General features: G+C 44.7%; 3 protein-coding genes across 4 annotated transcripts; all 3 read right to left on the bottom strand.

Annotated features, from left to right (window-relative positions):
• Positions 1 to 4,393: 4,393 nt before the first annotated feature.
• On the bottom strand, positions 4,394 to 6,218 carry LOC129827247 (neurogenin-1-like). The gene is made up of 2 exons (XM_055887983.1): positions 5,967 to 6,218; positions 4,394 to 5,843 (listed from the first exon to the last, which is right to left on the bottom strand). The coding sequence occupies exon 2, from the start codon at positions 5,831 to 5,833 to the stop codon at positions 5,165 to 5,167; it is 669 nt and encodes a 222-aa protein (XP_055743958.1). The 5' UTR covers positions 5,834 to 5,843; positions 5,967 to 6,218; the 3' UTR covers positions 4,394 to 5,164.
• A 6,916-nt stretch (positions 6,219 to 13,134) lies between these two features.
• Positions 13,135 to 67,719, bottom strand: LOC129827448 (arf-GAP with Rho-GAP domain, ANK repeat and PH domain-containing protein 3-like). 2 transcript variants are annotated; one of them, XM_055888306.1, is made up of 32 exons: positions 67,586 to 67,719; positions 48,082 to 49,283; positions 47,933 to 47,970; positions 46,889 to 46,971; positions 46,546 to 46,619; positions 46,133 to 46,369; positions 41,634 to 41,703; positions 41,400 to 41,520; positions 40,768 to 41,059; positions 40,168 to 40,367; positions 39,702 to 39,787; positions 39,211 to 39,393; positions 37,515 to 37,665; positions 35,607 to 35,711; positions 34,983 to 35,136; positions 34,693 to 34,795; positions 34,241 to 34,439; positions 33,876 to 33,939; positions 33,430 to 33,593; positions 27,935 to 28,147; positions 27,593 to 27,701; positions 26,021 to 26,168; positions 24,876 to 24,944; positions 24,716 to 24,790; positions 21,998 to 22,115; positions 21,567 to 21,695; positions 21,240 to 21,376; positions 20,973 to 21,091; positions 20,470 to 20,533; positions 20,118 to 20,261; positions 16,149 to 16,187; positions 13,135 to 14,676 (listed from the first exon to the last, which is right to left on the bottom strand). In XM_055888306.1, exons 2-32 carry the CDS (start codon positions 49,200 to 49,202, stop codon positions 14,242 to 14,244), a joined length of 5,244 nt encoding a protein of 1,747 aa, XP_055744281.1. In that variant the 5' UTR covers positions 49,203 to 49,283; positions 67,586 to 67,719; the 3' UTR covers positions 13,135 to 14,241. The 2 variants fall into 2 exon arrangements, with proteins under 2 accessions (XP_055744281.1, XP_055744280.1); XM_055888305.1 differs by having other exon boundaries at positions 46,043 to 46,369.
• Positions 67,720 to 69,550: 1,831 nt separating this feature from the next.
• On the bottom strand, positions 69,551 to 94,691 carry LOC129827449 (START domain-containing protein 10-like). Its single transcript, XM_055888308.1, has 6 exons — positions 94,075 to 94,691; positions 82,630 to 82,777; positions 80,040 to 80,143; positions 77,516 to 77,633; positions 71,565 to 71,617; positions 69,551 to 71,059 (listed from the first exon to the last, which is right to left on the bottom strand). The coding sequence occupies exons 1-6, from the start codon at positions 94,219 to 94,221 to the stop codon at positions 70,838 to 70,840; spliced, it is 792 nt and encodes a 263-aa protein (XP_055744283.1). The 5' UTR covers positions 94,222 to 94,691; the 3' UTR covers positions 69,551 to 70,837.
• Positions 94,692 to 128,786: the final 34,095 nt, after the last annotated feature.

The raw sequence follows: 128,786 nt of genomic DNA on the forward strand, positions 1-128,786 counted from the left end.
CTTGAGGTGGTGTGGGTTGAGACAGACAGGGGGTATCTGCAGGAGTAGTGGGGGACAGGTGGAGGGAGTTGTTGTTAGCTAGCTTTAGCTAATCCCTGTGTTTGTGATGAGACGGCTGATAGACTTAATCTTCAAAGAGAGGTGACAACCCAAAACAATCAACCAATCAGAGGAGGAGGGTGGGACATATTATCAATCAGAGAAGGAGGGTTGGACATATTATCAATCAGAGGAGGAGGGTTGGACATATTATCAATCAGAGGAGGAAGGTTGGACATATTATCAATCAGAGGAGGAGGGTTGGACATATTATCAATCAGAGGAGGAAGGACGGACATATTATCAATCAGAGGAGGAGGGTTGGACATATTATCAATCAGAGGAGGAAGGTTGGACATATTATCAATCAGAGGAGGAAGGTTGGACATATTATCAATCAGAGGAGGAGGGTTGGACATATTATCAATCAGAGGAGGAGGGTTGGACATATTATCAATCAGAGGAGGAGGGTTGGACATATTATCAATCAGAGGAGGAAGGTTGGACATATTATCAATCAGAGGAGGAGGGTTGGAATATTAGGTGTATCTGGAGTTCAATTCAACCTTATTAGTGTGGATTTATGTATTTAATCACTGTAACGGCATTCCTCCTCCTCTTCATCTTCGGAAGAGGAGGAGTATTGAGGGAACCAAGGCGCAGCGTAGTGAAATTACATATTTATTTAACGAAAACACGAACTTGTATAAACTAACAAAAATAACAAACGGTGTAGACAGACCTATACGACGAACTCACATAAAACAAGAAGAACGCACGAATAGGACAATTAGACTACACAAACCGAACAAACCGTAACAGTCCCTTATGGTGCAAACAATTACACAGACACGGAAGACAATCACCCACAACGAACACTGTGACAACGCCTACCTAAATATGACTCTTAATTAGAGGAACGCCAAACACCTGCCTCTAATTAAGAGCCATACCAGGCAACCCAAAACCAACACAGAAACAGAAAACATAGAATGCCCACCCAACCTCACGTCCTGACCAACTAACACACATAACAAACTAACATAAATAGGTCAGGAACGTGACAATCACGTATTTTCAACTGTTTCTGTGCTCCCTGGATATATACAGAATTGGAGTCCTGAGTCCACAATAATCCCTTTTTGATTTCTCATAAATTGTATTTAACATATCTTCAATTTTTGTGAATGTAAATGTCATGCTATCCCCCCCCCCCCCCCCCCCCCCCCTCACACACTTGGATGTTATTGTTTAATCAATCTACACAGCAACATTATGACTCACTAGGTGTCCAGTTGCCGTTCATTCATCTCTCCCTGTCTGCCCCACGTGAGCCCAATTCTCCACTCCTCCCTGGGGTGACAGTCCTTAATGCCCTGAGCCAGAGGCCCTATCCTGGGCGAACATGAGCCTTGAGGGTTGGCAACTTGCTGCTACTACCATCTTGACACAATCAATGTTTAATGGACGCTGTTAAATTATGTACAGAATGGAGGTACCTCTAAGAAGACCTAAAGCCATCCAGAAATGTCTGTCCCTCTGTCGTCTCCAAACATGAATGAAGAGATGGAGGGGTATGAGGGAGGGAGGGGGGAAGAGGGTGGAGGAAGGAAGGAAGGAAGGTGTGGGGTGTGGGGGGAGGGAGGGGGGAAGAGGGTGGAGGAAGGAAGGAAGGAAGGAAGGAAGGAAGGTGTGGGGGGTGGAGGGAGGGAGGGAAGAAGAAGAGTGTTCGAAGTTGGAGGTTTTCAACTCAATCTGTCTGGGATGAGCTGAAAACTAGAGAGGAAATGATTCAGACACATGCCCTTCTCTTCTTCTACCACATTATGGAACAACATATTCAGATGCCCTTCTCTTCTTCTTCTACTACAATATGGAACAACATATTCAGATACCCTTCTCTTCTTCTTCTACCACATTATGGAACAACATATTCAGATGCCCTTCTCTACTTCTTCTACCACATTATGGAACAACATATTCAGATGCCCTTCTCTTCTTCTTCTACTACATTATGGAACAACATATTCAGATACCCTTCTCTTCTTCTTCTACCACATTATGGAACAACATATTCAGATACCCTTCTCCTCTTCTTCTACAACATTATGGAACAACATATTCAGATACCCTTCTCTTCTTCTTCTACCACATTATGGAACAACATATTCAGATACCCTTCTCTTCTTCTTCTACCACATTATGGAACAACATATTCAGATACCCTTTTCTTCTTCTTCTACTACATTATGGAACAACATATTCAGATACCCTTCTCTTCTTCTTCTACCACATTATGGAACAACATATTCAGATGCCCTTCTCTTCTTCTTCTACCACATTATGGAACAACATATTCAGATACCCTTCTCTTCTTCTTCTACCACATTATGGAACAACATATTCAGATACCCTTCTCTTCTTCTTCTACCACATTATGGAACAACATATTCAGATACCCTTTTCTTCTTCTTCTACTACATTATGGAACAACATATTCAGATACCCTTCTCTTCTTCGTGTACCACATTATGGAACAACATATTCAGATGCCCTTCTCTTCTTCTTCTACTACATTATGGAACAACATATTCAGATACCCTTCTCTACTTCTTCTACCACATTATGGAACAACATATTCAGATGCCCTTCTCTTCTTCTTCTACTACATTATGGAACAACATATTCAGATGCCCTTCTCTTCTTCTTCTACCACATTATGGAACAACATATTCAGATGCCCTTCTCTTCTTCTTCTACTACATTATGGAACAACATATTCAGATACCCTTCTCTTCTTCTTCTACTACATTATGGAACAACATATTCAGATCCCCTTCTCCTCTTCTTCTACTACATTATGGAACAACATATTCAGATACCCTTCTCTTCTTCTTCTACCACATTATGGAACAACATATTCAGATGCCCTTCTCCTCTTCTTCTACTACATTATGGAACAACATATTCAGATACCCTTCTCTTCTTCTTCTACCACATTATGGAACAACATATTCAGTTAAAAACTAATATTGTGTAAGGGGTATTAGTAATACCGATGGATACTAAGCTGTTTTTTGGTTTGATAATGATAATTTCAATAGCTACCAATCCAATTAAAAAAGTATTTTGGACTGCGTAGATCCGACTGGTGATAATTAGCTTGCAGGTGCAGGAGCTCTGCGTCGGTTAATCCTGGTGGTCCTATTGCTCATGGCCTCCTGCATATGAACAAAGAGTTATATTCACATAGCGTGTACACAATAACGTGCCACCACTGATGAGACGCATGAACCCATTACTACAACACAACCCAGAACCAGGTGGCATTGCATTACAGTATCCCGTAGTCCAACTAACTAGACACGAATCCCCAGAACATAACTTGGCCACTTGATGTTTATTCAAACTTGTATAAAACTTTTGTTGAATTAAATTCAAGTTAGTTGGGGGGAATGTGACGCCTAAAAGTGTCTTGGTGAAGACGTACATCCGACAACAACTCCAACAGAAGAGGTGAACAGTCAGATGATATTATTAGGTCCTTGGCAGGCTGACATCCTCTCTATTTTTTTATTTTTTATTCATGTAAATTGGCACGTGCTTGTCCCGGTAGGGCTGGCAGCATTCCTATTATGCTCGTCTATCCCCGACACGTGCAGATACAAGAGCCGTGGCAGGACCTCACGCCGCCGAACCTCCAACTGGAGAATTTCAACTGAATCCCTTTAGAAATGAAACATATTTCCTGGGCGGGATGGATGATTACAACAACAACAACAACTCTAAGGAAAACCTCTTTAAATGCGTAGCTGGTTTGGGAGAAGAACATTCTATCGAAGCTTTCCAATGAAAATGTCATAAACTGGTCCTACACATGCAGAGGCATCAATACATTTTCCAAACGGGATGCGATGTAATTCATCAGTGTAAAGTGTAACAATTTGAATATTTATTTTAATCTGCCTTCTACAATTTATATATATATATATATATATCAGATTTTATTTGGCCACATTAACAATCTTAGAATTTGCTATTTTGCCTGTTGAAAGTCCCAGAAGAAGATACATTCAACAGTGCTGATGGTGGTCATGGGTGATGAGCTGCTGTAAAACCTCAACCGATGGATGCACCCGCGGTGCTCTCGCTCTCTAAAACCGTTATCTTATTAATCACACCCGTTTGTTTCCTGAACAGGCCACGCGAGGAAACTAACTGCTCTTGTAATTAATTTCATAATTATGACAATGATTGTTGTGTTTCTGGGGTTTGCGATGCGCTTTATCAGCACGCTTTGAGTGTTCTACTCCCAACAACTAAGAAACATTCGAAGAGTCCAAACACTGAGAAATATATTTTTTTAAAGTTATATTTTTATTTGTAGAAAAATGGTTCACACACTTTTCAGGTAAATAGAATAGAAATCTATTTATATACAAAATACATTATGACAGGCGAAACTTGAATAAATAAATGTTTTAAAAACCGTCGTAGAAGGGTCCTCTCTAGACCCTTCGTGGGATTGAGTCTTTCTATTGAACAGGATTGCAGTTTTCATGGGGTCAATCTCCATAATGTATGAGGCCAGCTCCTTGTCTTCTGACGGCCTTTCACTCTATTATCAGAGCGGTGAAACTGAATTTCCACGCTCGTTTTTCTGCATTATCGCTCTACTAATTGTAAAATTGACTTTTCACCTCAGTCTACAAAAGCAAATCTGTCTTCTTCTTTTTAGTGATAATACTCGTCTGATAGAGGTTAAGGTCAAGATCTGTGAAGTGGACTTCTAATAGGAATCGTATGCGCTGGAGAAAAAAAAAAGTGCAAATGTTTTTTGAGGAATATTAAACGTCTAACAAAACAATCATACGCAACTTAGAAAAGTCGACAAAATTAAATTAATGTTCACCCCGAATGTAAATTAGAGCATGTAAAAATAGGAAAACAAAATCAACTGTATAAAACACACCCACAGAGACATGGGTTAAGGCAAACAGTGATATCATTCCGTTTTGTCCCTTTCAACAGACTAACTGAAGAATGCATTCAGTCATTATTCTGCTATCACTCTATTGTAACAATCTCGCAGTCTACAAAAGTTTGTGGTAAGGCTTTAGTTCAGTTAGTAGGACATGCCTGGTACAAAGTTGTGGTAGCTGTACTGTCGAACATCAGTCTGGAAACACCCATAGTCATCATGGGCGGCTGGGCTGCTGGGGCTTGAAGTGCAATAAGACGGAGAGGAGGAAGAGGAGGACGCGCTGGAGCTCCAGGAGCAAGCATCGCTGGCCGGACTCAGGGTGTCCATCACGCGCAGGTTGGGAAGCAAGAGAGGCGCATCAGCCCGTGACTTGTTCTGGCGCTGTTCAATATCCGCGATGCGTATGGTCTCGGAGAGGGCCCAGATGTAATTGTGAGCGAAGCGCAGAGTTTCGATCTTGGTGAGTTTGCTGTCATCGGGGAACGCCGGTAGAACGGTCCGGAGGGTCTCCAAAGCGTCATTCAGGCTGTGCATTCTGTTCCTCTCGCGGTCATTTGCCTTTACGCGCCGGTTCTTCTTTACCACGTGAACGGTGGCTTCGTTCCTCGCTCTGCCTCTGCGTCTCTTCTTCTGTCCCAGATCCGTAGCGCACGAGCCCTGGCTGTCACTGGCCGGGGAGGCGGGCTTGCCGATGGAGGATGACGGGGAGGAAGCGTGCATGCTGCTGCACGAGTCTTCGTCATCTTGCATAAAGTAGTCGCAGCTCGAACTGTCCATGTCAGAGTAAACGGTCTCCATTGCGGTGCACATTATGTTTTTCCTGCAGAAATAAGAGGAGAGCGAATGGGTTAAACACTTTAAATGCAAGAGCGCATGGTCAAGTTTGGAAAGCAGGCCTAGTCAAGGCAATGGCGAAGGACTCTGGGAGCAGAATGAAACCCACCTTAGTAATCTGGTTGGAGAAGGTACAGTATCAGTTGTCTTGCAAGGAGCCAAAGTCCGAAAAGTAGTTGGAATGAAGAGTACAAGGCACGCGTCTTGCTCTTGCGCTTGAATCAGCTCGTGTGAGCGAATGAGCCTGGCACACGACTGGCCTCAGATACCTTATATACCCTGGTCAGACAATGGTCGTACACCTCTCGCGCAGGCATTTGTGTGAAGGATGGATGAATGGGGTGCATCAGGTCTGCCCCGTGCCGCACTGCCATCTCATTAGCATAATGTATGCCTGTTATTTGTTCGCGCGTCGAAGCGTGCCTGTAATCACGACCGTCCAATGAGAGCAGTGGACCGCTGCCCAGCCACGCGAGCACCACTGTTGCTAGCCATCCCTGGACCAAACACCAAGCCCACTTTAAGTTAAACCTTTAAAGTTAAATGAAAGAAGAAGATGAGCAAATGACGAAGCGCTTAGCCCCCCGAAGCAAGGGCACGCTCCAAAAAATAAATTCGTTTATCTTCTGTCCAAGATTCGGTATTACCTATAGAACCGAATATGTAAAAGAAAAAGGCATTTCTTATATATCGAAATGAAATGAAATTTGGATTTTGAAAATGTTGGAAAATGAGACTGTTTTCGAAGTTTTCGAACAAAACACAAAAGTTGCTGTAGAAAAATGCATGCTTAAACATTCGCATTTTAGGGCTATAGCCTATCTAGCATCTAAAACAGGACAGGTTACTTGGCCTTCACAACTTTCTCCACACATCTACAGTCAACCCTGGCTAATTAACATTCAAAACATGAAGGGCACAGCAGTAAAAATGTCTAGCGCATGGATTGGACAAATTTTTTAAAGGGTTTTTAAAGACATCTTTATGAGACAGGCATACCAATATCCATTAATTATTCTATTTATTCCATGTCCAGGTTGTCGCCTCTCCTTTGAAAAAGTGGATGGGGGCACTATTTAGAAATAGTTTGGCCAGGGACCTGCAGTGCCTTTCTGCTGGCGGTATAATGAGGGTAGAGGGACAGTCATTTATAAATAATTACACAATGTTTAGAGTCTTCGGCCATGTATAATATATCAAAGCGATTATAAGGTGAATTGTTCCAATTGTAGGCGTTACGCGTCGCCCCTCACTTCTTTTCACTCCGTATACGCGTTGTCCCTCGTCCAAATTCGGGCTCCTCTGGGCTTTTGTCACCCATTTTTTCAGCCTGAGCCACTCTATTGGCGTTATTCTTATTCAAATAGTCTTAGCAGGAGCAAAACACCCCGGCTCTAAGGCATGTTCCTAGATTCTATATCTCAAATAATTTGAGCGTATTTGTTGGTCTAAATTCGGGGCATGCTAATGTCATATATAATGCCTTATATGATCATTATTTCCATTTGTAAAAAGTCGTAGTTGTGACAAAGACTATTGATGATGTTGCCACACGCCGGAGGTTTATGAGGAAAATAACTTGTTAAACTGTTACAGACAAATGCTGTGCTCGGAAGAGCCAACCTACTGGGCTCGGGATCGATTTTACTGTTACAATACAGTCAGTAATAACATCAAAGACGAGGAACAGCTTGAAGGTCTATTTTTGTTTTAGTTTGGACATTCGTAGGTAGTCATGCTTTATTGCTCTTGTAAAATGATAAAAGTTAACATTTTTACAATATGACTTAGTTGGTTTGCACTAGAAGTGTGAGCCTGCATGGAGACCAGGCTGGTTTTGCGGATAGGACAAGTTGTCTGGGTGGTAGAGAAAGCAGAGTTTTCTGCCCACACTTGAGAGAGGTTGCCTGGGTGATGCTGTGACAGGATTAGGCACAAGAGCACGAGATGTGATTACATTTCAATAGCAGAAACACGTGAGAAAGTGAAACAACCGAATTACCCAAAGTAGGGTCTCAAACTCAAGAAAATATAGAAACAAATAAGAACGAAAAAGTTATTCCATTCAGAAAATCAAATCTATTCAATTGTGTTATTAGACCACCCCTGTGATCAATTTGTTGAATTATTCGTTTTGATTTGAAATATTTTAGCATGAATTATGTTGAATCAAAGCTGATTTATTAAAGTAGAGTAGGTTGTAATATCACATTTGTACGGCAGGTGCTAAACTCGTGGTTAGGAATAAATAAATGCATTTTGCAAGGTGTTATACTGGTGAGGTCATAATACCTCTATTGACACTAGAGCAAAGGAAGTGTGGGGGATAGACTCTCTCCATTCTCTAGCGGCATATTCCTCCATTTATTTCATATCTATTTATACAACCTGAATTAAAATTCAATTTTGTATTTTTGCAAAAGCATTAATCCCCGGGTATTAACGCGATTACTGTCTGCTAAAAGATCTTTGAGTCAGAAAGTCTGAACGGAGTTTTCAGATGTTAATCCGCTGTTTAATCCCTTCCCTTGGCGTTCAGGCAGCAGCCCAGGCGAGCACAGTTTTTTTCCCTTCTTGTTAAAAACTCAAGCAGGGTAGAATAGGGCCATTACTTTTCAATGGTAATTCATTCCTTAGTCCAGTGCTTCAATTGTACCCAGATACGACTCTCCACATCTCAAAGCTCCCCTTTCATCTTTGTAAAGGCATTAGCCAGAAATAGAGAACAAGAAAACAAGTCCCTTGCTTACAACCGTGATGGAAACAAACTTATTTGTAGCAAACTGTGGTATCTTTCTATGGATTCACGATTTCTTGGACAGTTCAGTTCCATTTTACACCCACTGTGTTCATTTCTAAATAAACAAATAAATATGTGTAATATTCTCCTGGAGAAAAACCCAGCATTCCTACCCTTCCAAAGACCAGGCTGGATAAATGCCCCTAACCTTAAAATTAATGATATATTCCATGCAACATGTCTGGAGAACAGAGGAATGTTATAGAATAAACTCTAAAGAATGTTTCTTTTGTTATTTTTTCAGGTCCAATGTTAATTGCTGCACATCACAAATGAACACATAATTAGTTGACTTTGGTCAATTAGGGGCGACTGGTGGTTAGAGCTTTGGGCCAGTAACCGAAAGGTTGCTAGATCGAATCCCCGAGCTGACAAGGTAAAAATCTGTCGTTCTGCCCCTGAACAAGGCAATTCCCCGATAGGCCGTCATTCTAAATGAGAATTTGTTCTTAACTGACTTGCCTAGTTAAATAAAGGTTAAATAAATAAAAACATTTAAAATAGAGGAAGGTGGGTGCATATGTAAAGGCTACCCATAGGCAGACAACAACATCCGTCCACAGACAGCAGGCCCATTTCAAGGTTTTGCCTCTGCAAAACAGTGTCGAGCGTCTTGCTTTGGTTTGGAGCTATATGTGCTTTCATATAGGCGAAAACAAATCAATATTTATTGAAAGACTATCAATTTGAATAAAATGTTTTTCACTCTAATTTGGAAAATGTGCACACAAAAAAATACTATTTAAACGTAACGTTTGAATGATTGTGTGGGTAAAGTAGCATCCCTTACAACAGAATAAAACACTTATAACAAAATAAGTAAATCTGACAAATTTTTCTTTTACCTTTATTTAACTAGGCAAGTCAGTTAAGAACACATTCTTATTTACTTTGACCGCCAAACCCGGACGACGCTGGGCCAATTGTGCGCCGCCCTAAGGGACTCCCAATCAGACCGCTGCTCCACCCGGGAGCCATCTTTAACCATACACCTGCTTGTTTGTGTTTTGGGAGAGAGTTAGCCAATCATGCTTCTATCTGTGATACCTGTATTTTTGATTTGGGAATATCTTAGCTCAATTAGATTTCCAAACAGGTGCTATTATTATAATGTAATGGAATCTCATTTAGGGCAGTCTGAATGCTAATGACGTGGCCTCATTGTGAAGCGGTTTCTAAACTGCAGCAGTTCGTGAACCTGCTGCTATCAATCACATGTTCTGGTCTAAATACAACTCCTATTCACTTGTCTTCATGTATTTACACAAGTGCATAATTTACCTCTAGTTTACCCTGCATTAGGGTCCACAATGAGCATGGTGTCTCTAAACGCCTTCTAATTCTAAAGATCCATGGCAACGATTGAGCAGATTGAGGAAACGGTTTGCTGCAGATTTAAACAGCGTTAAAAGAGGAACAAATATACAGCAATACTTTACTGTGATGTAGAACCTGACCTCATCAGCAGAGTAAACACCACCGTATGGCCATAGGCCCCTGGAAGGGATGTGGTCCCTAGAGCTGTTGGCAACACCACGTCTTTGTGCTGTACACCCAGGAGACGGCTTTCTATTATATAACAGCAGTTTATTTTGCTAGGATTCTGAATTGAATGGTGTGTTATCACCTTTTACATATGATTCATATGATTGTTCATATGATTCATGATTCTTCTGAATAATAATACTGATCGTGGTTATAACATAGTAATAACAGTATACTAATACATTTTTGGAGTTTCAACCATATTTTCCATTCAACCGTTCCCTGTATGTTGACTGTTGACTATATCCCAATTAAAGTTTCAATACAACTTGGTGCTAGCCTTTCTGGTTCCCTGAACTGGACTTCTCTGGTAAGGTTCTGTTGCAGAGATGGCATCACTTGTGGCGTCTCGACTGAGCCATATGGTTTGGAGTGCAATAACTTGAAGCCGGTGCCAACAATGGAGTAATTGAGAAGGGGAAAGAGTCTGAGCTTGACTCGACAAAGCTGCAAAAACTCCCTCTTTCACTCTAATGAAGCTGTTGTCTGCTGAGTCTGTGTGGGGTTGGGGGGAGGGGTTGGGGGGGGGGGGGCGTGATTTGTCATACAATCTGAAACTTTAGGAGGGCCGGAGAAAGCCCTCCTCTCCATATGTCTGCTTATTTTGCATCTGAAAGCTACTGGTTAAGAGAGAAGGGGAGAGAAGAGGAGAGATGGGGAGAGAAGAAGAGAGGAGGGTAGAGATGGGGAGAGAAGAGGAGAGGAGGGGAGAGAAGGGGTGAGAAGAGGAGAGAAGGGCAGTGGTGGACCTGCCATTACAGCCAGAAGAGTCAACTGCCTCAGGCCCCACATCAAGGGGCCTCGTCAACTGGGCATAATAATAAATAATAATACTAGTAATAATTTATTTTATTTATCCGTTTGAGGCCCCCCCATGCTCCACTCGAGGTCCCCCATGCTCCACTCGAGGCCCCCCCATGCTCCACTCGAGGTCCCCCATGCTCCACTCGAGGTCCCCCCATGCTCCACTCAAGGCCCCCCCATGCTCCACTCGAGGCCCCCCCATGCTCCACTCGAGGTCCCCCATGCTCCACTCGAGGTCCCCCCATGCTCCACTCGAGGTTCCCCCATGCTCCACTCGAGGTCCCCCCATGCTCCACTCGAGCCCCCCCATGCTCCACTCGAGCCCCCCCCATGCTCCACTCGAGGCCCCCCCATGCTCCACTCGAGCCCCCCCCATGCTCCACTCGAGGCCCCCCCATGCTCCACTCGAGGTCCCCCATGCTCCACTCAAGGCCCCCCCATGCTCCACTCGAGGCCCCCCCATGCTCCACTCGAGGACCCCCCATGCTCCACTCGAGGTGCCCCCATGCTCCACTCGAGGTGCCCCCATGCTCCACTCGAGGTCCCCCCATGCTCCACTCGAGGTCCCCCATGCTCCACTCGAGGTCCCCCATGCTCCACTCGAGGCCCCCCCCATGCTCCACTCGAGGCCCCCCCCATGCTCCACTCGAGGACCCCCCATGCTCCACTCGAGGTCCCCCCATGCTCCACTCGAGGTCCCCCCATGCTCCACTCGAGGTCCCCCCATGCTCCACTCGAGGACCCCCCATGCTCCACTCGAGGCCCCCCCATGCTCCACTCGAGGCCCCCCTATGCTCCATTCGAAGCAGCAATGAGGTGCTTTTAGAGTGGGCAGAGAAAATGTTTAAGACGATTTAATTCAAAGTAAAAAATGACTTAAGTAAATGCATTTCTTTAGTCATAAAGACAGGTGCTGCTGATAATACTGCCATCGTCGTGGAAACAGAACACATGCATGTGCTGCTGCTGTCTGGCTAAAAAGAGTGATGTCATCAGATACGTAGGCTACAAATAGTAAGAACGATTCGCTCGGTTTCGCGGATGCTTTCTCTGGTGACATAAATTCACAAGTGGCTGAAACCAAGGAAAGTTGGTGGGCCGTTTGGATTATGGAATTATTTCGGATGAAGGTGCAAAAGTAACCTACTTTAAAAAAATAAAAATAAAAAGTTTTGTTTGACAATCAGATGGAAAACATCATGACTGGTTGTGTTCACGGCACATTAAAAAAGGTAAGACATTTTTACAGTTCAATTTACTATAAACCCCATTAAAACAAATTGTGCACCCACATAGGAGGGGGGAGGAGCTCAAACTGGACTCTGCCTGGGGCGTCCAAATCATTAAGTCCGCCCCTGGAGATGGGGAGAGAGAGGAGAGGTGGGGGGGGGGGGGGGGGTGGTAGAAGCATCGGCATCAGGGAGGGATACAGTTTTTTAAAATTTGTATCCATTTGAGCTCGAACAAATCTGAACCGGTATCAGGGATGGAAGTTGGAAATAAACATTTTAAAAGGAAAATTACCTTTGGCAACAAGTAATAAAGTGTAACATTCACTATTTATACCCGTCTTTGACAATGAGGAAGATAATTGATGAGGAAAGCCTTCTACACGTCCTGGTTTAGTTATTTGTTTAACCTTTTTCTAAATATAGATCTGTCTCAGGTTTGAAAAGGCTTCTCATTTCAGTGGTCAGTAAAAAAAAACTGATAATGTACAGATGACAAAAAGGCACTTGTTAACTAAAATCTCCTCTTCTACCAACCTGGAATCCTCCTCAATAATTTATCATAACTTGGTTCTCTTTAATCATAAACCCCATGCTAGATTAAATCAATCCACTAACCACAAGGCTGACTTTAAAAAAGGAATGTGATTGGACAAAGAAGATATACAGAGAATGGTGATTCTTTAGCATGAGGTGTCACCATCAAGACACTAAGAAGACCAAAGACCACAAGGTAATGAAAGAACCATGACTCTGCGTTTAAACATCACTTATTCAGACACGAGTGCTGTGCTGCTTCATACTCTACTTGCATATACAAATAATGTGAAATGATAAATCATTGAAATGATCATTCTCAATACTAAAATTGTAGAAAATTAAAGAGATTGGACGCATCATAAAACTAAAAATATCATATTTAATATGGACCTTCATGTAGCGACAACAAAGTGAAATACTGCATAATGAATATTGAAAGGGTATAAGCACACAGAATAATGTACAATATTTACAGTAAGAATAAAACGAATGGACGACAATGCAGGCAAATGCATTATAACACACTATAGACACTTGGCAAAGGCAGTCAAATTGGAATATCTTATTGTCTATTTAGATTGATGAAAAAGGGAGGATATCTCGAATATGGCATATTAATGTAAAAGCAATAGACTTAGTAGTGCAAAGATCAATTCAGAATATTTAAATGTAGTGCCACTAACAATCATTATATTTGGCTGTATTCACACCATACAGTGGTTGTGCATGGTGAATAAAACTAAGATTCCATTTGTACGATCTAAAAGACGGCGTGGCATACTGCCACCTTCTGGCCAGATAGTGTATCAACACTCTGGAATATCTGGGGCTGTCTAGATAGAAGATAGATCGTCCATACTGCCACCTTCTGGCCAGACAGTGTCGCAACACTCTGGAATATCTGGAGCTGTCTTGAAGTAAAACTCTGCTTTTGTTACTTTCACAGCTTTTATAAAAATAAAAAAACAACAAAATTGATAAAATATTCTTGAAAATAAATTAATACATAGAGACAGTAACACATTTCTATTTAAAATCCAGTTGTTTAAAACAAAACAAAAACAGTTTAATGCCTAATGCATCACCACCAGACATGAGAGAAGCATCCATTTCTCTTCTCACTCAAGAGGTTTAGTAAACTATGAAAAAAAACTACAAAAAAAGGTATCCCCCATAGGTCATAGCTTAAGAAATTAGCAAGGATGTTATAATCCATTAAGCAGTGTTCAATATAAAACGGATCTGTACATACCAGTGATTGAAGAACAGTTAGTAGTTTGTAGGATAAAACCCAAGTAAATGCTTATTCCTATCTGATTATGTATTTTTGACACAACACCCAAACAAATGGGTTGTGTCCGTACTCCCATGCTGTTACAGTCTTCCGTCTGTCTAGCCTGGGTCTACAATACAAGTGCACGCATCTCTTCTTCTCCTCAGATGACGTTCTTCTCTCCCGGCAGTTTCTACTCATTCTCTGTCTTCTTAGTGAAGACGGAGGACAGTTCCTGGAGGAGCAGCTCCTGAGAGGGGGTACAGGGCCTGTGCTGCTGCCTCCTCCTCGGCGCTGGCTGGGGAAACTCCTGGAGGTCCCCTCCTCCACCCAGGACCAGGGTATCCAGAGAACCAGCAGGGGGCAGCAGACCCTCTCCTCCCAGCCCCAGAGAGTGAACCGGGTTGGGGCCGATCATGCGGTCCAGGGAGCCTGTCTTCCGAGGGCCCAGGATGAGGCTCAGGGGCTTGTCAGGGACCTCCTGTGTCTCTGAGGTGTTGTTGGAGAGGAAGCTGGTCTCCAGGGACTTGAGGACCTGCAGGCCGAAGTCTCCTACTTCCTCATACAGGGGCTCTGGGGGCTCTGGCTCTGGATGCTCCTCGAACGAGTCCTGCTGCACCTTCATGGGCTGGGTGGAGGAGAGGGGGAGAGGAGGAGAGGAGGAGAGGAGGTGAGGAGGAGAGGAGGAGAGGAGGAAAGGAGGAGAAAGGGGGAGAGGAGGAGAGGAGGAGAGGGGGAGATGAGGAGAGGAGGAGAGGGGGAGAGGGGGAGAGGAGAAGAGTGGGAGAGGAGAAGAGGAGGAGAGGAGGAGAGGAGAAGAGGAGGAGAGGAGGAGAGGGGGAGAGGAGAAGAGGGGGAGAGGGGGAAAGGAGGAGAGGAGGAGAGGAGAAGAGGAGAAGAGGGGGAGAGGAGGAGAGGGGGAGAGGGGGAGAGGAGGTGAGGAGGAGAGGAGGAGAGGAGAAGAGGGGGAGAGGAGAAGAGGGGGAGAGGGGGAGAGGAGAAGAGGGGGAAAGGAGGAGAGGAGGTGAGAAACACTCTGAATTTGAACCAAACCCTGAGTTCTTGGTATGTGTGATTATACACTATGTAAAGCTCTGGAAGGTTCTATTAACTCATGTAATAATAAAAGGGGGTTGAGATGTAGCTTTCTGTTAGGAACTTTAGGTAATTAAGGAGATGATCTGCCATTACAGCGACAAAGAAACACGTGTGGTTAATTTAAAGGGGACAAACATGGTAGGGAGTTGCCCTTCTTCGACAACGACGGTAAAAACAACAGACTTCCTCTTATTAAGGTCATTGTTCCAGTGCCTCAGCAACAACCTCAAGACAATCACTCAAAACGCAGAGAGACAACAGAAAAATACAAGTAAAACAATTCCCTTGTCAATACATTTGGGACTGGGGTTGGGTTAGTTCTAGTAGGTACACCAGTAGACTAATAGCCACAGCAGACTGTCTTGTGTTTTACAGAACAAGGCACTTCACGAAGCCTCCCAGACCTCCCCATTAAGGCAAAGGGCCATAGAACCTGAACAATACTGGAGAACAATATCTCCTTCCCAGTCCATCCTGTTGTCTACACTTCAGAAATCCACATCAACATCCTGATGCTCTAATACCAGGAAGTCAGGGCTTCCATCAGGAAGTGGAGACGTGGTTGAGTCAGATATAGTCCCTGTATAAACCAAGGGAATGTCTATACACAGACAGAGAGAGAGAGAGAGGCTTTGGAGAAATGTTAGTGATGCAAGTTAGGAGAGCGTTAAACAAGTCCAAAAGCAACCTTCAAAATAAACATTATGTTCTATTCTCATCCTTAGCTTCTTGTTAGACGAGAGGAGAAGTAAACAAAAATAATACATTTGACATTTTAGTAGTTTATCAGACACTCCAGAGCGGGTTACAGTAGTGAGTGCATGCAGTTCCTCACTTCCCATACTGGTCCCCAGTGGGAATCAAACCCACAACCCTGTTATTGCAAGCGCTATGCTCTACCAACTGAGCCCTCGGGATGAAGATAAGTATGAAGATTCAAAATGGCACGCAAAGCAAGCATGCAACATTGACATGACCGAGCACCAGGGTGTGGATACTTACAAAGAACATGGAGAGAGTCCTTCTAGCGTGAAGCTTTCGCTGCAGAGAAAGACAAAAGATACCAGTGTACCCCGTGAAATACAGTCATTTAAGTGACGATGTTTAGAGAAGCCGGTGGTTTGAGGATATATTGGCACGGGTTTTGTTGGGCCCGAGACCAAGTCGAGGGCTGCAAACCGTGCCAATATATCCTCCAATCACCGGCTTCTAGGGCATTATCACTTTTATACAACGTTTACCAACATATTCAAATAATGAGTCACATATTTTCACACAAAAAAACCGTACATTTTATGAATATATTCATACTATTTAATCCTTCTACAAGATATAGTCCCAACACAAATCTAGGGTTGCTACCCAAGACATTTGGATACATTCATTCATAAGAATGAGCTAATGATGCACGATTTCACCTGGCATTGGAGATGTGAGCTTTAGCCAGGACGCTGTTGTTCAGAGGAGCTAGCCAACAACACAGCTAACACAATCACTTCAAACTGAAGCTGGAAAGACTGAAAATTAGCTGCTTTTTGTTTCGTTTGACCTGTTTTCCACTGACATGTCTTTGTGTATGTCCATAAAAATGATGCCGATTCATGATTTTGACTGGTTGAGAAAAGCTGCCTCTCTTCCGGACTCCAGACACATTCATTTACTACGGGACAGCTGGGGATCTAAAAGCTGCCTCTCTTCCGGACTCCAGACACATTCATTTACTACGGGACAGCTGGGGATCTAAAAGCTGCCTCTCTTCCGGACTCCAGACACATTCATTTACTACGGGACAGCTGGGGATCTAAAAGCTGCCTCTCTTCCGGACTCCAGACACATTCATTTACTACGAGACAGCTGGGGATCTAAAAGCTGCCTCTCTTCCGGACTCCAGACACATTCATTTACTACGAGACAGCTGGGGATCTAATTTCAATATTGAAACAATGTTGCAAATGTCAGAGACAGACATGACATTTTATAAAATCTCCGGCTATTGAAAACAAAATCCTAGTCTAAAAGAAATGAGAGATAATATCTAGATGCTTTTTATAGTGGAGAACAAGTAAAACAATTGTCTGGCTGGGCTGATGAGACAGTGGATTGGCCTGATGAGACAGTGGATTGGGCTGATGAGACAGTGGATCGGGCTGATGAGACAGTGGATCGGGCTGATGAGACAGTGGATCGGGCTGATGAGACAGTGGATCGGGCTGATGAGACAGTGGATCGGGCTGATGAGACAGTGGATCGGGCTGATGAGACAGTGGACTGGGCTGATGAGACAGTGGACTGGGCTGATGAGACAGTGGATTGGGCTGATGAGACAGTGGATTGGGCTGATGAGACAGTGGATCGGGCTGATGAGACAGTGGATCGGGCTGATGAGACAGTGGATCGGGCTGATGAGACAGTGGATCGGGCTGATGAGACAGTGGATCGGGCTGATGAGACAGTGGATCGGGCTGATGAGACAGTGGATCGGGCTGATGAGACAGTGGACTGGGCTGATGAGACAGTGGATTGGGCTGATGAGACAGTGGATTGGGCTGATGAGACAGTGGACTGGGCTGATGAGACAGTGGATTGGGCTGATGAGACAGCGGATCGGGCTGATGAGACAGTGGATCGGGCTGATGAGACAGTGGATTGGGCTGATGAGACAATGGATTGGGCTGACGAGACAGTGGATCGGGCTGAGGAGACAGTGGATCGGGCTGAGGAGACAGTGGATCGGGCTGATGAGACAGTGGACTGGGCTGATGAGACAGTGGATTGGGCTGATGAGACAGTGGATTGGGCTGATGAGACAGTGGATTGGGCTGATGAGACAGTGGACTGGGCTGATGAGACAGTGGATTGGGCTGATGAGACAGTGGACTGGGCTGATGAGACAGTGGATTGGGCTGATGAGACAGTGGATTGGGCTGATGAGACAGTGGATCGGGCTGATGAGACAGTGGATCGGGCTGATGAGACAGTGGACTGGGCTGATGAGACAGTGGACTGGGCTGATGAGACAGTGGACTGGGCTGATGAGACAGTGGATTGGGCTGATGAGACAGTGGACTGGGCTGATGAGACAGTGGATTGGGCTGATGAGACAGTGGATTGGGCTGATGAGACAGTGGACTGGGCTGATGAGACAGTGGATTGGGCTGATGAGACAGTGGATTGCGTAGTGAGATGAAACAGAGTAAAGACGCATTTCAACATCATAGTTTTAGCCGGTGCCAACTTGTGGAATAGACACAGCCTGCAATGTGGTTTTAACCAATCAGCGTCCAGGATTATACCACCCGTTGTATAAACAGAGACGTTTCCCTGACCCAGATTAAATCTATCGCTGGTCAAAATAAAGAGGTGCTTTGCGCCCATAAGTAGTCTTAAATCGGGGTCAGGGAAACTGGCCCATAGTGAATGCTATACAGTATACTGATAGTATTTGAGGGATACTGAAGGATATGGAATAGTAAAAATACTAGACACCAAAGGGTTACAGAAAGGCGAGACAGAAAGGGGAGACAGAAAGGAGCGATATTGATACAAAAAACAAGCTTTGTGTGTGAAGTAAACAACTTGGGCTAATGGAATCTTCTCAAAGTTTAAAACGTCAACCCAAGTGTGAAGGCTCCCCACACTAGGTTCAGTTGGCTAAAGGCTCCCCACATTAGGTTCAGTTGGCTAAAGGCTCCCCACACTAGGTTCAGTTGGCTAAAGGCTCCCCACATTAGGTTCAGTTGGCTAAAAGCTCCCCACACTAGGTTCAGTTGGCTAAAGGCTCCCCACACTAGGTTCAGTTGGCTAAAGGCTCCCCACACTAGGTTCAGTTGGCTAAAGGCTCCCCACACTAGGTTCAGTTGGCTAAAGGCTCCCCACACTAGGTTCAGTTGGCTAAAGGCTCCCCACACTAGGTTCAGTTGGCTAAAGGCTCCCCACACTAGGTTCAGTTGGCTAAAGGCTCCCCACACTAGGTTCAGTTGGCTAAAAGCTCCCCACACTAGGTTCAGTTGGCTAAAGGCTCCCCACACTAGGTTCAGTTGGCTAAAGGCTCCCCACACTAGGTTCAGTTGGCTAAAGGCTCCCCACATTAGGTTCAGTTGGCTAAAGGCTCCCCACACTAGGTTCAGTTGGCTAAAGGCTCCCCACACTAGGTTCAGTTGGCTAAAGGCTCCCCACACTAGGTTCAGTTGGCTAAAGGCTCCCCACACTAGGTTCAGTTGGCTAAAGGCACCCCACACTAGGTTCAGTTGGCTAAAGGCTCCCCACACTAGGTTCAGTTGGCTAAAGGCTCCCCACACTAGGTTCAGTTGGCTAAAGGCTCCCCACACTAGGTTCAGTTGGCTAAAGGCTCCCCACACTAGGTTCAGTTGGCTAAAGGCTCCCCACACTAGGTTCAGTTGGCTAAAGGCTCCCCACACTAGGTTCAGTTAGTTAAAATATCTTTGCTTGAAAAATGAGAAAAAAAAGCAGGAATATTACTGTTTGTCTCTCTTGAGATGCCGTAGTAACAACATAATCAGTATACACTTCCTCAATATAGTCCAAATTAAATCAAGAAATCTGTAATAGATTTTTTGTGTTTCTGCCAAGGAGGTCTAAGTTCCACAATTTTACATCTAAGATGTTTGGTGCAGTATTTCTCAAGTGAAAGAATTAGCATGAAAACTAGTCATCTCTCATTGAATGACAACAAACACTTCATTGAAGAATCCCGTCCATAGTTCCCACTGCTACTAGGAGTGGTACTGTTGACCAATCACCGACGAAGGGGCATAGACTTCGACTAACAAACCTCCACTTGCCTCAAAAAAATTGTACGCGAACAACCTGAAAAAAAAAACGTCCTAACATCAAAACGTCACAAAATGTTGTCATAATACATGAGCAAACTGGGAAGCATGGAGAGGCTTGTATCCTGCAAAACCATACCAGAGTCTGATTGGATACGAGCATAGTCGAGTGTAAACGTACCAGAGTCTGATTGGCTGACAGCATGGTAGAGTTGCTCTCGTGTCCGTCCCCTCTGATTGGTACTAGGGGCATGGTCCCAAACTTCTGTTTGGAGATATCTGAGGAGGAGTGACGCCTCAACACCGGAGGTCGGGGGTCATCATTCTGTTAGAGGGGAAACAAGTGAATCCAAATGAATAAAAATAGAATTGAATGGATAAAATGAAACAGACAGAAGTAAAAATCTAAAGAGTAGGTGTTACACCTAAAAAAAAAGATGGGGGAAGCAAACTGAATAATTTAAAAGTGATGCAACACAGCCCATACAGTTGGGGAGGGGGGGAGGGGAGGGGGACTAGGCTCCACAACATACCTGTGCTTTGAGGAAATTGGTGACCCAGTCCCATAGGTCGGACTCACAAAAGCAACAAAGGTACCTGGGAGACACATAAACACAAAAGCAGTGATTAGCTCTTAAAAAGGGGAGGGAGATCTCATTTAAAGGGGAGGGGAGGGAGATCTCATTTAAAGGGGAGGGGAGGGAGATCTCATTTAAAGGGGAGGAGAGAGGCAGATCTAAAACGAGACATTCCACCTTCCCTTAAACATTACCTCCCTTAAACAATGTAGTTCACTTACATAATTTCATAACATCTGATGTCATGCAAAATCATTCACGACAGTAAATGAGGAAAGCTAAGAGGAATTTCAAATAGTTGAGAAAACATTGTGTATGTCCTACAGGAACACCTTTCAATCTTATCCAATAGAAGTTGGATTCAAGATTTCCAGACATCCTGTGCAATGACCCAAATAATGTGTAGCAAGACAGTGGTATTTCCTTTCGTTGCCAGACAAGAGTTTAAAAACACTTACAGTTGCTGTTTTTCCATCATGAGAGTAAAGCCCCATCGAGTTGGGGGTTTCAGCTTCTTTCGAATTCCCATGTAGATCTTCATAGACTTCAGAGGCCATTCCTTTTCAGGCTTGACGCTCTGAAATGACAGACATGTTATACAGTAAGAAAATATTTATAGGAAAGAAAAACTGACAATCACAGCTCTACCTGTAATAACTACATCGGTCCAAATTAGTGCAGAGTTCCAACTTCAAGATGTGACCGTGACGTGAGAGTAGAAATACCTTTTTGTCCTTCAGCAGGAGCAGCTTGTGGTCTTTGATCTGAAAGGTGTGTTCCTGAAAGACTTTTCCGTGGAGGAGTTTGGGAGGCTCTTCACGACACTTCAGAACTCCCATCTTCATTATCTCACTCTCGTAGGCTGTGAATAAAAATCAGAATTGCAATCATACTGTCTCCAAATAATATGTCACGTATGAACGTAAGAGCAACAAGAAATTGGGCTGATTACAAATCGACAATCAAAAATCAAAGAGGGTCATTTAATTGTGATTGTTTGGATGGATAGACCCAAGCTCATGAGCTATTTCTCTGGTCTGAGCCATATTCACCAGTGAGGATGTTGATGCCCTCTCCTTTGGGAACTCTCTTCACCACCAGGTAAGCTGAACTAGGATCAGCCATTTTACACCACTGTAGCGCCTGCTCCAGCACCTTCTCTTTGGGGTGTAGGGGGCGCTCTGTGGAAGACAGAAAACATTTGAACATTATATAACAACTATTCTGGGATAGCTTCTCCTTGAAACATGAAGACTTTCTCAGTCCACTTGTATTCCACAGAAGGTCAGTCTAGTTGTATTCCACAGAAGGTCACCCAGTCAGAGATAGTAACATCATGCCCCTCACCCAGTCAGAGAGAGATAGTAACATCATGCCCCTCACCTAGTCAGAGATAGTAATATCATGCCCATCACCCAGTCAGTCAGAGATAGTAACATCATGCCCCTCACCCAGTCAGAGATAGTAACATCATGCTCCTCACCCAGTTGTCCTTCCTCTATGGTCTCGAACGTCAGCCACACGTCCTTCTCTCCTGCTGGGATGTTCCTCATGTACAGGACCTGGTTAGTCAACTCCTCAGCACCCATGGTTGGAGATACCTACAGAGAACCAGACCATAGAGAGATACCTACAGAGAACCAACCAGACCATAGAGAGATACGTACAGAGAAGCAGACCACAGAGAGATGGCTACAGAGAACGAACCAGACCACAGAGAGATGGCTACAGAGAACGAACCAGACCACAGAGAGATAGCTACAGAGAACCAACCAGACCATAGAGAGATGGCTACAGAGAACCAGACCAGACCATAGAGAGATACCTACAGAGAACCAGACCACAGAGAGATACCGACAGAGAACCAGACCATAGAGAGATACCGACAGAGAACCAGACCATAGAGAGATACCGACAGAGAACCAGACCACAGAGAGATACCGACAGAGAACCAGATCATAGAGAGATACCGACAGAGAACCAGACCATAGAGAGATAGCTTCAGAGAACCAGACCATAGAGAGATAGCGACAGAGAACCAGACCATAGAGAGATAGCGACAGAGAACCAGACCATATAGAGATAGCGACAGAGAACCAGACCACAGAGAGATACCGACAGAGAACCAGACCATAGAGAGATACCGACAGAGAACCAGACCATAGAGAGATAGCGACAGAGAACCAGACCAGAGCTTCCTAGCTCTTCTATAGATGCTCATGTATAGAATAGAGGATGGTAGATGGTTATCATTAGAAATCCCAGACCTAGGTCAACATTGGTACATTGTGGAAGCACACCTGTCTGTCTAAAGCAGGAAGTCTCCAACCTTTTGGTAGCATGAGCTACTTAAAAAAAAAATAACATGTTGTGAGCTACTATTTTTCTTGTTTTTATAGCTTTCAAATAGGTACATTAGTTTGTTTCTCCTCTACCCTGCATCTCTTCCCCAGGTCCTTGGTGTACAAGATGTGTTTTCTGTCAATATAACTAGTAAATAAAAGGTTAGTAAACAACTCTAAAAGGGGCCACATAAAAATCATATTTAGTATTTTCCTGAATTCAGTTCTCTGTTGTTTTTTCCTTCTGGTTTTCCCCTCTCAATATTACAATTATTCAGAGAAACAACATAACTGTATGTTCTGAGTCCATGTCAATGATTAAATCACATCAGAAGACATTATTTTTTAGTTCTGGATAGAAAAACGAACCAAACATTTTTTGAGGGTAATTTCCATTTAATTGCGCATCGAGCAAAAGAGGAATATGTTAATCTAGCGATGTTTCTGTCATCAGGCCTACAGCTGCAGAACGTGTCCTGTCAGGTCTCTAAACAATCTCCACCCAATTGATACACATAATCCTGACATAGTTCTGTAAGATAAACCTACTTTGTATTTAATTGAGAAGGTTTTTGGGGATGGTCTTTCTGTTAACAAGACGGTTATCATCAGCATCGCTAACTGGCTACATACAGAGTGATAGACAAACACGCACCAGACAGACAGACAGGGGCAATATCTCTGGAAATGAATTGGCAGATATTGTATTAAATTTGGCTTTTTAAACCAATAGTTTCTAACCAGGGATGGGATAATGGCAATGTGGATTTGATTGGATAGTAGCCAGGAGCTTTATGTTAAAAATAATCGTAAGGTATGCTTTCGCCATAAAGCATTTTAAAAATCTGACACCGTGGTTGGATTCACAAGAAGTTAGTCTTTAAACCTATGTAAAATATGTTTTGTTTTCTGAATTTTTATAATGAGTATTTCTGTATTTGAATTTGGCGCCCAGCAGTTTCACTGGCTGTTGAAGAGGTGGGACGCTACCGTCTCACGTACCCAAGAGAGGTTAATGACGGTTTGCATGGAACACATAAAAAAATGCATGTACTTCCAGAATTGATCACGAGCTACTCCTACGTAGGCTGCGAGCTACTCCTAGATGGGCTGCAAGAGCTACTCCTAGGTGGGCTGCGAGAGCTACTCCTAGGTGGGCTGAGAGCTACTCCTAGGTGGGCTGCGAGAGCTATTCCTAGGTGGGCTGCGAGAGCTACTCCTAGGTGGGCTGCGAGAGCTACTCCTAGGTGGGCTGCGAGAGCTACTCCTAGGTGGGCTGCGAGAGCTACTCCTAGGGTGGGCTGCGAGAGCTACTCCTAGGTGGGCTGCGAGAGCTACTCCTAGGTGGGCTGCGAGAGCTACTCCTAGATGGGCTGCAAGCTACGAGCTACTCCTAGGTGAGCTGCGAGAGCTACTCCTAGGTGGGCTGCGAGAGCTACTCCTAGGTGGGCTGCGAGAGCTACTCCTAGGTGTGCTGAGAGCTACTCCTAGGGTGGGCTGCGAGAGCTACTCCTAGGTGTGCTGAGAGCTACTCCTAGGGTGGGCTGCGAGAGCTACTCCTAGGTGGGCTGAGAGCTACTCTTAGGTGGGCTGCGAGAGCTACTCCTAGGTGGGCTGAGAGCTACTCCTAGGTGGGCTGCGAGAGCTACTCCTAGGGTGGGCTGCGAGAGCTACTCCTAGTTGGGCTGCGAGAGCTACTCCTAGGTGGGCTGCGAGCTACTCCTAGATGGGCTGAGAGCTACTGTTGGAAACCCCTGTTCTAGAGAGACTAGTGGAGGGTGGAGAGGCGCCACCATGTGGCTAAATAATAACAGCACCTTACATGACATAAAGTCAGAAGACAACCTGTCTCCACTTACCTTGAGAGTGATGCAGCAGTCTGCCATCTTCTTCTCCAGGTACACTTCTATGATCAGATCACCTGCTTGAGACAGCTGCACAGACAGGACAATTATTACAGACAACCAGGGGAAAAAAACAATGTGTTATAACCCTTTATAAATCCTTCATAAAGTATACCTGTGTGTCCTTCCAGGTGGTGATGAGGCTGAGCTCCAGTTCTATCTGTGTCCGCTGCTCCTCATCAATCTGAACAAACACAATTAAACATTTACTGATTAGTCATTAGATTATACAGAACAGATTGACCTGGGGCATGTTCAGTAGGGCACATTGTAGCATAACAATTTGCAATAGAATGTGAACATCTGTGTTCTGATTGGACAAGTTCAGGTAGATAGTACCAGTTTCAATCCATTCAAAATGCTTTCTACCTATGGAACACAATCCTGATTTCTAAGTGATGAATTTGAGCTTAGACCCTCTCTGGTTCGACTATACTCACATCAAAGACATACAGGTAGTTGTCTATGAGACACTACTCACATCAAAGACATACAAGTAGTTGTCTATGAGACACTACTCACATCAAAGACAGACAGTTAGTTGTCTATGAGACACTACTCACATCAAAGACAGACAGCTAGTTGTCTATGAGACACTACTCACATCAAAGACAGACAGGTAGTTGTCTATGAGACACTACTCACATCAAAGACAGACAGCTAGTTGTCTATGAGACACTACTAACATCAATGACATACAGGTAGTTGTCTATGAGACACTACTCACATCAAAGACATACAGGTAGTTGTCTATGAGACAATACTCACATCAAAGACAGACAGCTAGTTGTCTATGAGACACTACTCACATCAAAGACATACAGGTAGTTGTCTATGAGACACTACTCACATCAAAGACATACAGGTAGTTGTCTATGAGACACTACTCACATCAAAGACATACAGGTAGTTGTCTATGAGACACTACTCACATCAAAGACATACAGGTAGTTGTCTATGAGACACTACTCACATCAAAGACATACAGGTAGTTGTCTATGAGACACTACTCACATCAAAGACATACAGGTAGTTGTCTATGAGACACTACTCACATCAAAGACAGACAGGTAGTTGTCTATGAGACACTACTCACATCAAAGACAGACAGGTAGTTGTCTATGAGACACTACTCACATCAAAGACATACAGGTAGTTGTCTATGAGACACTACTCACATCAAAGACATACAGGTAGTTGTCTATGAGACACTACTCACATCAAAGACATACAGGTAGTTGTCTATGAGACAATACTCACATCAAAGACATACAGGTAGTTGTCTATGAGGTCTTCAACGATCTTCACCTCGTGTTCTCCTTTTCCGTCTGTCTGGAAGAGGCTGGGGGCGAACAGCAGCGACAGGTTCTTGGTACACATCTGGTTCAGGTCTGCACACTTCTGAACCCTGGGACCGAGAGAGAGAGAGAAAACACTTCTGACCCCTGGGACCGAGAGAGAGAGAACACTTCTGAACCCTGGGACCGAGAGAGAGAGAGAGAACACTTCTGAACCCTGGGACCGAGAGAGAGAGAGAAAACACTTCTGACCCCTGGGACCGAGAGAGAGAGAACACTTCTGAACCCTGGGACCGAGCGAGAGAGAGAGAGAACACTTCTGAACCCTGGGACCGAGAGAGAGAAAACACTTCTGAACCCTGGGACCGAGAGAGAGAGAGAGAGAGAGAGAACACTTCTGAACCCTGGGACCGAGAGAGAGAGAGAAAACACTTCTGAACCCTGGGACCGAGAGAGAGAGAGAAAACACTTCTGAACCCTGGGACCGAGAGAGAGAGAGAAAACACTTCTGAACCCTGGGACCGAGAGAGAGAGAGAGAGAGAGAGAACACTTCTGAACCCTGGGACCGAGAGAGAGAGAGAAAACACTTCTGAACCCTGGGACCGTAGAGGTGGCTGAGGAGAGTCCTGTTAACCCTGAGGCCATGCTAACCTGTAGAGGTGGCTGATGAGAGTCCTGTTAACCCTGAGGCCATACTAACCTGTAGAGGTGACTGATGAGAGTCCTGTTAACCCTGAGGCCATACTAACCTGTAGAGGTGGCTGAGGAGAGTCCTGTTAACCCGGAGGCCATACTAACCTGTAGAGGTGGCTGAGGAGAGTCCTGTTAACCCTGAGGCCATACTAACCTGTAGAGGTGGCTGAGGAGAGTCCTGTTAACCCTGAGGCTATACTAACCTGTAGAGGTGGCTGAGGAGAGTCCTGTTAACCCGGAGGCCATACTAACCTGTAGAGGTGACTGATGAGAGTCCTGTTAACCCTGAGGCCATACTAACCTGTAGAGGTGGCTGAGGAGAGTCCTGTTAACCCTGAGGCCATACTAACCTGTAGAGGTGGCTGAGGAGAGTCCTGTTAACCCTGAGGCCATGTTAACCTGTAGAGGTGGCTGATGAGAGTCCTGTTAACCCTGAGGCCATACTAACCTGTAGAGGTGGCTGATGAGAGTCCTGTTAACCCTGAGGCCATACTAACCTGTAGAGGTGGCTGAGGAGAGTCCTGTTAACCCTGAGGCCATACTAACCTGTAGAGGTGGCTGAGGAGAGTCCTGTTAACCCTGAGGCTATACTAACCTGTAGAGGTGGCTGAGGAGAGTCCTGTTAACCCTGAGGCCATACTAACCTGTAGAGGTGACTGATGAGAGTCCTGTTAACCCTGAGGCCATGCTAACCTGTAGAGGTGGCTGAGGAGAGTCCTGTTAACCCTGAGGCCATGCTAACCTGTAGAGGTGGCTGAGGAGAGTCCTGTTAACCCTGAGGCCATACTAACCTGTAGAGGTGGCTGAGGAGAGTCCTGTTAACCCTGAGGCCATGCTAACCTGTAGAGGTGGCTGATGAGAGCAGCCAGGGTAGTCCTGTTGATTTTAGGTAAACTACGGATGATCTCCTTGTATCTGTCCAGACGCTGGTTCTTATCCTTGGCTGTTCCTATAAAAAAGCACAAACAGGAAGCAGTTAGATTTAAAAAAGATACATTGAGGTACATCCTGACCAGTGACAGCTTGATGGAAGCCCTATAATTCTAAGGGGACCAAGAGGACTAAGGTCAAGTGATTAAGTCAGAGACACGACTTAGAAAACACAACAAAATAGTAGCTTCATGTGTGTGCTATCTGTGATGATAACTTAAAATCTCTTTTGCCAGAGACACTTGTACTTACTGACAGCCTCCTTCCATAGCTGATGCAGGTCAGCCATGAAGATGGGGTCGTCTATCTCCCTGAAGAACCTCTTCAACACGTCAGTCACATCCTCTATGAAGTTATCCCCGATCCGGAGCTTGACGTTCCGAGCATCATTCCTGAACTCTTCCATCAGTAGCTTGATCCTGGACGTGGCTCCGTTCTTCCTGTAGATCCCCTCATGACCCAGACCTGACGAGCAGATCACACATCAGATCCAGTACCTCAGTCATCAGTCATCAGCTAGTATCTCCTGTCTCTGGCTGGTGTAAAGTACAGCTAAACTGTGACAAGACACCCTACAGTACACAGGCCAATGCAGAGTTATAATGAATGGATGAACTATTTATAAACCCCTTTAAGGTATACAATACCAATGTATACTTTAATATAAAAGGATTACCTCCACTGAAAATGCATCAAATGCTATGGATCCTACTACGGATCCACAAGATGCCTGGAGAACGTGCCCTTTTGTTGTTGATAATGCAGAAGAATCTATCCCTTACTATACTGTGTAACGGAATAGAATATCCAGACTCTATCCCTTACCATACTGTGTAACGGAATAGAATATCCAGACTCTTCCCTTACCATACTGTGTAACGGAATAGAATATCCAGAATCTATCCCTTACCATACTGTGTAACGGAATAGAATATCCAGACTCTTCCCTTACTATACTGTGTAACGGAATAGAATATCCAGAATCTATCCCTTACCATACTGTGTAACGGAATAGAATATCCAGAATCTATCCCTTACCATACTGTGTAACGGAATAGAATATCCAGACTCTTCCCTTACTATACTGTGTAACGGAATAGAATATCCAGAATCTATCCCTTACCATACTGTGTAACGGAATAGAATATCCAGACTCTTCCCTTACCATACTGTGTAACGGAATAGAATATCCAGAATCTATCCCTTACCATACTGTGTAACGGAATAGAATATCCAGACTCTTCCCTTACCATACTGTGTAACGGAATAGAATATCCAGAATCTATCCCTTACCATACTGTGTAACGGAATAGAATATCCAGACTCTTCCCTTACCATACTGTGTAACGGAATAGAATATCCAGACTCTACCCTTACCATACTGTGTAACGGAATAGAATATCCAGACTCTTCCCTTACCATACTGTGTAACGGAATAGAATATCCAGACTCTTCCCTTACCATACTGTGTAACGGAATAGAATATCCAGACTCTTCCCTTACCATACTGTGTAACGGAATAGAATATCCAGACTCTTCCCTTACCATACTGTGTAACGGAATAGAATATCCAGACTCTTCCCTTACCATACTGTGTAACGGAATAGAATATCCAGACTCTTCCCTTACCATACTGTGTAACGGAATAGAATATCCAGACTCTTCCCTTACCATACTGTGTAAGGGAATAGAATATCCAGACTCCTCCCTTACCATACTGTGTAACGGAATAGAATATCCAGACTCTTCCCTTACCATACTGTGTAAGGGAATAGAATATCCAGACTCTTCCCTTACCATACTGTGTAACGGAATAGAACATCCAGACTCTTCCCTTACCATACTGTGTAACGGAATAGAATATCCAGACTCTTCCCTTACCATACTGTGTAACGGAATAGAATATCCAGACTCTTCCCTTACCATACTGTGTAACGGAATAGAACATCCAGACTCTTCCCTTACCATACTGTGTAACGGAATAGAATATCCAGACTCTTCCCTTACCATACTGTGTAACGGAATAGAATATCCAGACTCTACCCTTACCATACTGTGTAACGGAATAGAATATCCAGACTCTTCCCTTACCATACTGTGTAACGGAATAGAATATCCAGACTCTTCCCTTACCATACTGTGTAAGGGAATAGAACATCCAGACTCTTCCCTTACCATACTGTGTAACGGAATAGAATATCCAGACTCTTCCCTTACCATACTGTGTAACGGAATAGAATATCCAGACTCTTCCCTTACCATACTGTGTAACGGAATAGAACATCCAGACTCTTCCCTTACTATACTGTGTAAGGGAATAGAACATCCAGACTCTTCCCTTACCATACTGTGTAACGGAATAGAACATCCAGACTCTTCCCTTACTATACTGTGTAAGGGAATAGAACATCCAGACTCTTCCCTTACCATACTGTGTAAGGGAATAGAACATCCAGACTCTTCCCTTACCATACTGTGTAACGGAATAGAATATCCAGACTCTTCCCTTACCATACTGTGTAACGGAATAGAATATCCAGACTCTTCCCTTACCATACTGTGTAACGGAATAGAACATCCAGACTCTTCCCTTACTATACTGTGTAAGGGAATAGAACATCCAGACTCTTCCCTTACCATACTGTGTAACGGAATAGAACATCCAGACTCTTCCCTTACTATACTGTGTAAGGGAATAGAACATCCAGACTCTTCCCTTACCATACTGTGTAACGGAATAGAATATCCAGACTCTTCCCTTACCATACTGTGTAACGGAATAGAACATCCAGACTCTTCCCTTACTATACTGTGTAAGGGAATAGAACATCCAGACTCTTCCCTTACCATACTGTGTAACGGAATAGAACATCCAGACTCTTCCCTTACCATACTGTGTAAGGGAATAGAACATCCAGACTCTTCCCTTACCATACTGTGTAACGGAATAGAATATCCAGACTCTTCCCTTACCATACTGTGTAACGGAATAGAATATCCAGACTCTTCCCTTACCATACTGTGTAAGGGAATAGAACATCCAGACTCTTCCCTTACCATACTGTGTAACGGAATAGAATATCCAGACTCTTCCCTTACCATACTGTGTAACGGAATAGAATATCCAGACTCTTCCCTTACCATACTGTGTAAGGGAATAGAACATCCAGACTCTTCCCTTACCATACTGTGTAACGGAATAGAATATCCAGACTCTTCCCTTACCATACTGTGTAACGGAATAGAATATCCAGACTCTTCCCTTACCATACTGTGTAACGGAATAGAACATCCAGACTCTTCCCTTACTATACTGTGTAAGGGAATAGAACATCCAGACTCTTCCCTTACCATACTGTGTAACGGAATAGAACATCCAGACTCTTCCCTTACTATACTGTGTAAGGGAATAGAACATCCAGACTCTTCCCTTACCATACTGTGTAAGGGAATAGAACATCCAGACTCTTCCCTTACCATACTGTGTAACGGAATAGAATATCCAGACTCTTCCCTTACCATACTGTGTAACGGAATAGAATATCCAGACTCTTCCCTTACCATACTGTGTAACGGAATAGAACATCCAGACTCTTCCCTTACTATACTGTGTAAGGGAATAGAACATCCAGACTCTTCCCTTACCATACTGTGTAACGGAATAGAACATCCAGACTCTTCCCTTACTATACTGTGTAAGGGAATAGAACATCCAGACTCTTCCCTTACCATACTGTGTAACGGAATAGAATATCCAGACTCTTCCCTTACCATACTGTGTAACGGAATAGAACATCCAGACTCTTCCCTTACTATACTGTGTAAGGGAATAGAACATCCAGACTCTTCCCTTACCATACTGTGTAACGGAATAGAACATCCAGACTCTTCCCTTACCATACTGTGTAAGGGAATAGAACATCCAGACTCTTCCCTTACCATACTGTGTAACGGAATAGAATATCCAGACTCTTCCCTTACCATACTGTGTAACGGAATAGAATATCCAGACTCTTCCCTTACCATACTGTGTAAGGGAATAGAACATCCAGACTCTTCCCTTACCATACTGTGTAACGGAATAGAATATCCAGACTCTTCCCTTACCATACTGTGTAACGGAATAGAATATCCAGACTCTTCCCTTACCATACTGTGTAAGGGAATAGAACATCCAGACTCTTCCCTTACCATACTGTGTAACGGAATAGAATATCCAGACTCTTCCCTTACCATACTGTGTAACGGAATAGAATATCCAGACTCTTCCCTTACCATACTGTGTAACGGAATAGAACATCCAGACTCTTCCCTTACCATACTGTGTAACGGAATAGAACATCCAGACTCTTCCCTTACCATACTGTGTAACGGAATAGAACATCCAGACTCTTCCCTTACTATACTGTGTAAGGGAATAGAACATCCAGACTCTTCCCTTACCATACTGTGTAACGGAATAGAACATCCAGACTCTTCCCTTACCATACTGTGTAACGGAATAGAATATCCAGACTCTTCCCTTACCATACTGTGTAACGGAATAGAATATCCAGACTCTTCCCTTACCATACTGTGTAACGGAATAGAACATCCAGACTCTTCCCTTACCATACTGTGTAACGGAATAGAACATCCAGACTCTTCCCTTACCATACTGTGTAACGGAATAGAACATCCAGACTCTTCCCTTACTATACTGTGTAACGGAATAGAACATCCAGACTCTTCCCTTACCATACTGTGTAACGGAATAGAACATCCAGACTCTTCCCTTACCATACTGTGTAACGGAATAGAACATCCAGACTCTTCCCTTACCATACTGTGTAACGGAATAGAACATCCAGACTCTTCCCTTACCATACTGTGTAACGGAATAGAACATCCAGACTCTTCCCTTACCATACTGTGTAAGGGAATAGAACATCCAGACTCTTCCCTTACCATACTGTGTAACGGAATAGAATATCCAGACTCTTCCCTTACCATACTGTGTAACGGAATAGAACATCCAGACTCTATCCCTTACCATACTGTGTAACGGAATAGAACATCCAGACTCTTCCCTTACCATACTGTGTAACGGAATAGAACATCCAGACTCTTCCCTTACCATACTGTGTAACGGAATAGAACATCCAGACTCTTCCCTTACCATACTGTGTAACGGAATAGAACATCCAGACTCTTCCCTTACCATACTGTGTAACGGAATAGAACATCCAGACTCTTCCCTTACTATACTGTGTAACGGAATAGAACATCCAGACTCTTCCCTTACCATACTGTGTAACGGAATAGAACATCCAGACTCTTCCCTTACCATACTGTGTAACGGAATAGAACATCCAGACTCTTCCCTTACCATACTGTGTAACGGAATAGAACATCCAGACTCTTCCCTTACCATACTGTGTAACGGAATAGAACATCCAGACTCTTCCCTTACCATACTGTGTAAGGGAATAGAACATCCAGACTCTTCCCTTACCATACTGTGTAACGGAATAGAATATCCAGACTCTTCCCTTACCATACTGTGTAACGGAATAGAACATCCAGACTCTATCCCTTACCATACTGTGTAACGGAATAGAACATCCAGACTCTTCCCTTACCATACTGTGTAACGGAATAGAACATCCAGACTCTTCCCTTACCATACTGTGTAACGGAATAGAATATCCAGACTCTTCCCTTACCATACTGTGTAAGGGAATAGAACATCCAGACTCTTCCCTTACCATACTGCGTGATGAAGGCGATGCAGCTGTCTACGATGATGGGGATATCATTCCTGCTGAGCTGCTGTTCTCTCAGGGTGTTGCCCTTCCCTCCAGCAGCTCTCTGGATGTCTGCGTACCACAGGGAGAAGTCTAACCGACCCATCCCCTGGAGGTGCAGCGTCCTGGGGGGGGGGGGGGGGGGACACACGTCGATACTCAGAGGTGAAGCTTCAGAGAAAATAAACTCACTCTGAATCTGGCTCCAAAAAACTAATTTACATGGTCAAATTATTTTAATTCTGGAAATTCCCCCCTAGCTGGGGGCAGAATTGGTGGGGAATGGAATTTCCAGAGTGAAAATAATTTGACCATGTAAATTAGTTTTTAGGCACCAAACTAGCCACGATATGTTGACATACTTGTATAATGACAAAAAGAGAAAGGCAGAGAGACTGAAAACCAACCTCCCTTTTTCAACCAAAACCAGAATTTCCTTCTTCTCATGGTTTTGGTTCTCAGTTACTATACCTAGGAGACAAAACACAGAACAAATGGAAGATGGACGACATCATTCATCAGCAGACAGTTGCTCAAAGAAACGGTGCTTGGGGTAGTTAAGGCAGAGAAATGTCCACGATCAAGCTGGCAGTAGGCTTCTCCTTTATAGTCGGACGGGTTTTGAATGACTATAGTACCCCCTTTATTGGCAGTTTATTACAATCCATAGTTAGGGCATAAAATGTCTCAGTGAGGAGTTACCAAAACGTTATTTGAGGAACTACATTACCACACAGTGCCAGTAAAGTTTTGGTCAGGACAGGAGACTCACTGAGCTCTTGCAGACGTTTAAGATTGATAATGTCCTCAGCTGCTCCGTCGTTCCCTGGGCAGATGAAGAGGTTAGACTTCTGAAGGACAAAATATCCCTCTTTCCACTGAGAAGGGTCTCGCATGGCCTTGTAACGCAGCACTCCCACCCGCTCAAACTCCCTCGCTAGCAGGCAGTGGCAGCTTAAAGGTGTGGCGGCCTGAGGAAGACAACACAGGAAGTGGTTCAAGTACAGGAGGGAACACTGAACAGACACATCCCAGGCTAGTACAGGACATAGACAGTGTTAGTTAGAAAGGAGGTAACAATTCACTGTAACCCCAGCTTTATGCACACATAGGGACATTACAACGTTGTGAGCTGGAAGAGCTGTAACTACGTCAGTAAAGCTGAGAATTGGCAACATCAGTGTGCGGGCACACTATCTTTTGGGATAGAAAGTCATCTCATACCTTTCCAATGGCCTTGACCCAACATTGCAGTGCATCAGGAGTTTCCAATCCAAACTGATAGAGCTTCTCTGAGGACAAGTACAGTTGAAACGTATAGAGAAACCTACAACAAGACACAGGAACATAAGTGAAGGGCATTAGATCAACACTAGTTGGTAGATACCTGTACATTGAGTGGCAGTGATATAACCATTTCATGCTGAATGTACATTTTCTCCACGTGCGTGTTTGAAATGGACAGTATGATTGGCCGCCAACATTAGTTACTGTGCCATGATTGGTCCTCTAACCTGTCAATGAAGCCGTTGTTGTTGCAGGAGTCCGGCCTGCTGACCCCCAGACAGACGATGTCTTTGACGTTGATCTTCATGCTCGGATCAGGACATCGGTCAGACTCATAGAACAGAAGAGACCTCTCCACCGTGCACCAGTACTTCTGGAAATCTGGGGGGCAAATAAAAGCAAAAATATAAGCTGTTACTTTCTAAAATAGTCTTGCGTTGCTGTACTTCAGAATCCCGCTCATCCCTCGGCGATTAGAGCGAACAAACGTGAAGAAGCCTGGAAATCTTGGTCCCTTTAAAATAAACATTTTGGGGATTTTTATGATGGGCTGTGTTTTTAGAGAGAAATAAACTACAAGTTACTATGAGTAACTTCTAAATCACAAAGCTGTTTTACTGTAGAGACTCCAGCCACTAACAGTGAGTAGTGTATTTCCTAACAGAACAGTATTGGCCCAGTCAGTATTTGGTTGTATAAAGTGCTTTGTTCTCTACAGGCCTTTATGCCGATGTTACTGAGGAGGCAGTATTTCTCTATTCAATCTGTGCCAAGTGGTGTGCTGTTAGCACCTGCCAACACGCACACACACACACACACACACGTGCGCGCGCACACGCACGCACGCCTACCTTCTCTGGTTTTCCTGGATAATGTCCCTTTGTTCATTGAGGCTGACTTGTAGAGGTAGCCGGAGTGTAGCACGGCCTGCATAATCTCATCATACACACTGGGGTCTGAGAAAAACAGGGAGGAACAGACGAAAAAAACGGTTTTTGACACTGCAAATAAAATAAAAAACATGAGTAGGGTTCTAGGCAAACAGGACAAAACATTAAGTCATACTTCATAAAGAGTTTCATGAATAAGCCATAATAAATGCATTTACAAGATTATAAATGATCAGACGTGTGATAAACGGTTATGAATTGAAATGTAGATGACGTTTCTAAATAAGTTTTCCCTCCAGTGTTCTAGTTGTGCTGTTTCAACAGAGATAGCTAGTTGTGCCGTTTCAACAGTCCCGTGTGGCTCAGTTGGTAGAGCATGGCGCTTGCAACGCCAGGGTTGTGGGTTCAATTCCCACGGGGGGACCAGGGTTCAATTCCCACGGGGGGGACCAGGATGAATATGTATGAACTTTCCAATTTGTAAGTCGCTCTGGATAAGAGCGTCTGCTAAATGACTTAAATGTGCCATTTCAACAGAGATAGCTAGTTGTGCCGTTTCAACAGAGATAGCTGGTTGTGCCGTTTCAACAGAGATAGCTAGTTGTGCCGTTTCAACAGAGATAGCTAGTTGTGCCGTTTCAACAGAGATAGCTAGTTGTGCCGTTTCAACAGAGATAGCTAGTTGTGCCGTTTCAACAGAGATAGCTAGTTGTGCCGTTTCAACAGAGATAGCTAGTTGTGCCGTTTCAACAGAGATAGCTGGTTGTGCCGTTTCAACAGAGATAGCTGGTTGTGCCGTTTCAACAGAGATAGCTGGTTGTGCCGTTTCTACAGAGATAGCTGGTTGTGCCGTTTCTACAGAGATAGCTGGTTGTGCCGTTTCTACAGAGATAGCTGGTTGTGCCGTTTCAACAGAGATAGCTGGTTGTGCCGTTTCAACAGAGATAGCTGGTTGTGCCGTTTCAACAGAGATAGCTGGTTGTGCCGTTTCAACAGAGATAGCTAGTTGTGCCGTTTCAACTGAGATAGCTGGTTGTGCCGTTTCAACAGAGATAGCTGGTTGTGCCGTTTCAACAGAGATAGCTGGTTGTGCCGTTTCAACAGAGATAGCTGGTTGTGCCGTTTCAACAGAGATAGCTGGTTGTGCCGTTTCAACAGAGATAGCTGGTTGTGCCGTTTCAACAGAGATAGCTAGTTGTGCCGTTTCAACAGCGATAGCTGGTTGTGCCGTTTCAACAGCGATAGCTGGTTGTGCCGTTTCAACAGAGATAGCTGGTTGTGCCGTTTCAACAGAGATAGCTGGTTGTGCCGTTTCAACAGAGATAGCTAGTTGTGCCGTTTCAACAGAGATAGCTAGTTGTGCCGTTTCAACAGAGATAGCTGGTTGTGCCGTTTCAACAGAGATAGCTAGTTGTGCCGTTTCAACAGAGATAGCTGGTTGTGCCGTTTCAACAGAGATAGCTGGTTGTGCCTTTTCAACAGAGATAGCTGGTTGTGCCGTTTCAACAGAGATAGCTGGTTGTGCCGTTTCAACAGAGATAGCTGGTTGTGCCGTTTCAACAGAGATAGCTGGTTGTGCCGTTTCAACAGAGATAGCTAGTTGTGCCGTTTCAACAGCGATAGCTGGTTGTGCCGTTTCAACAGAGATATTTTACTCCTACAACACTAGAGGTAAACATGCAGAGGAAGACCAAACTGTTTCATCACAAAGGCTCTGGGTTGTCTATCAAACCATGAACCATGCTGTAAATACTTGAAAGCTTTTTCCAGAGAGCTGCTGAGCACACTACATTATACTGCACGGTCGCAAAATAGTCACACAATGCATAAAAAGTCCAGCAGGCAAATAAAGCCTGTCCCCTGTCTTACCTGAGGTGCCTTGCGGGAGGGAGTATTCCTGAGACAGATGCTTGTCATATCCATTAGAGGCAGTGAGGCGGGTTCGGACAGCCTCTGCCTCGGTGAAGATCTGGGTGACCGTCTTCAGCAGGTTCTGCTCGGTCACAGCAGTACACAGAACCTGCAGGGTAGAGAGAGAGAGAGAGAGAGAGGGAAGCATTAGGGAATACATATTAGGGTGACGCAACACACACACAGCACGTACGTACCACTAAAAGCATCCACAGCCACAGGGACAGACATTCAGCCTATAGTCCAAAAAGTCTCCATTCAACTGGCTCCCTTTCATCTACTCCCTCTAATTGTTTTAGTTTCAAAAGCACATTCCATGTCCTTGTTGTTGGGATAAAAGTCTGGCTACATGCTAGCTACAGGCAGCTATAGCTGTAACTTGAACCCTAGTATAGCATGCTAGCTACAGGGAGCTACAGCCGTAACTTGAACCCTAGTATAGCATGCTAGCTACAGGCAGCTATAGCTGTAACTTGAACCCTAGTATAGCATGCTAGCTACAGGGAGCTACAGCCGTAACTTGAACCCTAGTATAGCATGCTAGCTACAGGCAGCTACAGCCGTAACTTGAACCCTAGTATAGCATGCTAGCTACAGGGAGCTACAGCTGTAACTTGAACCCTAGTATAGCATGCTAGCTATAGGCAGCTATAGCCGTAACTTGAACCCTAGTATAGCATGCTAGCTACAGGCAGCTACAGCCGTAACTTGAACCCTAGTATAGCATGCTAGCTACAGGCAGCTACAGCCGTAACTTGAACCCTAGTATAGCATGCTAGCTACAGGCAGCTATAGCCGTAACTTGAACCCTAGTATAGCATGCTAGCTACAGGCAGCTACAACCGTAACTTGAACCCTAGTATAGCATGCTAGCTACAGGGAGCTACAGCTGTAACTAGAGCCCTAGTATAGCATGCTAGCTACAGGCAGCTACAGCTGTAACTGAGAAACACAGAGCAGCCAGCTGTGTGTTTTTACTGAGAGACACAGAGCAGCCAGCTGTGTGTTTTTACTGAGAGACACAGAGCAGCCAGCTGTGTGTTTTTACTGAGAGACACAGAGCAGCCAGCTGTGTGTTTTTACTGAGACACAGAGCAGTCAGCCGTGTGTTTTTACTGAGAGACACAGAGCAGCCAGCTGTGTGTTTTTACTGAGAGACACAGAGCAGCCAGCTGTGTGTTTTTACTGAGAGACAGAGCAGCCAGCCAAGACAGATAGTCATTTAGTTATTATTTCATAACAAACTAGAAATGTTCTCCATTCGTACACCTTGTAGACTAATAACAAGGGTTTATGATAAGAATATAGCCTATACAACACACCACATGGGGTTTGGCAGGTAGCCTGGCGGGTAGGAGCGTTGGACTAGTAACCGAAAGGTTGCTGGATCAAATCCCCGAGCTAACAAGGTAAAAATCTGTCGTTCTGCCCCTGAGCAAGTCAGTTAACCCACTGTTCCTCGGGCGCCATGGATGTCGATTAAGGCAGACCCCCCCCACCCCCACCTCTCTGATTCAGAGGGGTTGGATTAAACGCAGGAAGACACATTTCAGTTGAATGCATTCAGTTGTACAACTGACTAGGTATCCCCCTTTCCGCTGGATCCTGTTCTAGCAGCTATACAATCTGAAAGCTATACAATGTGTTCCTGTACCTTGAGCAGCTCCTCCTGTGTGTTGAAGTTGGGGTGGGGGAGTCGGTAGCGCCCCTCACGGTACTTATGGATGATAAACTCTCTCCGCTGGTCCGGTGTGGCATCATGGTCTAACTCGTCAGCTGGAGATAACCTGGCCGCCCAGAACTCATTGGCTCGGTCGTTCCCCAACATTATGAAGAGCTGATGAACACACAAACGCAGAACAGTTTCCACAAAAAACACAGAATAATTAGAACTCATGAGGTCCTGACTATATTCACAGTCTATCATCGGACTGTCAACTTAAAAATGTACAAAACATATTTCAACTCTGTTCCAATATAATGGATTTGTTGGAGGTGAAAATGGTGAGAAATCCTTGATACATAACAAAGCAAACTTATTTCAGTATCCAGAAAATATTTTGCCACTTAACTAAAATAAACGTGAGCATTTCCCCTGACTTTCTCCCTCCACCTTCCCTGAAGAAGCCTTCTCGTTCCTCTCACCTGCACGATCTCATTGCTCCACACGCTGGTGTCCAGTTTCAGGCTCTGTACTTTAGACACCATAGTCCCCAGACCTCTGTGTTGACCTGCGGAGGAAAAGGGACAAAAGACCTCCATAATCACTCTCCTGGCACTAGACAGTGGTATTGTGTTGGTAACAGGACACTCAGGTGCTGCCTCGCTAGAGAGAACCACGAGACAGAGAAATGATGTGTGTATTTGGAAACATTTCCAGAGCAACATTTCACTTCACCTGGCACAGGTGGGATAAAAACAACACAGGTGAGAATGACACGGCTGTGGCTCATGACAATGGGCTGATAGCATTGACAGCTGTTGGCCAGGTGTCTTAGTTATCTCATCAGTCACACACCAGATGGGACCCAAAACCCAGCTAGGCCCTCTGGCATCAAACTGAGGGGGAGCCCGCCCCACCTATACAATAGTAGGGGAAACGCTGTCTCACCTGCACAGTTCTTACAGATGACAACACAGAGGTTTATGGAGGCCCAGTCTGGGTTGACTGCTTGGCAGTCAGCACAGAGTTTATTAAACCTGTTGGACCAGATCTTCTCAGCCACCTCGTAGTCAGACAGGGTCTCTGCTATGGACTCCTGTACAGCCGCCATCCAGTCCCTCTTATCCCGCTCAGACTCCGCTGTGAAACTACAGGGACAATCAGTCACTCAATCAATCGTCAATCAATCAAAAACTCTTCTGGCTCAATCAATCAAACACAATTGTCTCCGTTTTCAGGGATTCAAAAACAACAGTGTAGGAACTTTATTTAACTAGGCAAGTCAGTTAAGAACAAATTCTTATTTACAATGACGGCCTAACCCGGACGACGCTGGGCCAATTGTGCGCCGCCCTTTGGGACTCACGGGTGGAAGTGATTCAGCCTGGATTCGAACCAGGGACTGTAGTGACGCCTCTTGCACTGAGATGCAGGGCCTTAGACCGCTGCACCACTCAGGAGCCCCGAGTGATGATGAACAGAATGTATTTGTTGACAAAACTAGAGAAAGGTGTATAAGTGTTATTACCATGTCAGTAAACAACGTACCTGAATGTTTTGTAAGGAGTGATGAGGTCAAAGCTTTTTCCTTTGCCGTCTCTAATCGTAGCTCCTCTGGCCTCGATCAGCGTAATTCCAATCCCATTCCTAAAACACTGTTCAGTCTTGTACAGCCAGACCTGCTCTGTGTTGATGGCCACGTAGACTTTTGACTTGGTCCCTTTGAGCTCCAGAGGACCACTCCTCTGACAGTGGCTGCCAGGACCGAAGCGAGGGCGCCCGAACACAAGCTGTTCCTTCACCCTCCCCTGTAGGATACTGCACCACTGATGTCTCTGCACTGAGAAGGGACAGGTAGAAAGATGTGGGTTGGTATTACAATTTTTATTATTTTTTATTAAAATGGTACAGAAAATACCAGATATTTACTATGAAATTATATGGTAATTACACAAAAACAATATGTGAATTTATTGTTTGTCTCGTTTGGATTCAAACCAAGCATCCTTTTTCTACCAGTCAGTTACCAATTGTACCAGAAACTATCTTTCGATACCAAATAATTTCCTAAAAAGATAAATACCAGAGGAATCAGTAGGCTAAAAATAAAGTTGTAAACAAGATGTTTTTACTATGAGATAATGACAGAGGCTATGTTGCTTGTTAAGTGCTTTGTTTACCTTCGTTATCAGCCCGGAAGACAAACGTCCTGTGACTTGTCACTATCTCAAATTTATTGTCTTTGGCCATGCGGGCCATCTGTATCGCAGCCAGAGGAATCACTCCTTTGGGGTACGGGTCCTTGGAGAGAATAGTAAAAGAGGGAGAAATATTGGTAAAGAGACAAATATTGTCATGAAAAATGCTGATTATCTCAATGTGATACAGTCCATCATTCAGGAAAAAAGGCCTACCTTTTCACTGCCGAAGTACAGCAGATTTTTGCCATCAAACTTCACATAGCGTTTCTGGAATACATAGTTCCTAGAATGCCAAATACAAAAATTATCAGACTGTCATACCACCGCTTAAAATATATATATACACACACACACAGTTAAAGTTGGAAGTTTACATACACCTTAGCCAAATACATTTAAACTCAGTTTTTCACAATTTCTGACATTTAATCCTAGTTAACATTTCCTGTCTTAGGTCAGTTAGGATCACCACTTCATTTTAAGAATGTGAAATGTCATAACAGGAGAGAGAATAATTTATTTAAACTATTGTTTCTTTCATCACATTACCAGTGGGTCAGAAGTTTACATACACTCAATTAGTATTTGGTAACATTACCTTTAAATCGTTTAACTTGGGTCTAACGTTTCGGGTAGCCTTCCACAAGCTTCCCACAATAAGTTGGGTGAATTTTGGCCCATTCCTCCTGACAGAGCTGGTGTAACCGAGTCAGGTTTGTAGGCCTCCTTGCTCGCACATGGTTTTTCAGTTCAGCCCACAAATGTTCTATAGGATTGAGGTCAGGGCTTTGTGATGGCCACTCCAATACCTTAAGCCATTTTGGAAGTATGCTTGGGGTCATTGTCCATTTGGAAGACCCATTTGCGACCAAGCTTTAACTTCCTGACATGATGCCATCTATTTTGTGAAGTGCACCAGTCCCTCCGGCAGCAAAGCACCCCCACAACATGATGCTGCCACCCCTGTGCTTCACATAACGATGGTCATTATGGCCAAACAGTTCTATAGACCAGAGGACATTTCTCCTTTTGTCCCTATGTGCAGTTGCAAACCATAGTCTGGCTTTTTTTAAATGGCGGTTTTGCAGCAGTGGCTTCTCCTTGCTGAGCGGCCTTTCAGGTTATGTTGATATAGGACTCGTTTTTTCATTTTATTTTGACCTTTATTTAACTAGGCAAGTCAGTTAAGAACAAATTCTTATTTTCAATGACGGCCGAGGAACAGTGTTCAGGGGCAGAACAACAGATTTGTACCTTGTTAGCTCGGGGATTTGAACTTGCAACCTTTCGGTAACTAGCCCAACGATCTAACCACTAGGCTGCCCTGCCACCCCGTTATACTGCATCTTCACAAGGTCCTTTGCTGTTGCTCTGGGATTGATTTGCACTTTTCACACCAAAGTACGTTCATCTCTAGGAGACAGAACGCGCCTCCTTCCAGAGCGGTATGACGGCTGCGTGGTCCCATGGTGTTTATACAGGTCTTGGCTGATTTCTTTTGATTTTCCCATGATGTCAAGCAAAGAGGCACTGAGTTTAGAGGTAGGCCTTGAAATAAACCCACTGGTACACCTCCAATTGACTCAAATGATGTCAATTAGCCTATCAGAAGCTTCTAAAGCCATGACATCATTTTCTGGAATTTTCCAAGCTGTTTAAAGGCACAGTCAACTTAGTGTATGTAAACTTCTGACCCACTGGAATTGTGATACAATGAAATAATCTGTCTGTAAACAATTATTGGAAAATGACTTGTGTCATGCACAAAGTCCTAACCGACTTGCCAAAACTATAGTTTAACAAGAAATTTGTGGAATGGTTGAAAAACAAGTTTTAATGACTCCGACCTAAGTGTATGTAAACTTCCGACTTCAACTGTATATATAAAATAATAAGCAAAGCTCAGTTTCGAGATATTAACTGTTTATCATTTAACAAGAAACACAAAAACAGAGAAGCACAGTGGGAAAAGGAAGAAAAAAAAGACACGAAGCAGAGACGGTGCTTTCAGAAAGTAGTCACCCCTGAGTCAATACTTTGTAGAAGCACCATTGCCAACGATTAAAGCTGTGAGTCTTTCTGGGTATCATGCTGACTACACCGGGCATGTGCGCATGTTGGTTTTGTCCACCCACACCAGACGCGATCAGGACACACAGGTTGAAATATCAAAACAAACTCTGAACCAATTATATTAGTTTGGGGACAGGTCGAAAAGCATTAAACATTCATGCCAATTTAGCTAGCTAGCTAGCTTACTGTTACTAGCTAATTTATCCTGGGATATAAACATTGGGTTGTTATTTTACCTGAAATGCACAAGGTCCTCTACTCCAACAATTAATCCACAGATAAAAAGGTAAACCTTGTTAGTTTCTAGTAACCTCTCCTCCTTCAGGCTTCTTCTTCTTCGGACTTTATATGGCAGTTGGCAACCAACATTAAAGGTGCTTTACTACCACCAACTGGAATAGAGAGTGTACCTCAGTTCATCTTTCAATCACCCACGTGGGTATATGCTCCTAACAAACCAATGAGGATGTTGGAGAAATGGTACTTGCAGTGCGTCAAGCATCACAAATAGAAACAAGTTCTATTTTAGCACCTGGCTATGCAGACGCTCGTTGACGCAGGCGAGCAGTGTGGATGCAATGATTTAATAACACGTATGTGTAAATGTATTGTGCAACGCTCACGCACTTAACGTGAGCTGTGTGGTTGGCATGTAAGATCTTTGCACACCTGGGTTGTACAATATTTGCACACTATTCTTTTTAAAATTCTTCGAGCTGGTTGTTGATCATTGCTAGACAGACATTTAAGTCTTGCCATAGATTTTCAAGACGATTTAAGTCAAAATTGTAACTAGGCCACTCAGGAACATTCAATGTTGTCTTGGTAAACAACGCCAGTGTATATTTGGCCTTGTGTTTTAGGTTATTGTCCTGCTGAAAGGTGAATTTGTCTCCCAGTGTCTGTTGGAAAGCAGACAACCAGGTTTGGCTCTAGGATTTTGCCTGTGCTTAGCTCTATTCTGTTTCTTTATTCATCCTGAAAAACTCCCTAGTCCTTACAAGCATACCCATAACGTAATGCAGCCACCACTATGCTTGAAAATATGAAGATTGGTACTCAGTGATGTGTTGTTGGTGTAGGATTTGCCCCAAACATAACGCTTTGTATTCAGGACAAAGTTTTTTGACATTTTTTTAACACATTTTTACTTAAGTGCCTTATTGCAAACAGGATGCATGTTTTGGAATATTTTTATTCTTTAAAGGATTCCTTCCTTTCACTCTGTCAATTATGTTAGTATTGTGGAGTAACTACAATGTTGTTGATCCATCCTCAGTTTTCTCCCATCACAGCCATTAAACTCTGTAAATGTCACCATTGGCCTCATGGTGAAATCCCTTGAGCAGTTTCCTTCCTCTCCGGCAACTGAGTTAGGAAGGACGCCTGTATCTTTGTAGTGACTGGGTGTATTGATACATCATCCAAAGTGTAATTAACTTCACCATGCTCAAAAGGGATATATTTTTTATTTTGAGCCATTTTACCAATAGGTGCCCTTCTTAGCGAGGCATTGGAAAACCTCTCTGGTCTTTTTGGTTGAATTTGTGTTTGAAATTCATCGCTCAACTGAGGGACCTTACAGATAATTGTATGTGTGGGGTACAGGGATGAGGTAGTCATTGAAAAATCATGTTAAACACTATTATAGTACACAGAGTGAGTCCATGCAACTTATTATGTGACTTGTTAAACATATTTTTACTCCTGAACATATTTAGGCTTGTCATAACAAAAGGGGTTGAATACTTATTGGCTCAAAACATTTCAGTTTTTCATTTTTAATTAACTAGTAAACATTTCTAAAAACATAATTCCACTTTGACACGATGAGGTATTGTGTGTAGGCCAGTGACACAAAATCTCAATTTAAATACATTTTAAAATTCAGACTGTAACAACAACAAAAGGTGGAGAAATGTAAAGGCGTGTGAGCAACTTTCCCTCTAAACTGGGACTGAAGAAATATCAGCCTTGCAGAGAGAAACACGACATTAAACTTCCTTCAACTTTCTAGTTATCCCCATTAGTTAAGACTATACATGTTCAGTCGCCTCCTTGTCTGAAGGACAAGTGGATAAACAGGTTCATGTCAAGCCCTGCATGTTGATTTCAAAAGTCTCATGGAATGTAGGGAATTGAAAACTACACATTGGCTGCTACCGTGGTCTAAATGATAGAACAGCTATTTCCATGTTAAAATGTTATGGGATGCATTTTTCTCCATTGTTTTTTGATGGTAGACCACTCTGGTAGAGCTACATTAGGATCAAATAGCCACAGCAGCCTACTTGACCACTGTTAAAACCAACTTAAAGTAGGCACAGCCTCAGTGTTCACAGTAAACGCGGGCAGGAAGTTGCACAGAACTTTCACAACGTTCAAGTTTGTGCTCAGCATAGCAGAAATGTGCTCAGTGATCATTTTTATTTATTAAGAGAAACATCAGTTGTGAACACTTTCCGAAGGCATATGAACTTTTTAGCATTTAGCAAGAAACACAAGAAGATTGGAGAAACACAGTGGGGAAGGAGAAGCGAGAGACACACCGGTTTGAGAGGACAGGCACGAGGCAGAGACAGTTCCTCAGAAGGGAGGAGAAGACGGAGGGAAGCAAGGAGGACCAGGACCAGGCATACCCTTGTGGTGATAGCTTATCCAGCCAGCCACAGATGATGGGTTCAGTCTGCTCAGAGAGAGAGGTGTAACTGGCGTAGGGGGATATGGTCTGGTCCTCATCCGGCTCCGAGGGGTACAGGTTGGGGGGTAAGGAGAGGCAGCGAGGGGGTGGTGCTGCCTCTCCTACTGTGCTGTAGCCCTGGGACTCACTGTGGAGGGCGTGGGACAGACGTTTGGCCCAGGAGAGTTTGGGTGTCCTGCAGTGTAAAAACAGTCTCTGTAACTGATTGATGTATTTGTAATAACCTTGACTCCAGCCGCTTTAGATTTCTCTCTCTATTTTCTCTCTATGGCTGTAGTCAGAGTTGTGTGAGAATATGTTTTATTGGCAAGCCAGTAGCATTATCCACTCCTCTAGACACAATAATCTTACCCATGATCCTCTCCGTGCTTCTCTTCCTCTGCTCTTGTCATTCCTGTCTTTCCTTCACTGTTGGTCCTTTCCGCCTTTGAGAACATGGATAACACATTCATCAATGTCAGGAGAGCCAAAGTGACCACAAACACAATATAACTCTGATGGGTTCCTGTAACCTGATGATCCAGGTCCCAAATGGCCCCCCATTCTCTATATGGTGCACTACTAGGGCCCATAGTGCCATTTCAGACACCATTTGATGTTTCCTGGAAAGCCTATAGGGTTCTGGTCTAAAGTAGTGCACTACATAGGGAATAGGGTGCCATTTGGTACGCATCCTCAAGAGTCCCAGTCTCACCTCAGAGTGCTGCAGTGGTCGTCTGGTCTGGAAGACGGTTTCACAGTAGGGACTGATCTCCTCCTCTGGGTCCTCCATGGAGACTGCGGTGGAGGAAGAAATGACATGGCATATTATAAGCTTTGTTATAAGATACTGTAAAAATAAAAAAGTTCATACATGCTTATAGTATAGAAAACAGTGTTGTGCAGAAAACCAGTACAGTCCCTCTCCTGAACACTAACTCACACCCCTCTGTAACTATGGAAACAAGTAGCCTACCTGCCCCCCAACTCTGCCTGACCCCCTGACCCTGCAGAGGCGGGGGATTGGTCTCAATTGTTTACAGGCTCCTCTGTTTACACCTCTGGAGCGCTCCAATTACATGCTACACACAGTGACCTCTGATTGGGACATTTGACCGCCCATTCACCACCTTTGACCCTGCCCACCGGCATCTCCTCAGGGCATCTGTCCAATAGGCAGGTGGGACCGGAACAAGTATAAAAGCACAGTTCAGCCTAGTGCTCAGTTTTCAGCAAGCAGTGGCAGAGTGAGGAGCATAAACCTCTGTCAGGCACATCAACAGCTGGGTCACAACCCATGGACCATTTGTCCTGCAGCCCTGGACTCTCCCAACACACCCTAGAGTTAGGACACCACTGACCAACAAAACCACTAAAACACTTCCACCTAGTCCACTTCCTGTTTGCAATGTGTGTGTGTGTGTGTGCCAGTCTTGTGTGTGTGGCCATAAAAGTGTGACTTGTATCCCTGTCTCCTACTGATCATTTCCGTCCTCTTACCGGGACACCTTGACAGTTATATCTGCACCTCTATTGGAGACCACCATGCTCTTTTTCAACCTGCTATAAATCATTTTAACTAGATTCTATAGTGTAAGCGAAAAGTAAAGTTTGAGCGATGCGAAGTGTTAACAATTTCTTGAATGACCTTGATTTAAAAACAGGTCAAGGGTCATTTATAGGGCTAAAGGGTACACAGTTATAAGGTCTAACTAAACCATCTGTAAGGTTACTTTCAGAAAGTGATGTGTAGACTTACCTCCGTGGGACGATTCACAAGAGTTGTTACTTAAAGTGCTGCAGACACACAAAACAAAACATTAGATACACAAAACAATACTCTCTTTCGACGTAGGCCTATATTTCTACTATATAGGTATATGATATTAAAGTCAGACGTTGACCTACCTAATTCTTTCAGGAGTGGTGTGGATCTCTGGCCGTGGTGGTGTTTGAGGAGCGTTGCAGGGAATCCGTCCTCTACTAGCTGCCGTGCCAGGTGAAGTGCCACAGTAGATCTCATTGGAGACCATCTCCATCGGGGAGCCAGGAGGGGAAGTGGCCAGAGAGGGGAATCCAGTGTTATCATAGGAGGATGAGGGAGGTGGGGTTGTCGTCCACTGGTCCTGGTTTTGTTCAGTCCTTCCACCAGATGATGGTGGTGTGGATGTAGGTCCCCTAAACATGGCTGGAGGGGTACCTCGGTTCAGCCGAGGGGGAACAGGGGGCTGGGGACCTCCAGAGTCTGAGGAGTTACTCAGCCTCCTCTCTCTCAGGCTTAGGCTGTGTCTCAGGGTAGGGGTAGGGTTAGGAGCAGGGTTAGGGTTAGGGTTAGGGGCAGGGTTAGGGATAGGGTTATGGGTAGGGGTAGGCCCCACCATCACTGTGTCAGTGTTAAATTCACCTGAAGCCAAACCTTCCAATATGGTGAAACAGAGAGATTCCTGAGATGGTTTCCTGGTTAGGGTTAGAACCAGGGGATCTGGTGGTGTCGGTGGTATGGGACAGGATAGAAACCGAGCGGGTTCTGTTTTGTGTCTGTAAAACACCGTTCTAGGTTTTGGAACCGGTTTTATGACAACGTTCCCATTGTACTGCTGCTGCTGTTCTGACCCGGAGTTCATCAACATGGATGGAATGTTAGGAACAGAACTATTCCGGAACGCTTCAAACGGAATGGCCCCGGTTCCGCCCCCTTGGTCAGACCTCGGCCCTCCTGATTGGATGGGTGTGGAATTAATGTCAGACTCAGACTGACAACGGTCCAATAAGGGCTCCAAGGGCTCTGATGTCGACTGATTCGGATTGGTAGCCCTCTGAATGTGCTGGACCAGTCTCAGAATTCTCTTCCTGTGCCCGGTGGCAGTTACACCCAGCTGGATAAGAGCTCCATTGTCTAGGTGGCTGAGGTCCCTGGCCAAGAGGAAGCCAGACTGGCGGAAGGTCTTCAGGTATCGCTCCAGGTGGATCGCAGCCAACAGGGTCTCAACGTCCGTGTTTCCATCTACTGTTGCCATAACAACGTACATACATGGGCTTGGAGGGGGCCTTCAGCTGCTGTGGTCAAGACGACAGCCATCATGGACCTACACAGGGAGACTCCACTCCATCTGAAATTAACACATTATTAAGAACTAGATAATAATATAATTCATGTTGAGTTACTGTTCCATCTGGTCCATTGTTCTGAAGTCATTAATTACTTTACATGTAAAAGGAATGCACGTGTTGGGGTCAATGAAGGGTAGATGGGAACTAGGAATATGGAAAATTACGGTGAGCAGAAGCTTCATATTCTGCTCCATGTTTCTGAGGAGAGAGGTGAAAGGAAATTGTTAGTCTCTGATACGGCAGGACAGCTGCAGAACTGGGGAGGAGTGCGTCTCGAGGTCAAATCAACAGATGAAGTGAGAAGAAACCTCTGGGGAGGGGGGCCAGAGAGGCCCACCACAATGTCTCTCCTACTGTAGTACTCTCCCACACATACAGTCCACGCCCACAACGGTTACAGTAACAGGCAGGCCCCAACTCAATTCCTACCTAGCAACAGAGAAGTATTGGTTGTCTAGATGTGTAAAGGAGTTGACTCCGCCCAGTAGAGGGTATAAATACATGCGCTTGTGTCATCATGTCTTTTGTCTTTGCAGCTGTATGACCCAGTGGTTTGGTTTGAGCTGTTTCTAGTTGTCCGTTTGAGTTTTTACTCAGTTTGTTCATAACCTAACAACACTGAACATGTAACATGAAGAGTAACACAGTAAACATATAACTGAACTGCTATAAATAGCATGTAAACATCCAGCAGAGTGTGTGTGTGTGTGTGTGTGTGTGTGTGTGTGTGTGTGTGTGTGTGTGTGTGTGTGTATATATATATATATATGAGTGTATGCGGCTATATTGACCACATTTGGTTCATTGACACATGTATGACCACTTACATTTACATTTAAGTCATTTAGCAGACGACTTACAAATTGGGCGACTTACAAATTGGGTAAGCAGAACCCCCCCCCCCCCCCCCCCCCCCCCACTAATAGCTGACAGAAATGGTTAATAAAAACAGTCATCATGAAACAGAGCTGTTTCTACTGGACTTAAATGGCTGAAATGGAATCACTATGACCTTTCCACAGCAGGTCACCAGCCATTTTCCAGCCAGCCCATTCAAAATCACAGATTCACAGAACAAAGTCTGATGTCATTGAACACACAAATGCACTTGATTGTTCAGTTGAAGACGGGCCTGTAAAAAGTTAGCAGGTCTGAGGAGAGAAAGCAGGCAGGGAAGGAAGCAGGGGAATACGACACCATCAGACCAGTGAAGGGAGAAGCAGGGGGATACGACACCATCAGACCAGTGAAGGGAGAAGCAGGGGAATACGACACCATCAGACCAGTGAAGGGAGAAGCAGGGGAATACGACACCATCAGACCAGTGAAGGGAGAAGCAGGGGGATACGACACCATCAGACCAGTGAAGGGAGAAGCAGGGGGATACGACACCATCAGACCAGTGAAGGGAGAAGCAGGGGAATACGACACCATCAGACCAGTGAAGGGAGAAGCAGGGGAATACGACACCATCAGACCAGTGAAGGGAGAAGCAGGGGGATACGACACCATCAGACCAGTGAAGGGAGAAGCAGGGGAATACGACACCATCAGACCAGTGAAGGGAGAAGCAGGGGGATACGACACCATCAGACCAGTGAAGGGAGAAGCAGGGGGATACGACACCATCAGACCAGTGAAGGGAGAAGCAGGGGGATACGACACCATCAGACCAGTGAAGGAAGAAGCAGGGGGATACGACACCATCAGACCAGTGAAGGGAGAAGCAGGGGAATACGACACCATCAGACCAGTGAAGGGAGAAGCAGGGGAATACGACACCATCAGACCAGTGAAGGAAGAAGCAGGGGGATACGACACCATCAGACCAGTGAAGGGAGAAGCAGGGGGATACGACACCATCAGACCAGTGAAGGAAGAAGCAGGGGGATACGACACCATCAGACCAGTGAAGGGAGAAGCAGGGGGATACGACACCATCAGACCAGTGAAGGGAGAAGCAGGGGAATACGACACCATCAGACCAGTGAAGGAAGAAGCATGCAAGAGGGTAATAGACAGAACACAGAGACATGAGAGAAAATCGAATGAGGTAACAAATGTGAAAACTGCAATTATTTGATGAATTCTGAATTCTACTGAAGGTGTGTACCATTTAATTTCACGACAAGGCACCATTTCAAGTGTGTACTTATTCAACATGAATTCAATAATAAGTTGTACAAATGAATGGAGAAATAAAGAGTCTCCAGGGATGCAACAGCCTGCAGCTAGGGAGAGGTATGTCAGGGTTGGGGGCACGGCTCTATGAAAGCCTCGATAGAAACACGTCCTGAAAAAGCTTGGAATGCGTTAAGTTTTAATGTCTACTTTTCCCTGGCTGGCGTGTGTGTTAGACCTGGTTTCAAATAGTATTTGAAATCGTTCAAATACCCTTGACCGTTTGCTCTAGCCTGCCTCGAGTGCCAGACGGGCAAGTTTTGCAGTTATGGGACTATTCTATTGGTTTATTACGCTAAACATGCTCAATCAAGCACAGATAAAGTATTTGCGATGATTTAAAATAGTATTTGAACCTAGGTTTGAAGTGGGTGTCGCTGTGGGTGACTCAGCTTGAGAACCCAGTCAGAACTAAAAGAGAATCTCAAGGCTGACTGGGGAAGTTTGCCAGCCTCGTGAGGGGGAGGCACACAGCACAACACGTCACACACAGTTTAGGACAGACAATTGTATTTTAATGAGGCCTTGGACAGATTAAGACAGATCCTTATTCAATTAGTTATGGACACCAGATCAGAATGTAACGTCTTCCTACAGAGCTACAGTTGGCTGTAGGAACTCTTTCAACTAAAGTGTACGTTCTATTTTAACAAGTAGAGTACAGTCCGATGGCAGGCATACTCGTATCATTTTACACACTACTGAGCCAAGCCGTGCACGAGCAGAGCTGTACTCGACTGGCCATGTTACGCACACAGTCAGGTTTGGGTTGACACAATAGTGTGAAAAAGGGTGCTATCTAACCCTTGAACAGTAAGGAATGAGAACTAGTCCTCAGCCTGTAGGAAGGCAGCAGGGGAATGGGAGGAGAGCTGCTGAAAGAGGTCTGAGTCACATCCTTCTCTTCCTCTGTCTCCAGTCTGTAGGTTAACCTTTGCCTCCAGCCCACTGATACACACAGAGAAACACAGGACTCCGGTTGTGTGCTGAGACCAAACCTGGGTTCAAATAGTATTTGAAATCTTTTAACTACGTCGAGCATTTTCTCTCGCCTGCTTCGAGAACCAGATGGACAGAGTTTACAGTTTTGGGACTGTTTTCCTGGTCCATTTAGCCAGTCAATCTCAATAAAGCACAGATGAAGTATTTCAAATTATTAAAAAATAAAAAAAATAGTACTTGAACCCAGGTCTGGTGCTGAGCGCAGAAAGGCAGGAAGCATATGAAGAGGACTGATAACGTGTGAACTGAGGGAGGGCGGGAGATGGGTGAGAGGATATTGTCGCTCCCATCTCATGTCCCACTGCAGAAGGCATTCTGATGAATACCTGGCCCCGGGATGGAACGGCAAAATGCTGTCTGTTTCAGAACTGAAGTGGGCAACCCTGACAGCATTATTAACATACAGTAGATGCATCTATCAATTTCACCTGATTAAACTACTGTACCACATTAAAACTACCAACAACAAAAGAAAAAGGATGTGTGACATACCAACGTAACACCAAGACTACAACTTCTGCTTTGGTTGCTGAATGCAAGTCATAACAGAGGAAGAGATGTGCTGACTGCTCCGTCTGTTTGAGCTGCTGGCGCACAGCTAGGACACCCATGCACACCCCACAAGACATGCCACAAGAGGTCTCTTTACACTCCCCAAGTCCACAACAGACTGTGGGGAGGCACCACAGTACTACATAGAACTCTATTCCACATCAAGTAACTGATGCAAGTTGTAAGATTAGATTTTTAAACATTTATTTAAAAAAAAAACAGATAAAAAATACACCTTATGAAACAGCGGGGACTGTGAAGAGACACACACACACACACACATGTACACATGGATTTAGTACTGTAGATATGTGGTAGTGGTGCAGTAGGGGCCTTGAGGGCACACAGTGTGTTGTGAATGTATTGAAATGTTTTTAAAATTGTATAAACTGCCTTCATTTTGCTGGAACCCAGGAAGAGTAGCTGCTGCCTTGGCAGGAACTAATGGGGATCCATAATAAACCCCAGGAAGAGTAGCTGCTGCCTTGGCAGGAACTAATGGGGATCCATAATAAACCCCAGGAAGAGTAGCTGCTGCCTTGGCAGGAACTAATGGGGATCCATAATAAACCCCAGGAAGAGTAGCTGCTGCCTTGGCAGGAACTAATGGGGATCCATAATAAACCCCAGGAAGAGTAGCTGCTGCCTTGGCAGGAACTAATGGGGATCCATAATAAACCCCAGGAAGAGGAGCTGCTGCCTTGGCAGGAACTAATGGGGATCCATAATAAACCCCAGGAAGAGTAGCTGCTGCCTTGGCAGGAACTAATGGGGATCCATAATAAACCCCAGGAAGAGGAGCTGCTGCCTTGGCAGGAACTAATGGGGATCCATAATAAACCCCAGGAAGAGTAGCTGCTGCCTTGGCAGGAACTAATGGGGATCCATAATAAACCCCAGGAAGAGTAGCTGCTGCCTTGGCAGGAACTAATGGGGATCCATAATACACCCCAGGAAGAGGAGCTGCTGCCTTGGCAGGAACTAATGGGGATCCATAATAAACCCCAGGAAGAGTAGCTGCTGTCTTGGCAGGAACTAATGGGGATCCATAATAAACCCCAGGAAGAGTAGCTGCTGTCTTGACAGGAACTAATGGGGATCCATAATAAACCCCAGGAAGAGTAGCTGCTGCCTTGGCAGGAACTAATGGGGATCTATAATAAAACCCAGGAAGAGTAGCTGCTGTCTTGACAGGAACTAATGGGGATCTATAATAAACCCCCAGGAAGAGTAGCTGCTGCCTTGGCAGGAACTAATGGGGATCCATAATAAACCCCAGGAAGAGTAGCTGCTGCCTTGGCAGGAACTAATGGGGATCCATAATAAACCCCAGGAAGAGTAGCTGCTGCCTTGGCAGGAACTAATGGGGATCCATAATAAACCCCAGGAAGAGTAGCTGCTGCCTTGGCAGGAACTAATGGGGATCCATAATAAACCCCAGGAAGAGTAGCTGCTGCCTTGGCAGGAACTAATGGGGATCCATAATAAACCCCAGGAAGAGGAGCTGCTGCCTTGGCAGGAACTAATGGGGATCCATAATAAAGCCCAGGAAGAGTAGCTGCTGCCTTGGCAGGAACTAATGGGGATCCATAATAAACCCCAGGAAGAGGAGCTGCTGCCTTGGCAGGAACTAATGGGGATCCATAATAAACCCCAGGAAGAGTAGCTGCTGCCTTGGCAGGAACTAATGGGGATCCATAATAAACCCCAGGAAGAGTAGCTGCTGCCTTGGCAGGAACTAATGGGGATCCATAATAAACCCCAGGAAGAGTAGCTGCTGCCTTGGCAGGAACTAATGGGGATCCATAATACACCCCAGGAAGAGGAGCTGCTGCCTTGGCAGGAACTAATGGGGATCCATAATAAACCCCAGGAAGAGTAGCTGCTGTCTTGGCAGGAACTAATGGGGATCCATAATAAACCCCAGGAAGAGTAGCTGCTGTCTTGACAGGAACTAATGGGGATCCATAATAAACCCCAGGAAGAGGAGCTGCTGCCTTGGCAGGAACTAATGGGGATCCATAATAAACCCCAGGAAGAGTAGCTGCTGCCTTGGCAGGAACTAATGGGGATCCATAATAAACCCCAGGAAGAGGAGCTGCTGCCTTGGCAGGAACTAATGGGGATCCATAATAAACCCCAGGAAGAGTAGCTGCTGCCTTGGCAGGAACTAATGGGGATCCATAATAAACCCCAGGAAGAGTAGCTGCTGCCTTGGCAGGAACTAATGGGGATCCATAATAAACCCCAGGAAGAGTAGCTGCTACCTTGGCAGGAACTAATGGGGATCCATAATACACCCCAGGAAGAGGAGCTGCTGCCTTGGCAGGAACTAATGGGGATCCATAATAAACCCCAGGAAGAGTAGCTGCTGTCTTGGCAGGAACTAATGGGGATCCATAATAAACCCCAGGAAGAGTAGCTGCTGCCTTGGCAGGAACTAATGGGGATCCATAATAAACCCCCAGGAAGAGTAGCTGCTGCCTTGGCAGGAACTAATGGGGATCTATAATAAAACCCAGGAAGAGTAGCTGCTGTCTTGACAGGAACTAATGGGGATCTATAATAAACCCCCAGGAAGAGTAGCTGCTGCCTTGGCAGGAACTAATGGGGATCCATAATAAACCCCCAGGAAGAGTAGCTGCTGCCTTGGCAGGAACTAATGGGGATCTATAATAAAACCCAGGAAGAGTAGCTGCTGTCTTGACAGGAACTAATGGGGATCCATAATAAACCCCAGGAAGAGTAGCTGCTGCCTTGGCAGGAACTAATGGGGATCTATAATAAAACCCAGGAAGAGTAGCTGCTGTCTTGACAGGAACTAATGGGGATCCATAATAAACCCCCAGGAAGAGTAGCTGCTGCCTTGGCAGGAACTAATGGGGATCTATAATAAAACCCAAGAAGAGTAGCTGCTGTCTTGACAGGAACTAATGGGGATCCATAATAAACCCCCAGGAAGAGTAGCTGCTGCCTTGGCAGGAACTAATGGGGATCTATAATAAAACCCAGGAAGAGTAGCTGCTGCCTTGACAAGAAATAAATGGGGATTCCTAATAAATACAGGATGTTGGTCTTCAGAAATGAGCAATGAAGTGAGCGTGTTCTCCTCCCTCTACACAGGACCAATGTTGTGTTCTCCTCCCTCTACACAAGACCAATGGCATGTTCTCCTCCCTCTACACAAGACCAATGGCATGTTCTCCTCCCTCTACACAGATCCAATGGTGTTCTCCTCCCTCTACACAGGACCAATGGTGTGTTCTCCTCTCTCTAAACAAGACCAATGGTGTGTTCTCCTCCCTCTACACAGATCCAATGGTGTTCTCCTCCCTCTACACAAGACCAATGGTGTGTTCTCCTCCCTCTACACAAGACCAATGTTGTGTTCTCCTCCCTCTACACAAGACCAATGGCATGTTCTCCTCTCTCTACACAGGTCCAATGGTGTGTTCTCCTCCCTCTACACAAGACCAATGGTGTGTTCTCCTCCCTCTACACAGGACCAATGGTGTGTTCTCCTCCCTCTACACAGGACCTATGGTGTGTTCTCCTCCCTCTACACAGGACCAATGGCGTGTTCTCCTCCCTCTACACAGGACCAATGTTGTGTTCTCCTCCCTCTACACAAGACCAATGGCATGTTCTCCTCTCTCTACACAGGACCAATGGTGTGTTCTCCTCCCTCTACACAAGACCAATGGTGTGTTCTCCTCCCTCTACACAAGACCAATGTTGTGTTCTCCTCCCTCTACACAAGACCAATGGCATGTTCTCCTCTCTCTACACAGGTCCAATGGTGTGTTCTCCTCCCTCTACACAAGACCAATGGTGTGTTCTCCTCCCTCTACACAAGACCAATGGTGCTCTCCTCCCTCTACATAGGACCAATGGTGTTCTCCTCTCTCTACACAAGACCAATGGTGTGTTCTCCTCTCTCTACACAAGACCAATGGTGTGTTCTCCTCTCTCTACACAAGACCAATGGTGTGTTCTCCTCTCTCTAAACAAGACCAATGGTGTGTTCTCCTCCCTCTACACACGACCAATGGTGTGTTCTCCTCCCTCTACACAAGACCAATGGTGTGTTCTCCTCTCTCTACACAAGACCAATGGTGTGTTCTCCTCCCTCTACACAAGACCAATGGTGTGTTCTCCTCCCTCTACACAAGACCAATGGTGTGTTCTCCTCCCTCTACACAAGACCAATGGTGTGTTCTCCTCCCTCTACACAAGACCAATGGTGTGTTCTCCTCCCTCTACACAAGACCAATGGTGTGTTCTCCTCTCTCTACACAAGACCAATGGTGTGTTCTCCTCTCTCTACACAAGACCAATGGTGTGTTCTCCTCTCTCTACACAAGACCAATGAGGGATTTTCAGGGTGAAACAGCACAATACACAAAGGTTTTGTCTTGTCTTCCTCAGTGTTTGTATGACTTCCTACCAGTCTTATAATCTAGTTTACCAAGCTACCAATTACTTCACACTGGAAGAAGTTCAGCTACACTAAAGAAACAGAACTAAAGTTACTTTGAAACAGTAGTTCACTACATCCAAACTACTTTGTGAAAAAATATAACATCTAAAATGTCATAGACTACAAATTGCAAGAACAGATCAGTCTGTAGTCAGATGTTAACAGAATGTGTAACTTGGCCTATTAAGCAGAAAAACTGTTTTAAGTGAGAATTGGGCAAATAATAGACAAATAAAGTAAATTCTTGCCTACTTCACTCATATTTCATTTTCTTTCTGCTAAAAAAAAAAAGTTGTGTAGTTCCAGTAGTTAACTACACCACTACATGGTAACAATTTAATGAACTACTCAAAACACTACCAAGATTTACATTTTAGTTCCACTACCACCAAGCTACTGCTACATTCATCTTAATTAGTAGTTGAACCACATGTAGTTTATTACTTCACAACACTCCTTCCTAGTCCCCTCCATGCAAGGCCAACGTGGTGATGGCCGGAGAAGAGTTGAAGAATTACAGTACCAGTCAAAAGTTTGGACACACCTACTCATTCAAGGGTATCTCTTCATTTTTTTAAAAACTATTTTCTACATTGTACAACAATAGTGAAGACATCAAAACTATGAAATAACACATATGGAATCATGTAGTAACCCCCAAAAAAGGGTTAAAACAAATCAAAATATATTTCATATTTGAGATTCTTCAAAGTAACCACCCTTTGCCTTGATGACAGCTTTGCACACTCTTGACATTCTCTCAACCAGCTTCATGAGGTAGTCACCTGGAAATCATTTAAATTAACAGGTGTACCTTGTTAAAAGTTAATTTGTGGAATTTCTTTCCTTTTTATGTCGTTTGAGCCTATCAGTTGTGTTGTGACAAGGCAGGGGTGGTATAGCCCTATTTGGTAAAAGATCAAGTCCATATTATGGCAAGAACAGCTCAACTAATGAAAGAGAAAGAGACATTCCATCATTACTTTAAGACTTGAAGGTCAGTCAATCTGATCATTTCAAGAACTTTGAAAGTTTCTTCAAGTGCAGTCACAAAAACCATCAAGTGCTATGATGAAACTGGCTCTCATGAGGACCACCACAGGAAAGGAAGACCCAGAGTTACCTCTGCTGCAGAGGACACGTTCCTTAGAATTACCAGCCTCAGAAATTTCTGCCCAAATAAATGTTTCACCGCGTTCAAGTAACAGACACATCTCGACATCAACTGTTCAGAGGAGACTGCGTGAATCAGGCCTTCATGGTCAAATTGCTGAAAAGAAACCACTAGTAAAGGACATCAGTAAGAAAAAGAGACTTTCTTGGGCAAAGAAACACGAGAGATGGACATTAGACCGGTGGAAATCTGTCCTTTGGTCTGATGAGTCCAAATGTGAGATTTTTGGCTCGAACCGCCGTGTCTTTGTGAGATGCAGAGTAGGTGAACGGATGATCTCTGCATGCATGGTTCCCACCGGGAAGCATGGAGGAGGAGGTGTGATTGTCCTTGCTGGTGACACTGTCAGGGATTTATTTAACTCACACTTAAACAGCATGGCTACCACAGCATTCTGCAGAGATACGTCATCCCATCTGGTTTGGGCTTAGTGGGACCATCATTTGTTTTTCTAACAGGACAATGACCCAAAACACACCTCCAGGCTGTGTAAGTGCTATTTGACCAAGAAGGAGAGTGATGGAGTGCTGCATCAGATGACCTGGCCTCCACAATCACCCGACCTCAAACCAACTGAGATGGTTTGGGATGAGTTGGACCGCAGTGTGAAGGAAAAACAGCCAACAAGTGCTCAGCATGTGGGAACTCCTTCAAGACTGTTGGAAAAGCATTCCAGGTGAAGTTGGTTGAGAGAATGCCGAGAGTGTGCAAAGCTGTCATCAAGGCAAACAGTGGCTACTTTGAAGAATATAAAATATAATTTTGATTTGTTTAACACTTTTTTGGTTACTACATGATTCATATGTGTTATTTCATAGTTTTGATGTCTTCACTATTATTGTACAATGTAAAAAATAGTAGAAAATAGTCCAAACTTTTGACTGGTACTGTAGATGAAACCACTCAGAGGTAAATGGACATTCTCAGACTGGTGTTCTTCAGCAGGAGAGGAGAGATCTGAAGTCATCACTGAGATCATGAAGGATCACCATGAGCGGTGACTCCAAAAACCTGATTTAGCATTTTGTTCCATCACCAGATATTTTTCACAGGGAGTGTTGACAGCGGCTACTCAGTTTCAAATAACATGTGAACTGTTACCTATACTGCGGGCCCGGCATACTGCGGGTCCTGTAATCTCTCTCCTCTTCTCCCCTAACCATAGTCTTTATCTGGGCTAGAGATCTGGGCTATGTCAGAACTACAGAAAACACAGGATACAGCTATCCCTTAAACACTGAAGAAAAAAAAAAAACTTTTATAAAGGCACCACACCCTTCACCCAACTTCATCGCTTTCCTCTTCCACCCATTCCTCTCCCTAAACAATTCCTTTGGCCATAAACAAAGCCTTGTGACACTAGAAGAGAGGAGAGGCAAGAGTCGAGTGTTGAGGACTTTTCACACTACTGAGCCGAACCAAACCAAGCTGTTCTGAGTGAAAATAAAATATCTGAGCCAGCATTGTTTGGTTTAGGTCCGCATGATAGTGTGAAGACGGTGGAGTGTCGTGGGCTAGGAGTGGTGGTAGGATGACCCTAAACTGAAGACAAAAATATATATATTTCACCTTTATTTAACCAGGTAGGCCAGTTGAGAACAAGTTCTCATTTACAACTGCGACCTGGCCAAGATAGAGCAAAGCAGTGCGGCACAAACAGAGTTACACATGGGATAAACAAACATACAGTCAATAATACAATAGAAAAGTCTATATACAGTGTGTACAAATGTAGTAAGATTAAGGAGGTAAGGCAATAAATAGGCCATAGTGGCGAAATAATTACAATTTAGCATTAACACTGGAGTGATAGATGTGCAAGTAGAGATACTGGTGTGCAAAGGAGCAAAAAAATAAATAACAATATGGGGATGAGGTAGTTGAGGTGCAATGATCGGTAACCTGTTCTGACAGCTGATGCTTTAAGTTAGTGAGGGAGATATGTCTCCAGCTTCAGTGATTTTTGCAATTCGTTCCAGTCACTGGCAGCAGAGAACTGGAAGGAAAGGCAGCCAAAAGAGGAGTTGGCTTTGGGGATGACCAGTAAAATATACCTGCTGGAGGGCGTGCAACGGGTGGGTGCTGCTCTGGTGACCAGTGAGCTGAGATAAGGCGGGGCTTTACCTAGCAAAGACGTATAGATGACCTGGAGCCAGTGGGTTTGGCGACGGATATGTAGCGAGGGCCAGCCAACGAGAGCATACAGGTTGTAGTGGTGGGTAGTATATGGGGCTTTGGTGACAAAACGGATGGCACTGTGATAGACTACATCCAATTTGCTGAGTAGAGTGTTGGAGGCTATTTTGTAAATGACATCGCTGAAGTCGAGGATCAGTAGGATAGTCAGTTTTACGAGGGTATGTTTGACAGCATGAGTGAAGAAGGCTTTGTTGCGAAATAGGAAGCCGATTCTAGATTTAATTTTGGATTGGAGATGCTTAATGTGAGTCTGGAAGGAGAGTTTACAGTCTAACCAGACACCTAGGTATTGTAGTTGTAGTTGTCCACATATTCTAGGACAGAACCGTACAGGTTAGTGATGCTAGACAGGTGGGCAGGTGCGGGCAGTGCTCGGTTTAAGAGCATGCATTTAGTTTTGCTCGCATTTAGAGCAGTTGGAGGCCACGGAAGGAGTGTTGTATGGCATTGAAGTTCGTCTGGAGGTTTGTTAATAGAGTGTCCAAAGAAGGGCCAGAAGTATACAGAATGGTGTCGTCTGCGTAAAGGTGGATCAAAGAATCACCAGCAGCAAGAGCGACATCATTGATGTATACAGAGAAAAGAGACGGCCCAAGAATTGAACCCTGTAGCACCCCCATAGAGACTGCCAGAGGTCCGGACAACAGGCCCTCTGATTTGACACATTGAACTCTGAGAAGTAGTTGGTGAACCAGGCGAGGCAGTCATTTGAGAAACCAAGGCTGTTCAGTCTGCCAATAAGAATGCGGTGATTGACAGAGTCGAAAGCCTTGGCCAGGTCGATGAAGACGGCTGCACAGTAATGTCTTTTATCGATGGCGGTTATGATGTCGTTTAGTACCTTGAGCGTGGCAGAGGTGCACCCGTGACCAGCTCTGAAACCAGATTGCATAGCGGAGAAGGTACGGTGGGATTCGAAATGGCCGGTAATCTGTTTGTTAACTTGGCTTTTGAAGACCTTAGAAAGACAGGGTAGGATATAGGTCTGTAGCAGTTTGGGTCTAGAGTGTCTCCCCCTTTGAAGACGGGGATGACCGTGGCAGCTTTCCAATCTTTGGGAATCTCAGACGATATGAAAGAGAGGTTGAACAGACTATTAATAGGGGTTGCAACAATTGCGGCGGACAATTTTAGAAAGAGAGGGTCCAGATTGTCTAGCCCAGCTGATTTGTAGGGGTCCAGATTTTGCAGCTCTTTCAGAACATCAGCTATCTGGATTTGGGTGTAATGTCATGGGCTAGGAGGTTAGCGTGACACTAAACTGTGACAGCTGAATTATTTTCATTTCCCATAAAATCAATTTGTCAGGCCACTATACTGAAAGAGGGAGAGAGAAAAACTAAACAAAATGGCCTCCCACTATTTCACATGAGCTTTATCAAGAAATTATGTCATTCAAAACAAACATAATCACTGTTTACGTTTTTCTGGTGACACATTTCACAGAGCGTGGCTTTAAAATATAGTACAAACTCACCACGCATTATGCAATGAATCCGCTTCTCATATTACACAGTGACAGATGGCTAGCGTCTTTGGTCATTCACACGAATGTAAACTTCCTTCCCTCTTTCATTGTTACAGACCTCATAACGTTTCACCCAAGACAACATGCAGCTACAAAACGGTCTTATTAATGAGACCTTCTGTCTGCATGACGTGGTCTTGACCGTTCGTCCTTCCCTGTTTACAGTAGTTTCATGTGGTTACTTTAAGTTTGCAAAATATACAACTAATATTCTATTGCAAGTTGTCCTGTTTAGGACTCTGAGTCTGTGTACTATAAACAATCGTTTCTCAGAGCTTGTTGGTGTCTCTGTCTGACATTAGCGCGTACAACTGTAATTGCTTTACATAAAAGCATCTGAACAAATGAACTGTGAGACTCACTGGGTTCATTTGTTGTTACTTGTTAACAGATAGACACCATGAGTTCTGACCTCAAATCCAGTCCCTGACAACACTTACATTACAGAGAGATTGGCAGAAGTCTATTTTTTTTTAAATGTTTAAAAAAAAATGGACTTCAATTCATTATGTTACCACTAAGTAATGTTTTGCAAAATCAAGCATGTCTCAGTGCAGTGTGGGTGAGGCAAAAATAACAGACTGAGGAGGATGTAATTGATTCACTGGTCTGAATGTAAACAACAACAACAACATCAGTACTACAGCCCTTAACAGTTAGTCTACATGATGACATCCCCCTAGGTAAACAGGAAGTTACATGGAAAGGGACTCAACAACATTATGAAAGATACAATATGTAAATTAATCTGGAAGTCACCCATTCAAAATATGATCTTCCAGATACGTAATGTCCCCAACTTCAACTCTCCACTGGTTCTTCAAGTCAAACAATTAGCGGAAGCGGACAAGTGGTCAAATCAAAAATGATTTGCTAAACGGAGGGAGAACCCACGCAGGCCTCTGGAATACATACAGGATGCTGGCTGGGCGGGTTCTGGGTAGGCTGTATATATAAATAACAGTGAAGCACTATTGTGAGACACATTATGTCATTGTTCTGCGCTAGGCTAGCTATGGCCGCCACGCTGCCTGGATGACAGTACAGGCAGTCCCATTTTGTGCTTCTCTCTCTCTCTCTCTCTCTCGGACTGAGAGTGTTTTAGTCAAGCACACACTGTCCCTCTTCTTTGGGAGAAACAACATTCAGACAGTGTGAAAGGAGCATCTTCTGTACACGCCCACACATGATCCGAACACCACTTAGAGAAGTAAAAAAAAAAACAGAGGAACTGCCAGAAAGTCATTACAGAGTTACATAAATCAAGAGTTAATCTGTGTCCTCCCTGTCCCTCTACGAAGGAGGAGAGACGGCAGTACGAGACATAGATCTGTACACCTGGATGACCTTATCCTTTGTTAGGACAGGCCTAAGTATCCCTTTCAGACGCAGACCCCCATACACCAAGCGTACTATATAGTACATACAGTGGATACATGACAATCATTCATTTGATCTTTAGGATAATGATGTTGAGGATACATGACAATCAGTCCAAAGATCTAAAAATCCCCCTGTTCTCTCCCTCTAATTATTAGAATGTGCCCCCACAGGGCAGGATGACTTTGACACCCATAATCTAATGTACTTTTGATGGTCACTTCTTATGTACCATACGGTCAAGCTGCTCCCACAACAGCTCAATAGGGTTGAGATCCGGTGACTGTGCTGGCCACTCCATTATAGACAGAATACCAGCTGACTGCTTCTTCCCTAAATAGTTCTTGCATAGTTTGGAGCTGTGCTTTGGGTCTTTGTCCTGTTGTAGGAGGAAATTGGCTCCAATTAAGCGCCGTCCACAGGGTATAGTATGGTGTTGCAAAAAAGAGTGATAGCCTTCCTTCTTCAAGATCCCTTTTACCCTGTACAAATCTCCCACTATACCACCACCAAAGCACCCCCAGACCATCACATTGCCTCCACCATACTTGACAGATGGCATCAAGCACTCCTCCAGCATCTTTTCATTTTTTCTGCGTCTCACGAATGTTCTTCTTTGTGATCCAAACACCTCAAACTCATATTCGTCGGTCCATAACACTTTTTTTCCAATCTTCCTCTGTCCAGTGTCTGTTTTTTTGCCCATCTTAATCTTTTCTATTTATTGGCTAGTCTGACATTTGACTTTTTCTTTGAAACTCTGCCCCTAGAAGGCCAGCATCCCGGCGTCGCCTCTTCACTGTTGACGTTGAGACTGGTGTTTTGCTGGTACTATTTAATGAAGCTGCCAGTTGAGGATTTGTGATGCGTCTGTTTCTCAAACTAGACATTAATGTACTTGTCCTCTTGCTCAGTTGTGCACCGGGGCATCCCACTCCTCTTTCTATTCTGGTTAGGGCCAGTTTGCGCTGTTCTGTGAAGGGAGTAGTACACAGCGTTGTACAATATCTTTAGTTTCTTGGCAATTTCTCACATGGAATAGCCTTCATTTCTCAGAACAAGAATAGACTGACGAGTTTCAGAAGAAAGGTCTTTGTTTCTGGCCATTTTGAGCCTGTAATCGAACCTTCAAATGCTGATGCTCCAGATACTCAACTAGTCTAAAGAAGGCCAGTTTTATTGCTTCTTTAAATTAGTACAACAGTTTTGAGCTGTGCTAACATAATTGCAAAAGGGTTTTCTAATGATCAATTATCCTTTTAAAATTATAAACTTGGATTAGCTAACACAACTTGCCATTGGAACCAAGGAGTGATGGTTGCTGATAAATGGGCCTCTGTACACCTATGTAGATATTCCATTTAAAAAATCTGACATTGCCAGCTACAAAAGTAATTTATAACATTAAAAATGTCTACACTGTATTTCTGACCAATTTGATGTTATTTTAAATGGGGGGGGGGGGGGGGTTCTTTCAAAAACAAGGTAATTTCTAAATGACCCCAAAATTTTGAACGGTAGTGTATGCCAAACCAAGAAAATATTGATTTCAACATTTATACACAAAGACTACTTAGAATAATTTACACAAACGTCACAAAAACATTCTAGAAGAACAGTGCAGATGCAATGTTTGGTAACAGAATTACAGTAAAATCTCCCTCAGTTTTTTTGTGACCACGTTTTCCAAAAACTCTTAAATAACTTCTCCGAATTAAGATTCAAAGATGTCTGCAGAAACAATGGGGTGTCAGCTATGACATGACACCTCGAGTTAAAAAATATATAGAGATATTTTTGTTGTTGAACTACAGTAAGTGAAGTGGATTTTACATCCGGTAATGGAATTACGGTAACAGAATTACATCATGGGTCCCTGATCTGTATTATACAGAAATGCATAATTATGAATATGATTATCTTCAGGGTGACATATCCTGAATAAAGTACACAAAGATAGAAATATGCAATATCCTTATTTTGCATATTTGGGTATTATTCTACACACTGACTATTATTCTAATGAGCTCCGCCCCCTAACAAGAACACATTTGACTGGTCCGGACCAGACCAAATCTGAACCAATCATAGACATCGATGTTTCACAAGTTTGGACATTAAAAGTGGAGATCAGTAAAGTACATATGTTCAGGACACTACAGTACAGTAAAGTACATATGTTCAGTACAGTAAAGTACATATGTTCAGGACACTACAGTACAGTAAAGTACATATGTTCAGTACAGTAAAGTACATATGTTCAGGACACTACAGTACAGTAAAGTACATATGTTCAGTACAGTAAAGTACATATGTTCAGGACACTACAGTACAGTAAAGTACATATGTTCAGTACAGTAAAGTACATATGTTCAGGACACTACAGTACAGTAAAGTACATATGTTCAGGACACTACAGTAAAGTAGATATGTTCAGTACAATACATTATACTGTACTTTAGTGTGCTCTACTGTAATGAAACTTTACTGTACTTTTCTTTACTGTCTGTCTGTGTATCCTTCCCAAATGAGTTGGTGAAATGATCCTCAAAATGAGGGTATAATCCCAGCAACATGGTGTTATTATAAATCACTGTAAAAACATTATGGTCGCTTAACACAATGCACCTGACATCACTGAAACACAACACAAGTAAATAGGCTGTCTATGTTTCATTTGGATTTTAGACAGAAAAGCAAAGTGAATTTAACATGAACTCAGGTGGTTTTAAGTCAATTCTGGGGTTGGAAACATGTTGAATACTAAACGTAATTGGAGCTACAGTAGTACATTGTTGATCCGTAGTGTGAATTACATGTGAAACTCTGTTACAAATCTATGCTACTTTAATACTGCGTCACATATAAAAACCTAAAAGGAGGCTCACAGATAACGATGTCTGTGGTCTTCATCTATAGACAGAAAGAGAGGCCTCTGAAGGTCAATGTTTCTGGACAGTGTAACGTTGTGTATCACACAAAACATCTAATGACCAAACACTGAGACACTTTATACAGTAGGACTGTAGAGGACCTATCATCTGGGCCTTGCTGCAAGTGGCACCGACACCGACACCGAACAACATAACATTCAGCCGTTTCATGTAAATGAATAATCTCACTCTCCACAATCCTAAAAAAACAGAGCTAAAATCGGGAAGCATTTTAAAATGAGAAATTCCAGTGATTATTTTTAAAAACGTGTTAATATGTTTCCCTGTCCTCTGGTGCTGCACTATCTAACGCATAACTTACTGAAGATGTGTTCAAGGCTGCTCTTGATTCAAATCAGGTTTCAGATGTGAAACGCTACAACAGACAGATTTCCAAGACCCCAAACCCCACTCAATGCGAAGAGGAGGGTGGGATGTGCCCCTAGCAAATCTACAACGGGGTGGGGTGTCTGTAAAACCATAGTTTACAGCAAAACAGACAGGTGATAGTATAATGGGTGAAATGTTACAATAGGCTCACATTCCAAGCCCATGCGGTGTTATAAGATTGGCTACTCTTTAAACATGGTAATATATATATATATATATTTTAAATGTAATATACATCATTGTACAGAATCGAATTAATTATTCTGCGGTCGGGCCAACACACAACTCTACAAGTAAAATATAATGAAATTCTCTTAATTTATTCACCCGGTTACTGTGAAAAAGGCAATATTAGGCCTATAGTATTGAAGAAGTGCGCTCCATCAAATCTCCTGATGTCGCTGATACACAGCGCGAGCTACAGATGATCCACTGGAACGTTGGAATCTATTCGTCTAAATATTATAATAATCATGTTTTACCTTTTGCTGTGTTTCGATGTGCGGAGGTTGTTATCTCAATGCAACCTCTAAATACTTGAATCCTTCGGGTTTTTCAGTTGTCACGGGGACCGCTCCGGACTTAAGCAGCAGGGGAAGCCCTGTCCTTGTCGGCAACTTTCTTGCAATGGTGAGTGAGTTTACGCCACACAGTATCAAGGATATCTAAATTAAAGGGGAGGGCGGCAGTGCTGTTTAGCCGACAGTTTTCCTGTTCAAACTCATTATCCGTCCACTTCAAAGTTGCACATACTGGTAATTCACAGACATAAATGTAATATTTTGACTACATTACATTGCTTTGAGGAAGACATTTAAGAAACGGAATAGGCCTACTGTTAAAGAATGGACACCTTGCAATCAGGTAATTTGATTTAATTATACTTATGCACTTGTTTAAAAAACATTCCCTATTGCCTACAAAATAACAAAAAAACTACACAGTATATGCAATGTGTAGGCTACAATTTACTGTGCATTTAGTTAGGTTAGGGTAGCTTAAGTTAGGTTAGGTGCATGGGTGGAAAAAAGGTACTATAATGTGGGCTTCAATAGGACTACTGATACAATAGACCCTGTGATGTGGGCTTCAATAGGACTACTGATACAATAGACCCTGTGATGTGGGCTTCAATAGGACTACTGATACAATAGACCCTGTGATGTGGGCTTCAATAGGACTACTGATACAATAGACCATGTGATGTGGGCTTCAATAGGACTACTGATACAATAGACCATGTGATGTGGGCTTCAATAGGACTACTGATACAATAGACCATGTGATGTGGGCTTCAATAGGACTACTGATACAATAGACCCTGTCATGTGGGCTTCAATAGGACTACTGATACAATAGACCGTGTGATGTGGGCTTCAATAGGACTACTGATACAATAGACCCTGTCATGTGGGCTTCAATAGGACTACTGATACAATAGACCGTGTGATGTGGGCTTCAATAGGACTACTGATACAATAGACCCTGTGATGTGGGCTTCAATAGGACTACTGATACAATAGACCATGTGATGTGGGCTCCAATAGGACTACTGATACAATAGACCCTGTGATGTGGGCTTCAATAGGACTACTGATACAATAGACCCTGTGATGTGGGCTCCAATAGGACTACTGATACAATAGACCCTGTGATGTGGGCTTCAATAGGACTACTGATACAATAGACCATGTGATGTGGGCTTCAATAGGACTACTGATACAATAGACCATGTGATGTGGGCTTCAATAGGACTACTGATACAATAGACCATGTGATGTGGGCTTCAATAGGACTACTGATACAATAGAGTCAAACAACCTGATGAGAGATCAGAATTTTAAATAGCTACAAAAAAAGTGGATGTTCAGGTGTAATCAAGATTTGGTCCTGGATTTCCCCACCTTGCCTGACACACACGTATATGACACATTGTTCACATTAGTTCAAGCTCCAGGGCTAACATGAATCACACACTTTGTTATTCAAAAATCAAAAGGCAGCTTAGATTATGGATAATAAATGGATGATCTTAGGAGATCTCGAGTGCACAGTGCAATAACATCACACGCTTTAATTCTCAAAGATCACTGAAAATGGAAGACATTTTTATACGAGACAAAGCAATGAACTTTGAGTTCTAAAATCAAAGAGAAGCTTTTGTGTTGTGTGAGAAATCTAGACAACAGTGGAGTTTCCTTTCCCTCAAAAACAATCTGACTGATGCGGACAGGAAATGGGACAGGAAGTAGCCTTGGGGAAACAGGAAGTGCCTGAGACAATACAGATTCTGAGGATTGGCCCCCAGCTGCATTTTTAAGTCTGAAAAAGGATACAGTCACACATAAACGTTCCTTATCGACGGAGAAAAACAAACATTGCAGTTAAAATGGGAAATTGTACTTGGAAATGAAGATTAGGAATCAAGAGCATCAGCCACGAAGGTCTTAAAATCAGGAGACAACTTCTCTTTATTTAACGTGTGTGTTGCTATGAACATGATGTCTCTCCATTTTGGAAACATGTCTGAAAATCCTACCAAAAGACAGTTAGAAATCAATTAAACCACATGCCTAATAATAAACTTTATGCAGAAAGACAAAATCTTTGATATTCAGTCAGGACAGGCAAGACCAATGTATAACTGAGGTAATGATCTATTAACAGCTAAACACGTTTCATGACCCCTACGGTTATAACAAGCTATAACAGATTATGACTGATTATAATGATTCTTACAGGAGTTTTGTATTCCCTCAGGCATTGTTATGCTGCCATCTCTCCTCCGCTGTGACTGTCATTAGTAGCCTCAGTGGACCATTCACTGTACAAAAGCACACTTGTCTTGGTGCATTATGCTAATTCACTTCCTAACAACCGGACAACATTCCATTGTTCTAAACCCCAGCGTTTTCCGAAACTTGGTGCACGTTTTGGTTTTTGCCCCTAGCACTACACAGGTATATCAAACGATCAATGCCTGATAATTAGTTGATTATTTGAATCAGCTGTGTAGCGCTAGGGGCAAAAACCAAAACGTGCACCGAGTTCGGGAAACACTTTCCAAACACTGGGCGATGAGGAAATGTTATAACGTATTACTGCCACTGGGAGGCACTAGATACCCGGAAATATACTGTATAGTATGTAGGCTGCATGATAGGCTATCTTCTCTATCGGCAATGGCTATTGTATAACACTTCAAATGACAGCTGTAGTCAAATCAAACATGAATATGAAAAAAACTAAAAACATGTTAGGGTCTTGAAATATTTAAATATTGTCTTGAATTTTGTTTTGAAATAGACACATTTTTACAGTTATCATAAATTCGATATTATACAATTTCATTGAAGGATAGCACCGTGCATACGGTGTCAATTTTTTTTCTAGATGAAAATACCCTGTTAAACCCCTCTGATTCAATAAGTTATTGATCAATTAACAACTAAATGCAACAAGACAAAAGTTGCAGATCCAAATTATAGTAAATCATACATGTACATTATTTGTACTGTACACACACACACACACACACACTCACACGGAAACACACACACACCAAACCCAACACAGAGTGTGTGTCCCAAATTGCACCCTATTTCCTATATAGGTCACTTCTTTTGACCAGAGCCTTATGGGCCCCTGCACAAATGTAATACACCTATATAGGGAATAGGGTGCCATTTTAAACACAGCCACACAATTATATACAAACAGTGTCTTCACTCAGACTAGGTCTCTTCGTCATCGCTGTGATGTTGTGCTTGTTTCTCCTCCGTCAGGCGACTCTCATCAATGTTCTCCAGTGAGTCGGCTCTCTGTAGTACAAGGTCAGACACGTTAATACACGGTAAGGTGTTCTGCTCGGGATAAATCCAGGGCTTCAGGTTAGGGTTGTGCTTCCTCTTCCACTCTGGATACTTCTGACAGGCCTTGTAGATCTTCTTCATGGCCTAGGGGGAAGGAGCACAAATATTCAGATTTTAAATGAATGTGTTAGTTAAGAGCCTCTCAGATAAGCCTTTTTCATTTAACCTTACCTGACTTGCCTAGTTAAGTAAAGAACAAATTCTTATTTACAATGACGGCCTACCGGGGAACAGTGGGCTAACTGCCTTGTTCAGGGGCAGAAGGACAGATATTTACCTTGTCAGCTCAGGGATTCGATCTAGAAACCTTTTGATTCGTTTATAAATAGTTTATAAATGTGTAATAAACAGTTATAAAGCCATGGTATTATCTTTCATGGTATTCTTGACAGTGATTTTGGAATCAAAACATCTTTGGGAAGTGCATGAACTTCCTGAAACCACTAGATGGAGACAGAGGTATTCAATAATATAGGCCACCCTTGTGCTTTGTTAGGCACACTCTCTCTATTTCTCGAGTTTCAAGATAGCACATTACCAAGACAGATTGATAATAATAATAATATTAATAATAATAATATACTATTACCTTTGGTGCTACGAACTGAGAAGCTCTATTCACCACCCACTTTGGAAGGGAACCTGCAGTTCAAACAAAAAAACATGAAAAAGGCTTCTGTAGTGGCAAGTCATATTTCAAGTACTTTTTCAAGCACTAATACTTATTTTCAAGGACTATCAATTTGTAAATAGTTCTTATAATGCAATTGTTTCTAGTTGCCACCCTATAGCAGTATATCGCCAAAACCTCATGAAAAAAAAAAACGAAAAAAAAAAAACCTAGTATTCATCACTACCTTACAAGTTCTACTCAATAATATGTTGTTTTACTACTTATTTACTACATTTGTGGTAAGTCAGTACTGATGATTTTGTAATTTGAGTAGTGATGAGCAGAGTTTTGGGACATGCCTACTGGTAAACCAACATTCCCTATTCACATTACTACACAATTCCAGCTGAATGACTGTGTTTTTATTGGGCAATGGGGAATCTACTAATTAATAGCTAAAAACGTCCTGCTTCCGACTGGCAACTCTGAGTGTCGCCCGGCGGGAGAAGGGCAGGTGGGCTGTGAGAGGAAACAGTAACAGAATAGAAGTGTTGCTATACAGTAGTTCCTGCAGGACCCCTGGTTTACAGTATACAGAACAGAAGTGTTGCTATACAGTAGTTCCTGCAGGACCCCTGGTTTACAGTAACAGAACAGAAGTGTTGCTATACAGTAGTTCCTGTGCGACCCCTGGTTTACAGTATACAGAACAGAAGTGTTGCTATACAGTAGTTCCTGCAGGACCCCTGGTTTACAGTAACAGAAGTGTTGCTATACAGTAGTTCCTGCAGGACCCCTGGTTTACAGTAACAGAAGTGTTGCTATACAGTAGTTCCTGCAGGACCCCTGGTTTACAGTATACAGAACAGAAGTGTTGCTATACAGTAGTTCCTGCAGGACCCCTGGTTTACAGTAACAGAAAAGAAGTGTTGCTATACAGTAGTTCCTGCTGGACCCCTGGTTTACAGTAACAGAAGTGTTGCTATACAGTAGTTCCTGCAGGACCCCTGGTTTACAGTAACAGAACAGAAGTGTTGCTATACAGTAGTTCCTGCAGGACCCCTGGTTTACAGTATACAGAACAGAAGTGTTGCTATACAGTAGTTCCTGTGCGACCCCTGGTTTACAATATACAGTACATAAGTCTTGATATAGTTCCTGCATGACACCTTTACACGTTGAAATGACACGTTTACAGTAAGGACAGTATACAGTAGATATAGTTCATGCAGGACCCCTGGTTTACAGTAAGGACAGTATACAGTAGATATAGTTCATGCAGGACCCTGGTTTACAGTAAGGACAGTATACAGTACATATAGTTCATGCAGGACCCCTGGTTTACAGTAAGGACAGTATACAGTAGATATAGTTCATGCAGGACCCTGGTTTACAGTAAGGACAGTATACAGTAGATATAGTTCATGCAGGACCCCTGGTTTACAGTAAGGACAGTATACAGTAGATATAATTCATGCAGGACCCCTGGTTTACAGTAAGGACAGTATACAGTAGATATAGTTAATGCAGGGCCCCTGGTTTACAGTAAGGACAGTATACAGTAGATATAGTTCATGCAGGACCCCTGGTTTACAGTAAGGACAGTATACAGTAGATATAGTTCATGCAGGACCCCTGGTTTACAGTAAGGACAGTATACAGTAGATATAGTTCATGCAGGACCCCTGGTTTACAGTAAGGACAGTATACAGTAGATATAGTTCATGCAGGACCCCTGGTTTACAGTAAGGACAGTATACAGTAGATATAGTTCATGCAGGACCCCTGGTTTACAGTAAGGACAGTATACAGTAGATATAGTTCATGCAGGACCCCTGGTTTACAGTAAGGACAGTATATAGTAGATATAGTTCATGCAGGACCCCTGGTTTACAGTAAGGACAGTATACAGTAGATATAGTTCATGCAGGACCCCTGGTTTACAGTAAGGACAGTATACAGTAGATATAGTTCATGAAGGACCCCTAGTTTACAGTAAGGACAGTATACAGTAGATATAGTTCATGCAGGATCCCTGGTTTACAGTAAGGACAGTATACAGTAGATATAGTTCATGCAGGACCCTTGGTTTACAGTAAGGGCAGTATACAGTAGATATAGTTCATGCAGGACCCCTGGTTTACAGTAAGGACAGTATACAGTAGATATAGTTCATGAAGGACCCCTAGTTTACAGTAAGGACAGTATACAGTAGATATAGTTCATGCAGGATCCCTGGTTTACAGTAAGGACAGTATACAGTAGATATAGTTCATGCAGGACCCTTGGTTTACAGTAAGGGCAGTATACAGTAGATATAGTTCATGCAGGACCCCTGGTTTACAGTAAGGACAGTATACAGTAGATATAGTTCATGCAGGACCCCTGGTTTACAGTAAGGACAGTATACAGTAGATATAGTTCATGCAGGACCCCTGGTTTACAGTAAGGACAGTATACAGTAGATATAGTTTATGCAGGACCCCTGGTTTACAGTAAGGACAGTATACAGTAGATATAGTTCATGCAGGACCCCTGGTTTACAGTAAGGACAGTATACAGTAGATATAGTTCATGCAGGACCCCTGGTTTACAGTAAGGACAGTATACAGTAGATATAGTTCATGCAGGACCCCTGGTTTACAGTAAGGACAGTATACAGTAGATATAATTCATGCAGGACCCCTGGTTTACAGTAAGGACAGTATACAGTAGATATAATTCATGCAGGACCCCTGGTTTACAGTAAGGACAGTATACAGTAGATATAGTTCATGCAGGACCCCTGGTTTACAGTAAGGACAGTATACAGTAGATATAGTTCATGCAGGACCCCTGGTTTACAGTAAGGACAGTATACAGTAGATATAATTCATGCAGGACCCCTGGTTTACAGTAACAGAACAGAAGTGTTGCTATACAGTAGTTCCTGCAGGACCCCTGGTTTACAGTATACAGAACAGAAGTGTTGCTATACAGTAGTTCCTGTGCGACCCCTGGTTTACAATATACAGTACATAAGTCTTGATATAGTTCCTGCATGACACCTTTACACGTTGAAATGACACGTTTACAGTAAGGACAGTATACAGTAGATATAGTTCATGCAGGACCCCTGGTTTACAGTAAGGACAGTATACAGTAGATATAGTTCATGCAGGACCCTGGTTTACAGTAAGGACAGTATACAGTAGATATAGTTCATGCAGGACCCCTGGTTTACAGTAAGGACAGTATACAGTAGATATAGTTCATGCAGGACCCTGGTTTACAGTAAGGACAGTATACAGTAGATATAGTTCATGCAGGACCCCTGGTTTACAGTAAGGACAGTATACAGTAGATATAATTCATGCAGGACCCCTGGTTTACAGTAAGGACAGTATACAGTAGATATAGTTAATGCAGGGCCCCTGGTTTACAGTAAGGACAGTATACAGTAGATATAGTTCATGCAGGACCCCTGGTTTACAGTAAGGACAGTATACAGTAGATATAGTTCATGCAGGACCCCTGGTTTACAGTAAGGACAGTATACAGTAGATATAGTTCATGCAGGACCCCTGGTTTACAGTAAGGACAGTATACAGTAGATATAGTTCATGCAGGACCCCTGGTTTACAGTAAGGACAGTATACAGTAGATATAGTTCATGCAGGACCCCTGGTTTACAGTAAGGACAGTATACAGTAGATATAGTTCATGCAGGACCCCTGGTTTACAGTAAGGACAGTATATAGTAGATATAGTTCATGCAGGACCCCTGGTTTACAGTAAGGACAGTATACAGTAGATTTAGTTCATGCAGGACCCCTGGTTTACAGTAAGGACAGTATACAGTAGATATAGTTCATGAAGGACCCCTAGTTTACAGTAAGGACAGTATACAGTAGATATAGTTCATGCAGGATCCCTGGTTTACAGTAAGGACAGTATACAGTAGATATAGTTCATGCAGGACCCTTGGTTTACAGTAAGGGCAGTATACAGTAGATATAGTTCATGCAGGACCCCTGGTTTACAGTAAGGACAGTATACAGTAGATATAGTTCATGAAGGACCCCTAGTTTACAGTAAGGACAGTATACAGTAGATATAGTTCATGCAGGATCCCTGGTTTACAGTAAGGACAGTATACAGTAGATATAGTTCATGCAGGACCCTTGGTTTACAGTAAGGGCAGTATACAGTAGATATAGTTCATGCAGGACCCCTGGTTTACAGTAAGGACAGTATACAGTAGATATAGTTCATGCAGGACCCCTGGTTTACAGTAAGGACAGTATACAGTAGATATAGTTCATGCAGGACCCCTGGTTTACAGTAAGGACAGTATACAGTAGATATAGTTTATGCAGGACCCCTGGTTTACAGTAAGGACAGTATACAGTAGATATAGTTCATGCAGGACCCCTGGTTTACAGTAAGGACAGTATACAGTAGATATAGTTCATGCAGGACCCCTGGTTTACAGTAAGGACAGTATACAGTAGATATAGTTCATGCAGGACCCCTGGTTTACAGTAAGGACAGTATACAGTAGATATAATTCATGCAGGGCCCCTGGTTTACAGTAAGGACAGTATACAGTAGATATAATTCATGCAGGACCCCTGGTTTACAGTAAGGACAGTATACAGTAGATATAGTTCATGCAGGACCCCTGGTTTACAGTAAGGACAGTATACAGTAGGTATAGTTCATGCAGGACCCCTGGTTTACAGTAAGGACAGTATACAGTAGATATAATTCATGCAGGACCCCTGGTTTACAGTAAGGACAGTATACAGTAGATATAATTCATGCAGGACCCCTGGTTTACAGTAAGGACAGTATACAGTAGATATAGTTCATGCAGGACCCCTGGTTTACAGTAAGGACAGTATACAGTAGATATAGTTCATGCAGGACCCCTGGTTTACAGTAAGGACAGTATACAGTAGATATAGTTCATGCAGGACCCCTGGTTTACAGTAAGGACAGTATACAGTAGATATAGTTCATGCAGGACCCCTGGTTTACAGTAAGGACAGTATACAGTAGATATAGTTCATGCAGGACCCCTGGTTTACAGTAAGGACAGTATACATAACAGAAGTGTGACGATAGTGTGCCAGCTGTTTTCCATGTCATGAATTGGAGGTTTGCAACGTACGCACACACACACACACACACACACACACACACACACACACACACACACACACACACACACACACACACACACACACACACACACACACACACACACACACACACACACACACACACACACACACACACACACTCTCTTCACACTCAAGGACAGAAATGAGGCTAGACTGTTGTTAAATTACAATGGAGCACACAGAGTAGTTGTAGACAATGTGGTGTTCTGCTGCACCCTGACATTGGGTTTACAAAAGGTGCAAGAGAAGACACACTGTAGTGTACGACACTGTATACTATAGTGAAATGGTCTCTCCACACTTTAATCAGATGCAATGTCAGCGTTTAATGGTTAAGCTTTCGGTCAGTAATGGCCTTCTTTAAAACACCGTGGTTAAAAGCACCTTAAATATCTTGGACAGGAAGGATATGCCACAGGTCACATCATCGGCCTAATAGGTTTCAAAAAGTTACTTATGAAACGGAACCTTGTTGCGTTTGATCTTCGCCTGATTCCTCCCTAAGACCTGTGTCTGTGTACACAGAGGTATTTCAACAGGACTCTCTCAGTGTGGAGTGAAGCTAGGGGAGTTTCAGCTAACTGGTGTTACGTACACAAACGGACAGAGCGGTCTTCTCATAGCACCCTATGACAGCGATGCACTGTATCCAGATCTGGTGTTGACCAGCATAGAGCTGTACTGTAAACACCAAAACATGATGTTATGTAAATCATTTAGAATGTACAGTACTGTATATAACCAGTTACAAAGGTTTACCTTTGGGATCGACCTGCGTTAGGTAATAGAGAGTGGAGGAGCTGGCTCCGTTGGACTGGATCAGGTAGCCTGTCAGCAGAGACACCGCTCTCACATAGTCCTTTTTGGGCGGATATTGCTGAAATAAGACCAATCAAATCAAAGTAATATTCATTAATGAATTACCATTTTTTTTTTCCAGTCAGCTGTTCATATTATGTTTAGAGGTTTTTTGTTTGTTAAACAACCCAGACTTCAACCCAGACTTTAACCCAGACTTCAACCCAGACTTCAACCCAGACTTCAACCCAGACTTCAACCCAGACTTCAACCCAGACTTTAACCCAGACTTCAACCCAGACTTCAACCCAGACTTCAACCCAGACTTTAACCCAGACTTCAACCCAGACATCAACCCAGACTTTAACCCAGACTTCAACCCAGACTTCAACCCAGACTTTAACCCAGACTTTAACCCAGACTTCAACCCAGACTTCAACCCAGACATCAACCCAGACTTCAACCCAGACATCAACCCAGACTTCAACCCAGACTTCAACCCAGACTTTAACCCAGACTTTAACCCAGACTTTAACCCAGACTTCAACCCAGACTTTAACCCAGACTTCAACCCAGACTTCAACCCAGACTTTAACCCAGACTTTAACCCAGACTTTAACCCAGACTTCAACCCAGACTTTAACCCAGACTTTAACCCAGACTTCAACCCAGACTTTAACCCAGACTTCAACCCAGACTTTAACCCAGACTTCAACCCAGACATCAACCCAGACTTCAACCCAGACTTCAACCCAGACTTCAACCCAGACTTCAACCCAGACTTTAACCCAGACTTCAACCCAGACTTCAACCCAGACATCAACCCAGACTTCAACCCAGACATCAACCCAGACTTCAACCCAGACTTCAACCCAGACTTCAACCCAGACTTTAACCCAGACTTTAACCCAGACTTCAACCCAGACTTTAACCCAGACTTCAACCCAGACTTCAACCCATACTTTAACCCAGACTTTAACCCAGACTTTAACCCAGACTTTAACCCAGACTTCAACCCAGACTTTAACCCAGACTTTAACCCAGACTTTAACCCAGACTTCAACCCAGACTTTAACCCAGACTTCAACCCAGACTTCAACCCAGACTTCAACCCAGACTTCAACCCAGACTTCAACCCAGACTTTAACCCAGACTTCAACCCAGACTTCAACCCAGACTTCAACCCAGACTTTAACCCAGACTTCAACCCAGACATCAACCCAGACTTCAACCCAGACTTCAACCCAGACTTCAACCCAGACTTCAACCCAGACTTTAACCCAGACTTTAACCCAGACTTCAACCCAGACTTCAACCCAGACATCAACCCAGACTTCAACCCAGACATCAACCCAGACTTCAACCCAGACTTCAACCCAGACTTTAACCCAGACTTTAACCCAGACTTTAACCCAGACTTCAACCCAGACTTTAACCCAGACTTCAACCCAGACTTCAACCCAGACTTTAACCCAGACTTTAACCCAGACTTTAACCCAGACTTCAACCCAGACTTTAACCCAGACTTTAACCCAGACTTTAACCCAGACTTCAACCCAGACTTTAACCCAGACTTCAACCCAGACTTTAACCCAGACTTCAACCCAGACATCAACCCAGACTTCAACCCAGACTTCAACCCAGACTTCAACCCAGACTTCAACCCAGACTTTAACCCAGACTTCAACCCAGACTTCAACCCAGACATCAACCCAGACTTCAACCCAGACATCAACCCAGACTTCAACCCAGACTTCAACCCAGACTTCAACCCAGACTTTAACCCAGACTTTAACCCAGACTTCAACCCAGACTTTAACCCAGACTTCAACCCAGACTTCAACCCATACTTTAACCCAGACTTTAACCCAGACTTTAACCCAGACTTTAACCCAGACTTCAACCCAGACTTTAACCCAGACTTTAACCCAGACTTCAACCCAGACTTTAACCCAGACTTCAACCCAGACTTTAACCCAGACTTCAACCCAGACTTCAACCCAGACTTCAACCGAGACTTTAACCCAGACTTCAACCCAGACTTTAACCCAGACTTCAACCCAGACTTCAACCCAGACTTTAACCCAGACTTTAACCCAGACTTTAACCCAGACTTCAACCCAGACTTTAACCCAGACTTTAACCCAGACTTCAACCCAGACTTTAACCCAGACTTCAACCCAGACTTCAACCCAGACTTCAACCCAGACATCAACCCAGACTTCAACCCAGACTTCAACCCAGACTTTAACCCAGACTTCAACCGAGACTTCAACCGAGACTTCAACCGAGACTTCAACCGAGACTTTAACCCAGACTTCAACCCAGACTTTAACCCAGACTTTAACCCAGACTTTAACCCAGACTTTAACCCAGACTTCACAACAGAAGCATGAAGAGATGTTGACCCCACTTCAACAGTAGACAGGGCAAGGCTTTCTGGATGCCGAGCCATCCAACATTGTGTGTAGATAAAGGTACATACCGGGTGTTTGACAGAGTAGTTGATGATCAGGTAGTCGTTGCCCAGAGGAAGCCATGATCTCATGGTAACAAAGTCCCTGTTCTTCAGGGGGCTCGGGCACTTCCCTACAAAACACAATGACAACATGACTTCAGTGGAAGATGTTTCAATGAGTCCAAATGTCCACATATTGTAGCATTCTATTGTCTAGTTCTCAATGATTCTCAGTGATGAACTGCCTCACAACCCAGTCTATTCAGTCTATTTCTATAACGGATTAGATTGCATGTTTGCTGTACCTTTCATCTGCAACATGTGGTTACAGTAGGCTTAGTCATAGAAACACCTTTTACTTTGAGAAATATTCTTTAAGTCTACTACATCTGTTGAATCATACCGGCACATTGACTCACACTGACCGGCACATTGACTCACACTGACTGGCACATTGACTCACACTGACCTGCACATTGACTCACACTGACCGGCACATTGAGTCACACTGACTGGCACATTGACTCACACTGACCGGCACATTGACTCACACTGACCGGCACATTGACTCACACTGACCGGCACGTTGACTCACACTGACCGGCACGTTGACTCACACTGACTGGCACATTGACTCAGACTGACTGGCACATTGACTCACACATTGACTCACACTGACCGGCACGTTGACTCACACTGACTGGCACATTGACTCAGACTGACTGGCACGTTGACTCACACATTGACTCACACTGACTGGCACATTGACTCACACTGACTGGCACATTGACTCACATTGACTGGCACATTGACTCACACTGACTGGCACATTGACTCACACTGACTGGCACATTGACTCACACTGACCGGCACATTGACTCACACTGACCGGCACATTGACTCACACTGACCGGCACGTTGACTCACACTGACCGGCACGTTGACTCACACTGACTGGCACATTGACTCAGACTGACTGGCACATTGACTCACACATTGACTCACACTGACCGGCACGTTGACTCACACTGACTGGCACATTGACTCAGACTGACTGGCACGTTGACTCACACATTGACTCACACTGACTGGCACATTGACTCACACTGACTGGCACATTGACTCACATTGACTGGCACATTGACTCACACTGACTGGCACATTGACTCACACTGACTGGCACATTGACTCACACTGACCGGCATATTGACTCACACTGACCGGCACATTGACTCACACTGACTGGCACATTGACTCACACTGACTGGCACATTGACTCACACTGACTGGCACATTGACTCACACTGACTGGCACATTGACTCACACTGACTGGCACATTGACTCAGACTGACCGGCACATTGACTCACACTGACCGGCACATTGACTCACACTGACCGGCACATTGACTCACACTGACCGGCACATTGACTCACACTGACCGGCACATTGACTCACACTGACTGGCACACTGACTGGCACATTGACTCACACTGACTGGCACATTGACTCACACTGACTGGCACATTGACTCACACTGACTGGCACATTGACTCACACTGACCGGCACATTGACTCACACTGACTGGCACATTGACTGGCACACTGACCGGCACATTGACTGGCACACTGACTGGCACATTGACTCACACTGACTGGCATATTGACTCACACCGATTGGCATATTGACTCACATTGACTCACACTGACCGGCACATGGACTCAGACTGACTGGCACATTGACTCAGACTGACTGGCAAATTGACTCACACTGACTGGCACTGACTGGCATATTGACTCACACTGACCGGCACATTGACTCACACTGCCTCATGTATACTGATTCAATACCAGGAGGCTTATCATCAGTAAACAATGTGACACTAACTCACAGGAGTAATATCCTACATCTGAGACTAATTCACAGGAGTAATATCCTACATCTGACACTAACTCACAGGAGTAATATCCTACATCTGAGACTAACTCACAGGAGTAATATCCTACATCTGAGACTAACTCACAGGAGTAATATCCTACATCTGAGACTAACTCACAGGAGTAATATCCTACATCTGAGACTAATTCACAGGAGTAATATCCTACATCTGACACTAACTCACAGGAGTAATATCCTACATCTGAGACTAACTCACAGGAGTAATATCCTACATCTGAGACTAACTCACAGGAGTAATATCCTACATCTGAGACTAACTCACATGAGTAATATCCTACATCTGAGACTAACTCACAGGAGTAATATCCTACATCTGAGACTAACTCACAGGAGTAATATCCTACATCTCAGACTAACTCACAGGAGTAATGTCCTACATCTGAGACTAACTCACAGGAGTAATATCCTACACCTGAGACTAACTCACAGGAGTAATATCCTACATCTGAGACTAACTCACAGGAGTAATATCCTACATCTGAGACTAACTCACAGGAGTAATATCCTACATCTGAGACTAACTCACAGGAGTAATATCCTACATCTGAGACTAACTCACAGGAGTAATATCCTACATCTGAGACTAACTCACAGGAGTAATATCCTACATCTGAGACTAACTCACAGGAGTAATATTCTACATCTGAGACTAACTCACAGGAGTAATATCCTACATCTGTGTTGACAGTAAGTCTGCCGATATCGTGGGTGTCAATCATGTTGCCGTCCCATTTCTTCCGGTAGCTGGTGTCATGAAGGACGTCGTAAAGGGTGTCAGCAGTCACGTCCTTGCACACTATCCTCATCTGAAACAATAAGACACAAAAATGTATTGAGAAATACAATTATGTAATAACCTATACCGATAAACCCTGTTACCACGTCAACTACATAGAAATGAGTACGTACCGACTTTGTTGCCACTACAGTTATTACCGTGTAGTTACATAGGACTGGGTTAGCTATGAATAACATGGGACTGATTCCACTTCCCTGAACTGTGATCTCTGAAGCTGGAACTGTCTTTAGTATCAACGAAGTAAACAAGAGATCTGACACAAAACATGCTAGAGTCTCTCTTCCAGAAGGGTTGATGTTAACACCTTGTTATTTGGAATGTTGCCCATTGATCAGTCCGTGTTTTATAGAAATCATTACACTGTTTAGAAAACCAGGTGAGAATAGGGTACAGTAGACCACCATAACAACAACAACATTGGAAGTTGAGGAAGCCGAATATATTAAATTGCTGTAATATCTGTGTGACCACATGGAACCAACGGAATATACCAGAACCTACCTAAATGTATTAATTTACAATATGAGATATTAGTTGAATTAATAATAAACTATATGAAGTGTTTCCTTGGAGATATTACGTAAGATTACAGCCATCTTAATGCGCTCTGTTTCCATGATAGTGTACATCATGTTAAACTCCATCCAGTGTAGTGTACATCATATTAAACTCTATCCAGTGTAGTGTACATCATGTTAAACTCTAGCCCAGTGTAGTGTACATCATATTAAACTCCATCCAGTGTAGTGTACATCATGTTAAACTCTATCCAGTGTAGTGTACATCATGTTAAACTCTATCCAGTGTAGTGTACATCATGTTAAACTCTAGCCCAGTGTAGTGTACATCATATTAAACTCCATCCAGTGTAGTGTACATCATGTTAAACTCTAGCCCAGTGTAGTGTACATCATATTAAACTCCATCCAGTGTAGTGTACATCATGTTAAACTCTATCCAGTGTAGTGTACATCATATTAAACTCCATCCAGTGTAGTGTACATCATGTTAAACTCTATCCAGTGTAGTGTACATCATATTAAACTCCATCCAGTGTAGTGTACATCATGTTAAACTCTATCCAGTGTAGTGTACATCATATTAAACTCCATCCAGTGTAGTGTACATCATATTAAACTCCATCCAGTGTAGTGTACATCATATTAAACTCCATCCAGTGTAGTGTACATCATATTAAACTCCATCCAGTGTAGTGTACATCATATTAAACTCTAGCCCAGTGTAGTGTACATCATATTAAACTCTATCCAGTGTAGTGTACATCATGTTAAACTCCATCCAGTGTAGTGTACATCATATTAAACTCCATCCAGTGTAGTGTACATCATATTAAACTCTATCCAGTGTAGTGTACATCATATTAAACTCCCTCCAGTGTAGTGTACATCATATTAAACTCTATCCAGTGTAGTGTACATCATATTAAACTCTATCCAGTGTAGTGTACATCATATTAAACTCCATCCAGTGTAGTGTACATCAGGTTAAACTGTTTACAGTAGACCTAGCTACAAGCCAAGCACAGTGTATTATATTACAATGTAAACAAGTAAATAAATGGATTTCCCCCATATCTCAGACGCATCAGTGGCTGATGATTATACCATTCTGCCTGCATCACAGCAGCAGAGTGGGATAGGATCATGGGATAGCTGGGGGCCACAGCAGCAGAGTGGGATAGGATCATGGGATAGCTGGGGGCCACAGCAGCAGAGTGGGATAGGATCATGGGATAGCTGGGGGCCACAGCAGCAGAGTGGGATAGGATCATGGGATAGCTGGGGGCCACAGCAGCAGAGTGGGATAGGACAATGGGATAGCTGGGGGCCAGAGCAGCAGAGTGGGATAGGATCATGGGATAGCTGGGGGCCAGAGCAGCAGAGTGGGATAGGATCATGGGATAGCTGGGGGCCACAGCAGCAGAGTGGGATAGGATCATGGGATAGCTGGGGGCCCACAGCAGCAGAGTGGGATAGGATCATGGGATAGCTGGGGACCTTCAAGCCTTTCCTTCTGTTTGTGTTTGAGTGTTTTAATGTCCAAGATAAATGTACCTTATCTTATTTGATCAGATCTCTTCTAATGTTGCCTGCCCCAAGCCTTTCCTTGTGTTTGTGTTTGGGAGAGGAAGGAAGGACTAGGACAGGTGTCGGTGGTCAGACGTTTAGTGTTTGTATTCAACCATGAGGCTGCAACAGGAGTTTCCCTTAACACTTCCAATGGATACCCTCTTCATCAAGCATTATAAGCACACGTATAACACCTTATTAGCTGTGTATAATGCATTATAATGCACAACTTAGTTTACTTTCCTGATGCTCTCCATAGCTGTAGTAAATATGTTTATTTTGACTCTTCTGTGATCAATGAGCTTTATTCTAATCAGTTATCTTCAATGGGGGAACATTATGTAATTTGGCTTCTGTAACAACAATATGGCAGATCAAATACTGGACTCTTTGTGACTAAAGATTTACGAAAAGACAGGATTCAAGATGAATGTGGAAACTACAGGACAAAGAGATGATGCATTCAATTAAATTTGACCCATTGTGATAGGGGTATAAAGTACAGGATAGGAATAGTGTAAAGAGGGGTTGGGCCTAGCCCGGAATAAGCATTCCACTTCTTTCCATTCTAAATCTTACAGGATAACTTTAGTTGATCAGTGTGCAGGGACTACAGTACTGTATATAGCATGCCAGGTGCAACACGATCAGATATTGTGCGTCGGGTCAACGTATCAAACGGCTCCATGTAACTCAATCAGTAGGTAGCTAACGTTGAGTTAATAATTCACCATCACACCCCCCCCCCCCCCCCCCCTGTCCAACCTCCGTCCAGGCCTGGCTGCAACAGAAGGCTTAGTCACTCCTCATTTCCACTGCCTGGGTTGCCTCCTTAGGTCAGGTCCCTCTGAATGGAATGTCGTCAATACCTACCTCTAACCCTCTATTATTCAGGAGCCAAGAAGTGCATCACTGCCCCGGAAAGATTCATGCATTATAAAGAGAGGCCTATCCAGTCATCATCTCCTGTTATGTTGACGTGTGTGCTGAGTGTCGAAAATTATTTTCTCATTTATCCTTCTAAACAATCCATCATTCCTACCCTGTTTCTTCTTTTTCCCTCTTTATTTACCCCATCTGGGTTCCCGCCCGGGTCAGCTGGAGTTCCTTCAGTAAGGGCTGCTACCCTCTTGGCCTGGCAGCAGGGAGGGAATCAGGTTTCCTCATTACTAGCTGCTAGCCATTACCACAGTTTTCCACTGTTAATTTTTCAGGATGTCTCCTGGGTGGACGTCACCTCAGAGACCCAGACTGCCTTCCCTTTCTGACAGAGAGAAACCAGAGGTCTACAGAGGCATGGTCAGACCGTCTACTATCTTGACTAGAACCCAAACATTTGATCATATTACTCCAGTGCTAGCCTCTCTACACTGGCTTCCTGTTAAGGCTAGGGCTGATTTCAACGTTTTACTGCTAACCTACAACACAATAAAATTTACTTGGTCCTACTTATCTCTCCGATTTGGTCCTGCCGTACATACCTACACGTACGCTACGTTCACAAGACTCAGGCCTCCTTAGTGTCCCTAGAATTTCTAAGCAAACAGTAGGAGGCAGGCATTTCTGCTATAGAAGTTAATTTTTATGGAATGGTCTTTACTAAAGACTCATCTCTTCAGTGGGTCATATGATTGAATGTAGTCTGACACAGGGGTGTGAAGGTGAACGGCAAGGTGCTGTCTCTGCCTGGCCGGTTCCCCTCTCTCCACTGGGATTCTCTGCCTCTAACCCTATTACAGGGGCTGAGTCACTGGCTTACTTGTGCTCTTCCATGCCGTCCCTAGGAGGGGTGAGTCACTTGAGTGGGTCGAGTCACTGACGGGATCTTCCTGTCCGGTTTTGCGCCCCCTCGGGCTCGTGCTGTGGAGGAGATCTTCGTGGGCTATACTCAGCCTTGTCTCAGGGTCTGTTGATATCCCTCTAGTGGTGTGGGGGCTGTGCTTTGGCAAAGTGGCTGAGGTTATATCCTGCTTGGTTGGCCCTATCCGGGGGTATCGTCGGACGGGGCCACAGTGTCCCCCGACCCTCACTGTCGCAGCCTCCAGTATCTATGCTGCAATAGTCTATGTGCTGGGGGGCTAGGGTCAGTCTGTTATATCTGGTGTAATTCTCCTGTCTTATCTAATGTCTTGTGTGAATTTAACTATGCTCCCTCTAATTCTCTCTCTCCCTCCCGCAGGACTACCTGGCCTGATGAGTCCTGGCTGTCCCCAGTCCACCTGGTCTGGGTGGAACCCTGAACTGTTCACCGGATATTCTACCTTGTCCCGGACCTTCTCTCTCTCTCACACACACACACACACACACACACACACACACACACACACACACACACACACACACACACACACACACACACACACACACACACACACACACACACACACACACACACACACACCTGCTGTCTTGACCTCTGAATGCTCGGCTATGAAAAGAAAACTGACATTTACTACGACATACTGACCTGTTGCACCCTCAACAATCTGGCCTTAATGGCCAGGTCTCTTATGATCTCCACCCGGCACAGCTAGAAGAGGCCTGGCCACCTCTCAGTGCCTGGTTCCTCTCTAGGTTTCTTCCTAGGTTCCTTCCTTTCTAAGGAGTTTTTCCTAGCCACCGTGCTTCTACACCTGCATTGCTTACTGTTTGAGGTTTTAGGCTGGGTTTCTGTACAGCACTTTGGGACATCTGCTGATGTAAAAAGCGCTTTATAAATACATTTAGTCTTACCTAGGACTACAGTACAGCTGGCTTCTACAGAGGCATGGACAGATCACCTAGTCTTACCTAGGACTACAGTACAGCTGGCTTCTACAGAGGCATGGACAGATCATCTAGTCTTACCTAGGACTACAGTACAGCTGGCTTCTACAGAGGCATGGACAGATCACCTAGTCTTACCTAGGACTACAGTACAGCTGGCTTCTACAGAGGCATGGACAGATCATCTAGTCTTACCTAGGACTACAGTACAGCTGGCTTCTACAGAGGCATGGACAGATCACCTAGTCTTACCTAGGACTACAGTACAGCTGGCTTCTACAGAGGCATGGACAGATCACCTAGTCTTACCTAGGACTACAGTACAGCTGGCTTCTACAGAGGCATGGACAGATCACCTAGTCTTCACAGACAAGTGGGCCGTAATGTCGTCTAGTGTGTTGAGGGTTCTATTTCTGAATGACTTGTTTAGACCCTACTTTGTTACAGTATGCATCTACATAGGCTATACTGCTATACTGATATAGTACTAGCCTTCTATACTACTACGCAGCTATACTGCTATACTGCTGTACTACTACCCTGCTATACTACTATCATGCTATACTGCTGCCCTGCTATACTACTACCCTGCTATACTACTACCATGATATACTACTACCCTGCTATACTGCCACCCTGCTATACTGCTACCCTGCTATACTGCTACCCCGCTACACTGCTATACTACCACCCTGCTATACTACTACCCCACTATACTGCTATACTGCTATACTACTACCCTGCTATACATATATACTACTATACTGCTATAATACTCCCATGCTGTACTAGTATACTTCTACCCTGCTATACTACTACCCTGCTGTACTGCTACCCCGCTATACTACTACCCTGCTATACTGCTATACTACTACCCCGCTATACTACTACCCCGCTGTACTACTACCCTGCTATACTACTACCCTGCTATACTTCTACCCTGCTATACTACTATACGTCTACCCTGCTATACTACTTCCATGCTATACTACTTCCCTGCTATACTACTACCCTGCTATACTGCTATACTTCTACCCTGCTATACTTCTACCCTGCTATACTACTACCCCGCTATACTACTTCCATGCTATACTACTATACTTCTACCCCGCTATACTACTTCCCTGCTATACTACCACCCTGCTATACTACTACCCTGCTATACTTCTACCCTGCTGTACTACTATACGTCTACCCTGCTATACTACTTCCATGCTATACTACTTCCCTGCTATACTACTACCCTGCTATACTGCTATACTTCTACCCTGCTATACTTCTACCCTGCTATACTACCACCCTGCTATACTACTATACTTCTACCCTGCTATACTACTTCCATGCTATACTACTTCCCTGCTATACTACTTCCCTGCTATACTATTACCCTTCTACCCTGCTATACTACTACCCTGCTATACTTCTACCCTGCTATACTACTACCATGCTATACTGCTATACTACAGTACTACTACCCCGCTATACTTCTACCCTGCTATATTACTACCCTACTATACTACTATACTTCTACCCTGCTATACTACTTCCATGCTATACTTCTTCCCTGCTATACTACTACACTGCTATTACTGCTATACCTCTACCCTGCTATACTACCACCCTTCTATACTACTACCCTGCTATATTACTACCCTGTTATACTGCTACCCTGCTATACCACTACCCTGCTATACCACTACCCTGCTATACTGCTACCCCGCTATACTTCTACACTGTTATACTGCTACCATGCTATACTGATGCCCCGTTAGACTACTACCCTGCTATACTACTACCCTGCTATACCTCTACCCTGCTATACTACTACCCTGCTGTACTGCTATACTACGGTACTACTACTCTGCTATACTACGGTACTACTACCATGCTATACTACTACCCTGCTATACTACTACCCTGCTATTCTACTACCCTTCTATACTACTACCCTGCTATACTGCTACCCTTCTATACTACTACCCTGCTATACTGCTTTACCGCTATACTGCTATACTACTATACTGCTATACTACTACCCTGCTATTCTACTACCCTTCTATTCTACTACCCTGCTATACTGCTACCCTTCTATACTTCTATACTACTACCCTGCTATACTGCTTTACCGCTATACTGCTATACTACTATACTGCTATACTACTACCCTGCTATACTACGGTACTACTACCATGCTAAACTACTACCCTGCTATAATACTACCCTGCTCTACTTCTACCCTGCTTTACTACTACCCTGCTATCCTACTACCCTGCTATTCTACTACCCTTCTATACTGCTACCCTGCTATACTGCTACCCTTCTATACTTCTATACTACTACCCTGCTATACTGCTTTACCGCTATACTGCTATACTACTATACTGCTATACTACTACCCTGCTATTCTACTACCCTTCTATTCTACTACCCTGCTATACTGCTACCCTTCTATACTTCTATACTACTACCCTGCTATACTGCTTTACCGCTATACTGCTATACTACTATACTGCTATACTACTACCCTGCTATACTACGGTACTACTACCATGCTAAACTACTACCCTGCTATACTACTACCCTGCTATACTGCAACCCTTCTATACTTCTATACTACTACCCTGCTATACTTCTACCCTGCTTTACCGCTATACTACTATACTTCTACCCTGCTATACTGCTACCCTGCTATACTACTACCCTTCTATACTGCTACCCTGCTATACTATTAACCTGCTATACTTCTACCCTGCTATACTATTAACCTGCTAAACCACTACCCTGCTATACTACTACCATGCTACCCTGCTATACTGCTACCCTGCTATACTGCTACCCTGCTATACTACTATACTGCTACCCTGCTATGCTACCATACTATACTGCTATACCATACTATACTACTATGCCACAATACTACTACCCTGATATACTGCCGTGCTACTATGCCACTATACTACTACTCTGCTATAGTACTATGCTTCTACCCTGCTATACTACTACCCTTGTATACTACTATAAATCTACCCTGCTATACAACTACACTACTATACTAATCAATCAATCAGTATTTATAAAGCCCTTTTTACATCAGCCGATGTCACAAAGTGCTGTACAGAAACCCAGCCTAAAACCCCAAACAGCAAGCAATGCAGATGTAGAAGCACGGTGGCTAGGAAAAACTCCCTAGAAAGGCAGGAACCTAGGAAGAAACCGAGAGAGGAACCAGGCTCCGAGGGGTGGCCAGTCCTCTTCTGGCTGTGCCGGGTGGAGATTATAACAGAACATGGCCAAGATGTTCACATGTTCATTGATGACCAGCAGGGTAAAATAATAATAATCACAGTGGTTGTCGAGGGTGCAACAGGTCAGCACCTCAGGAGTAAATGTCCGTTGGCTTTTCATTGCCGTTAGAAACAGCAGGTGCGGTAGAGAGAGAGTCGAAAACAGCAGGTCCGGGACAAGGTAGCACGTCCAGTAAACAGGTCAGGGTTCCATAGCCGCAGGCAGAACAGTTGAAACTAGAGCAGCAGCATGACCAGGTGGACTGGGGACAGCAAGGAGTCATCAAGCCAGGTAGTCCTGAGGCATGGTCCTAGGGCTCAGGACCTCCGAGAGAAGAGAGAAAGAGAGCGAGAAAGAGAGAGAGAATACTTAAATTCACACAGGACACCGGATAAGACAGGTGAAATACTCCAGATATAACAGAATGACCCTAGCCCCCCGACACAAACTATTGCAGCATAAATATTGGAGGCTGAGACAGGAGGGGTCGGGAGACACTGTGGCCCTGTCCGACGATACCCCTGGACAGGGCCAAACAGGCAGGATATAACCCCACTCACTTTGCCAAGGCACAGCCCCCGCACCACTAGAAGGATATCTTCAACCACCAACTTACTATTCTGAGAACAGGCAGAGTTTAGCTCATGAAGACATCCCCCACGACACAAACCCAATACTGCTATACTGCTATACTGCTATACTGCTATACTGCTATACTATGCTGCTATGCTGCTATGCTGCTATACTGCTATACTGCTATACTGCTATACTATGCTGCTATACTGCTATACTGCTATACTACTATGCTGCTATACTGCTATACTGCTATACTGCTATACTGCTATACTATACTACTATGCTGCTATACTGCTATACTGCTATACTACTATGCTGCTATACTGCTATACTGCTATACTGCTATACTATGCTGCTATACTGCTATACTGCTATACTGCTATACTGCTATACTATACTACTATGCTGCTATACTATCTTGCCTATGCCGTTCGGCCATCACTCATTCATATATTTTTATATACATATTCTTATTCATTCCTTTACACTTGTATGTATTAGGTAGTTGATGTGAAATTGTTAGGTTAGATTACTTGTTAGATATTACTGCATGGTCGGAACTAGAAGCACAAGCATTTTGCTACACTCGCATTAACATCTGCTAACCATGTGTATGTGAAAAATAAAATTTGATTTGATACTACACTGCTATACTACTATACTGTGCCGCTATACTGCTATACTACTTTACCGCTTTAATATACTGCTATACTACTATACCGCTTTAATATACTGCTATACTATACTACCATACTGCTATACTATACCATACGGTACTACAGCAATACTACTATACTACTGCGCTGCTATACTGCTACCCTGCTATACTACTATACTATGCTACTATACTACTGCCCCGCTATACTATACCACCACCCTGCTATGCTACTATACTGCTATACTACTACCCATCTATACTATTCTACTGCTATACTACTGTACAATATTACCCTACTATACTATGCTACTATACTACTACCCCACTATACTATACCACCACCCTGCTATACTACTATCCTGCTATACAACTATCCTACTATACAAATATCCTGCTATACTACTATACCATACTGCTATACTACTATACCATACTGCTATACTACTACCATGCTCTGCTACTATACCGCTATACTACGACACTGCTACCCTGCTATACTACTATACCATACTGCTATACTACTACCATGCTCTGCTACTATACCGCTATACCATACTGCTATACTACTATACCATACTGCTATACTGCTATACCATACTGCTATACTACTACCATGCTCTGCTACTATACCGCTATACTGCTATACAACTACCCTGCTATACTACTATACCACACTGCTATAATACTATTACCATGCTCTGCTACTATACCGCTATACTACTGCCATGATATACTGCTACCCTGCTATACTCTAGTGCAGAATTAGGAGCCACCTGAATTCCTATCCATTGATGCAATCCCAAACCTTCCATGAAATATGAATTCATCCTCTGGAACTGATGAGGATTTTCAACATTTCACTGCATAATCTCTCTCTCTCTCTCTCTCTCTCTCTCTCTCTCTCTCTCTCTCTCTCTCTCTCTCTCTCTCTCTCTCTCTCTCTCTCTCTCTCTCTCTCTCTCTCTCTCTCTCTCATCATAAACTCAGACTGAATAAACTGCTCTCGTATCAACAAGCATTTGCTGCAAGATGAGAAACCTCTGCAGTTATTTATCTAGTGAGTGTTACAGTATAGGAGAGAGAGTTTTAGAGCAGACACAGCAGTATGGGTAATGTAATGCTCCAGGGGTCTCTAAGTGGGAGGACAGAAGAGAAACACAGCAGTATGGGTAATAGAATGCTCCAGGGGTCTCTAAGGGGGGAGGACAGAAGAGAAACACAGCAGTATGGGTAATAGAATGCTCCAGGGGTCTCTAAGGGGGGAGGACAGAAGAGAAACACAGCAGTATGGGTAATGGAATGCTCCAGTGGTCTCTAAGGGGGGGGGGGGGGGGGGACAGAAGAGAAACACAGCAGTATGGGTAATGGAATGCTCCAGGGGTGTCTAAGTCTACTGTAGAATACTGAGATGCATCCCAAGTGATGGAGAGACACTGACAGCATTTGTCATTATGTGCCACTAATATGGTTAAGAGACCAGCACATATTCTAATAACTCATGGTTGACTATGTTAATTAACAGTCACCAGTGCATTACAAAGCCTAAACCCTGGTGTAATCAATGACCTACTTAGTCATTACTGAATGCAATGGTATTTTCACAAAGGTAAACCTACATCTCAAGTCTAGCTACTCTAGTCTACTCCGGACACAATATCATGAATAAGGCTGTATACAGTATTAATTGATGATTATGTTGATTTAAACACTAGGTTAAAGTATCATTATGATTCCACACATTAGATTAGAACCTGTTCAGTTATTATCATATTTTGTCATGTTTTTAAGGAAGCGCTACAGTAGTCGGGTTTCTCTTGGAAACCTCAAGTTCCACACTTCCAGTCTTCTCTCCTCTCCGCAGTGCAGTGCTTTCCCTTTAAGCACCGCACCAGACCCATCAGATGGATGCTGTAGTAGCGACATACTTGCCTTTAGTTTCTGGATAGTTTTACACTCTTCATCCCTGCACCACACCGTCACGCTTCCCTTGTTGTAGCGCGCGGTCCATCCTTCGTGGTTTTCACATTGTTCCTTGAAAGAGGTAAAGTCTGTATCGTCTGGAATCTGAACGGGCATCTTCCTGTACCCTACTTGTGATGTGGTTCCAATATATCAGTAGGAGACTGACGACAGACAGAGAGTGGTAAATCCCCTACTTCCTTTATCTCTGTTAACTCCCACTGCAATGCTGAGTTTGATGGTGATGGTAGATGTCAGCACAAAGTGCTTTCCAGGGGAAATACAGTTGAAGTCCCAATAACAAGTAGAAGCGAATTTAATGGTAGAGCTATGACTAATTGACGAGGACTTTTGTCCGGAGTTCTGTTGATACTGGCACTTACTTTCAGCAGGTGCACCTACGTCGTACTAATGTCCCCTGACGCTCTCACCCCCTAACGTCGTCATAGTGGTGGAGCACGGTAAATAGATAGAGGCGTCACGTTACCAATATCCCGATTTCAGGTGCGGTAGTCCTAGACAACATGGCGCGTATTCAGTCAGACTGACAGATGAACAAGATCAGGTGTCATGATTTATGATGTAGACTAGAGGAGATTTTTTTACGTTCCGTCTCTGTTTCTTTGATCTAATTGTCTGCTGGTGAGAGCAGGTGAAAAAGCGCTGCAATTTATCCAACAACCTTTAATAACACTATAAAAACATTTGTAATCACTTCATAATCACATTTTATTCATTTTGCATTCATTTTGCATTGCCACAACCACTAGTCGCCACCTGAAATGTTACAGAAAGTATGAACAATCGTTTTCAGGAGACATCCTACCATGAGAGGGCACTCATCCACCTGAAGAGCGATCATGATGATGATAATGATGATAACGATGATAATAATGATGGCGATAATGATAATAGTGGTAATAATGATGGTGATAATGATGAGTATAATGACAATGATGATAATAGTGATAATGATGATAATAATGATGATGATGGTGATAATGATGAGTATAATGACAATGATGATAATAGTGATAATGATGATGATAATCATAATGATGATGGTGATAATGATGATGATGATAATGATGATAATAATAATGATGATAATAATGATGATGGTAATAGTGCTGGGTTGACCGGGGTGCTGGCGTTGGAAATCAGCGACGAGACCTGGGTCCAGGATGTCCACAGCAGTGACCTTGCACCTCTCCTCTGGGCCATAACCCTCTCAGTCAACCAGGTACTAGAATCCCCTGCCCCGAGGTCGAACCTTCAGGAGACACCTCACTGTGTACGCCGGTTGGCCGCCGATGAGATGGAGAAGAGGGGTGGGCCTGGAAACAGGAGACAAAGGGCTGTGAGACATAGGTTTGATCCTAGACACATGAAAAGTGGGATGTATACGGAGGGTACGGGGCAACAGAAGATGAACAGCAGAGGGGCTAATGATCTTGGAGATTGGGAAAGGGCCAATAAACCTGGGTGGAAAGTTTGTGGGACTCCACCCGGAGGGGCAGATCTCGGGTGGACAGCCATACCCTCTGCCCGAGACAATACCAGGGGTCCGGTGGTGGTCCGCTTGTCGTCAATACCTGGAGTGGTCTTGAGAAGAACCGACCGGGCTCTCTTCCAGGTACGGCGACAGCGGCGGACAAACATCTGGGCCAAAGGTATGCCGACCTCTTCCTTTTGCTCTGGGAAGAGCAGGGGCTGATAACCCAGGGAACACTCAAAGGGCGAGTGACCTGTGGCAGAGCAAGGAAGGGTGTTGCGGGCATATTCAAACCACACAAGTTGCTGGCTCCAGGTGGTGGGGTTGGCTGGGACCAGGCAGCGAAGAGTTGTCTCCAGGTCTTTGTTGGCTCGCTCCGACTGGCCGTTTGACTGGGGGTGGAACCCGGAGATCAGGCCCAATGAGTGTGCAGAACGCCTTCCAGAACTGGGACGAGAACTGAGGACCCCAGTCGGAGACCATGTCCACTGGGAGTCCATGGATCCAGAAGACGTACATGCACCATGAGCTGGGCCACTTCTTTGGCAGAGGGTAGCTTGGGGAGAGGAATGAAGTGGGCGGCTTTGGAAAACTGTTCCACTACTGTCAGGATGGCGGTGTTGCCATCGGACGGGGGGAGACCTGTGACAAAGTCCAGGGATATATGAATCCAGGGACGGTGAGGAACAGGCAGAGGTTGAGGAACAGGCAGAGACCAGCTGGAGCTTGCCGCGGAGTCTTGTTCTGCGCACAGAGGCCAGGGTTCGATGGGAGCCCAGGTGGCAGGCAAGTTTGGAGGAGTGGGCCCACTCCAAAACAGATGAGCGGACATCGTCAGGAACAAACAGACGGTTATTTGGGGCCCCCCCGGGGTTCGCTGGAAACGCTGCGCCTCACGAACCTTCTACCCTATTCTCCAGCTGAGTGCCGTTGCCAAGCACGAAGTGGGAAGGATGATCTTGGGTTCTGAAGGTGTATCCGCGGGGCTGTAGTGGTGTGACAGCGCATCCGGCCTGACATTCTTAGATCCCGGTCAGTATGAGAGGGAGAAGTTGAACCGAGTGAAAAGCAGGGCCCACCTATTTTCCCTGGAATTGAGACACTTGGTGGTGCGGAGATATTCCAAGTTCTTGTGGTCTGTCCACACAATGAACGGATGTTCCGCCCCCCCAGTCAGTACCTCAACTCCTCCAACGCCATCTTCACTGTGAGAAATTCAAGATTCCCCACATCGTAGTTCCTCTCCGTGGTAATGGGAGAAGAATGCGCAGGGATGTAACTTGAGGTACAGGGCAGAACGCTGGGACAGAACAGCCCCCACTCCGACATCTGAAGCATCGGCCTCAGGGATGGGTCAGGATGAACCAAGATGGGAGCTGTGGTGGAACAATGTTTGCGATCCCTGAACGCCCAGTCAGCAGCTGGGGACCACATGAACGGAACCTTGGGAGAGGTGAGTGCAGACACGTGGGGAAGCCAAGATGTGGTAACCCCGAATAAAGCGACGATAGAAGTTGGCGAATCCCAGGACGTAGGCTGGGTCCAATCCACCAGCGCTCTCACCTTCCCGGGATCCATCTGTACACTCCCTGCAGTGATGATGTAAACCAGCATGTGTTCTTGGACGGAGCGGGAGAAAACGAGGATGTCGTCGAGGTAGACAAAGACGAACCAGTTCAACATGTCGCAGAGAACATTATTCACCAGAGCCTGAAGCAGGGGCGTGGACAAATGGCTTGACCAGATACTCGTGGTGACCGCTGGCCATGTTGAAGGCAGTCTTTCACTCGTCCACTTCCCGTATCCGCACCAGATGGTAGGCGATCCGTAGGTCAAGCTTGGAGAACACGGTGGCCCCCTGGAGTGGCTCGAAGGCTGAGGAGATGAGTGGTAGCGGATAGCGGTTCTTCACTGTGATGTTGTTGAGGCCACGGGAGTCGATGCACGGGCACAGGGTTTTGTCCTTCTCCACAAAGAAGAACCCTGCGCCCTGGCGGGGGAGGCAGAAGGAGAGACGAACACTGCAGCTAGGGAGTCCTCAATGTAAATCTCCATAGCCTTGGTCTCCGGACCTGACAGAAATTACAGTCATCCCCGGGGCGGAGTGGTGCCTGGGAGAAGGTCAATCCCGCAGTCATAGGGTCGGTGCGGCGGGAGCGAAGTGGCCCGAGCCTTACTGAACACCAGGTCCTGGTAGTCCGCGGGAATGGCGGAGAGGTCCGGGGCAACTTCCGAGTCCCCAGGAAGACGTGCCGGGGCAGGCTGCGCTTACTTCAGGCAATAAGCGTGGCAGAACGGGCTCTAGCCCATGATGGCACCAGCAGATCAGTCAAGGGCATTGTGTCCCTGGAGCCAAGAGAATCCCAATACCACGGGAACCTGAGGAGACGTAATAAGCAGTAATAGGATCATCTTGCTGTGGTTCCCTGACACACGTAGGTTGATGGGACTGGTATTGTGGGTGACCCGGTCAATAGAGCGCCTGTCCAGCGCTCTAACGTCCATAGGAATGGAGAGGGGCTGAGTGGGGATGCCCAGCTCGGACGCCAGGGTAGTGTCCATAGTCAATGAGTACCCAGAGAGATTTCGACTGATTCCCCCACAGCAAAATGGCATGAAAAGGGGTGCGAGTAAGGGTAGAGGAAAGTTCTCTGTATGGCCCATCAGAGTACTCGCTCTTACCGGTGAGCCTGGTCTTTTAGTGGACAGGTGGCCACAAAATGACTAGTAGTTCCGCAGTACATGCAACTCTTCGTGTGGAGCCTGTATAGCCATTCGGCTGGGGACAGCCTAGCTCTGCCTAGTTGCATCGGCTCGGGAAGACGTGAATTGGCAGACTTTGGAGACTCTCGAGGGTAGCCTCTGGTTCTCTCTGGGGTTCTCTCTGCAACGGAGCCGTCGGGGACCTCCGGGATGTCTCGGAGGCGAGGTGGAAGCCTTAGGCGTGCAAGGGAAATCGAACCTCCTCTCCTTCCTTCGCTCCCGTAGTCGCCCATCGATCCGAATGGTCAAGGCGATGAGCGATTCGAGAACCGTCGGTAGTTCCCGGCGTGCAAGCTCGTCCTTTACTTCCTCCGATACTCCGTACAGGGCAGGCAGAGGTCAGTAATCCAGGGTGGTGTGACAAGGTACAGAACGGCACAGTGTCAGGGCAGGCAGAATGGTCAAAACCGGGAAAACTAGAAACAGGAACTAGAAAAAGACAGGAGCACTGGACAAATGCTGGTAGACTTGACGGAACAAAACGAACTGGCAACAGAAAAACAGAGAACAAGGTACAAATACACTGGGGATAATAGGGAAGATGGGCAACACCTGGAGGGGGGTGGAGACAAGCATAAAGACAGGTGAAACAGATCAGGGTGTGACAGATAATGATGATACCGATGACAATAATGATGGTAATGATGATGATAATGATGTCAATAACGATAATGATAATAATGATGATATGATCATGACTATAATGATATTAATGATGATATGATAATGACTATAATGATAGTAATGATGATAATAATAACAATGATAATAATGATGATATGATCATGACTATAATGATATTAATGATGATAATAATAACAATGATAATGATGATGATGATGATAATGCCCTAACAAAAAAACCTGACCACAACCTCAATGGTTGATGATATTGGATTCCAGGGGACAAATGGTTTCCCTTTTAAAGGGAAGGCTGTTCATCTTTAATACAGTTACGTGAGGCCACAGACTTTGTGAGTCTACAGGTAGGCACAGTTCATTGGAGTTCATTGGGAGCTTGCAGTAAACATGGCTCAGAGCACTTTTGTGAGCCACTGACCCTTGTCACTTTCAAGACATCTGCTCTGGTAATACGACCCAACTACAAGCACAAAGCTACACTAGTATGATAGCCGTTTCACCTAAATGACCATATGCTACTTTGAAACGGAACAGATTACACAACCTGTTCTTCTTAACGCTGCTGCGTCATCTGAGACCTTGATTGATGGAAGGTCTAATGCATTCTTTGCCAGTGAGATACAGTGGCAAACTGATAAACACTAGACAAAAAAAAGTGTTAAGAGAAAAAAAAGCTTAAAAATAATATTTATACTATTTATTCCATTCCTAAAGAGGTTGGAGTGACCAATTGACCAATATTTGGTCCCGACTACTTTGTTTCAAAAGGTTTGTAGAGTATAAGAGGTTGGATGGCTCTTATGACTCAGATGTATGACTCTGAGAATGTTTACAGGAGAGATTCTGAAGAACTTACGTAACCCCTACATCATCTTTGTCTTTATACACAAAGACACCTGTTTTGTCTGAACTGAGGATCTCTCTCTCTCTCTGTTTTTTTTAAAGTAACCACTGTTGTTGTTCTGAATGTTTTCTTGCTGAGTCGCTAGCTATTGCTTCCACTCGCCAAAACCACCTTCACTAATACCACAGCGCATGCCCGCTTATATTAACTGTCCTGTTGTACCTTTTACTGGGTGATTATACACATCTTTCCATAAGAAAACATTTTGGATCAACTTGTCATGATCCTCTTTCTCCTTAAATCGTTTATTAGCTTTGGGGGTACATTGCATGTCGGTGTAGTTGCAGAATGTGTGGTGGACAGTGATACAGTGACGTGAGCACAGTCAGGGGAAGGGGGGGGGGGTGGCTTGTGTTCCAAGTTTTGTTTTGTCTACAGCTAATGCCGTACCCATGACAACCACGGATTGTTTTGTAGTTGAAGTGAACCTTAACATGTGTGGCAAAGAGGTAGACAGGAAGTAGTGGCAGACAGTGAGGAGACCTGTCCTAACCCTGAGGAGAGGAGCTAGGAAAAACACTTTCTCTCTACAGCTGCTGGTTTAGAGTGGAAAAACACAGTTACAAACACACATGGGTTCAAATACTATTAAAAAAATAATTATTCCAAAAACTTCATCTGTGGTTGATTGGTTTAATGGAAGTGGGGGTTGGTGCCGTTTAAGATGAGGGATCATTTTGTTTATGAGCATGGCCTTATTTATTTTTATTACAGCATATTGGATGACTGTCATTTATATTCCATTCATCCAGCTCAATGTAACATCAATAGGTTTAGGCTACTACATGATACTCAAATTTTCCCTATACCCATCATGAGGTTGCTACAACCTAGCCTACGTAATGAAAGTTTACAACGTAGGTGCACACAAGTCGAGAAATGTGAGAAATAAAGGTGACAGACAGTGACACATTCAATACCACCTTGCACACTGTAGTCTGCATCTAGCTGATCTAGGGTGTAATCATCAGTCCAACAGTTGCAAATGAGAGTTTCTATTGGACAAATTCAGGTATGTTTATCCCCATTTTTAGTTCAGTTTGCTTCCGTTTAAGAAACGTTTTTCACCAGAATTGACGGAATGAATTCACCCCTGATCACACGCAAACACAGTTCACTTTCATAGCAGCAACATACAAACAGCATGATGCCTTTGATCGTTGGATTATTCCTTTTCGCATCTACCCGCTCTCCTGTCACCTTTTCCTTTCGCTTGTGAACTTCAGTGCACACAACACATCAGCTGTCTGTGACCAGTAGTAAAACCCCATATCGTAACTGGTAACCGCTACACAAGGCCAGCATGGTTAATGTCACCATATTTGCTAACGTCATAACTAGTCAACATATCTACTAGAACTAACAGGTTAGTAAACCCGCTAGCTACAATCATGCAGTACAGTGTACAGTCAGCAAGCAGTTTAGCAGTTACACCGGCGGGCCCCGGTGACAATACATTTATAAAACCAAAAGCTTACCTTGACTTGGAAGAGTTCCAGTGTTGAATAACCATAGCCAGCTAACGTTAACTAACATAGCATCCCTCTCTGTTTGAGACGGGTGTTTGAGTAGAGTAAACTAGCGAGCTGCATTCGCTAGCGAAGTAAGTGAAAAAAAATACAACTCTCTCTCTCTCTCTTCCTTCATTTTTTAAGAATTTAATTTGTTCAAAACTGTTCAACTATTGTCTCTCTCTTCCAGTCAACTACTCACCACATTTTATGCACTGCAGCTTGCTTTAGTTTATGCTTTCAGTATTAGATTAATTATCTGATCCTTTGATTGGGTGGGCAACATATGTCAGTTCATGCTGCAAGAGCTCGGATAGGTTAGAGGACGTCCTCCGGAAGTTGTCATAATTACTGTCTATGGAAGGGTGTTTTGTATTGAAGTCAATGCACCCAGAGGAGGACGGAAGCTAGCTGTCCTCAGGCTACACCATGGTACTACTCTACAGAGTGCTGTTGAGGCTACTGTAGACCTTCATTGCAAAACAGTGTGTTTTAATTAATTATTTGGTGACGTGAAAATATTTAATACAGTTTAACCTAAAAAGGCTAACCTTTTTAATGTTTCACAATTTGTATTTTTATTAAATTCACCGAGGAGGATGGTCCTCCTGTTACGATCGATGAGGAAAAATGTGAGGAGTCAGGCGCAGAGAGCAAAGATATGGGGAAAAACCACTCTTTAATGTCCAACCAGAAGAACAACTGGTAACGTCAAAACATTGGCGTAAAATCCAACTCGAATACAGTACACACTGGAAAAATAAATCCAGACAGTGGAAAACCCCAATAAAACGAACAACCTCAAACAAAAACAGAAAGACAAGCCCGCACAAACAGAAGCGGGCTAAACGAACTTAAATAGCACCATCCTAACAACCAAACAATGAACAGGTGAAAACAATTAGACATAACCAAACGAAAAGGAAAAAGGGATCGGTGGCAGCTAGTAGACCGGCGACAACGACCGCCGAGCGCCACTCGAACAGGAAGGGGAGCCACCTTCGGTAATGCTCGTTACACCTCCCCTGGTACCAAAAGAGTAGTCCAAAAACGGCAAACCTCCAGGCAGGCATCTGAAACTCAAGACAGGCTAAAGCCAATTATTAAAGTATTTGAAAGATTTCAAAGAGTATTTGAACCCAGGTGTTCAGTAGAAAACCCAGACAAAATGTGACTGGTGTGGAAGATGCTGCAGGCGTGTAGCAACAGACAGACAAACTTTAAAGCAGAGAGATTCCCTCTCCTTTAAAAAAATTTTTTTTATAAAGGTGAAGAGGGTGGCGGGAAGTCAGCGGAGCAAGTTGGTAGCGGTAAGGTCACACTGCTTGTTCAGTCAGGAAGGAAGGAAGGTAGGAAGTCTAGAAAAGAGAAGGTAGCACCAGACAAATCATTGATCTCAAGCCCCAGATTTACTCAGTATTTGGTCCACATAGAGTGAGGCTATACAACTTCCACTGGGCCTCCCTCAGGTAGAACAAGCTGCCGGAACTAATACAAGTTGGGGAAAAATAAACCACATTTTCATCCTGTTTCACTTCCAAAAAAAACATCTTCAAATTAACAGTTAAATAGATTAGAAAGATATATATAATTGTAAGCTCATCTAGGGACAAGCACTGGACATGAACCTAAACTCAAATGTGATGATAAAATCATACTTACTTGTGTATTGAAGGTTTCAAAATCTTTGAAATGTATGTCCCTATGCAAATAAACAAATTAAATTAAAAGTGTGTATCATTCCATTGCTCTGTTTGATTCTCTCTGTGTTGATAGTAAGTTCAGCTCTAGGTCCCATGGCAGCGGTATAGTTAACTGTTCAGCTCTAGGCTCCATGGCAGCGGTATAGTTAACTGTTCAGCTCTAGGCCCCATGGCAGCGGTATAGTTAACTGTTCAGCTCTAGGCTCCATGGCAGCGGTATAGTTAACTGTTCAGCTCTAGGCCCCATGGCAGCGGTATAGTTAACTGTTCAGCTCTAGGCTCCATGGCAGCGGTATAGTTAACTGTTCAGCTCTAGGTCCCATGGCAGCGGTATAGTTAACTGTTCAGCTCTAGGCCCCATGGCAGCGGTACAGTTAACTGTTCAGCTCTAGGCCCCATGGCAGTGGTATAGTTAACTGTTCAGCTCTGGGCTCCATGGCAGCGGTATAGTTAACTGTTCAGCTCTAGGTCCCATGGCAGCGGTATAGTTAACTGTTCAGCTCTAGGTCCCATGGCAGCGGTACAGTTAACTGTTCAGCTCTAGGTCCCATGGCAGCGGTACAGTTAACTGTTCAGCTCTAGGTCCCATGGCAGCGGTATAGTTAACTGTTCAGCTCTAGGCCCCATGGCAGCGGTATAGTTAACTGTTCAGCTCTAGGCCCCATGGCAGCGGTATAGTTAACTGTTCAGCTCTAGACCCCATGGCAGCGGTATAGTTAACTGTTTACCTCTAGGTCCCATGGCAGCGGTACAGTTAACTGTTTAGCTCTAGGCCCCATGGCAGCGGTATAGTTAAATGTTCATCTCTAGGCCCCATGGCAGCAGTATAGTTAACTGTTCAGCTCTAGGCCCCATGGCAGCGGTATAGTTAACTGTTCAGCTCTAGGCCCCATGGCAGCGGTATAGTTAACTGTTCAGCTCTAGGCCCCATGGCAGCAGTATAGTTAACTGTTCAGCTCTAGGCCCCATGGCAGCGGTATAGTTAACTGTTCAGCTCTAGGCCCCATGGCAGCGGTATAGTTAACTGTTCAGCTCTAGGTCCCATGGCAGCGGTATAGTTAACTGTTCAGCTCTAGGCCCCATGGCAGCAGTATAGTTAACTGTTCAGCTCTAGGCCCCATGGCAGCGGTATAGTTAACTGTTCAGCTCTAGGCCCCATGGCAGCAGTATAGTTAACTGTTCAGCTCTAGGCTCCATGGCAGCGGTATAGTTAACTGTTCAGCTCTAGACCCCATGGCAGCGGTATAGTTAACTGTTCAGCTCTAGGCCCCATGGCAGCGGTATAGTTAACTGTTCAGCTCTAGGTCCCATGGCAGCGGTATAGTTAACTGTTCAGCTCTAGGCCCCATGGCAGCGGTATAGTTAACTGTTCATCTCTAGACCCCATGGCAGCGGTACAGTTAACTGTTCAGCTCTAGGCCCCATGGCAGCGGTACAGTTAACTGTTCAGCTCTAGGCCCCATGGCAGCGGTATAGTTAACTGTTCATCTCTAGACCCCATGGCAGCGGTACAGTTAACTGTTCAGCTCTAGGCCCCATGGCAGCAGTATAGTTAACTGTTCAGCTCTAGGCCCCATGGTAACTCACTCCTGTTGGACATGGCCATAAAACTCTGATAGAAGAAACAGATGACTGTCCACAAGATAACCTGTCATATTTCATCTCCTGTCTTCTTTCAATAACTACAGAAGAAATACGATCCCAACAACTACTCTCTCAGATAAGATTGTGTACAGTATCTATGCATCTGTATGTGCTACTTTGAAAATGTGACCCTGCTGGCCACTTTTGATGTGGAGAGCTTGTACTTTACACTAACATCCCACACACTGGAGGCTTGCAGGCGCTGCAACACTTCCTTCAGCAGAGAGACCCTACCCTTTCTCCATCAAATGATTGCATCTTGCAACTCAATGAAACTGGTATTATCCAATTACTACTTTGTCTTTGAGTCAGACTTTTTCCTTCAAATTCGGGGGGGGCATAGGCTCCCCCTTTTTCCCGCAAATATGTGAACTTGTATGTGGGACAATTTGAGGAAGCACTCATTTACAAAACAGAGACACCCCCCCTATTTTCTAAAATCCTTCTATGGAAGAGATACATAGATGTTTGTGCTCTGGGAAGGAAGTCAGCAGGAACAAAATGAATTCCAAACTCTACTAACCGAGAACTCTGAATACCTCAAATTCACCATGCAGACTGATGAGAGAAAAATAAGCTACCTGGATTTATGTATCATCAAAAAGAACGAGGCATTACACACAAAGCCCACAGACCGCAGTACATTTAAATGAAGGACAGTGTGCATCCCCTTCCCCTCAAGAAGGGTCTACCATATAGCCAGTTATGCAGGGTTAAATAAATCTGTGTTCACCAGTCAGATTTTGACAGCAATGCTAAAAAAAAGGACAGATACATTCAAAATGAGAGGCTACAAGGACAAAACTCTTGTTGCAAGATGTTGCAATGATGAAAATGTCTCAAAAACCCAAGAGAGGAATTTCTAAAAACTAAAACCAAAGAAGAAAAACAACGCAACAATACAACAAGTGTTCAGAGAAAATGAAAGCAATCCTGAAAAAGCACTGGCATATTCTGCAATCAGACAAAAAAAATTACACACCTCTTCAAGGAACCCCCACTGATGATCTATTAGCTTGGTCGCAATATTAGGGATGGCTTGGTGAGATCTGACCTGCCCCCTGAGCCCAGTCAGACACCCATTCCAAATGGGAACTACAAACGTGGCTCATACGCACAGTGACATAGAACTATGAAAACATGCTTCTTCAGACACCCACATACAGGTCGAAAAATCCCTGTCAGGGGTATCATCTCATGCAAGACAAAGGGAGTAATCTATCTCATCCCCTGTTCATGTGGAAAAGCCTACGTAGCACAAACTGAAAAAACAGTTAAAACAACCCATAGCTGAACACTGCAGCTCAATCAGGTGTCAGAACACTGACTATCCAGTAGCAGCTCAATCAGGTGTCAGAACACTGACTATCCAGTAGCAGCTCAATCAGGTGACAGAACATTGACTATCCAGTAGCAGCTCAATCAGGTGTCAGAACACTGACTATCCAGTAGCAGCTCAATCAGGTGTCAGAACATTGACTATCCAGTAGCAGCTCAATCAGGTGTCAGAACACTGACTATCCAGTAGCAGCTCAATCAGGTGACAGAACATTGACTATCCAGTAGCAGCTCAATCAGGTGTCAGAACACTGACTATCCAATAGCAGCTCAATCAGGTGTTAGAACACTGACTATCCAGTAGCAGCTCAATCAGGTGTTAGAACACTGACTATCCAGTAGCAGCTCAATCAGGTGTCAGAACACTGACTATCCAGTAGCAGCTCAATCAGGTGACAGAACATTGACTATCCAGTAGCAGCTCACCTTGTTGAAGCTAACCATCCAATCTCCTCCCTCAAATACACAGGCGTTGAGCATGTTGCTCTACAGAGGAGTGGAGGTAACATGGAGATCCTACTACTACAGAGGAGTGGAGGTAACATGGAGATCCTACAACTACAGAGGGAGGCCTACAGGATATCCTGTCTAAAAACATTGACCCCCCTATTGGTCTGAATATGAACAATTCTTTCTTTCTTCTCTTTATAACCCCGTCTTATAAATTAATGTATTCTTTCTCTAGCTTATCAGCGTACACCCGATATGTTCCCCCTGTTGATGCTTATTATGCATTATGGTTGAAACAAAAGAATACATGTCACAAAAAAAAAAATGGAAACAATAAAATATATATGTGAAATTTAATTAAACAATAGTGTATGTTGATGCTAATATTATGTACAAAATCTAATTAAGTTGCCATATGATAACAATAGCCTAATATAGTCAACATACTGAAAACTATTGTCTTTCAACAGTTTCACTCAATTCACTCTAATCAATTTAATAATTAGGACACACCCCTCACTATTGTCATTGGTTGCACAAATTGCACTGTTTCTCAACATAACCTGGTTCAAGCATTCATGATATTACTCTGACGGTGGCACCGTGATGCCGAAATGTTGGTGTTTTACCTAATAAATTACTGGGAGTTTATAAACTCAGCAAAGAAAGAAACGTCCCTTTTTCAGGACCCCGTCTTTCAAAGATCATGCGTAAAAATCCAAATAACTTCACAGATCTTCATTGTAAAGGGTTTAAACACTGTCTCCCATGCTTGTTCAATGAACCATAAACAATTAATGAACATGCACCTGTGGACCGGTCGTTAAGACACTAACAGCGTACAAACAGTAGGCAATTAAGGTCACAGTTATGAAAACTTAGGACACTAAAGAGGCCTTTCTACTGACTCTGAAAAAGACCAAAAGAAAGATGCCCAGGGTCCCTGCTCATCTGCGTGAACGTGCGTTAGGCATGCTGCAAGGAGGCATGAGGACTGCAGATGTGGCCAGGGCAATAAATTGCAATGTCCGTACTGTGAGACGCCTATGTCATGACGTGGCCCTTTTTGGGTATAGATCGTGGCATTCCTCTCTCTCTCTCTCCTACACCCAGCTTCTGTTATCTCAGGTCATAAATTCCTGGAGGAAACTCTCTCCTCCTGGCCATGCAGTATAGAGAGAGAGAGTTTCACAGTCGAACAAAGGAACTTCTTCTACATCACAGAACTTGAGAACTGAACAATGTCCATGTTCTGGAGAATGTGTAAACGGTCGGTGGAGAAGCCAGCTACGACCCGGTCCATTTTGTTTCATGTTTGTGACCTCGTGAAAGACAATACAGCCACATTGCCATAACTCTGTTTATACAGGAGCCTCCGTTATGAGGTTTGCGTCTAATTATTGCATAAAATGAATGAGTAAAGATTAAACTATTTGTGAAATTATGTAATGTGAGTTTAAACCGTTAATGTGAGAGAATTGTATTCCCTTTAAAGTTTAACTAAGTCATTGGCCCGCCCCCATGAGCACAGACATAATCTGGCTCATGGGACAGCCCTTTTCTACTGTTACGAATAAAACCACCACCTGAAGAAATCCTCTTCAAACCATGCGTACCTCGGTCAGCTGAGGGGGCGAAGGTTTGAGTAGAGACCACAAAAACCTCAGTATGAGCTACGGTTGTAATGGTTGTTGAATTCCTAACCATACCACGTGGAGCACTGGCTACACGGATGGAAATGGTTAAAGTCTGAGACTATCGATCCCGACAGAATAAGAGCATATCTTAGATACTAATTACTAGTCTGCAGCTAGAAATTGTTAACATGGGATGCGAAGACCGACAACCGAAAAAACATCTATTCTTTAAGAACATTTATGAATGGTACTCTGAAGTATCCAATCTAACCACGAAAGACTTCAGGGAAGCAGAGAGACGCTCGGATGAACTTTCCAACAGAAGGACTGACGATTCCAACAGAGATCACGACGACACACTGGGCGTAAATATATATTGATTGCAATTATTCCCAAAAGAGTGAGCGTTCATGTGCAAAGGATTAGCATTTCCGTTAATATAATTAGCAACTGTGTAGTGACTCTTTTGTCTTTCCCGCCCTTCTCAGTCCACACCCACTTCCCTTTGTCCACCAAGCCGTCATATCGGCTTAGCCCACTAGGGAACCTCCCCTCTCATTTCCTTATAACCACTGTTTTTGTTTATGCATTTCTGTGATTCTTTAGTTCGTTAGTAAATCAATTATAAAGACAATTGGTGTATGGATGATTCATAGTAAAGGCTGGGTTCGTGCAGATAACCAACCATTTACGACGCATGGGATGAGACTAACGTGAGGTAAAGAATAATTCATTAATTAGAAGACTAAATGATCAGATATTAAAATATCTGAAGAGTTATATTAGGAAAATTATAACTTTGTAATCTGAAGATTTTCCTTGGTGCCCCGACTTCCTAGTTAATTACATTTACATGATTAGTTTAATCACGTAATAATAATTACAGAGAATTGATTTGATAAAATAACAGTTTTCAATTTAATGATGCCAAAGACACGACACCTAAGACAGCGCTACAGGGAGACAGGACGGACAGCTGATCGTCCTCGCAGTGGCAGACCACGTGTAACAACACCTGCACAGGATCGGTACATCTAAACATCACACATGCGGGACAGGTACAGGATGGCAACAACAACTGCCTGAGTTACACCAGGAACGCACAATCCCTCCATCAGTGCTCAGACTGTCAGCAATAGGCTGAGAGAGGCTGGACTGACGGCTTGTAGGCCTGTTGTAAGGCAGGTCCTCACCAGACATCACCGGCAACAACGTCGCCTATGGGCACAAACCCACCGTCGCTGGACCAGACAGGACTGACAAAAAGTGCTCTTCACTGACGAGTCGTGGTTTTGTCTCAACAGGGGTGATGGTTGGATTCGCGTTTATCATCAAAGGAATGAGCGTTACACCGAGGCCTGTACTCTGGAGAGGGATCGATTTGGAGGTGGAGGGTCTGTCATGGTCTGGGGCGGTATGTCACATCATCATCAGACTGAGCTTGTTGTCATTGCAGGCAATCTCAACGCTGTGCGTTACAGGGAAGACATCCTCCTCCCTCATGTGGTACCCTTCCTGCAAGCTCATCCTGACATGACCCTCCAGCATGACAATGCCACCAGTATACTGCTTGTTCTGTGCATGATTTCCTGCAAGACAGGAATGTCAGTGTTCTGCCATGGCCAGCAAAGAGCCCAGATCTCAATCCCATTGTGCACGTCTGTGACCTGTTGGGTCGGAGGGTGAGGGCTAGGGCCACTCCCCCCAGAAATGTCCGGGAACTTGCAGGTGCCTTGGTGGAAGAGTGGGGTAACATCTCACAGCAAGAACTGGCAAATATGGTGCAGTCCATGAGGAGAAGATGCACTGCAGTACTTAATGCAGCTGGTTGCCACACCAGATACTGACTGTTACTTTTGATATTGAACCCCCCCCCCCCTTTGTTCAGGGACACATTATTCCATTTCTGTTAGACACATGTCTGTGGAACTTGTTCAGTTTATGACTCAGTTGTTGAATCTTGTTATGTTCATACAAATATTTACACATGTTAAGTTTGCTGAAAATAAACGCAGTTGACAGTGAGAGTACGTTTCTTTTTTTGCAGAGTTTATATACAGTATCAGTTAAAATTTTGGACGATCCTGTCACGACTTCGACCGAGGCAGGCTCTCTTTCCCGTTCGGGTGGCGTTCGGCGGTCGTCGTCACCGGCCTATTAGCTGCCACTGATCCTTTTCTCCCCCTCCCTATGTGTTTATTGGGCGCACCTGTTTTGTATGAGGGTTAATTAGTTGGGTTTATTTAATCAGCCGGAATTCACGTTTCTTTGTGCGGGATTGTTTGTATGTAAGTTGGTGTCGGTTTTGTGCTTCATGTTTCTGGACATTATTCATTCCCCACGTATCTGGGGTAGTTTATTAGGGTACACCCAGTGTGTTAGTAGGGTGGCCTAATTTGTCCGTGTTCTATTAAAGAGCATTTGTTTTGCAATTGCTGCTCCTGCGCTTTTTTCTTCACACTCCGACACCCAGGCCTTACAGAATCCCGCACCCAACCCTGACCTATGGAGTCAGCAGGAGCAGCGGCCAACCCTCTCCCATCGATGGAGGAACGGTGCTCCATCATACCACCGTTCTCCACCGTATTGGAACAGCGATGGATTCTATGATGGAGCGAATGGACAGATGGGAGAGGAGTGGTCTTCTCTCTCCACCTTCGGCTCCTCCAGCCCAGGACTCTCCATCCCTCGGCTCCAGCGCTCTCCGTCTGACACTCCCGAGGGATTATGATGGATCGGCGGCAGGGTGCCAGGGGTTCCTACTCCAACTGGAGCTGTACCTTGCCACCGTAAGACCCACTCCCTCGGGAGCGGAGAGGGTGAGTGTCCTCATCTCCTGCCTCACGGGTCGTGCTCTGGAGTGGGCAAACGCAGTCTGGAATGGCCCAGACTCAGCGAAGGAGCACTACCCAGAGTTCACCCGCCGTTTTCGGGCTGTATTTGACCATCCTACAGAGGGCCGAGCGGCGGGAGAACGACTGTTCCACCTTAGGCAGGAGAAGAGAAGCGCCCAGGATTACGCGTTGGAGTTCCGGACCCTGGCTGCAGGATCTGGGTGGAACGACAGGGCCCTTATTGATCACTACCGGTGTAGTCTCCGGGAGGACGTCCGCAGGGAGCTAGCATGTCGGGACACCGCTCTTTCCCTGGATGAGCTGATTGACATGTCTATCCGTCTGGACAATCTGCTGGCTGCCCGCGGGCGTTCTGAGAGGGTCCTGTACGTTCCACCACCCAGTCCCTCCGCTCCTATTCCGATGGAGGTGGGAGGGGCTGGACAGAGGGGTACCGGAGGAGGAGGCTCTCCCTGCACCAGCTGTGATCGGAGAGGACACACGGCCGATCGGTGCTGGGGGGGTCCGTCTGGGAGTCGAGATGGCAGGCGGAACACTTCTCGATCACCCCAGGTGAGTCAGCACCAAACTCACCCAGAACCCCGTTAGTCACATGTTTGTCTTGATTTTTTTTCTTAAATTTTTCCCCTCTTCCCAGCATAGGGCGCTAGTCGATTCAGGCGCAGCTGGGAACTTTATGGATCGCGGACTCGCTCTTAGGTTAAGGGTTCCGCTTGTGCCGATAGATTCTCCCTTTCCCGTGCACTCCCTAGATAGCCGGCCATTAGGGTCAGGGGTAGTCAGGGAGACCACGGTTCCCCTGGACATGGTGACGCAGGGGAATCATAAGGAGCGTATTAGCTTTTATATTATTGATTCGCCTGCGTTTCCGGTGGTACTAGGGATTCCCTGGCTGGCCCGGCACAATCCTAAAATTTCGTGGAAACAGGGGGTTCTCCAGGGGTGGTCAAAGGAGTGTTCTGGAAGGTGTTTGGGAGTTTCCATCGGTGCCACGTCGGTGGAAAGTCCAGACCAGGGTTCCACGGTGTACATTCCCCCCGAGTATGCCGATTTGGCAATCGCTTTCAGTAAAAAGAAAGCGACTAAATTACCACCTCATCGACCGGGAAGGGATTGTGCGATAGATCTCCAGGTAGACGCTGCGCTTCCCAAGAGTCACGTGTACCCATTGTCCCAAGAGGAGACGGTGGCTATGGAGACATATGTCACTGAGTCTCTGGGACAGGGGTATATTCGGTCCTCCATCTCACCCGCCTCCTCGAGTTTCTTTTTTGTGAAGAAAAAGGAGGGAGGTTTGCGTCCGTGTATTGATTATAGAGGTCTAAATGCCATCACCGTGGGGTTTAGTTACCCACTACCTCTCATTGCTACGGCAATGGAATCATTTCACGGAGCGCAGTTCTTCACAAAATTGGATCTCAGGAGCGCGTATAGTCTGGTGCGTATTCGGAAAGGAGACGAGTGGAAAACCGCATTTAGTACCACATCGGGCCATTATGAGTACTGCGTCATGCCGTATGGGTTAAAGAATGCTCCAGCCGTTTTCCAATCCTTTGTAGACGATATTCTCAGGGACCTGCACGGGCAGGGAGTGGTTGTTTATATCGATGACATTCTGATCTACTCAGCCACTTACGCCGCGCATGTGTCTCTGGTACGCAAGGTGCTTGGTAGACTGCTGGAGCATGACCTATATGTCAAGGCTGAGAAGTGTGTGTTCTCCAAACGAGCCGTCTCTTTTCTGGGTTATCGCATTTCCACCTCGGGCGTGGTGGTAGGGAGTGACCGCATTAAGGCCGTGCGTAATTGGCCGACTCCGACCACGGTAAAGGAGGAGCAGCGGTTTTTGGGTTTTGCCAACTACTACCGGAGGTTTATCCGGGGTTTTGGCCAGGTGGCAGCTCCTATTACCTCACTGCTGAAGGGGGGTCCGGTGCGTTTGCAGTGGTCAGCAAAAGCGTACGGAGCTTTCAACAGGTTGAAGGCGCTGTTCACGGATGCGCCCGTGTTGGCACATCCGGATCCCTCTCTAGCATTCATAGTGGAGGTGGACTCGTCCGAGGCTGGGGTAGGTGCCGTGCTATCACAGCGCTCTGGTACGCCACCAAAACTCCACCCCTGTGCTTTCTTCTCGAAGAAACTCAGCCCAGCGGAGCGTAACTATGATGTGGAGGACCGGGAGTTGTTAGCAGTGGTCAGTGCCCTGAAGGTGTGGAGACACTGGCTTGAGGGGGCTAAGCACCCTTTTCTCATCTGGACCGACCACCAGAATCTGGAGTATATTCGGGCAGCTAGGAGACTGAATCCACGTCAAGCAAGGTGGGCCATGTTCTTTACCCGATTCCAGTTTACCTTAACGTATAGACCGGGCTCCCAGAATGTAAAGGCGGATGCACTGTCCCGTTTTTACGACTCGGACGATCGGCCCACCGAACCCACTCCCATCCTTCCCGCCTCTAGGCTGATAGCACCAGTGGTGTGGGAGGTGGACTCGGACATCGAGCGGGCGTTACGGACGGAACCCGCTCCTCCTCAGTGTCCGGTGGGGCGGAAATACGTGCCGCTTGGTGTTCGGGACAAATTGATTCGGTGGGCTCACGTTCTTCCCTCCTCGGGTCACCCTGGGGTGAAGAGGACAGTGGGGAGCCTTCGGGGGAGGTATTGGTGGCCTACCTTGGCGAGAGACGTTAGGGTTTATGTTTCCTCCTGTTCGGTATGCGCCCAGAGTAAGGCTCCTAGGCACCTTCCTAGAGGGAAGTTACAACCCCTCCCGGTTCCACAACGGCCTTGGTCGCACCTGTCCGTAGATTTTCTGACCGATCTTCTCCCGTCTCAGGGGAACACTACGGTACTGGTGATTGTGGATCGGTTCTCTAAGTCCTGTCGTCTCCTCCCGTTGCCCGGTATTCCTACAGCCCTACAGACTGCGGAGGCATTATTCACCCACGTCTTCCGGCACTACGGGGTGCCGGAGGACATTGTTTCTGATCGGGGCCCCCAATTCACGTCCCGAGTATGGAGGGCGTTTATGGAGCGTTTGGGGGTCTCGGTCAGCCTTACCTCCGGTTATCACCCTGAGAGTAATGGGCAGGTGGAGAGAGTGAACCAGGAGGTGGGTAGGTTTCTGCGGTCGTATTGCCAGGACCGGCCAGGGGAGTGGGCGAGATACATTCCCTGGGCCGAAATGGCCCAGAACTCACTACGCCACTCCTCTACTAACGTGTCCCCCTTTCAGTGTGTATTGGGGTACCAGCCGGTCCTGGCACCATGGCATCCGAGCCAGACCGAGGCTCCTGCGGTGGAGGAATGGGTGCAGCGCTCCAAGGAGACATGGAGAGCCGTCCAGGAATCACTTCAACAAGCTAGTGGACGGCAGAAGAGGAGTGCTGACCGCCACCGCAGTGAGGCCCCCGTGTTTGTACCGGGGGACAGGGTCTGGCTCTCGACCCGAAACCTGCCCCTCCGCTTGCCCTGCCGGAAGCTGGGTCCGCAGTGTGTAGGGCCCTTCAAAGTCCTGAGGAGAATAAACGAGGTGTGTTATCGATTACAACTCCCTTCCTATTATCGTATTAACCCCTAGTTTCATGTGTCTCTCCTCAGGCCAGTGGTAGCTGGTCCCCTGCAGGACGGTGAGGTACCGGAGGTCCCTCCTCCCCCTCTGGACATCGAGGGGACCCCAGCGTACAAGATACGGGCCATTCTGGACTCGAGACGCCGGGTGAGGGGCCTGCAGTACCTCGTGGACTGGGAGGGGTACGGTCCGGAGGAGAGGTGCTGGGTACCGGTGGGGGACATTTTGGATCCGTCTATGCTGAGGGATTTCCATCGCCTTCATCCGGATCGCCCTGCACCTCGTCCTCCGGGTCGACCTCGAGGCCGGTGTCGGCGCGCTGTGGGAGCCGCGCGTCAGAGGGGGGGGTACTGTCACGACTTCGACCGAGGCAGGCTCTCTTTCCCGTTCGGGTGGCGTTCGGCGGTCGTCGTCACCGGCCTATTAGCTGCCACTGATCCTTTTCTCCCCCCCCTATGTGTTTATTGGGGGCACCTGTTTTGTATGAGGGTTAATTAGTTGGGTTTATTTAATCAGCCGGCATTCACGTTTCTTTGTGCGGGATTGTTTGTATGTAAGTTGGTGTCGGTTTTGTGCTTCATGTTTCTGGACATTATTCATTCCCCACGTGTCTGGGGTAGTTTATTAGTGTACACCCAGTGTGTTAGTAGGGTGGCCTAATTTGTCCGTGTTCTATTAAAGAGCATTTGTTTTGCAATTGCTGCTCCTGCGCTTTTTTCTTCACACTCCGACACCCAGGCCTTACAGATCCTACTCATTCAAGGGCATTTCTTTATTTTTACTATTTTCTACATTGTAGAATAATAGTGAAGACATCAGCACTATGAAATAACATATATTGAATAATGTAGTAATCAAAAAAGTGTTAAACAAATCTAAATATATTTTATATTTGAGATTCTTCAATGTAGACACCCTATGCCTTGAGGACAGCTTTGCACACTCTTGGCATTCTCTCAACCAGCTTCATGAGGTAGTCACCTGGAATGCATTTCAATTAACAGGTGTGCCTTCTTAAAAGTTAATTTGTGGAAATTCTTTCCTTCTTAATGCGTTTGAGCCAATCAGTTGTGACAAGCTAGGTTTGGTATACAGAAGATAGCCCTATTTAGTAAAATATCAAGTCCATATTATGAAAATAACAGCTCAAATAAGCAAAGGGAAATGACAGTCCATCATTACTTTAAGACATGAAGGTCAGTCAATCTGGAAAATTTCAATAACTTTTAAAGTTTCTCCAAGTGGAGTCGCAAAAACCATCAAGTGCTATGATGAAACTAGTTCTCATGAGGACCGCCACAGGAAAGGAAAACCCAGAGTTACCTCTGCCGCAGAGGACACGTTCCTTAGAGTTACCAGCCTCAGAAATTGCAGCCCAAAGAAATGCTTTACAGAGTTCAAGTAACAAACACATCTTAACATCAAGTGTTCAGAGGAGACTGTGTGAATCAGGCCTTCATGGTTGAATTGCTGCAAAGAATGGCTCCGGAGAAGAAGGTAAACGTTTTAAATGTCCCCAACCGATTGTGCTTTTTTGTTCGTTTATTTGCGTTTTTTGTAACTTCTTTTTTTACTTATTATGTACATAATAGTCTTATGACCAAAAATAATTTCTGGACATCAGGACTGCGATTACTCACCACGGACTAGCAGAATCCTTTTTTCCCTTTAACGAGTCTGACAAACCCGACGTGAACGATATAACGGTTTCTCGGTAACAGGCCCAGATCCCCGTGATTTGCGTGAAGAGGAGGCGGAGAAAAAGAAGCCAAAGGGTGGGCTGCCTTCTGAGAATTCGTAGGCGATCGAATAAACTCCCACTTCCTTCCATTCTGCTTGCAAACGTGCAATCTTTGGAGAATAAAATCGATAACCTACATGCAAGATTAAACTACCAACGGGACATTCAAAACTGTAACATCTTATGCTTCACGGAGTCGTGGCTGAACGACGACACTCTCAACATACAGCTGGATGGTTATATGCTGCACCGGCAGGATAGAACAACGGCGTCTGGTAAGACAAGGGGCGGCGGACTCTGTACTTTTGTAAATAACAGCTGGTGCTCGATGTCTAAAGAAGTCTCGAGCTAGTGCTCGCCTGAGGGAGAGTATCTCATGATAATCTGTAGAGCACACTATCTACCTAGAGAGTTTTTATCTGTATTCTTCGTAGCTGTTTACATTCCACCACAGTCAGAGGCTGGCACTAAGACAGCATTGAATGAGCTGTATTCCACCTTATGCAAACAAGAAAACGCCCACCCAGAGGCTAATAATATTTGATTTGATTTGAAACCACTAATAAAGAACATCAATAAGAAGAAGAGATTTGCTTGGGCCAAGAAACACGAGAACTGGACATTTGTGTCATGCCCTGACCTTAGTATTCTTTGTTTTCTTTATTATTTTAGTTAGGTCAGGGTGTGACATGGGGAATGTTTGTGTTTTGTCGGTTTTGGGTGATTATATGGTAAAGGGGGTGTTGGGTGTATTGTATGGGTTTGTGTGTAGTGCATGTGTCTAGCGTTGTCTATGTTAGTTTAGTTGTTTAGGAGAGTCTATGGTTGCCTGAATGAGTTCCCAATTAGAGACAGCTGATTTCTGTTGTCTCTGATTGGGAGCCATATTTAGGGTAGCCATAGGCTTTCATGTGATGTGGGTAATTGTCTATGTAGAACGTTTGTAGCCTGTGTGTGTATGTGCACAACGTTATTTAGCTTCACGGTCGTTTGTTGTTTTGTATAGTTTGTTAAAGTGTGTCGTGTTCGTTCATCTTCTTTAAATAAAAAGAGAAGATGTATCATTATTCCGCTGCATCTTGGTCCGTCTCTCCAGTACACGATCGTGACAGAATTACCCACCAAAGGATCAAGCAGCGTGAATTGGAGCAGTGGCCTGCTACACAGGATTATTGGAGTTGGGAGGAAATATTGGACGGAGAAGATCCATGGGCACAGCCGGGAGAATATCGCCGTCCCAAAGCTGAGCTGGAGGCAGCGAAAGCAGAGAGGCGGCGATATGAGGAGGCAGCACGGAAACAAGGCTGGAACCCCGTAAGTCAAACCCAAAAATTTCTTGGGGGAGGGCTCTCGGGTAGTTTAGTTGGGTCAGTCGGGAGACGTGAGCCAACTCCTCCTGCTTACCGTAAGGAGCCGGTGAGGGCGGATTTGGAGGTGAGCGACGCAGAGACAGTAAAGGAATTAATGGAGAAATTGGAGGAGAGAGTTATGAGGGATGTACTGGTTTGGTGCATGAGGCACGGCATCCGTCCGAATGAGCGTGTTGGTGAGTTAATGTCACCGGGAACAGCTCTCCATACTCGTCCTGAGGTGCGTGCTAGCCGTCTGGTTAAGACAGTGCCTACAGCACGCACAAAGCCTCCTGTGTGTCTCCAGAGTCCTGTGCGTCCTGTTACTGTTCCTCGACGTACTAGCCCTGTGGTGCGTGTCTCCAGCACATTACCACCAGTGCCTACACCACGCACCAAGCCTTCTGTGTGTCTCCAGAGTCCTGTACGCACTGTTCCTTCTCCCCGTACTCGCCCTGATGTGCGGGTCCTCAGTCCGGTACCACCAGTACCGGTACCACGCACAAGGCCTATAGTACGCCTTGAGAGTCCAGTATGCCCTGTTCCTTCTCCCCGCACTAGCCCTGAGAAGCGTGTTCCCAGCCCGATACCACCAGTGCCGGCACCACGCACCAGGCCTACAGTGCGCCTCAGCCGGCAGGAGTCTGCCGTCTGCACAGCGATGCCTGAACTGCCCGTCTGCCAAGCGCCATCTGAACCATCCGTCTCCCCAGCGCCATCTGAGCCATCCGTCTCCCCAGCGCCATCTGAGCCATCCGTCTCCCCAGCGCCATCTGAGCCATCCGTCTCCCCAGCGCCATCTGAGCCATCCGTCTGCCATGAGCCTGCAAAGCCGCCCGTCTGCCATGAGCCTGCAAAGCCGCCCGTCTGCCATGAGCCTACTGAGCCGTCCGCCAGACAGGAGCCGCTAGAGCCGCCAGCCAGACAGGAGCCGCTAGAGCCGCCAGCCAGACAGGAGCCGCTAGAGCCGCCAACCAGACAGGATCTGCCAGAGCCGCCAACCAGACAGGATCTGCCAGAGCCGCCAACCAGACAGGATCTGCCAGAGCCGCCAACCAGACAGGATCTGCCAGAGCCGCCAACCAGACAGGATCTGCCAGAGCCGCCAACCAGACAGGATCTGCCAGAGCCGCCAACCAGACAGGATCTGCCAGAGCCGCCAACCAGACAGGATCTGCCAGAGCCGCCAATCAGACAGGATCTGCCAGATCAGTCAGCCAGCCATGAGCAGCCAGATCCGTCAGCTAGCCATGAGCAGCCAGATCCGTCAGCTAGCCTTGAGCAGCCAGATCCGTCAGCTAGCCATGAGCAGCCAGATCCGTCAGCTAGCCATGAGCAGCCAGATCCGTCAGCTAGCCATGAGCAGCCAGATCCGTCAGCTAGCCATGAGCAGCCAGATCCGTCAGCTAGCCATGAGCAGCCAGATCCGTCAGCCAGCCATGAGCAGCCAGATCCGTCAGCCAGCCATGAGCAGCCAGATCCGTCAGGTAGCCATGAGCAGCCAGATCCGTCAGGTAGCCATGAGCAGCCAGATCCGTCAGCCAGCCATGAGCAGCCAGATCCGTCAGCCAGCCATGAGCAGCCAGATCCGTCAGCTAGCCATGAGCAGCCAGATCCGTCAGCTAGCCATGAGCAGCCATATCCGTCAGCTAGCCATGAGCAGCCAGATCCGTCAGCTAGCCATGAGCAGCCAGATCCGTCAGCTAGCCATGAGCAGCCAGATCCGTCAGTCAGCCATGAGCAGCCAGATCTGTCAGCCAGCCATGAGCAGCCAGATCCGTCAGCCAGCCATGAGCAGCCAGATCCGTCAGCCAGCCATGAGCAGCCAGATCCGTCAGCCAGCCATGAGCAGCCAGATCTGTCAGCCAGCCATGGGCCGTCCCTCAGTCCGGAGCTGCAGTCCCTCAGTCCGGAGCTGCCATTCCTCAGTCCGGAGCTGCCATTCCTCAGTCCGGAGCTGCCCCTTATCCTGGTGCTGCCCCTTATCCTGGTACTGCCCCTTACCCTGGTACTGCCCCTTACCCTGGTACTGCCCCTGACCCTGGTACTGCCCCTTACCCTGGTACTGCCCCTTAGTCCGGAGCTGCCCCTTAGTCCGGAACTGCCCCTTAATGCTATGGGGTTAATGTGGAGGGGGGTCATTTGGAGGAAGCTAAGGAGGCGGTTAGGGACTGTGGTGACGTGGGGACCACGACCAGAGCCGGAGCCGCCACCGTGGATGGAAGCCCACCCAGACCCTCCCCTAGACTGGTTAATGGTGCGCCCGGAGTTCGCACCTTAAGGGGGGGGGTTATGTCATGCCCTGACCTTAGTATTCTTTGTTTTCTTTATTATTTTAGTTAGGTCAGGGTGTGACATGGGGAATGTTTGTGTTTTGTCGGTTTTGGGTGATTATATGGTAAAGGGGGTGTTGGGTGTATTGTATGGGTTTGTGTGTAGTGCATGTGTCTAGCGTTGTCTATGTTGGTTTAGTTGTTTAGGAGAGTCTATGGTTGCCTGAATGAGTTCCCAATTAGAGACAGCTGATTTCTGTTGTCTCTGATTGGGAGCCATATTTAGGGTAGCCATAGGCTTTCATGTGATGTGGGTAATTGTCTATGTAGAACGTTTGTAGCCTGTGTGTGTATGTGCACAACGTTATTTAGCTTCACGGTCGTTTGTTGTTTTGTATAGTTTGTTAAAGTGTGTCGTGTTCGTTCATCTTCTTTAAATAAAAAGAGAAGATGTATCATTATTCCGCTGCATCTTGGTCCGTCTCTCCAGTACACGATCGTGACAATTTGACCGGTGGAAATTTGTCCTTTGGTCCAAAATTTACATTTTTGGTTCCAACCGCCGTGTCTTTGTGAGATGCAGAGTAGGTAAATGAATGATCTCCGCATGTGTGGTTCCCACCGTGAAGCATGGAGGAGGAGGTGTGATGGTGTGGGGGTGCTTTGCTGGTGACACTGTCAGTGATTTATTTAGAATTCAAGGCACACTTAACCAGCATGGCTACCACAGCATTCTGCAGCAATACACCATCCCATCTGGTTTGCGCTTAGTGGGACTATCATTTGTTTTTCAACAGGACATTGACCCAACACACCTCCAGGCTGTGTAAGGGCTATTTGAGCAAGAAGGAGAGTGATGGAGTGCTGCATCAGATGCCCTGGCCAGCACAATCACCCGACCTCAACCCAATTGAGATGGTTTGGGATGAGTTGGACCACAGAGTGAAGGAAAAGCAGCCAACAAATGCTCAGCACATGTGAGAACTCCTTCAAGACTGCTGGAAAAGCATTCCAGGTGAAGCTGGTTGATGCCAATAGTGTGCAAAGCTGTCATCAAGGCAAAGGGTGGCTACTTTGAAGAATCTCAAATATAAAATATATTCTGATTTGTTTAACACTTTTTTGGTTACTACATGATTCCATATGTGTTATTTCATGATTTGGATGTCTTCACTATTATTGTACAATGTAGAAAATAGTCAAAATAAAGAAAAACCCTTGAATGAGTAGGTATGTCCAAACTTTTGACTGGTAATGTGTATATATATATATAGCTTACACTTTGAAAATGTGAGAAATGACATATCAAATACTTTTCGATTCCTGTCGATTATTTAAAAAGTATGAGCTAAATAACTAACACACACACACACACACACACACACACACGTAGGGATTCTCTGTTTGTTTGAGGAGGGTAACAGTGTGCCTGTACAGGTCTCAGGGGATCACAACCTTTCAGTCTCTGTTTGTTTGAGGAGGGTAACAGTGTGCCTGTACAGGTCTCAGGGGATCACAACCTTTCAGTCTCTGTTTGTTTGAGGAGGGTAACAGTGTGCCTGTACAGGTCTCAGGGATTCACAACCTTTCAGTCTTCCCTGATGATGTCCACCTCTACTCTGACCCACCGCTCCCTGAGAAATGCCTTTTAAAGAATTTGAATGTTTGTTTTTCCCCCTCCTACAAACCAGACAGTAAAAAAAACTGAGCCCCACAAACGTAGACAGCACACATACCAGGCAAGTCATTAAACGTTAAAAACATTTAATGGGAAACACTTGGTTAAGAAAAAGCCACTCTACAACACATAGACAGGAAGGTAGAGAAGGTCACTCTAGAACACATATCAAATCAAACTTATTTTATATAGTTCTTCGTACATCAGCTAATATCTCGAAGTGCTGTACAGAAACCCAGCCTAAAACCCCAAACAGCAAGCAATGCAGGTGCAGAAGCACGGTGGCTAGGAAAAACTCCCTAGAAAGGCCAAAACCTAGGAAGAAACCTAGAGAGGAACCAGGCTATGAGGGGTGGCCAGTCCTCTTCTGGCTGTGCCGGTTGGAGATTATAACAGAACATGGCCAAGATGTTCATATGTTCATAAATGACCAGCATGGTAAAATAATAATAATCACAGTAGTTGTCGAGGGTGCAGCAAGTCAGCACCTCAGGAGTAAATGTCAGTTGGCTTTTCATAGCCGATCATTAAGAGTATCTCTACCGCTCCTGCTGTCTCTAGAGAGTTGAAAACAGCAGGTCTGGGACAGGTAGTACGTCCGTTGGACAGGTCAGGGTTCCATAGCCGCAGGCAGAACAGTTGAAACTGGAATAGCAGCCAGGCCAGGTGGACTGGGGACAGCAAGGAGTCATCATCCCCGGTAGTCCTGATGCATGGTCCTAGGGCTCAGGTCCTCCGAGAGAGAGAAAGAGAGAAGGAGAGAATTAGAGAGAGCATACTTAAATTCACACAGGACACCGGATAAGACAGGAGAAGTACTCCAGATATAACAGAATGACCCTAGCCCCCCGACACATAAACTACTGCAGCATAAATACTGGAGGCTGAGACAGGAGGGGTCAGGAGACACTGTGGCCCCAGCTGATGATACCCCCAGGCAGGGCCAAACAGGAAGGATATAACCCCACCCACTTTGCCAAAGCACAGCCCCCGCACCACTAGAGGGAAAGCTTTAACCACCAACTTACAATCCCGAGACAAGGCCGAGTATAGCCCACAAAGATCTCCGCCACGGCACAAACCAAGGGGGGCCTCCAACGCAGACAGGAAAATCACGTCAGTGACTCAACCCACTTAAGTGACGCACCCCTCCTAGGGACGGCAGGAAGAAACACCAGTAAGCCAGTGACTCAGCCCCTGTAATAGGGTTAGAGGCAGAGAATCCCAGTGGAGAGAGGGGAACCGGCCAGGCAGAGACAGCAAGGGCGGTTCGTTGCTCCAGAGCCTTGTGTCTTGTGACCGTAGCGTACGTGTAGGTATGTACGGCAGGACCAACTCGGAAAGATAGCGTTACATGGGCTTGCTCCTACCTTTGTAGGTTAACAGTAAAACTTTGAAATCATTTCTTGCCTTAACAGGAAGCCAGTGTAGTGAAGCTAGCACTGGAGTAATATGTGTCACGATCCTCTTTAGGTGAATGAGTGGACCAAGGCGCAGCATGATATGAATACATCTTCTTTTAATATAACGAAGACGACAACTGAAGATCACTGACAAACTAATACAAAAACAACAAACTTGAAGCTATACAAACTACGTGCACACATGCAACATAGACATAGACAATTACCCACAACCTGCCTAATGCCTATGGCTGCCTTAAATAAGGCTCCCAATCAGAGACAACGATAGACAGCTGTCTCTGATTGAGAACCACTCAGGCAACCATAGACATACCTAAACACCTACACTGAACACAGCCCCATGAACTCTACCAAAACCCCCTAGACAATACAAACACCCTCGACTAGACAAAAACACATAAACATCCCCCATGTCACACCCTGACCTAACTAAAATAATAAAGAAAACAAAGATAACTGAGGCCAGGGCGTGACAATATGATCAAATTTTTTGGTTCTAGTCAGGATTCTAGCAGCCGTATTTAGCACTAACTGAAGTTTATTTAGTGCTTTATCCAGGTAGCCGGAAAGTAGAGCATTGCAGTAGTCTAACCTAGAAGTAACAAAAGCATGGATTAATTTTTCTGCATCATTTTTGGACAGAAAATTTCTGATTTTTGCAATGTTACGTAGATGGAAATAAGCTGTCCTTGAAACAGTCTTGATATGTTAGTCAAAAGAGAGATCAGGGTCCAGAGTAACGCCGAGGTCCTTCACAGTTTTGTTTAAGACGACTTTACAACCATCAAGATTAATTGTCAGATTTAACAGAAGATCGCTTTGTTTCTTGGGACCTAGAACAAGCATCTCTGTTTTGTCCGAGTTTAAAAGTAGAACGTTTTCTACCATCCACTTCCTTATGTCTGAAACACAGGCTTCTAGCGAGGGCAATTTTGGGGCTTCACCATGTTTCATTGAAATGTACAGCTGTGTGTCATCCGCATAGCAGTGAAAGTTAACATTATGTTTTCGAATTACATCCCCAAGAGGTAAAATATATAGTGAAAACAATAGTGGTCCTAAAACGGAACCTTGAGGAACACCGAAATGTACAGTTGATTTGTCAGAGGACAAACCATTCACAGAGACAAACTGATATCTTTCTGACAGATAAGATCTAAACCAGGCCAGAACTTGTCCGTGTAGACCAATTTGGGTTTCCAATCTCTCCAAAAGAATGTGGTGATCGATGGTATCAAAGGCAGCACTAAGGTCTAGTAGCATGAGGACAGAAGACAGGAAGGAAGAGAAGGCAGTCTAGAATACATAGACAGGAAGGAAGAGAAGGCAGTCTAGAATACATAGTCAGGAAGGAAGAGAAGGCAGTCTAGAATACATAGACAGGAAGGAAGAGAAGGCAGTCTAGAATACATAGACAGGAAGGTAGAGAAGGTCACTCTAGAACACATAGACAGGAAGGAAGAGAAGGTCACTCTAGAACACATAGACAGGAAGGTAGAGAAGGTCACTCTAGAACACATAGACAGGAAGGAAGAGACGGTCACTCTAGAATACATAGACAGGAAGATAGAGAAGGTCACTCTAGAACACATAGACAGGAAGGAAGAGAAGGTCACTCTAGAACACATAGACAGGAAGGTAGAGAAGGTCACTCTAGAACACATAGACAGGAAGGAAGAGACGGTCACTCTAGAATACATAGACAGGAAGGTAGAGAAGGTCACTATAGAACACATAGACAGGAAGGAAGAGACGGTCACTCTAGAACACATAGACAGGAAGGTAGAGAAGGTCACTCTAGAACACATAGACAGGAAGGAAGAGTAGGTCACTCTAGAACACATAGACAGGAAGGTAGAGAAGGTCACTCTAGAACACATAGACAGGAAGGAAGAGTAGGTCACTCTAGAACACATAGAAAGGAAGGAAGAGACGGTCACTCTAGAACACATAGACAGGAAGGTAGAGAAGGTCACTCTAGAACACATAGACAGGAAGGTAGAGAAGGTCACTCTACAACACATAGATAGGAAGGTAGAGAAGGTCACTCTAGAACACATAGACAGGAAGGAAGAGACGGTCACTCTAGAACACATAGACAGGAAGGAAGAGTAGGTCACTCTAGAACACATAGACAGGAAGGAAGAGTAGGTCACTCTAGAACACATAGACAGGAAGGAAGAGTAGGTCACGCTAGAACACATAGACAGGAAGGAAGAGTAGGTCACTCTAGAACACATAGACAGGAAGGAAGAGTAGGTCACTCTAGAACACATAGACAGGAAGGAAGAGTAGGTCACTCTAGAACACATAGACAGGAAGGTAGAGTAGGTCACTCTAGAACACATAGACAGGAAGGTAGAGAAGGTCACTCTAGAACACATAGACAGGAAGGAAGAGTAGGTCACTCTAGAACACATAGACAGGAAGGAAGAGACGGTCACTCTAGAACACATAGACAGGAAGGTAGAGAAGGTAAATCTAGAACACATAGACAGGAAGGAAGAGTAGGTCACTCTAGAACACATAGACAGGAAGGAAGAGTAGGTCACTCTAGAACACATAGAAAGGAAGGAAGAGACGGTCACTCTAGAACACATAGACAGGAAGGTAGAGAAGGTCACTCTAGAACACATAGACAGGAAGGTAGAGAAGGTCACTCTACAACACATAGATAGGAAGGTAGAGAAGGTCACTCTAGAACACATAGACAGGAAGGAAGAGACGGTCACTCTAGAACACATAGACAGGAAGGAAGAGTAGGTCACTCTAGAACACATAGACAGGAAGGAAGAGTAGGTCACTCTAGAACACATAGACAGGAAGGAAGAGTAGGTCACGCTAGAACACATAGACAGGAAGGAAGAGTAGGTCACTCTAGAACACATAGACAGGAAGGAAGAGTAGGTCACTCTAGAACACATAGACAGGAAGGAAGAGTAGGTCACTCTAGAACACATAGACAGGAAGGTAGAGTAGGTCACTCTAGAACACATAGACAGGAAGGTAGAGAAGGTCACTCTAGAACACATAGACAGGAAGGAAGAGTAGGTCACTCTAGAACACATAGACAGGAAGGAAGAGACGGTCACTCTAGAACACATAGACAGGAAGGTAGAGAAGGTAAATCTAGAACACATAGACAGGAAGGAAGAGAAGATCACTCTAGAACACATAGACAGGAAGGAAGAGTAGGTCACTCTAGAACACATAGACAGGAAGGAAGAGACGGTCACTCTAGAACACATAGACAGGAAGGTAGAGAAGGTCACTCTAGAACACATAGACAGGAAGGAAGAGAAGGCACTCTAGAACACATAGACAGGAAGGTAGAGAAGGTCACTCTAGAACACATAGACAAGAAGGAAGAGAAGGCACTCTAGAACACATAGACAGGAAGGAAGAGAAGGTCACTCCACAACACATAGACAGGAAGGTAGAGAATGCACTCTAGAACACATAGACAGGAAGGTAGAGAAGGTCACTCTAGAACACATAGACAGGAAGGAAGAGAAGGTCACCCCACAACACATGGACAGGACGAAAGAGAAGGTCACTCCAAAACACAGACGGAAGGAAGAGAAGGTCACCCTAGAACACATAGACAGAAAGGTAGAGAAGGTCACTCTAGAACACATAGACAGGACGGAACAGAAGGTCACTCTGGACCACATAGACAAGAAGGAAGAGAAGGTAACTCTAGAACACATAGACGGGAAGGAAGAGAAGGTCACTCTAGAACACATAGACGGGAAGGAAGAGAAGGTCACTCTAGAACACATAGACAGGAAGGTAGAGAAGGTCACTCTAGAACACATAGACAGGAAGGAAGAGAAGGTCACTCTAGAACACATAGACAGGAAGGTAGAGAAGGTAATCTAGAACACATAGACAGGAAGGAAGAGAAGGTCACTCTAGAACACATAGACAGGAAGGAAGAGAAGGTACTCTAGAACACATAGACAGGAAGGAAGAGAAGGTACTCTAGAACACATAGACAGGAAGGAAGAGAAGGTACTCTAGAACACATAGACAGGAAGGAAGAGAAGGTCACTATAGAACACATAGACAGGAAGGAAGAGAAGGTCACTCTAGAACACATAGACAGGAAGGTAGAGAAAGTCACCCTATAACACATAGACAGGAAGGTTGAGTTCACATAAATAATGATATATACTGTATCACACCTACAACAATGAACCTTGGGTCTCAAACAGTGCACCGTAGTCCTTATCCTGAAGATGTGGCTTCTGAATGAGTTTAATTAGCAGTATTCCACAGCTCTGTGTAATCTAAGGGATGATGGTAGACGTGGGACCGGGTGGAGTGTATTAACCTGCTTCCCTTCTCACAGCATCCTGTACACCTGCTGGGTTCGACTGTTTCTGAGGAATTCCTGCATTGTTACAACGTCTGGGTATTTTTCCCCCTTGGCATTAAAGAAACCTGCACAGTTTATGTTAAACACCAGCTAAATATCTCAGAATTAAGTCACATGCTACAACACCCATTACACTCACAAGTTCCAGCAGAATAAAGACATTTTGAATGTCATATTATGTCTATATACAGTGTTGTAACGATGTGCAAATAGTTAAAGGAAAAAAAGGAAAATAAATAAACATAAATATGGGGTTGTATTTACAATGGTGTTTGTTCTTCACTGGTTGCCCTTTTCTTGTGGCAACAGGTCACAAATCTTGCTGCTGTGATGGCACACTGTGATATTTCACCCAATCGATATGGGAGTTTATCAAAATTGGATTTGTTTTCGAATTCTTTGTGGGTCTGTGTAATCTGAGGGAAATATGTGTCTTTAATATGGTCATGCATTTGGCAGGAGGTTGTGGGCAGTGTGCACAGTGTGCACAGTGTGCACTGTCTTCTCTTGAGAGCCAGGTCTGCCTACGGCGGCCTTTCTCAGTAGCAAGGCTATGCTCACCGAGTCTGTACATAGTCAAAGCTTTCCTTAATTTTGGGTCAGTCACAGTGGGACAGGTATTCTGCCACTGTGTACTCTCTGTTTAGGACCAAGTAGCATTCTAGTTTACTCAGTTTTTCTGTTCTTTATAATGTGTCAAGTAATTATCTTTTTGTTTTCTCATGATTTGGTTGGGTCTAATTGTGTTGCTGTCCTGGGGCTCTGGGGGTCTGTTTGTGAACAGTCTCTCTCTCTCTCTCTCTCACCCCTGACCCTCCAACTTCTCTGTCTGTCTGTCTGTCTGTCTGTCTGTCTGTCTGTCTGTCTGTCTGTCTGTGTGGAAGTGAGCTAGTAGAAAATACCACAAGGTCAATGGAGCATTATAACGGTATGGAGTGGAACAAGAGAGGTCTTTTAGAGACTGGTATTGTAGATTTATTGGTCCCCCTTCAGACCTGACACACCCTGGAGGCTACAGGTCCTGCAGCTGAGTGGAAATGATTCCTAAAGTGTGTCTGACTGACTGGACTGAGGTTTAGCTTTATGTTCAGTCAGTCTTCCTGAAACCCTCTAGGAACTAACGCTCCATGGTCGCTTTGGTTGATTTGGCAAGACCTCCTGTGTTCAGTCAAATATTTGTGTGGTAGACCTGAATAAACATGTAATTATTACCAAGGCTGTAGAGGTAGAGAGGTATTACTTTACAGTCTGGGTGTTTTTCCCCCTTGGCATTAAAGAAACATGCACAGTTTATGTTAAACTCCAGCTAAATATCTCAGAATGA

Source organism: Salvelinus fontinalis, chromosome 29 (genome assembly GCF_029448725.1).
Source record: "Salvelinus fontinalis isolate EN_2023a chromosome 29, ASM2944872v1, whole genome shotgun sequence".
Taxonomy (NCBI): Eukaryota; Metazoa; Chordata; class Actinopteri; order Salmoniformes; family Salmonidae; genus Salvelinus; species Salvelinus fontinalis.

Excerpts from the sequence above, each read along its gene's own strand:
- LOC129827247 (XM_055887983.1), bottom strand. The coding sequence starts at position 5,833 with ATGTGCACCGCAATGGAGACCGTTTACTCTGACATGGACAGTTCGAGC.
- LOC129827448 (XM_055888305.1), bottom strand. The coding sequence starts at position 49,202 with ATGTACGTTGTTATGGCAACAGTAGATGGAAACACGGACGTTGAGACC. Across the intron at positions 20,534-20,972 it reads ATGATGGAAAAACAGCAACT|GTACCTTTGTTGCTTTTGTG; the intron begins GTAAGTGTTTTT and ends TGTGTCTCCCAG. Across the intron at positions 16,188-20,117 it reads TGTCAGCCAATCAGACTCTG|CGAAAGCTTCACGCTAGAAG; the intron begins GTACGTTTACAC and ends CTTTCTCTGCAG.
- LOC129827449 (XM_055888308.1), bottom strand. The coding sequence starts at position 94,221 with ATGCCCGTTCAGATTCCAGACGATACAGACTTTACCTCTTTCAAGGAA. Across the intron at positions 82,778-94,074 it reads AAACTATCCAGAAACTAAAG|ATGAGGATAGTGTGCAAGGA; the intron begins GCAAGTATGTCG and ends TTATTGTTTCAG. Across the intron at positions 80,144-82,629 it reads AGATGTAGGATATTACTCCT|GGAAGTGCCCGAGCCCCCTG; the intron begins GTGAGTTAGTCT and ends TGTGTTTTGTAG.